We start from the raw sequence: 144,179 nt of genomic DNA, 5'->3' as shown, positions 1-144,179 counted from the left end.
TAGATCTCGCCCTCGTTTAAGTTAAAGCCATTCTGTTTGTAATGAGGTGGCTTTTTAGCTTTGCTTTTATTAGTGTTTTTTCAACTTTCATGTAAATAACATGCATCTGTATGCATATAAGTATATGTATGCATGCATTTATGTTTGTATTTATATAGATATACAGATGATATATGTTTATATATGTATGTATATATATATATATATATTCACTGAAAAAACCATAGGCTATAGACCATATATAGTTAGGAATTAGCATTTACAAAACCTTGAAAATTCACTGAAAAAACCATAGGTTATAGACCATATATAGTTAGGAATTAGCATTTACAAAACCTTGAAAATTCACTGAAAAAACCATAGGTTATAGACCATATATAGTTAGGAATTCGCATTTACAAAACCTTATTTTACTCACACAAAACCATTGAAATTCCATATATAGTTAGTTGCACTAACTATATATCGCGCACCCGCAATCCACTGCTGATGATGTCACATATTACATCATTCATGACATGGTCAGTGACATCACTGATGACATCACTGATGACATCTCAAATGACATCACTGATGACATCTCAAATGACATCACTGATGACATCACTGATGACATCTCATTTGACATTACTGATCACATCACTGATGATATCATTCATGTGATAATACGATGAACCTCTTCAGACTCTAATATAACCTTAGATACAATCAGTGTAAACAGACACTCACAGACTGTCACTCATCCATGGAGTTACTCACACACCTAGTCAGTCATGCAAAGAATCAATCACACCTCCATTTCCTCAACTATACAGTTATACAAACGTTACTTATTCAAACATATACTAACACATATTTACTCTCTTATACAATCCCTGATACAAGTTCACAATGATCCATACAGCCACTCACACATTCACTGGCTCTTATGCACAGTTATTTATATATGTCAACTCTCACATGTACTGTGTTTTACATATGTACTTACTTTGACATGTTGCACTGAGATATCCATTCACTCACCAATACACTCATGCACACAGTCAACCGCCCATACAGCTGTTTCCACATGCACTTTTGAAACCATACATCTAGTGAATCAACTGCTCACACATCTATGCACAGAGTCATACACCTCCCAGCCACCCACACACACACTCAGTCTCCCATACAAATACTTGGGCAACCAATCAATAACCCATATAGTTACTCATATACCTACTTATCAACACATGCAACAGTTTACAGAACAACAGACATAATGATGCACAAATTAAGACAGTTTAGTCACTAACCCATGCACTCAGTGAGACACATTTAATCACTCACTCATACAGTCGGTCATGCACCTACTAAATCCTTCATCCAGACACTTATACATCCACTCATTCTTCAATATGTAAGACATATTTTAACTTTACAGAAACATACAGTCACTGGATGTTGTCATCAGTGATGTCATCAGTGATGTCATTTGAGATGTCATCAGTGATGTCATCAGTGATGTCACTGACCATGTCATGAATGATGTAATATGTGACATCATCAGCAGTGGATTGCGGGTGCGCGATATATAGTTAGTGCAACTAACTATATATGGAATTTCAATGGTTTTGTGTGAGTAAAATAAGGTTTTGTAAATGCGAATTCCTAACTATATATGGTCTATAACCTATGGTTTTTTCAGTGAATATATATATATACACACATACATATACATACATACACACATATTTATAGCATTAAAATGGAAGTGACGTACTGAGAGTTGTTGCGGGCCAGGCAAAATTGTTAAGAAAGTGAAGATGTTAAAAAACAAGCTGATTAAATGATAGGGGGCTCTGAACAGGGGGGCTATTCAACTGAGTTTTTAAGGGTGTCCTGCAAAAAGCATGAACTAAAACACGTGAGAGATTTTTTGTGATACAAGAAAAAAGAAGAAAAGGAACCAAAAGAAACAACAATGTTCGATTCATTATGGATTTCAATACATCTCACATTGAATTAGAATTTTGATTAAGAAAAATTGGAAAATCCTAAAAATGGACAAGCATCTGAAAGAAATTCCTATGGATAATCAAATCACTTTCAGAAAAGTATTCTCCTTGGACAATTTATTAACATAAAGTCAAATGTCACCAATAAAAAAGTGAATTGGCTAGACAAAGAAAAAACAGACTTTTGGAAATGTTCAAAGTGCAAGGCCTGTGAACATGGGATAAATAATGTGGGCAGTACAACTAAGAAAGTAACATTTTAGGGTTTTCCAACATATACATGCAATAAAAAACAAGAATTTCCCGTATCCCATAGCGAAGCACTTTTGGAAGGAATTTGATGGTAATTTGAAAGAACTTAAATACTATGGGGTGTTACACATAAGAAAAGAGGATAGGGGACAAAATTGCAAGCTGAAGTTTGGAGAGCGGAATCGAGATTGATTGTACTTATGGGAGTATAAGCCCCTGGGTCGTAATTTGGATGCAGCACTACATGTCCACTTGCAGACATGTGCTATCATGATGAATGCATGAAAATACTGTCTTCTTTGGGTCCTTCATATGGATACGTTTATTGTTTCATTTGTTTTATTCAGATATTGCCGAACAGACGTATACGCATGCAACGGACAGACAAATATAACATGGGCTAAAGTTTCTAGGTGAGTTTTGCATCCAGGGCAGCTTTGTGGGGCTGGTGGGCCACTTTTCCATTTTCCAGTGGTCACACAGGGGGAGGGTGCCAAACCTAAACTGGATGTAATATTTCCTGTCCCTAGGAAGTTCTTTGAGGTCTAAATAACCCTCTAGGGATTGATCCAGTGTGTGGTCCATTAATTCTAGGGTAAGCTGCCCCCATGCCCCACTGCGCAATTCACCCTGGGTTACCATCTCCCATTAAAGTTCCTTTACTTTGCTATTTTGAGGTAGCAGGTACAGGTGGTTGACTTCCCAGTCTATCGTCCAACCCGATGGTGATAAGCAAGTTCTTAACACCTCTTAGCCAACTCTTTTTGATAGAGGTATTCCTGCACCTTACATCTTCAAGTGCGCGGGCATAAGGCAATAGTTCAGGGGTCGACTTAACCCTTAAACAAAACAACAGAGGACGCAACTATACTTTAGTGACAATGGAATGCCTGTCCATATCCAGCATAAGGGGATGCGGGGGTACTCTGTGCAGCATACCTAAGCTCCTAAGGAATTTATGTTCTGAGCTAATGAGCTCTTCCAACTGCTCCAGACTCCAAAACTCTGACCTCACAGAATTCACCACTTTGGCATCGTACACATGAAGGGCTGACGTTACCAGCTTAGTGAAAGATAAACAATGATCATTTCCCACAGCCGCAGTTAGTTGGTTGTGTTTCAAAATAGTCTTTGATATATAGGGTTTCCCCGACAAGCTGTTTGACAACTTTAGACCTAGGTATTTAAAATCACGGACTCTTTCAAGCTGCATTCCCCCAAGAGAGGCCCGTCCCTTATAGGATAAATTGGGAGATCAAGGCCATAAAAATGTGCAATTTGTCAACAGCAATCCACTAAGGATAAAACTATGCATTGGAGTGCAATTCCCAGCATGCTATAATATGAGGCACCAAGCAGAAACCCACTGAGGGTACTTGATTAATTGAGCATGCAGCTATGAGAATAAAAGAGAGCCTGGCTGTTGAATCTTGTGAAGCAAAGCCTATGATTAAGATGCCTTTGACATCGAAACGCGTCAGGCAAGGAGAGTCAGAAAAGAAGACCGCAGGCCGACTGAGTGCCTTCCTGAAGCTGCAGGGCATATGGTGGATTAATATACATATATATATATATATATATATATATATATATATATATATATATATATATATATATATTACCTACTGGCAGTCGCCAGTAGGTATATATAGTTAGGATTGTGTTCCATAGGAAATCCCCAACATTCTATTGGGAATAACTTTGGCGCTGGTTGATGAATCTGGGGAAATTTCTCAAAGAAGATGGCTCGCTCCGCTCCGCTCCTTCCCTGAAAGGTTGGGGGGGATTCGTCAAGTGGGGGCCGAGAAAAAAGGGGGTCCCAAAACGTGTTTTCCCCATGTTAATTTCCATAGGACCTTTAGACTCAGCTACAGCTTGAACCGCTGAAGGGAATGACACCAAACTTGTCAAGATGGTAGTGTCTGGTATGCAGATCACGCTTTTGGTAAAATAGTGTAAATCCCTCCAGTGGTTCCTGAGCAAATTAGAAGAGAAATCAATTATATATCTATAAGCGCGCATGGACGAGGCTTGGGGGGGCTTGGGGGGCTTCTCCCTTTTATTTTTATCTGTTTTATTTAGATTTCGAGGGTGCTCACCCCTCGTTTTACCCCCGAGATCACTGCCGCGGCCCGAGCCGCCTCAAGATGGCCGCCGCCACCTGGTTGTGGGCGGGGCCGGGAGGACGTGGTTTCCGCTTCCCCCTGCCTGGGGGAAGCCTGTGCCTGCCGGTCTCCCAAAGGCCACAACGAGGAATGCCTCTGGCAAAATGCCATCATATGCACCCTAATAGTCTTCCCTCCGCTCTAAGTCCGGCTGATGTAGCCCCTAGTTCCTTGAGGTACTACTCGCCACCCGGTCCTACTCCAACATGGCCGCCGCTTTTTCCCTCGAGGAATGCCTTTGGCATATCGCTTCGTCTCAGTGTCGTCTCTATCCCTACAGACTCCCCTGACCCACCCTTCGCTTGCTCAATTCTTAATTTTTCCCCCTCTCCGGCTTATGTGGCAATCCATTATCAGAACGAATCCACCCGTTCCAACATGGCCGCCACGATTACCAGTCGGACCCGGCGCCGTCGATTCAGCCCAGCGCACCTGTTTATCATTTCACCGGACGACTCCCTATGGGGGCCGGGGCAGTGTGTTGTTGGGGGGTGGGGAGGGGGGCGGGGCACACACCTTTCAAGTTCCCCAAAGACAGAGAAGGCTCCTACCTGCTTCCGGGGTCCCAATCTCACCATCTGCAATAGCAGAAAGAAAGTGAAGAGCGACCAGTAGCTCATCCTCCGAGGGCAGGAGGGACCCGCGAGCCTGGGGGGAGAGAGGAGGCAGAGGCAAGGAGGGAGAAGGGACCGGGAAGACAGGGTGAGACCGGAGAGTGCGGGACAAGACACGGAGAAGGGGACAGAACAGGGAACGACAAGAGAAAGCGGGGCAAACAGGAGAGGGGCAAGACAGGGAAAGACAGGGGAGAGGGGGGCAGGCAGGAGAGAGAGAGCGGACAAGACAGGAAAATGGAGGTTGGACAGGCAGGAGAGGGCGCAGGGGACAAAACAGGAAAAGACAGGAGAGAGGGGGACAGGCAGGAGAGAGCGCAGGGGGCAAGACAGGAGAGAGGAGGGACAGGCAGGAAAGAGAGGGGGGCAAGACAGGAAGGAGAGGGCAAAGGGACGCAGAAAATGGAAAGAGCAGTAGAGAGTAAGAAGAGAGAGGGATAGCGGGGCAAACAGGAAAGGGGCAAGACAGGGAAAGACAGGGGAGAGGGGGGCAGGCAGGAGAGAGAGAGCGGACAAGACAGGAAAATGGAGGTTGGACAGGCAGGAGAGGGCGCAGGGGACAAAACAGGTAAAGACAGGAGAGAGTGGAACAGGCAGGAGAGAGCGCAGGGGACACAACAGGAAAAGACAGGAGAGAGGGGGACAGGCAGGAGAGAGCGCAGGGGGCAAGACAGGAGAGAGGAGGGACAGGCAGGAAAGAGAGGGGGGCAAGACAGGAAGGAGAGGGCGAAGGGACACAGAAAATGGAAAGAGCAGTAGAGAGTAAGAAGAGAGAGGGATTAAAGATGCAGAAAACACTTTTCAGACGCACCACTTACACAATACATATTTTCCCATTAATGTTATTTGTCAAATGTGGCACATTATACGCTCTAGCATCTATAGTGGCCAGTTTTGGTGAGTTACGGTTTTGGTTAAAGATAGCCCTTTTCTACTTTTCTTATAAACATAGGAATTTAGGGACAAAATATATATATCTGTAAGCGTGCTCCCTAATGTTATTTGTCAAATGTGGCACATTATACGCTCTAGCATCTATAGTGGCCAGTTTTGGTGAGTTACGGTTTTGGTTAAAGATAGCACTTTTCTACTTTTCTTATAAACATAGGAATTTAGGGACAAAATATATATATCTGTAAGCGTGCTCCGGCGCGCTTCTGTTACGGGTTTTGTTTGCGCTGCAGAGCCGATACGTCACAGTTTGCCGACGCGTCATGAGGTGTCTCACGTGGCTACGTGATACGTCACGTAATAAAGAATATATTTTACAGCTATAGATATTAGCTTTTAAAAAACCAATGAAATTCACTGAAAAAACCATAGGTTATACACGATATATAGTTAGGAATATTATATATATATATATATATATTAGCATTTAAAAAACCAATGAAATTCACTGAAAAAACCAAAGGTTATACAGTATATATAGTTAGGAATTAGCCTTTAAAAAAACAATGAAATTCACTAAAAAAAACATAGGTTTTAGGCCTTATATAGTTAAGAATTAACATATAAAAAACCATTGAAATTCCTCCTATATAGTTAGCTGGACATTATATTGATATAAAACCTATGAAATTCGACATATAGTTAGGTCCACTAACTATATATTTCGCGCATCCGCAATCCAATGCTGATGATGTCACATATTATATCATTCATGACATCACTGATGACAGCTCATTTAACATCAATAATTACACCACTAATGATATACTTCATGTGATAATACAATGCACCTCCTTACACTCTAATACACCTAGTGTAAAATGCAAAGTATCATTTTTGAAACTATTGACACACCAATACCATTTACTACATACCCACTAACTAATTCCTACATCTATGTGATAATACAATGCACCTCCTTACACTCTAATAGACCTAGTGTAAAATACAAAGTATCATTTTTTAAACTATTGACACACCAATACCATTTACTACATACCCACTAACTAATTCCTACGTCTACATGCACATTCATTCATTCACCCATAAGGTCATTCGTACATACTGTCACTCATCATTGCAACACTATCATATGCACTCATACACCTATGCAGACACTCACACACTGCCACTCATCCATGGAGTTACTCACACACCTACTCAGTCCTGTAAAGAATCAATCACACTTTGATTTCTTGATCTATACAGTTAAACGCAGAACAGCTTACATTTTCACAGATATACAAACACATACTTACTCACTTATACAATCAAATCCTTCATCCATACTCTTATACATCCTCTCATTCTTCAATATGTAAAACATATTAAAACTTTACAAAAACACACAGACACTGGATGATGTCATCAGTGATGTCATCAGTGATGTCACTGACCATGTCATGAATGATGTAATATGTGACATCATCAGCATTGGATTGCGGATGCGCGAAATATATAGTTAGTGGACCTAACTATATGTCGAATTTCATAGGTTTTATATCAATATAATGTCCAGCTAACTATATAGGAGGAATTTCAATGGTTTTTTATATGTTAATTCCTAACTATATAAGGCCTAAAACCTATGTTTTTTTTAGTGAATATATATATATATATATATATATATATATATATATGTGTGTCCAAACAAATTACCGTCTTTTCTTTCACAGACAGAGAGTCGAGGCCCAGATAGCTTTTCAAGTGTTTTTAATCTGCAACACTCACACTCAACGCGTTTCGCAGCTTCCGCCGCTTTCTCACGAGTGAATAGCAGTGTGAAATAATAAAGTTTTATACAATAACAAAAAACAATTAATCATGTGACTTTTCCAAGTGAAAGTGAAAACATACTATTATCTCATTTTACTTTCTTTTGCACATTTCGTCATGGGTTGTCAGGAATAAATTAAATAAACAGGAGATCATTTTTAGTTAAAGTATGCTTGTGAAACATATTCAACCATTTTCAGATGAATCAGCAGTGCGTTTTCTAGACATTCAGTCCGCTTTTCTCTCACGGACTACCGTACCCATAAGTCAGTATTTCTGAATTGGAACGAGTAATCGCTACTCCTGAATTACTTCATTCAGGTTCACAATCCTAGAAGTTAGGCAATACAATAACGCAGCACCTCTAATGGTGGTTTAAGGCGGATGAAGTGTTCGGCATTACATTAACTCTTGAATGCGATCAATCAGTTCATTACGCGCACAATCCTGCTGCACTGATCCTGTTTCTCAGTGGTTTAGCTCTTTATACATCGAGCCCCAGTGGGCGTAATCCGCTTGAATGCTGCTGCGTGCTGACAGTCCCCACTAGTGAGTAACAACAGTTGATCACTCACTCATAGTGAAGTGTCCTCTTGTATAGGGCCCCAGTGGGCATTTTCCATATGTACTGCTCATTCAAAAATACTGCTTGAATCATTTCAAGATCTGCGAGTGACTTTCATTCCATTCATGCCTTTGATTCACCCAATGTGACCTGTAAAATGGAAGAGTATATTCAATTAAAACATATTCTCAGTTATCGTACGTGCATTAAAACAAACATGGTTCTTAGAATACTCTGCAGGCTTTAGGATTCAACGTTCGTTTGAGCTAGACGCTTACTACTTTCCTAAGTGAGATGCTAGTCCTTCATCAATATTATGTCCTTGAGGGGTCAATGTCTGGAATCCAATTATAAATCTGGATTCAAGTCTACGTAGCTCTTTCGTCCTGTCTCCTCCTCTCTCTCTTTTAGGAACATAATCCAACACCACAAATGACAAAAGATTCGTGTTTTGGTTATGTTCACTGAAAAAGTGACGGGCAATGGGATATTGTTGGTCGTGATGGTTAATGGCCCTTAAGTGTTCTAGTACTCTTTTCTTGGCCTTGTGGATCGTGCTCCCTATGTAGAATAACTCACATGGGCATTTGAGTGCATACACTGCATATTCAGTTTCGCATGATGTATGCTTCAAAATTCTAAAGGGCTCAGTGTTCTTACTTAACTTAATCCTTTTACAGTTCTTGCTGTTTTTGCAGGCTTTGCACTTGCCACAAATAAAGAACCCTTGTACTGGATTCAATTTTTTGGGGACAAGTTTCGGCAGGTTCGCTGGGCTTACTAGGTCACTGATAGATTTACCTTTTCTGAAGGTGATTTGGGGATAATCTCTAACTGATTTACCAATCTCAGGGTCTGTCTGTAGGATGCTCCAATGTCTTTCTAGGCATTTTCTGACCTCCTGGGACTTGTTGCTATACGTCGTTACAAACCTGATTGTTTCTTCACACGGTGTGCTGCCTAACACCAATTCTTGTGTTAACAACTCGTCTCTAGTTCTTAATTCTGCTTTGGAACAAGCTGTGGAAATGTTCTGATCACTGTATCCTCTTTCCTTAAATCTTTTAGTCATTACTTTGCACTCTTCTCTATACCCCTCCGTCGTGCTGCAGTTGCGTTTGGCACGCAGCAACTCACCATATGGGATACTTTCTATGAGTTTTCTCGGGTGGCAACTCCATGCATGTAACATGCTGTTGCCAGCCGTAGCTTTTCGATGGAGTGCAGTTACAATTTTGTCATTTTCAACCTTTAATACCACATCTAGAAATTCCATCTGGGTTGGATGCACTTGATGTGTGAATGACAAGTTCAATTGATTGTCATTCAGATGTTTCACGAAGCTGTCAGCTTCTTCAACTGTCCCTTCCCACACACAGAACACGTCGTCAATAAATCGTGACCATTTTTTGACATGTTTTTGGTATAATTTCTGGGGTCTCACTACTTGTTCCTCCCACCATCCTAAGTAAAGGCAGGCAAAGCTCGGGGCAAAACAAGTACCCATCGAAGTCCCCATCAATTGCTTGTACACCTGATTGTCAAACAGAAAGTAATTTTCCGTCAGGCATGTTTCAATCATGCTTAACAGAACTTCTGTGTGTCTGAGGTAGGAGATGGATCTGGCATTCAAGTAGTGTTTACAAGCCTGCAATCCCAAATTATGTGGGATGCTAGTGTAAAGACTGGAAACGTCTAAACTTAACATCAGATACTTATCATTCCACTCAAACTCATTCATCATTCTCAGAAAATCACCCGTGTCCTTAATATATGAAGGTAATTCTCTCATATATTGTTGCAAAAAATAATCTGCATATCTAGAAGTGTTTTCGAGGCTAGACCCTCTAGATGATACTATAGGCCTTCCCGGTGGACTTTCTTTATCTTTGTGCACCTTCGGTAACAAATACAGTACTGGCAATTTAGGGTATTTGCAGAATAAATATTCATATTCATTCTGCTCAAGTAAGCCTTTTTGTTTCCATACAAACAGTTCTTCAAAATATTTTTTGTTGGACTCTTCAAAACATTTTTTGGAACTTTTTTCATATTGTGTAATGCTGCTCAATTGTCTCAGACCTTCCTTGACATATCTGTCTCTTCCCCACACCACCACATTGCCCCCCTTGTCAGATTTTTTTATTACAATGTTAGGGTCGCTCTGTAATGTCTCAATGGCCACGACCTGTTCCGTGGTCAGATTTCTCTTTACTTTGGAGTTCATGCCGCTTATTTTCTTAAGGCCATTCTTAACTCCTTTTTCAAAGACATCTAATGCCTCATTCATTATTTGTGGCATAAATATGGATGTGGGTTTAAAATGGCTTTTGCTACTCAAATCAATAGAAATGTCATCATTAAGCAAGTTCAGTATTGGATCGCTATTGAAGTTTGCTTGGTCCCCCAATTCATTTAACAAGTGCAATGTCTCAATGTCACCTATGCACAGATTACTAACCTCCTCACTGCTGGTCTTTTCTTTCTCCAGGGTCGCCTTTGTGGAAAACCATTTCTTCAGGCGCAACTTTCTCGTAAAATAGAAGAGGTCGATTCTTGTCTGGGTGTAATCATAATCATTAGTTGGGACAAACGTTAATCCCTTGGAAAGGACATCAATTTCAATGTTGGTCAGTTCGCGATCTGATAGATTCAATACTGTTTTGGTTTTTAATTCGGTTTGTTCCATTCTTTTGTTCTTTTTTGCCAACGTGTGCGAGATCCTACCGGACTCCCCATTGCATCTTTTGGCGTATTCTGCAGCCTTTCTACGCCTCTTCCTGCGCGTCCACGACCTCGTCCTCTTTGGTTGATCGATTCGGTGGGTTCCGGTGCTGTTAGTCTGTCTTGTGCTAACATTGAGAATTCCATTAAAATTTTGTCTTTTACTGACATATTGGGATTCTGGGCCTGTTCGCTTGTTGTGGCCCTGGATTCCGGTGTCTTGTCTACAACACTTACTCCATTCATTTGATCAGCGTTGTCCAATGATGTTTTAGTATTCACATTTTGACTCCTCAACCGATCGAATTTTTTGGCAAAGGTTAATATCTGTCCTTTCTCATAGTCTACGAAATCTCGTAAAAATTTCCTCTGCTTTTTTTCTTTTATGTCTTTTTCAATTCGTTCCAGCTTAGTTTCAAGTTTTGCCATTTCTAGATTAAACTCCGCAATATCACAGAGTATCTTTAGTTTGGCTGTTACTTCTTCTATTTTGCCACTCAGCGTTTCGCAGTCACGATTCGCGTATATATATATGTGTGTGTGTGTGTGTGTGTGTATATATACATATATATATATATATATATATATATATATATATATATATATATATATATACATTGTATATATTTCCAAAACGCCTTTCTTTGTTCAAAAAAAGGAAACTCCTTGCACATGCAGCAATAAAGATGTAAGCTTTAATCCAAATTGCATATAAACTCCAAGGTTTATTCTGGCATTTTTCAATAGCAAACAACCAGGACCCCAACACGTTTCGAGACAGCCTGTCTCTTGTTCACGGGGAAAACAAACCAAATGCCTCATAGCGGTCGATACATTTTCAAACAGTAATCCCTGACGTCATTTCCTGCTTTGTACCGCTAGGCATTCTGGTAATGGTAGTTCATGGCAAAAATTAATTTTTATAAAACCACAGATCATTGCAGTTTGGTCACATTACTCATTCACCTAAATAATTGAAAATTTGTCATTATTTATATCTATATTTACATCAAGTCCACAAAAACATTCATTTAGCGATGTTGTGGGACATCTGAGCAACTGATAATCAAATTGCGATCCGACCCTCCAGTGGGGTTACATTGTTGAAGATCTGAATAAAGCTCTAAAGTACATTTTGCTCTATCACTAATAAATCACGCCCTCCAGTGGGCAATAATCATATTACTTGCTTCAAACTATAACATTTTTGATCCCAATTATGGATATTATCCAGATCCGTACAATAATCCTCCTACTATAGTCTAATCAAAAAGCTATTCTACAATGCATTGACCAAACAATTCATTAAATAAATTATAAATAGACTAAACAAATAAACTAGTCTTTTCAAAACAAATTCTAAAAAAGCCTTGGGAAAGATATTTAGGACAGTTATTCATTTTGACACATTTAGACCATATTTACAATCACTGAGTTGTGGGCCCACAATTTCAGAAAGTACAATCTACTCTATAGTTTGACAGTAAGTTTATCCAGACAGTATTTACTTATATGATATTTACAAGTGAGAATGTAGTTCTTCGTCCTGATTAAGCCCCATCGGGGTCAAAGTTCTGAAATTTAAGATATGTTTTGATTCTTTCAATCTCAGAATTCTCTCGCGATCTCCACCTCTCACATTTAATGGTACTTGTTCCACCGCATAAAATTTAAAATCTCGCCATTTGCTAGAGTGAAATTGTTCCATGTGTTTTGCAATGTCATTGCTTCTATCGTTATTTGTGGTTGCTCGAACATGTTCTGGGATGCGCTTTTTGGATTCACAAATTGTGCTGCCCACGTATTTAAGCGCACATGGGCATTCCACAATACAGATCACAAATTGACTCTTGCATCTAATTGCTTGCTGAAGTTTCCATAATTTCTTATTAGCCATCACTATCTCTGTTGTGTTTTTTGCGATCGCGCAAACCTTACATTTTGAGCATTTCTTGAATCCCACTGGTTTCAACCAATTTTTAGATTTAGTTTTGGTGAAGTGACTGTGTACCAATTGATATTTTAAGTTGGTTGCACGTCGATATGTGATTGTAGGTGCATCTCCAACGATTTCTGCCACTGTTGGATCCAGGCATAAAATGTTCCAATGTTTATTCAGGATTTTTTTGATCTGTTTGTTTTCAGTTTAAAACATGGTTATTATTATGTCTGGACAAGACACCATAGCTCCTCTGAGCAATTTAGAACTGTAGCGCTTTTGCGCTGTGCTGTAGGTAATTTTGCTTTTTAAAAAACCCGTTTTGTATCTTGGTTTATTTCTGTATGGCCGGGATGCCCGACACCCCCTCCCAACACAATCCCCAAGGATTGGAGAAGTCGGACACAGGTTTGAACTTTTGGAAGGCGGGAGGGAGTCACCCTCCCAGCCGTATTTATTAAAATATGAAACAAAATTTAAAACATTAAATAAAAGTTTCATAATTATGTACAATTTTACATTTATTACATTTCGATGAAGACATGTTCTTTGGCTAACCTTAACAGATCTCTAATACAAAGGTTTCCTAGCCGAGTCTAACATCCTGCAAATGCATCCATTCTAAATTAAAATTGTACATCCTAGCATTATGGGCCAACGGCAAGGTCTTAACCGGTGTCAGATCCCTACTACCAAAACTCTCGCCTTCACGGTGTGAGTGGCGCATGCGCAGAGGACTTTACCCTCGTTGCCAACTGTAACTTCCCTTGTCGTGGTGGGGGCCCCCTTGAGGTATCTGTAGGAAGGACAGCGTGGACTCCCCCCCCATCCCCACACTCTCTATCTGCCGTCGCGGATATCCGGCCCCCGGGAAATTAGTAGGAGGGGCATCTAGCCGCCTCCCCCCTGGGAGGGGCCTATGGCCGTCTCCCCCTAGGCGACCCATCCTTAGTGGGTGCCGCCTCCCTGTGGGAGGGGCCAATGGCCGCCTCCCCCCGGGCGCTCCCATCCATTCTGGGTGGCGCCCCCCTCTAGGGACCTTGAAATTACTGCTCACCGATCATGACCTTACCGCCACAGGCCGGATAGTTGACCGACTATCCGGCCCCCCCTACTCCTCCTAAAGGTCATGCTTCCTCAAACCCCTTAGCCATGCTATGAAGTCTCCTATGAGTAAATCATTCCCCTCCCTGGACAAGTGAACCCCATCATTTAGATACATGAGATCACCCCGAATACACCTGTGAGGAATGCTATGCAACTGCGAAGAGCGAAACAATTTACCAATTTTATTGTTAACCCTTTTCACCGAATGGTTCAGTGCTGACACCGAAAGGCCCCCCCGCCGTACCTTCCTGGGAATCATGTGGGACCAGGCAATCGTGCACCCCGGGATTCTTTTAGCCAACCAGCTAACAGCAGACAAAATTTGTTCAAACAACACTCGTCTACCCAATGTCACCAAGTCATTGCCACCCAGGTGTACTATGACTACAGATGGCGGTGACCTTTGCCGCCCTAAGAGGCCCTCAAAAAATTATTCGAGTTGGTAAAAACAGAGCCCGCCCTTCCCATGGATGGCCACTCTGTACCCGTATTCCCCAGCTGCGTGAGTCGCGTCACCTGCTTTGAATACGTCCCCGGTGCGCCTCACATATGAGTGGCCCACTACCCGTACCACTCTCCCTCCAGACGGTGATCCTTGACCGCTGGTCTCCTGGTGCTTGGTCGACTGCAAATCCCGCCCCGCCTGAGAGGCTCGCGAAACTGTAATTCAAACAAAAGAGAAGAAGCGTGAGTGCATGTCAATTGATCTTTACAACATGTGCAATCGACATGCCCGCAGCAGCGATTGTCAGTGCTAGCACCCTCTGGAACTGAAACCTCGTCAGTGGGGTGCCATCCTTGTGCCTCAGCAAACTCCCCCCCCATGTAGCCGCCCTTAGTGCCAAGTATTCCTCTATACACTTTATCGGGCACGTGGGGGACCCTCGCGCGCGCTGCACGACAACACTATTTCCCATAGCCCCCTGGTCGGTCTTGGACCTGGCTATCGAGACCACCATCGAATCACCCCTAATTTGGACGTGATCCCTGCACAAGCCTCCCTCAACGTCTTTCTTATTCCTTGCGACCAGTTAGCTCACCTGCATAGCCCCATGGAATGCTAATGCGAAAGCTGCCCGGAACAGAACTGCTTCGAAATGGGAGGCGCACGTCTCGTCTAGCTTCGCTACCAGTAGAGACAACCTGTCCAAGCCAATCGGGCGCCTCGCATCTTGCTTGCGACCCTCGAGGCGCTGCCAGCCGCGAAGGGCCTTCTTAACCAAAAAGGAACCTGTTGGGTCTTTTATGCCTTGCACCTGCGCCATGAATGAAATGGCCGCCCTATGCCAACTGGCCGTCGCCGCTGATTGGCCTTCTCTGTGCAGCGCTACCAGGAACCCCAGGAAGGATTCCTCCTGACCCCAGCTCTGACTCCCTGTTGGACCCAAAAATGTGCAATAGGAACAAAACGCTCCTTTGTATGCCTTCCTTGTCCTGGGGGCTAAGCTTGCTGCCACGAGGTCTTGTAATCCGGGGCACCGATTAGCCATAGTGCTTCGGGGAATGGTGCCGCCACTAGGTCCGCTGTAGGCAGATAACCCCTGAACGCCTGCAAATGTGAACGAGAGAGTGCATCAGCTGCATGATTCAGTACGCCTGGCACATGTTTTGCCCTGAACTGTACATTCAGTCTCATGCAAAGCAGCACAACTTCTTTCAACAATCTCAAGATCCATTTGCAGCGTGCTGCCTGTTGGTTAATGCATTCGACAACAGTCATATTATCAGACCAAAACACCACTGAGCGGTCCCTGAAGTCGTCAGGCCATGCCATCAGAGCAACCCAAATGGGGAACAACTCCAAGAACCCAATGTTACCTGTGAGACCGCTGGAGTGCCACCACGCCGGCCATGTTTGCGCCGACCATCGATTACCTAAGATGGCACCAAAACCCACGCTCCCCGCTGAGTCAGTCCACAGACCTAGTTCATCTGAAGACGCTGGCGGCTTGTTCCACACGACTCGACCGTTGAAGTCCGCCAGAAATGCCAACCAAATGCGCATATCCTGGCGAACCTCTGCCGACAGTCTTGTACGGTGGTGCCCCTCTTTGAGACCAACCATAGCTTGCGCAATAGAGCGTGAGAAGGGGCGGGCCATTGGAATCACCCTCAAAGCAAAGTTAAGCTGACCCACTGTTTGTTGTAACTGGTGCAGGGTCACTTTCTCCTTGCCCAGGCATTGCGTCAAGGAAGCCCTGAACTTGGCCACCTTTTCCATCGGTAAACGGAAACATCCCTCCACAGAATCGAGCTCAATTCCAAGAAACTCTAGTGAAGTAGATGGTCCAACCGTCTTACCTAGTGCCAATGGGACTCCAAACTCCCTCATGAGGATGCAGAAGTCGTGCAGCGCCTGCGCACCTTTCGTACCGCCGGCTGCTCCCAAGAACAGGAAGTCATCAAGATAGTGCATAACATGCCTATGCCCTGTGGCCTCGGTGAATGCCCACTCTAAAAAACAACTGAACATTTCAAAATAGGCACAAGAAATGGAGCAACCCATAGGCATGCATTTATCCATGTAATAACTCCCTTGAAATGCAAAGCCTAGCAAGCGCTGATCCTGTGGGTGTACCGGGAGCAACCGGAACGCCGATTCGATATCTGCTTTCGCCATCAGCGCCCCGGGGCCCAGGCGATTTAACATGGCCACAGCATCATCGAACAATGCGTACCGCACTGAACAAACTTCTGGGTCAATGGCTTCGTTCACCGAGGAACCCCTTGGAGCAGACAGGTTATGAATAAGTCTAAACTCCCCTGGGTCTTTCTTCGGGACAACCCCTAACGGGGAACAGATGAACTCCGCCACCGGCGGGCAATGAAAAGGCCCTGCCACTCGCCCTAAGCTGACTTCTTTTGCAATTTTCTTCTCTGCCACGCTTGGGTTGTGCTGTATCGATAACTGGTTTTTACAAAAGGAGTCCCCCCGAAAATCCCCCGCCGGGATGTGGAAGCCATGTAAGAATCCCTTCCTCAACACCCCAGCGGATACATGATCAGGGTATTTGTTCAACCAAGGAGTCATAGCCATGATATCAACGGGTGTAGGCAATCGGTCACAACGTTCTACCTCACTCCTGCTTAGACCCTCCTTTTCCTCCCGTCCCGCTATTTTCAGATCTACATGTACTCTCCGGGTGTGAGGAATTCCCACAGCCCGCACACACATGCTTGAACCTACATGTTCCCTGTGGTCTGTTACAGTTGCCTAGATTGAAGCCCCAACAAACCCCACGCTTGCCGCCATTCCCGCCGGTCTTAGGCTGGTAATCCCCACCGGCGCCCGCTCGAAAGGGCACTGCGGGCTTTTGGCGGACGACCCCTGACCCACTCCCGCCTGGCGAGGACGTACCTGCCGCCCCTGGCAGGAGCTGTTTGTGCCATGACACCAAGTCCAGGCAATCCCAAGTCAAATTAGCATCGTATTCTTTCGCTTTCCGGAGTTTCATGTCATAACCTTTCCATTCCTCCCCCTCATACATTGAATAAAAATCCATAATACGATTTTGATAACAAGTTAACTCAGTCATCAGCTCGGGTTTACGTTCCCCCATAACTGCAGTAAATGTAGAAAAGGCCTTAACCCAGTTCGTTACTGTCTCATCCACCCTGAATTCCGCCATCTTGGCGCGCCAGACGCTCGGGTGCCACAAATCCTTCTGGGTTTTAGCATATTCCATCTCGCGATGGTCAGTTAATAATGAAAACATGTTAACATATTTGTCTCCCCATATTAACTCTTTCGTGGCCAAAGGGATGTGCTGTGCCACCTTCTCCCGCCTCAAGGGTAATGAACCCTCCCCCACCATTGGCAATGCGAGCTTACCCGGTTCGGCCGTTGTTCCCGCTGTCTTCTCGTGACCAACTGCAGGTCCTACCGGTGCCACCTGCGGGGAAACAAGAGGAACATTTGCCTTTGCGACATCTCTTGACTGCCGCAATTGCTCGATTAGTAGTCTGGCCTCCTCGGCCGGGTCTCCAGGGGCCACTGCTCCCCCTGCTTTTTTCTTGAGCCATGCTGCCAACTGGATGGGCAATTCAGGAGGCATCTCCTCATCATTATTGGGAGTAATCACAACCGGGATCGGCTGCCCCATATTTGGATTTGGTACCGGGTTGTCTACCGGCATGAGGGGGGCGACTGGGGGTACCTCTGGAACCGGGACCTCCCCTGAAACCGCCCTCTTCTTGACCCGTTTCCCTCTACCCTCAGGGACGACTCCCGGCAAGGCGGGGCCTATTACCATCTTAGGGTGACCCGGGTTGCTCAGTGCAGCCAGCTGTTTTTTGACCTCCGTCAAACCTCTACCGATCGATTGGACTTGTCCGAGTTTTCGGTCCATGCAAGCCATCCGGTTCGACAATAGGCGTAACACCTTATCCGTCTCGGAACCCTTTCTCGCTTTCTTTCCAGCCATGATGTCGAGTATTCTGCTCCTAGTCGATCGACGAGGTTCCGGACTCTTCGAACTCCAAGTAACTGAAAGAGAAACAACAAGATTACAAGTTCTCAAAATTGCTGCTTGTTCCGTCGAGGGCTCACGAGCAACGAGTGGGTGCAGCCTTCAGAGCACAGGAACAAGAGGACGCTTCTTCGGATTCCCGCTCTATTTATTCTTCTGCGGGAGGGCGTGTACCAGTGTAGGTGTCTAGGACAACCCCTCTTGGGCGGGAAAAGGCGCGCACCGGCTACGCCGCTTCTGGCATACCAGCCGAGCCACGCCCCCCGCCCAAAATGGCTTCCCTGGAGGATCGGGGCACCCAACCATACGTTCGGGGGGACCTTTCCATTATTTATCCCCTGATTTTATGGGCATTCTCCCACCTACCTGCACCATAATTGTTTGATCACTGCTGCTTGAGCGGGTCCGGTCCTGGGGCTTCCAATTTCGGTGAGTATCGGCCGGCATCTTGACAGTAGAGGGGACGTTTCTTGGGCACCATTTTGAGCGCTCTAGTGCTCCGGTAGCCACGCAGTCAGCCTATTTAAACCAGTCCGCCTAGCGCGCAGCGGTAGCGCGCAGTGGGCGCGCCTTCATCGTGCCTGAGTCGAGCCAGAGTCCTGCCCGTCTGCGCCCATCAGAGCTAAGGAAGCGCCTGGCACCAGAGACTCTGTGCATTTTGCCGATGGCAGGTATGTATTCCAGGGAGGACCTCCTTAGACTATGGAGCCTCCCTATACCATGTAAACATGCACCTCTTGATCCGCTCTGTGGCCCTTTTAAGTGCCCATGCGGTTTGCTGTCACTCCCTCATTGCACTCCCATCTCTGTGTATACAGGGTTGCCGCCTTTGGGTAATGCCCTGTCACCTGCCTCACCTATTATCCCTCAGCCTCCCAGTGACCTAAAAATCTGGCATCTTAATGTCAGATCTTTGGTCAAGCAGCACCAGAACATTTTTGACTAGCTATCTGATGAGACTCCCAATATTTTCTTTATGACCGAGACTTGGTTGCAGGATGAGGCCATGGCCATACCTAATTTAGCTCTCCCCCTGGAATACTCTATCTTTACGCACAATCGAAACTCAAGAGGAGGAGGGATTGCTATGGCTATTAAAACATGCTACCCCTGTACCTGGAAAACTCTGGGCATAGCTGGATGTGAAAGTGCATACTTTTGCATCACGATCAGCCATCATTTCACTATGTCTGGATTGTTGATCTATAGACCTCCAGGTAGTGATATGTCTTTCAGGAAAGCTCTCCCTGACTTTGTAAGTTCTCTTGCGCTGGGGTCGGCTAATTTTAGCATCATTGGGGACCTAAATCTACACTTTGACACTCCCCACACTCCAGCGATCTGTAGTATTCTCGCGGACCTGGAGGCACTCCAGCTTCTTCAGCTGGTCACTTACCCCACCCACGAAGGGGGGCATATCTTGGACCTGATATTCACAAACCTGACTATGGTTAAAGTCCTCTTGCCAAGACCTATAGCCTGGACTGACCATTATCTGATAGAACTTCACCTTACGATCAAGGATCGTCCTTTTAAAGTATCAGACAGAGTCATTTTCAGGCGTCCCTGGAAAAAACTTAAACTAGATGACTTCCATCATCTTCTCAGCGGTCTCCCGCTCGCCGGGTGTCGAATCTGGCTATGACCTGTCTTCTGAATGGGTCACTAAAGCCCTTGACTCCTTGTTCCTGCAGCCTGTAGTAATAGTCGCCTACTAGAACCTAGTCCCTGGTACTACGACTCTCTTCGACTTCTAAAGAGAACGTGTAAGCAAGCAGAAAGAGCTTGGCAGAAGTCCTATGATGTTGGGAAAAAAACCTACTATCTAGCGCAAGTTAAGAGCTACCATAGAGCTGTTTGTAGGTCGCGGGCAGCCTACTGCTCTCATGAATTTAATACCAGCTCTAATCCCACGAAGTTGATCTTCAAAGTGTTAAAAGATCTTACAGCCAACAGAGTACCTGTGGCTGAGATCTGTTCACTTTTCACACTGTGAAGATCTTGCGGTTTTCTTTGTGGAAAAAGTGTTTAAAATATATCACTCTTTTCCTAGTACTACTCTGACAATGGAGGATCAGAGTTCCATGCCCAGTACTAACTTGGCCCTATCCATACTCCCTGACTTATCGGAGGAGGAGTTTGATAAGCTGGCAGCCAAAGTTAAATCTGGGTCACCTGCGGACCCTCTTAGACCTGCACAATTTAAAGAACTACCCTCTCTATGCCTTTCTCCTTTACGCCAACTTATAAACTTATCTTTTTCCTCAGGCCTAATTCCACCTAAATGGAAACAAGCTTACGTCAACCCTATTCTGAAAAAACCTGCACTGGACCCTCTTAAACTGCAGAACTATCAACCTATCTCCCTGCTTACTTGGGTCGCGAAGGTGGCAGAAGCCCATGTCAATGGCATTCTGTCCAACCACCTTCAGTCTGCTAACATCTTGGACCCTTCGCAAAATGGTTTTCATGCCGGTCATAGTACCGAGACCGCTCTTCTCTCCATGACAGAACACCTGCGCTCTGTGTTGGACTCACTAACCGCACCTTTAGGGTCACCACTCCACCATTTGAGTCGAAACCTTATACCATTGAGCAGGGAGTTCCGCAGAGTTCAGCACTCAGCCCCACGCTGTTTAATCTTTATGTGCAGCCGCTGGCTGCTGTCGCCAAGCGCTGGGACTTGACTATGATCTCTTAAGCTGACGACACGCAGCTGGCGGTCGCACTTAGTGGGGACTCAGACCCTGAGGCTACTAGATTCCGCGAGGGTCTTAGTGCAGTGGCTGGCTGGATGACGGCCAACTGCCTACAACTTAACGCTAAAAAGACAGAGGTCTTGATTGTGGGCAAGCAGAGCAATCTCTGGGGCGTCAAATGGTGGCCATCAGAACTAGGCCCTATCCCCACTCTGGCTGCTGAGGTGAAAAATCTTGGGGTGTGGTTGGATCCCTCCCTCAGCTTTTCCATCCATAAAAAAAAGTAGCAGCTACCTGCTTTGGGATCTTACGTGGGCTAAGGCCGATCTTGACATTTTTTGATGCCCCTACCCGACAGCTGATAATTCAGGCTGCTATACTATCTAGACTCGAATATGGGAGCTCACTCTTGCTCAGAGCCAATTTGGCGGAAACTACCAGGCTGCAGCGCGTTCAGAACGCGGCTGCCAGGGGGCTTGTAGGCCTTCCTAGATTTTGCTCGGCCAAAGAAACTATCCGTAAGCTTCATTGGCTACCTCTGATTCAGAGGATTCATTTCAAGACCTTGTGTCTATCTTTTAAAATTTTGAAACAATCCTCGCCTCAGATTCTGCAACATCTTATCTCACCTTATGCTCCTCCTCGGCAGTTGAGGTCTCTGGGGCAAAACTTAGCCGTTGTTCCTCGTTTCAAGAGAAGCAGAGCAGGTGGTCGCTCTTTTAGAGTTCTCACACCTAAACTGTGGAACTCTCTTCCTGCCCATATTCGTGCTATGGATGAGCTACTAGCATTTAGGAGAGCCGTGAAGACTTTCATTTTCCCCACTGGATCTTAGGGTTTCACTGCTTGAATTCTTTCTCGCTCTGACTGAGTTGTGTTCCTTCCCCAGATATAGCGCCGGGACGCCCCTATGCTGGGGAAGCTGTGCGCTCTAGAAATGGAAATAACATAACATAACATAACATTAGACAAATCTCTTTATCATCTGAAGTATTTTTGGTTTTCACCTCAAGTAAATCTGATCTCCTCCTTTTTTCAACTTTGCGATGGCTTGAGGATATCACTTTATTATCATATTGGCGTCTCTTGAATCTTGCACACATCTCTCTGCTATTTTTCTGCCATTCAGTTTCCTCTGAGCATATACATCGTACTCTCAGTAATTCCCCATAGGGGATGCTCTTGATTGTGCTCTGCTGATGAAAACTATTAGCATGCAAGACAGCATTTGTTGCAGTGCCTTTCCGATGTAAAGTTGAATGAACTTGATTTTGGTGAACATAAATCTCTGTGTCTAAAAAGATAATTCTTTCCTCACTGATTGTATATGTGAATCGTAAATTTATTTCTGTATTATTTAAGATTTTGAAATATTCAGCAAAATCCTCACTGCTTCCGTCCAGATGATTAATAAATCGTCTATATAACGAAGCCACATACCAATCTTGCTGACATAGTGGTCGTTGGTTGAATTCCAGGCATAGTTGGTCTCCCACCGTCCCATAGTTAAGCATGCGTAACTGGGACTATGGGAAAAACCCATTGCAGTTCCGCTCACTTGTTTATATACTTGATCTCCAAATAAAAAGACATTCTCTGTTGTACAAATGTTAATCATTTCCAAAAGCATTTTGTTGTGATTGGAGAATTAGATATTTTGGTCTTTCAAATAAAATTCACAAGCTTTCAATCCCATTTCATTGTTAATATTAGTGTACAAAAACACCACATCCATAGAGATCAATTTATATGAATTCGCCCACGGGAGTTCTTCTAGATGCCGCAATAAATCTCCTGTTTCTTGCAAGTAGGCTGTCAATGTCCTTACATATGGTACCAGATAGACATCGATATAGTTGGCTACGGGCTCTAAAAGAGATTCTTTTGCCAAAATTATCGTCCTTCCAGGCGGTTTTGTCGGGTGCTTATGAATTTTTGGTAGAAAATATATAGTCGCTGTTTTTGGGTGGGCTGTGGTTAGGTACTTGGCTTCGTCATCATTCAGCAGGTTATTCCCTTTCCATATTTGAATCTTTTTATCCGGTTCGATTTTTAGTTTTTCAGTTGGATTTGATTTAAATTTTTCATAAAATTCTCGATTCCTTAATTGTGAGTGTGCCTCTTGTACATGTTGATCCTTGTCCTGTACTATGATGTTACCGCCTTTATCGGCTATTTTTATCTCTATAGTGTCATCCATTTTTAGAGCATTTAATGCTGTCCTTTCTGCATTAGTCATATTGTCCTTATATTTAGTGTGCTTCATTTTGTACAGATCTTTGATCATTGCCTCATGAAATAAGTCAATTTTATTGCCATGTTGTAAATGGGGATAGAATTTTGATTTTGATTTCAACCCACTCGTGCCGGCTCCCATTTGTGAATACAAGATACACAATTTGCCTAGACCACTCTTTTTAACACAAACATGGTTATTGAAGGTCAAGAATACTTTTTATTGAATTCTGACCAGGTATTTATATTTTATACCTTTAACTTTCTTTTATATTTGAAAGATTTATTTGTACAATGATTAGCAAAAGCAGTACAAACTGTACACATATTTACAATACTAAACATAGCAACTTATAATCCAAACATATCACAGTATATCAAAAACTAAATCAAATCAAGCACATCATCACAACAAAGCACATAATAAATTGATATATATTTGATTTCAATCAATGAAAGACAGAATCAAAAAACGGGAGAAGGAAGGAAGGAAGGACAGGAGGAATACAGTCAAATTAATAGAACTATTTAATGACGTCTAAGCTAACTAATACTGGTGGGTAGCCAATATAAACCAGTTATTCCTCCAAGTGTGCCTCCCAATGTTCCCACGCGTTTCGAAACCAGGAAACCAGTTCCTGGAATCTCACCAGGGCCTTTTTTTTCTTTTGTCAAGTTTAAGCGATGGATCGTAAAAAGACTGTCTTATTATGATCGTGGATGTTCTTTCTTTCATAAGCGATCAAGAGCGTTCTGGAGGTGTGAGGCAGGCAGGGCTTGTTATGCGTATATATCCGGTTTCTTTTTAATTCTTTGCGTTAGCCAATGTGTTTGCTTGACACATTCGAGAAGCACTGTCGCATATTAGGAAGTTCTAAAAAGAGGGGGCTTGATGTCTCAGTGATTTATGCGATGCCTCTAAGCCACACACGTTATCATTCTATACCTCGAGTCTCTCTGAAGAATAATCCAAGTAACGGTCGATCTCATCAAAGACTCCCATTTGTGGACACAGTGTTTGATTTCTGTTACTTGAGTACTGGGTTCTTTACCCATTTCCATCAAGGCTATAAAGCAATCTGAGTCTTTAGCTGGTATATGCATCATTGGTTCTTGGACATATTTCTTATGTTTTGCCATTTTTGTCTTTTCCGCAAATAATTTAGCAAGTTTAATTTTTCGAATATATTTGTAGAGATCTACACGCACTTCCGGCAGTTGTACATTGTTAGAGAGACAGACATTTAATCCACATTTTAGTAAGTCAGTTTCTATTGGTGTCAACTCTCTTTTTGATAAATGTATTATTTGTAGGTCATCATTCGTGGGATCTGAAAAGGGGTCTATTTCCATTTCTTGTTCATGCTCCTTGTTCTCGTGCCAATTCGACTATCTTCGCTGCTGGCGCCTGCCTCTCCTTGTTGATTTCCTCAGGCACTCCCACGTCTTCTGCCTCTTCCTCGATTTTCCTGAGGTTGGACCCTGTCTGTTTCTCCTAATTTTTTTGTTGCAGAGCCAACCTAATTTTTTCTAAAAAATTACACCTTGTGCGTCTTTCAGTATTATCCGGTTCACTCTCGCTTGCATCGGTGGATGTTAATGATGATAAACTATCAGCCATATATGCCGCTTTTTCTAGTTTATCCTGTTGTTTTAACCTATCAAACTTGCGGGCATAGGTAAATATGCGGCCTTCAGTGTAATCTTCTTTGTCACGCTGAATTACGTTTAATTTCCTCGTGCGAACAGTATCTTCATGTCTCTCAATATATCCTTCTAGCGCTTCCTTAAATTTCACTTGTTCACTATTCAATTGCAGTGTTGCCAGTTCTTGTTCCATATCCTTCAATTGGGTTTTAATTTTTTCTAATGCTATGTCCAAATGTTTCACCAGAATCTCCATTAGACCAAGGGATGATTGAAGTATGTACTCACCCCATTCCTGTAACAAAGCACTACTTGTTTACTGATGATTAGGCATCATGTTAATTCGCAGACCCCTAGGCACTCTTTTGACATCCAAATATTTTTTAAGTGAGGTAATCTCCCACCACTTATTTCTTTCTTTCTTACTTTGAGAGTTTCTTCCAATTCCTTAACTTTGCATTTATATCCACATTATTCTGAAAAGTTCCAGTATCACTTGGTTTTTTTTTACCGTCGCCACTTTCTTGTTCAAAAAAGGTGTTCATTAACTCTGTCCTTTTAGCTTCCCTTTTATCCATCTTGCCCGTTGTGTATTTATGCTAAAAATTCTGCCAGTTTCAAGTGATTGTGCTTATGCTGCCTCAATCTGACTATCCAATGTTTGGGTTCCAAATCACAAGGAAAAAGTTCCCCGGGTAGTACAGTTGCCCGAATTGATTATCCCCACTGGAAAAGTCTTTTAAATTGACACCAGCCAACTTTATAAGTGTTTCAAGTTCAATGTAAGCTTCACACTTTTGGGTTATCACTCACCTAATCAGCGGTTGTCGACAGAGCCGACAGCCCTCTGGTCATCTCCTCCGTGCTTCAGCCGCTTTTCGATTCTCAGTGAATCACCACTGTTATTCAGCTATCAAATTAAATTTTGTTGGTGTTCACCCGACCAAAAATAATTGCATTCAAAGGTGGCCCTGTTTTTATGGTCATTGGGCGCTCTTGCGGTGGTGCGACAGATCGGCAGAGCCAAGCCGAAATATTTCCAAAACACCTTTCTTTGTTTATAAAAAGGAAACTCCTCGCACATGCAGCAATAAAGATTTACATTTTTAGTCCAAATTGCATTTAAACTCCAAGGTTTATTCTGGCATTTTTCAATAGCAAACAACCAGCACCCCTACGCGTAACAGTATCCCTTGCACTTTAGCAAAAAACATTTAGTAGTCTGGAACAGGTGACATGACTCCTCACATTCCACATATTTTAGAAATGCACTGTACCTTGGAAGCCCTACTCATTTTGCAAATACATTAGCAACGACTGCTTTCAAATCCTACCAAAACCTGGCAACAGGATAGGTTTTTAACCAGTTATATATCTGCAAGCACATACCCACAGGCTTCTCTCACAACAGTTCCCAAATGTACACAGACTCACAGTATGATTCTAGACAAGCAAGACTATCCCTTGGATTTTATCAAAACACATTGACTGATCTACAAAAACTAAGGTGATAGCACACATTTCACATATTTCATTACTGCATTTCAGTGTTAAAGCCTAACTTCATTTTGCAAATGCATAAGCAATGACTATTTTCTAATACTACCAAAACTTAACAACAAGAAATGTTTTAAGCACTTATGTGTCTGCAAACACATCAAGCAACCAAATGCTTCTCTCAAAATGTTCCCAAATGCACACTGACTTACAGTGTGACTCTAGACAAATAACAGTATCCCTTGCACTTTAGCAAAAAAAAAATTAGTAGTCCGGAGCAGGTAAGATGGCTGCACACATTCCACATATTTTAGAACACAGTTTCACAAAGTGAATCTAGACTGGCAAGACCATTCCCTGGACTTTACCAAGAGAAACACATTCATCTTATTAAAAACAAACACACCACATACAGCCCCTCACAAAAGAATAAGTTGCCTTTCAAATTGATTTGTAGATTAGGAAGTATGTCAGTAACACACTATATTTTCTTATACAGAATCTCTGTACTGTGCAGCTCTTAGCAAAACCAAAACAATGGCAAGCTTTCCCTCTCATTCTGCACACATATACATGTAAATATCAAATCACATTGCTTCTCACATTAATTCAAAAGCTAACACACATTTCTATTGGTTACACATTTCAGCCCTTTCCAAATGCCATAAATTTGAACCCTACCCCCAATCTGCTCACTGCCTGTTACTATAGAAACAGTTCATAGAACACTCAACTAAATTCGTAGGTCACAAGTTCAGCACACAATGTTGCTAATCCAAACAGCAAGTGTGCTTGACTTTTCAAAATATCAGCTTATCCTTTGTAATGCTCCTTTCACATACTTTTTCTTAACCAATAGGAAACATGCTTTTGAAAAACAAAAACATGCAACCTACTTTCAGACTAGAATGATCTCAAACAGCCAAACGTTTCTATTCTTTTTCAAACCTGCATCTTATCCACAATTTTTGAAACATCTCACTTCTCAAACTGCCATTTCACATACAGAGACCATCTGAGTGCATCCAGACCTCCCTTCAAGCTGCTTAAAGTGTGGATTGTGGGACACAGCTATATTTTCTAGAGCCAAAGGTATGCAGAAAACAGAGGCATGGAAAAAAGACCTAGCTTTGCCAAATGTAGACATTAAATGGATTGGACAGAGAGGGTTAAAGTGGCACCAATTGATGCCATTGGTTAAATCCTTTTTGCATCTCCAACACCCTGACCTCATAATTGTGCACTGTGGTGGCAATGACCTAGGCACTTTGACTGGAGTAGGTCTGGAAATGCTTATAAAGGACACCTTTACAGAATTGATGTCACGTTTCCCCCAAACTGCCTTTGTCTATTCTAACATATGCCAAAGGCAGAAATGGAACTGGTCCAATTAATTTTGTCCACAGATTGAGAAATCTAGAATACATGTCAATAAATCTGTTTCTGCTTTTATATGAGGTCCATTTACCACAGCAATCAGTGTTTCAATATGGATGGCATCTATAGGAGAGATGGTGTACATTTTACAGATGAGGGTAACAGAGTCCTCCTCTTGAACTTTAGACTCTGCATAGGTACTTACTTGTAGGTACCAAAATCTCTCAATAAACACAAGGGCTCTTTTTAGAGCCACCCAAGAACTAAACACAAAAGCTTAATGTATATTTGAAAGATATTATTTTTTTTGCTTGAGTCGCACACCCAACGCATCAGATTCGTTTGCCCAACACGTAGAAGTCGTGCACCAAACGTGCTGGAGTCGCGCACCCTACATGTTAGGAGTCATGCATCCAACGTGTGCACACCAGGGGGGCGTGCTTAGCGACGTGCTGGGTGCGCGACTCCTAATTTTACAGTAAAAATAAGATAGATCCTATTACTAATTTCTGTTATCCCCGGGGACCCCATCCCTCGGGCTTATTTAAAATGTTGGGGACCGTGGGGGGAGCCCCAATGCCCTCACGGTCCCAGCCGGCTCCCCACCTCCTTCGGGAGCCCCATTGCTTTTCCAAATGGGGAGCTGCTAACATGCAGCTCCCCGTGTGGAAAAACAATCTGGTTTGGATTTTGAAAGAGGGTTTCCCTTCTCTCTCTTTCAAAATTCAAACCAAGTTTTCTATGGGAGGGCAGAAGCCTCGGCTCCCGCCCTCCCATAGCAAACAGCAGTGTCCTGGTGTGGGCACCCCAGGACACTGCAGGACCCGGCCCTGGGGGATGATGGTCCCTAGGGCCACAACAAGGCTCCAGGAGGGAACTGGTTGGTCCCCTCCAACAATACACAAAGCCCCGAGAGGTGGTGGTCCCTGGGGCTTAGGGGGCCCTTGAGCCCCCAACGATGTATTTTGCTGGGGGGCCTTGGAGCCCCCTCAACTATTTATTTTGTAGCCCTGGGGGCGGCATTCCCCGGAGCTGGGGGGCCCCTATGGGCCCCCCATAAATTTCAATAATTTCCCACCAGGATTTGGCCCCCCTCGGGGTCTAATTATGAAAGAAGCTCTGTTATATTTATTGATTTTTTTTACGGCAGGGTCCGCGCACCCTGCGTGTACTTTGCCGTTTAAAAATAAAAAAAATGTTTGGCCCTGGGAGTCCTTGTGGAACCCCCTAAGCAGGTCTAGAGGGTCAGGGTATTTCTACCCTGCCCCTTTATACATTTTGCACACTTATTCCATGAACTTCTTCAGCCTTGCATCTACCGAGGCACAAAATGGCTGCCACAAAAAAACAAAAGAAGGGAGGTAGAGTACAGAGATAGGATTCTTACTCCACGGGCACTGTTACATAAACAAAAGGAATCCTACTCACAGTGGACAGGGAGAGTGTCGACAACAGATGTGGGGACACTCAGTGTTTTGTAAAATACCCCTCACACACCAACAGGCCCCTTGGTGTCATGCTTCATCATTGGGGTCTTCGCACCCATCTAACGGGATGCGGTGTGCTGCGACCTACGACTACGCGGGAGCACTGAAAGTATAGACTATGTGTGGTGCGTGTGGTGGAAGTGGTTGGGTATTTAAATGTGAGTGGTGGGATATAGTGAAGGTTAAAAAGTACCTGGCTCGTGGGTATATAGGAAAAAACTTTATTCACAACCCCGGGCTGGTACTGTTAAAAGAAGTGCAGTTTTGAGGTAGTTATCTGTCGAAACTATGGACAGTACCTCTGGTGTGCGTCGACATGTTTCGGAGCTTGTGCTCCTTCTTCAGGACGGGGGCACAACTTCCCCACCTTACTCCCGTTTTTCAATATAATGTGTAAATAACCAAAAGTGCAGGACTATTTACAGTGTTTTAATGATAAATTAAGGCTATAATGTGCCTACAGCGGTATTAGACTATGCAGTTGCATGACCTGAGAAAACAAAAACCAAAAAAGAAAATCCATTTGGTTACCCTGATTAGGGTGGCTCAAACAGGTGCAGTCACCTGGAACACCAATAGTACATTGGCACTGTAAAGGAAAAAGACACACAAGACACACAACAAAGATACCATACATAAAGTTAAATGATACACTTTGGTCATACTCATTGTATAAGGTTGTCTTGCTTCATGAGCATTTCAAGAATGTCTGGGGTTGTTTGCTAATTTCGAAATCTAGATGGATAAAAAATCAGTTTCAGTATTTGGTACTCACTGTTTGGGTGGGAAATGGTGTTTTTGTTTACCCCATACTCACAGACTCAGGACGAGTTTACCTCCGTGTTACCCCATACGCTGCTCCGCTGGTAATGGCTATGGAAGCTCACCCTGTCGTATTTATGCTCAAATTCCTTAATTGATTTAGTGGTCATAGGCTAATTGTCCATACATGGACAATCCATTCACTGACTAGTTAATTGACACACCTTATTAGGTATGTCCGGTTCGCGTAAGCATTCAGCCTCGGTGTAGTGGAGGCTGCTAGAGGTGCGCATGCGCGAAAGTACAGTGATCTGCGCATGCGTGTGTGAAGTAGTCACTTCAGCGTGTGGAGTTCCAGGAGGCGCATGCATGTTTGAGACGCGTCTGTGCCTGTCCGTAGGACTCTGTAATGCGCATGCGTGAATTTTCTCAATGAGGTTTATTGTAGAAACGCTAATCATAATGCAGCGCGAGTATGCCTTCAGGTGGATAAATGGTTTCAATAAGCCTGAATGGTGGATATGGCAGTAATGTGTTTACACAGTCTCAAAGGAGGATAAACGATTTCCATAAGCCTGAATGGGGTCATAGGTTCTGGACCCAAATTACAGGGAAGAGTTTTTAGTTCATTGGACAGGTGGTCCCACTGTGCAACGCGGGTGTGCTTTTGGTTATAATACTACATTGGTGGAATGTTGCAGTAGTGTGTTTGGTCACTACTTACATGAGCACAAAGTAAAGAAAGCCATTGGGGTCCTCTAGGTAACACGTTAGTAACAAGCCTGCAGAGGATGTAAGGTTCAAGACCCAAAATACAGGGGAGAATTAGAGAAAGCCAGACAGCTGGCCCCAGGGAACATCATCATTCAGACCATGGGTGTGTGTGCCCAGGCGAAACACCCATCGTTGTTCCTTCTGAAAAAGATCTATTTCCGATGGCATGTGTTCGATTATAGTCCATTTCAAATCGTTCATACAGTGTAGTTTTTCCAAGAAATGAGTCGCCATTTTAGTAGTGGACTTTCTGCAGTGTACGTTGCTTTTGTGTTCACCCACTCTCGTTTTTACAGGCCTTGTGGTCATGCCTACATATTCCAAACCACATGGGCATTTGATCATGTACACATCATTCTTAGTATTGCAATTTGTGAATTGTCGTTGTTCCCAAGTTGTGCCATTCCTGAAAGTTAAGGTATTGCTTTTCTGCGTGAGATGACAACTACTGCAATTGCCGCAGGGAAAATATCCCTGAAGCCCAATTGTGGTCTGCCTTGTCATGAGTTTTTGTTTGGGTCTCGTGTGAACCAGTAAATCTTTGAGGTTCCTACCTCGGCGGTGTGCATGCATCGGTTTCTCTAGATTGAGACTGCCACAGTTCAGTATCCTCCAGTGTTTGTTTATAATTCTGGACACCTCATTGGACATTGTGGAATAGGTCGTGACACATATTGGTCTCTTGTTTTCATCTTTACTCTGTAGTTTGTCTTCCAGGAGTGCCTCCCTATGATTTTCTTGGCTCTTTTCATCACCTTGTCAATGATCCTTGTGGGGTATTGTCTCTGCATCAATTTCTTTTTCAAGTCCCCAGCTTGTGACTTAAATTCACTCAGTTCTGTGCAGTTGCGTCTCAATCGCAAAAATTGTCCGTACGGCAGATTTTCCCTTAAATGTCTGGGATGAAAGCTATCATACCTCAGAAGACAGTTCCTAGCAGTTGGTTTGAAGTGCGGGGTGCTCTTGAGTCTGTCACCTTCAGCATAGATATTGAGATCTAGGAACACCATGGATTGATTTGAGATCGTGCTTGTAAATTTCAAGTATGCATTTTGGTTGTTTAGCCAGTTCACAAAATGGGATGCAGTTCCTAAGTCACCGTCCCAGATGATGAAGACGTCATCAATATACCTTTTCCAGGTATTGATGTGGGTTCTGTATGGGTTATCCGTATGCAATATCTTGTTTTGCTCTAGATGGTGGACGTATAGTCCAGCTAGACTTGGAGCAAATGTACTGCCCATACTGGTACCATGAATCTGTAGGTAAATTGTCTGGCTATACTGGAAAAAGTTTTGTTGTAGTGCCAATGAGATGCATTCAAGCACTAAGCCCCGTGGTGTTTGGTACTTCCATGAGTTGGTAAAAAGTACTTCCTCAATGATTTGGAGTGTCTCTTCATGTGGTAGACTTGTGTATAAACTCTCCACGTCAAGGCTCAACAGGAGTTGTTTTGTTGGGTCAAAAGTCTTTTCCTCAAGTAGTTGGTATGTTTTTTTCAGAGTAGTATATATATATATATATATATATATATATATATATATATATATATATATATATATATATATATATATATATATATATATATATATATATATATATATATATATATATATATATATATATATATATTCACTGAAAAAACCATAGGTTTCACACCAGTTATCGTTAAGAATTAGCATTTAAAAAACCTATTAAATTCACTGAAAAAACCATAGGTTTCACACCAGTTATAGTTAGCTGGAAATTTTACTGACGTAAAACCATTGAAATTCCACGTTATAGTTAGTTGGACTCACTATAACTTGCGCGCCTGCAATGCACTGCTGATGACATCACATATTACATCACTCATGACATGGTCAGTGACATCACTCATGACATCACTGATGACACCATCCAGTGAATGTGTGTCTTTCTGAAAAATAAATATGTTTTATATATGTATATGTAAAGGTAGATGGAAGAATAAATGTTTAAATGAGTGTCTAAATGGATGTTTTGTTTTATAAATTTGATTGGTTAACTGGCTTATTAAGTGTATCTTAGTGAATACATATATCAGCGAGTAATGTTTAAATATTTAAGTTTATGTATCAGTGTTTCACTTTGTGTATAAGTGGCTGCATGGGTTGGTGAGTACCTACATGTGTGTGTATATGGGTTATTAGATTTTTTTTTGTATCAGTATGAGTGTCTGTATGGTTTGGTGGGGTATTACTTAGCACATAGATGTATCAATGACTGACTCACTGTTTGTATGTGTTTTGAAGACAGCATATGTGTAGGATTGTAAGGGTGGATGAGTGTGTATATGTGTGTGTTAGTGAGTGAATGACTGTCTCACTAGTGTCTTTATCAGTAACGACATATGTTTTAATCTAGTATATGTGAGTATTGATGTTTATAAGTGAGTATATGTGAGAGTGAGAGATTGTAAGAGTTCCTGTTTAAATAAGTATGTGTTTCCATAAGTGTTTGTTTAAGAGAGTAAGTATGTGTAAGTTTCCTTAGAAGTAAGGTGGTAGTGTGTGTATAGTTGTATATGCAAATAAATGGATGTTTAATAGTTTATTTGCATGTGTGAGTATGTGTGTGAGTAACTTTTGGATGACTGTCGGTGTGTAACAGGATGTATAGGTGTATCACTACATATGATGAGTGAGTATATGTATGAGTGACTATATAGAGCTGTTGGTGAATGAGTGAATGTGTATATAGATGGTGGTATTACTGAATTCGTTGTTGTAACTGGTATGGGTATCTCTATCTATATGAAAATGTTAGTTTCTATTTTTGAATATGTGTTTCAAGGGTTACATTACACTGAAAGGAGGTCTGTTACTCTGTCACAAGGATGGTGTCATCAGTGATGTAATGAGTGATGTCACTGACCATGTCATGAGTGAAGTAATATGTGACGTCCTCAGCAGTGCATTGCAGGCGCGCACGTTATAGTGAGTCCAACTAACTATAACGTGGAATTTCAATGGTTTTATGTCAGTAAAATTTCCAGCTAACTATAATCGGTGTGAAACCTATGGTTTTATCAGTGAATTTAATAGGTTTTTTAAATGCTAATTCCTAACTATAACTGGTGTGAAACCTATGTGTTTTTTCAGTGAATTTCAAAGGTTTTTTAACTGCTATTTCCTAACTATAACGATTGTGAAACCTCTGGTTTTTTCACTGAATTTCAAAGGTTTTTTAAAAGCTAATTCCTTTCTATATCGAGTTTTTAACCTACGATTTTTTTTATTTGCTGTTACGTGTAAGTATTAATTATTTTATTTTTATTTTTTATAATAATATTTTAATTTTTTTAATTTTTTTTAATCATTTTTTCCTGGGGCGCTCTGGGTGCGCGCACCGGTAAGCTCTCTGGAAAGCGCACCCAGAGCGCTACTTGCGTTTGTGTAAAAAAATATGAATGAAAAGTAAATAATAATGCAAGACATTTAATACCATACATATAAAAGCAGTATTTTTGAATAAGGAAATGAAAATGATTTTGCATTTCCGTGAAACTATCAAAACGTCACTTAGGCGCGCCGCGTAAGCGCCCCCAGAAGTGCCTTCGTTCGCGCCGCGTTTGCGCCCACGGAAGCGCCTACGTTTGCGCAGCGTTAGCGCCCCAGGAAGCACTTTGGTGCGCGCAGCGTAAGCACGTCAAGTCATGTGACCTTAAAATAACACTTTTCATTGGTTGCTAACAGTTTTTTTTACAAAGAATGAAATCCCCACCGATTTCCTTCATTTCTTCTTTCACTTTTGTGACTGAAAGACCTGCCTTTTTGCTCTTGGTTCTTTGTTGGATATCTTGGATTATCATGGCTGCCAGACAATCCAGCAGTGAAGATGACTCCAATGAATTCATCGATGAAGAGCCTCCTCAGCCAAAAGTCAAAGAACATTTCATCTGGAATTTTTTTCCATACCTGATGACCAGAAGAAGGTAAATGCTCCAAAAGTGGAGTGCAGGATCTGTCACACAGTCCTGTCACGGGGTGTCCCCACTAAAAAATATTATTTTGGGAACTCCACAATGATTCGCCATGTGGAGAGGAGGCACCCCCAGAATTTTGCCCGGGAAAGTGTCAGGGCTCTGGCACAAGAGGTTCCCAGTGATGGGGCCTCTACATCAACCGGAGGACCAACAACATCAGTGAGGGGGAGATCACAAGAGCTGGTTCCGAACATTCAGCCTGCATTTAACAAAGGCGTCCTTAAATGCAGAGACTGTGATCAGCTACTTTGCTATGGGGAGCAAAGTGTTCTGCTCATGGTTCGAGCATTGGAGAACCATCGCTGCTGTTCCCAGTCCTAATTTGTTTTTGTTTTTTTTGCTCCTGTTGAGCAGTTTCCATTCCCTGTTTTTGTTTTTGTTCTAAAAAAAGAAAAAAGAAAAAAAAAAGTTATTTTCAGAACTACCTCCAATTCTCATCAAAGAGCTATATTCCTAAAAAAATGAAAAAGAGTAAGTGAAGTGGAGTGCATTGATAAAGGAAAGGAAAATGAGTAAGAAAGAACAGAAAGGTATGAGAGGAGAAAGGAAGTAAAGTAGGGGGACTGAAAGAAGGGGAGTGTTGGGAAGGAAAGTAAGGAGAAGGAGAGTGAACATGGGGAATGTGGATATTGAAAGAAAATGTAGAAAAGGAACGGGGGTGTGGAAGGGTAAGAAAAGATGCATTGCTGGAGTTGCATCATTTTTGTGACACGCTCCAGCAATGCATCACTTTTGCGCTTACAGATATATCTGAAATACTGACATATCTGTAAGTACTTGCGACATAATACGTCATATATTTATTATGACGCATGACTAGAAGACTGAAGGCCTCATTTATGAGGCCATGCATCACTTTTACGCCCCCGGTGCGTCACTTTTTGTGACGCACCAGTGCTGTAAAAAATGCACCTTATTCAGTCATATTTACAAAGTGACGCATCTAGGTAGATGCGTCACTTTGTAAACCCCTGCGCCACATTATACCTACGTCAGGTGTAATGTATGCAAAAGGGACGAATTGATGCAAGAAAAGGTCGTAGAGGTGACTCAGTGAAATCTATGAGATATCACTGCGTCACATTTATGACGCTGTTGCGTCCAAATCTTGCGCCTGTTTCACAGCAGGCGTAACACTGATGCAGGCCTTTTCACATCGGCCTGGCCCCATTTGAAAGGATGCATTGCTGGAGTTGCATCATTTTTGGGACACACTCCAGCAATGCATCACTTTTGCGCTTACAGATACGTCTGAAATACTGACGTATCTGTAAGTACTTGCGACATAATGCGTCATATATTTAATATGACGCATGAGTAGAAGACTGAAGGCCTCATTTATGAGGCCATGCATCACTTTTACGCCACCGGTACGTCACTTTTTGTGACGCACCAGTGCTGTAAAAAATGCACCTTATTGAGTTATATTTACAAAGTGACGCATCTAGGTAGATGCGTCACTTTGTAAACCCCTGCGCCACATTATACCTACGTCAGGTGTAATGTATGCAAAAGGGACGTATTGACACAAGAAAGGGTCGTAGAGGTGACGCAGTGAAATCTATGAAATATCACTGCGTCACTTTTATGACGCTGTTGCGTCCAAATCTTGCGCCTGTTTCACAGAAGGCGTAAGACTGATGCAGGCCCTTTCACATGGGCCTGGCCCCATGTGAAAGGATACATTGCTGGAGTTGCATCATTTTTGTGACACACTCCAGCAATGCATCACTTTTGCGCTTACAGATATGCCTGAAATACTGACGTATCTGTAAGTACTTGCGACATAATACGTCATATATTTAATATGACGCATGAGTAGAAGACTGAAGGCCTCATTTATGAGGCCATGCATCACTTTTACGCCACCGGTCCTGTCACTTTTTGTGACGCACCAGTGCTGTTAAAAATGCACCTTATTGAGTCATATTTACAAAGTGACGCATCTAGGTAGATGCTTCACTTTGTACTTTTACACCACTGGTACGTCACTTTTTGTGATGCATCAGCAGCGTAAAACATGCACCTTATTGAGTTATATTTACAAAGTGACGCATCTAGGTAGATGCGTCACTTTGTAAACCCCTGCGCCACATTATACCTACGTCAGGTGTAATGTATGCAAAAGGGGCGTATTGACGCAAGAAAGGGTCGTAGAGGTGACGCAGAGAATGAACTGGGTTTTCCCCATGCTACGCTCCCCAGTGCGCGTACCGGGCGCTCCCCCCGCGCAAATCGAAAGAATATTATAGGCCCCACATCAAACCTAGGGGGTCAGGGGAGGTCTACTCTGCCCCCTTATGGTCATGTCCCCCTTTGTTTTTGCCACCTCTTGTGTCTCGATCCTACCGAGACATAAGATGGCGGCCGCTCCGGACTGTTTGGAATGTTTACAGACACCCGAGAGCCAATCAGCTTTCCGTGCGCGAACTCGCGTAGCGCGCTGGTTCACGCCCCGGTGCGCGTACCGGGGCGTGCTTATAGATATATATATATTTTTGAACCTAAATTACTCAAAATCCACCCGAGCACATATCTTGAGACATAACAAAGGCACATCGGGCTACCAGTCCCTACAATTTTGCCAAGTTTGGTGGAAATCCATTCAGCCGTTCGGGCTAAATGTGAGGTTGACCGCCCTATGGAAATAAACATGGGGAAAACACGTTTTGGGACCCCCCTTTTATCCCGGCCCCCGCTTGACTAATCCCCCCAAAACTTTCAGAAAAGGACCGGAACGCCGCGAGGCAAATTTGAGGAAATTTTTAGGCAGATTCCTCAACCGGCGCCAAAGTTATTCACAATAGAATGCTGAGATTTTGCATTGAAAATAATCCTAACTATAACTACCTACTGGCGACCGCCAGTAGGTAATAAATATGTATATATATATATATATATATATATATATATATATATATATAGAATACCAAATGACTCGCCGCACTCGCCTTGGTTATGTTGCAGTTTCTTTATTTTTCAAAACGTGACAAAACACCTACGCGTTTCGAACCATAGTTCGTGTTCACGGTAGCTATAGTGTGTAGTCCCTTCATTATTTCAATACAATTAGGCCTGTTGCGCACGCCCCTGTTTGTGAGGCATGCTGGGACATTTATTTATTTATTTTATTTATTTTAGGTTTTTATATAGCGCGTAGTCACCCTCGAGTATCCCAGCGCTGAAACCTAATCATAAGCCAACTCTCAGGTAAATAGAGGGTTGACTTAACACGCACGTGTGGTCACGCGCGTTATAAAGCGACATTGCCCTAGTTAACTGAGGGCCCGCTTTGAGATGTAGTAATGCTAAACTCGCCCCAATGCAGTAAAAACCCATGATTTGCACAAAAAAGTGATGGCCAAAAACTGTGTAAACTACATGTCCCAGCATGCCTCACAAACAGGGGCGTGCGCAACAGGCCTAATTGTATTGAAATAATGAAGGGACTACACACTATAGCTACCGTGAACACGAACTACGGTTCGAAACGCGTAGGTGTTTTGTCACGTTTTGAAAAATAAAGAAACTGCAACATAACCAAGGCGAGTGCGGCGAGTCATTTGGTATTCTATGCAAATTGGGACACTGCCCTGGTCCCGTCGCTGGCACCGGCTGAGAAGCGCTCCCGCTGCGACAGGACAACTCGTATGCGATATATATATATATATATATATATATATATATATATACACACACATACACATACATTTAAATGAAAAACTGCTCCACACACAAAGTAGAATGGATCCCACAGCACTACGGTTGAGTTTTCAGTTGCTTCTTTATTTAAAGCAGAGACACAAACGCTGACCATGTTTTTTCAAGCTTTTTTATACATTTAATGTTTCAATTTGCTCAATAAAGATAGTAAACATTTTCGGTCGACTACATTTAATGCTTTTTTCAGAGAGGCCATATTGGAGTCTTGTTTATGCGAAATAGATCATTCTTTAAATACACTCCCTCGTTTCATTTTGTCAGTGCAAAACTTTAACAATAAGGGTTTATGGTTAGGCCTAAACTTAATTCTACATAGGTAAATCCATTATCTGTACTGGTCTTAGAGATCTGTTAAACATATCAGAACAACAAAACAATTAGAGCTCAAGTTGAAGAAATATCAGTTTTTAAGACTTTGTTAAATTTTGCCCCAGTGGGCTTATGGAATTATCGCTGCCCGAGTGGGCCTGCTAAGTCATTGTAAGGCTTTTATTATAAAAAGAAATTCATTATCAAACTTGTGTTCAGTGCTACTCATGTTTACTTGCTGCTTTTTAGTCCTGTCATGGTGCCCTTCAATGCATCTCTACTGTTGTACCTCCTGAGAACAAACATACAACATGCAGTATTATTAAAACCTTTCTTCAATATATATATATCCAACGTATCCAAAGTCACTTCTTCTGAAACTCTCGACCCGTGGCAGGTGGTGCGCTTGCCAGCGAAGCAAGCCGGTTAAATCGAACATACATAAGTCCAATGATGTTCCCAATGCAGTAAAATGGTTTATTTAATCCATAAAACTAGTATCACGTTTCGACTGTGCAAGCAGTCTTGACCACTTGAGAGAACATTCGATTCAAGTGTTGTTTCATAGGCAAGGATAAACATAGATATTGGACTAAAATCATTAGCCAATGTGACATTGCATAGACAGTAGCGGCCATTTTAGCACGGATACAAATTATATGGTGACAAGCAAGTACACCTACAAAAATACAACCAGCTTACCAAATTGCATATGTTCTATTTACAATCAACTTGACATTATTTCAGTCAAATCCAATAGTGTAATGAAAGTTGTGTGTGAGAGCATGTGATGCCACTTATTGTTGTCCAATCTCATACTGGGTGCAGTTTTTACCAAAATATAATTGGCAGTATGTAAACCAAAATCAAATTACCCGTTAGCTGTCTCAAGCATCCCAGTGTGCTTGGCATCCCTCCAAGGAAAGACCTTTCAGTTCAAAAAAATACCTTATGCCAACAAGACTTGCATACCCAAGTGGGTTGATGTAGTTGCTAGGAAGGAATAATCACAAGCTGTATATTCATAGGAAGGATTCATTTGTTATAGTACGACAACTGGTGCCAACAAGGGATATGTACCCAAGTGGGTAAATGTACTAGATGGAAGGAAATGAAAGCACGCAGCATGCAGATCGTAATCTCACAGGGACAATCAACATTGAGTGTTTAGGTATCTTTAACCTGTGTGCCAAGCTACACATGTGTCAGAGGGTCCTATGATACAAAGGGATCAAAGGCAAGAAATTAAAACAAAAAACTAAATAAATTGAAAAAAACGGAAACAACTCCTCTTGTACACATGGATTGCCTGGTGACCAAATCCATGAAGAAATGGGTAGGGAGCCCTTGTGGTTGTCACCGACTTACTCCATTGGGACCTTTCCTTCACTCCTGAAAAATATACAAAATGATGAGACAAATAAAAATTAGGGTATCTTAAAAATCATTGTTGCCATCATCCAATCTTCAAAATGGGAAGAGAGGAGAAACAGGAAAAACAGAAACAGAAAAGAGAACATGTAGTACATGAGTATGTAACTGAGTTCTGTCGCACAAGATGTAGGAAAATTGAATGGGGCATTACTCTTCCTGAAAATGTATGCCTAGTTCCTCATCCAGGGTATGTTCCCAAGGAGTCTTGGTTTCGAGGTGCAAAATGTATTTGGATTCCTTTTTCTTGAGTTTAATCATCCTGTTATCCCCTCTGGGATTTGGGTATACTTAGGCTGTGGGGTTTTAGGTTTAAACCTATAATAACTGATAAAACCCCACTGAAAGAAAAATACCCCTCACCGGTGAAAACATATAAACACTGAAAAAACACCTGCACAACCACAAACTAAATGCCATTCAAAGAAAGGAAAAAGAAAGTGAAAGAGTCATTTTGTTATTACTGAAGTGGTCAATAAAATGTAACTTTGTTATACAAGCTAGCAGTAAGAAAGACTGGCTAACATTATTCTGCTTGAGTTTTGTTCTTTAGGGATGTCACTAAAATATTGTTTTTTCTTCCTTTTACTTTTTTAACTTTTATGGCCTTTGGTCTAAAGATGTAGGGTTTAGTTTCATGTTTTAGGTCTAGTTTTAATTATTTTATAAACTGTAGAGAATCAGGACATATCAAACTCATATTTGACATTTTGGCTGCATTTGATTCTTTCATTGATAGGTAAAATGGCTAGTTTCATAAAAATCTTTCCTAATATGTGTCATTCACATTTACTCACAGAGAATGGGTAAAAACCCTTAATACATCAGACCATGGTTTCTGGTGGGTCAGTATTGATAGTAGGTGAATTGCCAACACCTCAGGCTTTAAACATTAAATGCAAGGTATAGTGAAAAATATATATATATATATCACCAAGCATCTGGGATAGTGGTGAAAACGTGACACAAGACTTTTGGAAAACATGGAACGCAGTGTCACTTGTTATGCTCTGCAAAAAAGGTTCTTTCCAAGTTCAACAAAGATTGGAGTGATATTGTTTGTATTTGCAGTGATTCAGCTACGTATATAAAAAAATTGTGTGATGACCTGTCAAAATTGATAACCGAGCTGAAGTGATTCCCTGTAGGAGATCCTTGCCACTTGTTAGATGGTATGCTGAAAGCATCTTTACAATCTTCAGAGTTAATGAGGGATGCTATTGACTTTTTAGTCCAATCTGGTACACTGTTTTCTTATGCCCAGGATGTAAAGCGCAAATATTTATCATTTTGTGCTTTATGTGGCATCAAAGAAAGAGTCATCCCAACTGTGTCCCTTAGCTGACGGTTCTCAGCCCAAGAGGCTATGAATGCTGAGAGGGCCTTTTCACAGATGTTTACATGGAAAGGAAAGCGCGAGCGCACATGACCAAAGACTCACTGAAGAAGTATTGCATGGTGTGCTACAATAAGATTTGCAAAAATCTCTTTGGACCTCATATACACTATACGTACACACTCTATATACCATGTTCTTTCAGTGCAGAAAGCAAGCAATGATAAAAGCAAAACGTTCCATAAACACCGGAAAAAAACCTTTTTTGTTGTTTTTAGTGGCATGAAAATGTGTAACCACTGATAACAACTGTTTTTTAAGATATTGAAAACCCTGAAAAAACCCCACCAGAATTTACCAAAAATAGAAACTGAAAACAGGACAGACTAGGTATACTTGTTAAACTGCAAAAAATCTCACCAGTGAACTGTCAGAGAAATGGTGATATTGAAAGTGTCTGGCTATGGGCATTCAAGGATGTAGACAACAAAGGAGGTACTGCATGTCAAAAATTGCAGAATCTTCCTTTTCCTGTTACCTCTGAGATTTGTGCACTCCTTGTTCATGAGGCTGTCGTGGCAAGCTTTGCAATGGCTGGAAGGTAAAAAAACCCTGAAGGTTGTACTCCCTGATTTATTTGGCTATTGTGGTGTCCCCGTGAACCAGAATGACCCTAAGGCTACGTCCCTTCCTATAGGTTATTCTCAGTCTCTTCTGTATTGTATGCCCTATGATGGGGGTCAGTGGACAAGATATCCCAATTTTTTGTCAGGATTTTCTATATATTGTGAGAGTTGTTGTTGAATGTAAGTATGATCCTGGTCTCATTCTCGCTAGCCTCCAATGCCCCATTGGGGGATCTGCCAGAGTAGTGGCTCTGGTGACTTTTTCTATGGCCTTTTTGAGGACCCAAAGGGGATATCTTCGCTCACTAAATCTGGAGATCATGAAGGTTTGTTCTGCCAGGAAGGACTCTTCTATATTACATTTGCGCCTGGCCAACAAGAGTTCCACAAAGAGGATACTCCATTTGAGATTATCGGGATGGCTGCTGAGGGCGTGAAGGAGACTATCCCCCACGGGAGCTTTCTGGAACAGTTTGGTCTGGTTTTTTTTCTTGTCACTAATCTCAATTTTTACATCAAGGAAGTCAATCATGTGTCTTTTCATGTTGGAAGTGAGGGAGAGATGCCTAGTGTTGTTGAGTCAACAAATTTCACAGTATCCTCTTCTTTCCCTTTCCAGATAATGAACAGGTTGTCAATGTACCAGAGCCACGGCAGAGCCACAGCACTACCTGTTTAACCTCCGGTAAATTACTAGAGTCATTGTGGATCTCTTTCTCCGACGACCCCAGAAATAGATTGGCAAAACCGGGGGCAAAACAAGTCCCCGAGGCAGTCCCATGGACTTGTCTATATAGGGATCTTTCAAACATGAAAATGCTGTTATGTAGACAGTGTTTAATCATATCAAGGATCATAGTGGTATGTTCCAGATATCTCACATGTCTCACAGGTCTCTTCATTAAGAAATGTTGTCAGGCTTTGATACCTAATTTATGATCAATGATCGTGTAGAGGGAATTGACATGAAGTGTCAGACGTAGATATTCCCTTTCCCACTGTACGTTACGTTTTGCTAGAAAGTCTTTGGTGTCTCTAACATGTGAGGAAAGGGCCATAACATAGTCCCTCAAAAAATGGTCAACATATTTGAAATGTTCTCCAGGGCACTGCTCCTGGAAAAAAACATTGGGTCTAACTGGTGTACTGTTATGGTGTATCTTGGGAAGAAGGGAAAGTATAGGCAATTTGGGATAATCTAGTTTTAAAAAACAGTATTCCTCCCATTCTAAAATGCCCCTGTCTCTCCAATCAGTCAGTTTGCTCCATTTATCCAATTCACTGTTCCTGTAGCACTCTTTGCTAATGTTAACATAGTACTGTGAATGTGAATCACAGAGTTGTTTAAGCGCCTCATTGGTGTACATCTCTCTGCTGAGGAGGAGAATGTTGCCTGCTTTGTATGCTGGGTGTATGATACTAGTGTCCTCAGCTAGAGATTTGATGGCCTGTTTCTGGGCAGCGGAAAGGCTGTGTTGGATGTTACTTTTTGTTCATGTTTTGTGTCTAAACTTCGTGAGGTTTCTGACCACTAAATCTTGGAATGCGCTGATGTTATCGGGTGGCATGTTAGGGAAGAAATTTGACCAAGGTTTTAATTTTGTGGATGCTGCTTGATCATGTACTATATGTAAATTGTTTAAGAATGTGCTTATATCTCCCCCTTCACATTCAAGTTCATATAGGATGAGGAGCATGTCAATATCCCCATTGTTCAATTCACTGTGGCCTCTCATTTTTGAGACTGTGCCATTTTTCGAGTTTTAGCTACCTAACATATTTATAGAGATCAATACGTTTTTCTCAGTAATTGAAAGCTTCAGAAGGGCAAAATGAAAGACCCAGACCCCTTGATCTATTTTCCATGTCAGAGAGTGGTCTATCAGTGAGGATGATTACAGTTTTATTCACCTTATTGTCTTCCATTATGGTGCTTTCTTGGAACTTGCTGAGGTATTTACCATGCACCATTTTCCTTGTCCTCTTTTTCCCTATTTGCTTGATTCACCTTCTTCTCTTTGGGTGCCTCTATGGAATTGTCCCCTGCCCCATTGGGCTGTTCCTCCTATTTTGTTCTTGGGTGTTGAGTTGTCCTCGCTGTTTGCCAGACCCTCCGAAGGAGGTGATATTCACCTGAAAAAACTGTTGGTTTGCTGCTAAGATCACTCCCATATGTGGAACTTGCTGATGCCCCAGAAGTATCAGTGTCTATATCACTAACGGAGGTTAGTTTTATGCCTGGTATTTCTGGTACTGTTGTTATCTTTGCTGCTTCATAGGTTTGTGTTGTGAACATGTGGTCATACTTATGACTGAAAGTCAAGATTCTCCCACTTTCGTATTCAACAGTCTCTGTGTAATTTCCTTTGCTTTCTAGCTTTTATGTCATCATCATGTTTTTTCAAGCAACTCTTCATTTCTTCCATAAATATAGTGATTACATCTTGCTCATTCCTTTGGTTTTCTTGTATGACGGTACATATAATATATGTATAGTGACACTGAAAAAATGAAAGTTACAGGGACGTTATAATTAGGCTCAGATTTCACTCTTACAAAACCATTAGACTTCAGCAGTTATAGTTATGTGACCTAACTATACCTTAGCATTTTGTGCTTAACACCACGCTCCACCATTCCCTTGTAAATATGCCCCTGAGTGTCACAAACCAAGTTGGTACACCTAGGTTTCTCAACATACATTTCAGTTCTCCATGACAATAATACCAATACTCACTGGAGCCACTTTGATAAGCCATAAAATTAATCAAATTGTATTCCAACGTTTCATCCTTACCATTAACTTTATCAACAAATTCCTGTGCAGATGAATTTTGTAGATTAACTCCTGCCTTCAGCATGTGGTTTACAGCGTAGGATAGTCCAGGCAAGTCACTCTCAAATAGAATATGGAATATGTATGGAATTCACTGGAAAATCTAGGTTCCCCTCATTATAATCTGATTGGCCTTTACTCAGCCATTTAAACTGGGTGGTGATCATACCAGCCACATTCTCCAGTGGGAAATTGTTGTGGATAAAGCGAGGCTCTACACCTTTCCCCCACACACTCTATTGGCGCTCCTTTTGCTTGTTTCATTTGAAAGAGATCAATAGCATTGTCAATAACTTCTCATGAAGTGCAGCAAATGGATACTATAGTGTTCATCTACTTCTTCTCATTTGGATCTATCCACATTTTCAATTGTCCACTTGCTGGTAACATTTCATCCTCCATTTAACTTCCATCTGTAATTATATCTTTGTACTACACAATAATTTATTTCAGGTAAAATGCAGATTTTTTAAAACTTTATTAACATCCACTAACTCTTACCAGATTTTTTTGATTTTGGTAAGCACATCATATACTAGAATGGTAAGGGGTTCATCAATATCTTTCACCAACAGATTCAATATTTATATTAAAATCTAAAGGTAAGTAGAGAACTCTTCCTTTAAAGCCTTTCTTTAGCTCTGTTGGTGGCAATTTCTTATCCTCTAACTTATCATAGAAATACTTACATACACTTTGGTATGTTGACAAAACAAAATATTCCTCTACAAAAAATATACAGCAAAATCTTGAAACTTATCTCTGTTCTCTTGTTCAGTTTTTGAGAACAAAACAACAATGCGAGTTTGGCTTCTGTAGTGAGTTCAGTGCCAACAAATACAAACACAATTTGCTTTCCCTGAAGAAACTGTGTTAAACTTTGCAAACTCTTGTATAAGGTTATCAAAGCAAATACCTGTGCCCTGTTCTTCTATGCACCTGCATATACCAAGCCTGCATTTTCCTTAGACTGCTCTTCAGGACCAAAGGTACGAAACTGAATATCTTCATAAACGCTTTCCAGCTCTGCTACTCTACCAATCAATAGTACTCTATTAATTTCTCCTCCTAACATAAGGCAGGAGTTTTCACAAAGTAAAGTCTCCTGACTAAATTTAATAATTTAGAGTGATGAAGAGCTAACATTTTGAAGTGATGAAAAGTGCCTTTGCACACTTTGTTTGATAAACAGACCAGAGAAGGTCCCTTTAAATTAGTATACTTCTTTACTTTGCAGGGATCTAGTTCTTGCAAGATGACAATTGTTTGTTTCAGACAACTGCATGGAAATTTATATTGAAATGTTCTTAATATATCAATTGATTCCAAGCAAACACTGCAAATACTGCTATAGTTCAGTTTGCATATAGGAGCCTGTCTATACCTTCCTTGTACCTCTTCAGCTATCACTTCCTCTAGATTCCTAGCAACCATCTCCTCTTTTTTCAATTTGACTACCATCTTTCACCTCATAACATCAACCAATTGTTTCAACTGCATGCACCTATGTATTCTCTTGAAAATAGCTTTCTCCATTAAATAATGGCTCAGTTGTAGATGTATGCTTCCATTCTCATTTTATTAACAAGTCTTTTTGTTTGCCTTTTCTCTTCATAGACAATGCTGTTTTATTCAGTGTTCCCATTCTCTTTAGTACTAAGAAAATGGTTTATGCTTCAGAGAAAATGATTTATCTACTTCACTTTCTATGTGCTCTTTTTGCTTCAAAGCTGTTCATGTTTTCTTTTACTGCTTTATCTTTCGTACCAAATTAGTATTGCCCTACTTCTGAACATTCTTCTTGTTCTTGTTCTTGTTCTGGTTGTTATGTCTTTGTACAGTTTCTGCCTTGCTGACTCTTTTTCCACTTTGAACAATAGTACCTGCTTTTTTTTTACTGAGGTGTGCTAAAGCTTCCTTTTTATTTACATAATTTTCCACAGTTTTCATTTTTATTACTACTATTTTAAGAAACTCATTAGTTCTCTTGCCAGAAGATGTTTTTTCCCCACCACGTTCTGTCCATCATCTCCTTTTTTACTCTCAGTTTTTGCAGGTAGTACTGTTTCTTTTGTGCTTTTCTCCTCTGTTCCTTTTTTGTCCTCTGAAATTCCTGTCTTGGAACAACAGTAAATATTTGAAAACAAAATATAGTACACGTTTTAGATTCCATACTTCAAGCACCTAAGGGGTTCATTATGATGCCCTCCCAGTGGTGCTTGGAACTGCCCGCCTGCATGGCGGTGGTCCTGTATGTAGAATCACGATGTGACCGCCACCGTGGCGGTGGCATCATGCGTCTTTACCCCTGCAGCCAGCAGCACCCGCCGCAATGTGAAAAATGCATGTAGTGCGTTTCAGAGCACTACGTGGTAGGCACCACACGGTGCCTTCCACGTAGTGCAGAGAAATACAGTGCACCACCACCTCCTCCCAATACAAGGGGGGCCCGCACTGGGCCCCCAATGCATTTTCTGCCAGCCTTTCAATGGCGGTTTGCCCACCACAGAAAGGCTGGCTGAGGCCACCATCGTAATATGACGGACGGTGCCTGCTAGGCACATCACCTTTTGACATATGCTGACCGCTCCGCCAGGCAAACAGAACAATTGCCTATGGCGGAACGGTCTTGGGTGGTCTTTACGACTGCCACAGTACCGGAGCGATTCCCACCGCCATTGTAATATGGTGGAGGAAAATTGCTGTACGAAGGTGGAGGGCCCACCACCGCCTGGCTGGCAGTGGCAGGCCTTACGCCATCGTAATCAGGCCCTTAATTCCTACGTAATTATATATTATTAGTGTATCATACCATTCCAGAGCAATGAACGTGACAGCTCTACTCCCTTTCAAAGAACATGTCTTCTAAGTACGATCTAAGAAAACATTATGGCTTAGCAAGGAGTTTTAAATGCCAGGTCAGCGTGGCAGTAAAACTGCACACATGCTCTGCAGTAGTAGACCCCAGACATGTTTAAAGGGTTACTTGTCGTGATTGGCGACTTGGTTGTGTCATTACTTGAGTACATATCTGAATGAGTATATCAGTCCATTTGTGTGTGTGTCACTGTTTGTGCAAGTAGGTATGCTCTATATGACTGACTCTATTATTAACTCTTTGGGTCTGCAAATGTTTAAGTAAGCAGGTGTATAGATTGCTTTCTGGCTGTCTTTGTGAGTTTTGGGGTATGTGACTGTGTGTGAAACTGCCTAAGTTAATACTGGGCTAATATTATTATAAATCCTCAGGCAACCATCATTATAATTCCGAATACACTGTGTATCATAATATAAAAAGGCTCAATTCACACAATTCTGTAAGAAAATGTAAAAAACTTGTATGTTTTAATAATTAACTCCACAGTATTAAATATCTATATACATAAAAAATACACCACATTCTTATACCATCCTTTCATACATACCATTCATGACCCATACTCTTCCAAAATATCAGAGCTGTGAGACATCTATATTCTCCAATCGAGTTGATACATATGTCATTTTTTAACTAGAGTTATAATTACATAGACTGATCACAATTGTTATAAACAAATTTCATAAAATGTTTTAGAGAGTAAACCATGTGAGAAAATCTGTATTATTCCAATACAGTGTACTCTTCGTTAATCAGAGTACTTAAGATGCTTCATCATACTCCATGTGTATTCCATTATATTCAATATTCTTAATGCATATGGATTACTCCAGTGATCTCCTATTCTCTACGCAAGTTTCAGCTAAAACACATTCCTTAGGAGATTCATTTTCTAGTAATGGAGTCTTGAAGGCGTATATCCATTAATAAAATTATCATATTGCCTTTTTCCTGCATCGATTTCACTACTATCCTTGCTTGTCACGGGATGTGTTGTATAAATGCATACATTTATCAAGCATTACAGATTTGTCTTATTTGACTTTGCCGTACGTAGCATCCACAGAGGGGATGACCTCTTTACCTTTTTCATGGATTTAGCACATGGCTCTACCTTGTTCAGTTCTGATCCTTGTGGTGATCAGAACGGATTGCTGGTGCAGATATCACAGGGACTCACCTAATGCTGGATATATTAGTGCTGGTCCCGCAACCAGGCACCGGGGTCCCGAAACCAGCCGCCACCAGTCTGTGTCTCCCAGGCAGTTGGTACAAAAGGGGGTGGTGATGGACGGAGCATCTGAATCAATCAAACACCCACACCCAGTCAAAAGACCTGGGTTTAATCCATCACCGTTCTTTAGCCCACTCTGCCACCCCAGTTCAGACATGGCTATATGCAAATCAGTCTGACCCTGTGCCTCATGGGAACAGTCCAGCCCGAACTGCCAAGCCATGTCTTCCCTGGACCAGAAACAAGCTTCCGAGGACCGGTTTCTGGCATTCCAGCCGTCTTCAGCTTGCTTGAATCCAGTGGCAAAGTGAGCAAGGGACTCACGTCTGAGCATACCCTGCCACACTTATGGCGGCCAAAAGAGGTACAAAAGGGGGACACTACAAGACCCACACATCATCGCAACAGGAGCTGACTATCGCCAGCCAACCAAAGCGCCTGGAGGCGCTTTAAATTGAAGCGCAGGATGCCCGCTGGCGTGCCTGGGCCAAGGGTGAGCCCGTCTGCGCCCGTCCGAGACCGGTCAAGGCAGGGCTGGGCCACCCCTCTTTGAAGCAGCATCTGGAATCAGTGTCAAGATGGATGAGTGCCCCATCGTTCAACAACAACCTTATTGAGATTATTCTGTTTTGATACCTACGTAATCCCATCACGATCAGCAATTATAGGAAAATGCACTATGCTACCACCAGCACATCCATTAACCACTAGTATCAGCAGTATGCTTGAGAGGGCGGTCAGTATTGAGTCCGGCGAAATAGAACTCAAAGCGTCGCCTGTCCCTGGATATTGAGGGGCGGTGGCTATTTCAAATCTCAGAGGTGCCCTAGCAGCCCGCACTCCATTATTACCTTTGTCCCAACTCCGCGGGCTTGAAACTGACAAATCCCCTACTGCAAGTGGGAGCGCTAGCTGGCTGGACACAATTGAGACAGCTGAGTTGCACCCGGTCATTAATACTGCCACATCTGTACGAATCCCTGCAGCCAAACTGAAGAGAAAGACTAGGAAACCCACCAGTACTAAAAGGAAGTAGCCCACTCGCACCAACCCCCAATGAACCTGTCTCCCTGCTTGGATACAACCATCTTTAATTAATGACAATGATAACCCAGAAGTTTTTGACTCTCCTGGGACAACACTGACAATGAAGCTGAGTTGCTCAACTAGCACTCAGACCGAGGCAACATTTTGAATCAAGAGCTGCGGGGATGCTGTTGCCGTACGAGTGTATAAACAAGTTAATGAACTCTTGGAGAAAATACTTGCCCCACTTAGGCTTGCATAGATAACTTGGCTTTAATTATAGGGGTGGTGGGTCACCCAGCAGGGAATGCATGAATGTCCACCACTACCAAGGGAGGAGGTGGGGGCACTAAGGGTGTAACAACGAGCATAACGAGCACACCGACTCACGTCCCACTTGGAATTCAACCCCCTACTGTTAGAGCGATCACCTCTGTAAGTAACCCACATGTGTCATCAGATCAAACTCTTCTCGGCCCCAATCAAACCCAGGCAGGCAAGGCATTGTACCTACCGGTAATCACTTTACCATCACACGCACCCATTTTAGACAGAAGAATGCAAGTGGCCCAAGACGATCTAACGGAGCAGTTCAGAATCCATTGATTGACAGCTCTAATAGTAATGTTTTATCCATCATAAATAGTAATCCCCCAGTAGCTAACCAAGATGTTCTGAGTCTGCCGCCGGCTTCATGTCCCTATGTGCTGGTCTTTTCAGGGGTACCAACATTAAAAAAGGACCAGAACGAGTCAATTATGCAATAAATGTGTAGACTGGTTATCAAGGAATAAGAGGTTCCAGGTATCTGATATGAAGGACATTATCATGGTACGCAGAGTAGGGTGGGTTGGCGCATCCATAAAGAACATCGAAGGGGACTGCATTGTAATTAATTTTTGCAGACTTGGTGAGATACCTGTTAAGACCCTGTGAGTTTGAAACATTTAAGAGCTCCAACAGATGCTCATCGCCTCTTGGTTATTTTTATAAGCCAAACCATGGGCCCTGTCACAACATGACCCTTCTAACTCACACTTCTAATAGATTCATGCACTATCTGGTTTGGACATGCAAGATTGACTATCTTATCTTGAGGTAGCATTTGTCCCCGACAGCTTTCTCCATTCTACGGATGTGGAAGCGCCTGCTTTTGAAGTTAGTTCCTCCAATACCATTGACGTTAGTCCCTCCAATCCCATTGCACCCTGCCCTCCAACTCAATTGGAGCAAGCTAACTTAGTTAATTCCTGTCCCGTTCTGGCTATTACTGATGATGCTATGATGAAGGTTCTTTCTTGGAACATAGCTGGCCTAAGGTAAAAAAGGGGTGACATCTCCTGGGAACATTTCCTTTCCACACACCACATAATTGCTCTACAAGAAACATGGGGAACCCACTGACCATTTCTATCTAGATGGATTTATGTCATTCTGCAAACTTGCTACTTCATCAAACATGGGTAGAGTCAGGAGGGCTCTTCTTTTAATGTTTAGACTTAAACTTTAGTATGGTGCCAAGCTGATTGACTCTTTTCCCAAGTTCTAGTTATGGAATTGTCAGGGAAGAATTTGCCAACTCTATTAGTGGAAAGGTTTTATAATTATTTCACTAGAACCCACACGTTTGAGCATCTAATGGCACTAGAGGATTTCTTGGCAAGCAATGTTGAAGGAACTGAAGCATACTATGATTTACTAGTTCTGGGAGATGTTAACACTCGCATCTGCCCCCTTAATTGTTTAGCAATGCTGGAGAAGGAAGACGGGCTGCATGGGCAAAATCACTTTGAACATACTCCATCTGGCACCTTCCTAGAAGGCCTACTGTAAGCTTACAACCTGAATCGCTTGCAACTGTTCTGGTCCAGGGAGGACCTGGCTTGGCATTTTGGGCTGGACTGTTCCCATGAGGCACAGGGTCAAGACTGATTGTATATGGCCAGGTCTAAACTGGGGTGGCATGGTGAACAAAATATTGATGGATTTAACCCAGATGTCTTGACTGGGGGTGAATGTTTTGAGTTGTTCTGCATTCCGCCCATCAATTGTGTGTCTTTTACAGCAATTAGATAGGTCAGAATTGGTATCCACCTACGTGGGGCATGGCTGTCAAAGCATAATTGACCATATCCTGCTATCCTCCCCATCAAAATGTCACCTGGAACTGCTTTAGTGACTATAATCCATTAATATTGGATCTTCACCTTCCAGCTGCCCGCAAGGGAAGGGTCACGCATCAAGCTACTAACAAAAACATTAGCACGCAGATGGGAAATGATCACCCCCGAAAGCTTTATTGAAAACCTGTATACTACTCGTGCCTCGGAGTTCAAAGTGTGTCTAGATCAGGAATCTCATGCTAGATCCATTTTAGATGCCTTTGAATTAATTGCTAAACAGGTTGCTTTTAATCTATCCATTATGACCAGAGCAAGGTGTCCAAAACAAAAAAGGGGGTTTGACGATACCTGCGTGGTTACCCATAAGGAGCTCAAGCAGGCCCTCAAGCAAAAACCAATGAAGGCAACATTAGTCAAGAATAGAAGGAAGGCCTACAAAATTGCAGTCCAGAGTAGGAAAAAACAGTTAAAGGAGATGGCATGGGACGAGCTTAGCCAAGCCAGTGTGCTGGCCAATAGCTCTAAATTTTGGTCTATTGTTAACAGCTCTCTTTTTGTCAACACACCAAATTCCAGCAGAGATTGCTAAATTCCCGCAGAGAAATGGGTCCAGCAATTTGGTCAAATTTACAGTGATGCCAACTTAGGAGACTCCGGGGACAAACTGTTCCCGGATTAAATGGTTCCCCCCCTTATTTTTCATATGGAAGAAGTCTAGAAAACCATCATTTCAACCTCAGGTGGAAAGACACCCAGCCCTGATAGAGTACCGGCTGACCTTTATAAGGCAGACCCAAACGTCTGGGCTAAGATTCTAGCACATGTCTTTAATGCAGCTTGTGTGTCCGGTTTTCCTTTATCATGGGCAAAGGCGGTCATCATGCCCATTTTTAAAAAGGGCGCAAGGGATGACCCTGCATGTTATAGACCCATCTCGCTCCTTGATTCTGCGGCTAAAATTATAGGAAATGTAGTTTTGGAACGCATAACAGCCTGACTTGATCAAGCTAACATCGTCTCTGACATCCAATATGGCTTCAGGCAGGGGAAAGGGACCTTGGATCGATGCCTCAACCTTCACTTGTTGATTAGAAAGTGTACTGTTGCCAGGGGAGGGGATTTACATCTGGCTTTTATAGACCTAACATCAGCCTTCTACCTTGTTAATAGGTCTAAACTGTGGTTGATCATTCACGATATGGGGCTAGATGCTGATCTGATCTCCTTCCTGGCTACCGCCCATGAAAACACAACGGCTGCGGTACGTTTCAATGAAGATGGGAGCCTGACTGACTCATGGGCAGCAAGAATAGGGGTTCGGAAGGGATGCATATTGGCTCCTTTGCTGTTCATCCTCTACATTAATAAACTGTGGTACTCCTTAACATCTTGTTGTAAAGATATACCAAGAGCTGGCACTGAAATGATTCCTGCACTTCTGTACGCTGGTGACGCGGTCTTAGTGTCCAGAACAGCAAGGGGGTGGAAACTAATTTTAAGCTGATTTATAGATTTTATGGACTCTTTGGATTTTATTTCCAATTTTTAAAAATTCGCATGCCATGATCATAGGCTCCCAGAAGGCGGCCAATGCCAAATTCTACTGTAAGGGGGCAGAGTTAATAAAAGTGTCTACGTTCCCATACTTATCGGTACTATTCGATGACCAACGCTCATGGTGCAACCAACTCGCACAAAAAAAGAATGTTTTAGCCAGAGCAGTGGGGGCTACATTAGATTTTGAAAAAGAATAGGGTCAAAGCCATTTCCTGTGCTCCTGAAGGTCTATAATGCAAAGTGTATCCCCATGGCCACCTACGGCAGCGACATCTGGGACTGTGAAAGAAATCCAACGGGCCAAGAATAATTTTATGCGCAAACTTCTCTTCGTCCCTGTAGCCACCCCTATTTTTAATTTACATGAGGAATTGGGAGTGATTTATATCTCAGACCAGATCACGGTTCTGCGCTCTTATGTTGGTTGAGAATTTGGGCTTAACCAACCCCAAATTTAAATTAACTTATCATCCTAGATTGTTTAGCCCTAGAGAAGGCTTTACACATTCCTTGGCTGAAATCAAGGATCAGACTGAAAATCTTGGCTGCCCGGTCTGTTTTTGACCCCCACTCCTCTAGGCAAGACTGCTATTAGAGCTTTTAAATAGCAGTTTTTAGGCAGACGCCAAGGTCTAAGGGAGGAGAATGAACTAATCAAACCTTCAGTGAGAAGGTTTGCTACACTGAGCCTGTACCAGCAGATGCAACCATATTTGTCATATGTAAACAAAGCTTACCATCATTTTGTCCTGATGAGATTCCGATTGAATATGGTTCCCTGGTTACTGGCTTTTCCCAAAGGCTACTCCAAACCTGATCATCAAAACCCTGTGCGACAACTTCTCTGAGCAAGACACTCTCCATCTAATGTTTTTCTGCGCTCATTACGATTCCCTGCACAGGAAGTTCATCCTCCCCTTGCTCAGTGGCTGCAATTTTGTTCAAGTAAGGCCGGCTCTGATTTATTTACAAATGCTAGCCTCACCTATAGTCTGTGCCAGGGTGTTACGTTTTTTAATTGGGGCTATTAGACACAGTAATAGGTTGCCGTTGAGCTAGCTTTTCTAGATATTGGGGCAGTGTATATATGTTTCTTTGCTAAATATTGTAATATAATTTTGATGAGACAATATGTTCGCTTCCAAGATGCTGTCTTATTATTGTTATCATCTTTTTAACTCATGGCCACCATGGAAATTGAATATAGGGCTACTTTACCATGCAATGTTGTAATCTTTCATTCTTACTACTAGGATGAATTGTGTTTTAATGCGCTGTCTTTTTATTCACGTATATTCCTCTCATGAAGTTTACGATGACGTCTGTTTTAAACTGAATATTTCTTTTCCTTTTTACAATGGTTTGTATTTTAACAGGTTGTCATTTTAAAGAAGTGTGTCGTTTATGAATTTCGTGTTAACTTGAGTTTTAGAGCGATTGTCCCTCTGTGCCATGGAAAAACAGTTTATTCAATTTTTGCATTTGCTTCACATAACTGTCTGATTCCTCTGCTTAAATTTTTAAGGTTTTTAAGATTATTGTAATATGATTTTTGTATAGGATTTTATGCTGTCTTATAGAATGTTTTGCTGCGTACTTTTATGGCTTTAACCAGCCGAATAAAGTTGATTTTGACTTTGACTTTGACTTTTAGTGCTGGGTGTGTGGGTGAGTGAACGCGAAAGAGCTTCTGTTACGGTCTGTTGGGTGTTCTAGTGGCTCTATGATTTTGTACCTAGGTATGGGAGTTGTACTATGGGTGGAACACTGCATGTACAGATGATCATATGAGTCTGTAAGTGCATGTGTAACTCACTGTAGGTTAAACATACATGTCTTAAACACATACCAGCCTGCCTTATGGGCTATTGACTGCCTACCTTGGGGGTGACAAATGCACATAAGGCTTCTTTAAGACCCAACACTAGGTTTTAAAATGCCAAGTCAGTATTACAGTAAAACTGTACCCACAGACTCTGCTGTAGGAGGCCTGACATGTTCTAAAGAGCTTCTTTTCTGGATGGTTGACTTGGTTGTATCAGTACTTGAGTACATATCTGAGTAAGTCAGTGTATTCACCAGTCCCTCTGTGTATGTGTCACTAGATGGCTAAATATCTATACTGGTATGTGACTGGCTCTCCTAGTAAGCCTATGGGTCTGTAAATGTATATGTAAGTGGCTGTATGGATGCTTCGTGGAATGTGTAACTGTGTCTGCAACTGCCTTAGATAGTGATGGATACATCAATGCTGTATGGGTGTATGAATGAATGTGTGAGTGCTTCTGTCACTGTGTGACTGGGTGTGTAAGTGGCTCTATGCCTTTGTAAACAGTTATGTCAGTTGCAGTTTGGGTGAGAGACTGAATGTATAAATAGGTGTATAGGCCTGTATGTGCATCTGTAACTAACTGAAACTTAAAAGTCCATCTTTTACCTTTTAAGTACACACCATCCTGCCCTATGGTCTACCTACAGCCTACCTTAGTGGTGACTTACATGTAGTGGAAGGGAAGTTGGAGGCTTTGCAAGAGGTTTTAAATGCCAAGTTGACCTGGCAGTAAAACTGCACACACACGTTCTGCAGTAGCAGGCCCAAGACGTGGTTAAAGGGCTAGTTATCCGGATAGGTGACTTAGGGAATCACTATTGAGTACATGCCTAAATACCTGTATAACTCCCTCTGTAGGTGTGTCACTGGTCACTATATTAGTGCTATGTGTATGAGTGAATTTGTAAGTGCGCTCTCACAGACCAATTTGTTATGTGAGTGCCTCCATGCTTTCTAATTAGGTATGTGACTCACAGTTTAGCTGTGATGAAGGTGTAGTTCCTATATTCCCAATAGGCTCTGCGCATTGGAATAATATATCCTATAGTTTAGCCGTAGGACTGAGGTCAACTAGGTCTCTATCGAATGTATTAAACTTAATAGTGAGTGCCAGCTAGCTCGGAGGTCACTAAAAACCTTCTCAAATTCACAAGAAGGGATTAGTTTCTGACAGCCGCATAAACATGAAAACTTTGTTTCCCAAGAATAAGAATGGTATCTCTAGAGTTGTGGAAACAATAGATAAGTATTTCACTAAGTCAATCGTGCATGCTTCGTTTCAACAGAGGTGCGGAGAAATAGAGAGACAGGCGTTTTCAATAAAAGGTTTTATTGAACAGTCTTCTTTCTCACGCAGGTGAACTGCTACAATCGTAATGCAGGCTGCAAAGTATAGTGCGGACAGCGAGAACAATATTAGAAAATATTACTGTAAAAGCATTGTATGGTTTCTAAGTCATATAAAAATACATAAAGAAATACATTGACTAAAATACCTAACAGGTGCTTCTAAAATATGCCTACCCCAATGTACCTAACCTAAGTCTAGTATGCGGTAAGAAGTAAGTATTGTGTAGCATAGGTTTTTTTTTTGCCTAAAATCTATCCAAGATTTCTCTTAGGTTCTAATCAGCTCCATGCCTTAGTTTAAAATGAAGGAGGTCTGGTATCTCTTGTCTTGGGACTCGATTTCCCAACACCCCGCAAGGGGAGCTTGGAAACACTGGAGCTGGATTCTCAGGGAGAGAAAGGACAGCTTCTCGATCAGTGCGTCAGCTGGTAGGTCGGCTTCCTTCGGCACTTGCTGTAGCAAGCTGCGTCGGACAGTAGATAGTCGAACTGCTCCGAATCACCGTGTCTTGCTAGAGCAAGTGAAGGCATATTTATACCTTGAAGGTGTCCAGTTTGATGTCAAGTCGGGCATAATAACATCAGTAAAGAACCCAATGGTAATAGTAGTTCTTTGTAAAGTACATGAGTTCTTGGACAAATCAATATTCAAGCAAGTGGAGGTCCCTGACTGCTTAAGCCGATTTTCTAAGAAATCGTTGTGACGTTTTGGTATGGGTGGAAGTAGCCATGCCTATATTTGGACTGCATGGGCTATGTCTAAATAAGGGAATGATTTCTATGCCTATATTAGGGCAATGTGAATTGTACCTATATAAGGGCATGGATCTGGAAAATTCACTCGGATCCTAAAACGCCATACAACAGTGAGGATGCATTTATAACTTGGTTATATATATCTGTAAGTGTGCATGTAACTCACTGTATCTTAAAGGTACATCTCTTACTTTTAAGCACATACCGTCCTGCCCTACCTACAGCCTACATGGGGGGTGACATATGTACAAAAAGGACACTTTAAGGCCCAACAATAGTGTTTAAATGCCAAGTTAGCATGACTGTAAAACTGTACATACAGACTCTACAGTATGAGGCCCCAGACATGTATAAAGGGCTGCTTCTCTGGACCTCCGCCTTGGTTGTATCAGTACATGAGTGCATATCTGAGTGGGTGCATCAGACTCTCTGTGTATGTGTAACTGGATATCTAAGCAACTATATTGGTATAGGACTTGCTCTCTCAGTAAGTGCATGGGTCTATAAATGTGTATATACGTGGATGTAAGGATTGCTTACTGCTTATATCAGTGACTCGTGGGGTGTGTAACTGTGTACAGCTGGCTCAGTTACTGCTAGATACATAACTGCTGTGTGAGTGAATGTGTAAGTTGGTTCACTGACAAAATATTGCCTCATAAAATATTATGCTACAAAGATATCAAAGTAAAAAATATTGTCATCCTATACTTATAATGGTAAGTGCAGAAAATGTGAAATCAATCTATTGTCACCAATATCAATGTATAAAATATTGTTTTTTAAATATATATAAATGTAATTTGTAAATATTAAGTATATTCAATAATAACATTAATATAATAAAAAAGATATATTTTGATGTCGGTCGCAAAGCCTCTGACCGCTGGTCAGACATTTTCTGAACAACATGGAAGGTTTTTATTCTGACCGCCGGATTACAATTTTGACGGTCGGAGTGTAAACCAGCTGGGCAAACTGACTGGCTTCCGATGGCCTCAAGGAGCCGATCGGCCAGTCGGAAACCACACATACTTCCTTAAGGATGGCGTTTCTACCGTCAGTATTATGATGTCAGTTTCCAAAGGCTTTCCATGCCGGCCTTTCAAGGGTGTATGAAAGCAACAGGAGAAAACCCATAAACCGCGTTGGGATGGGTGTATCATGTGAATAAGAACAGTTCCCAACAGGTATTATGCAGAGACAGTTTTGAAGATGTATGCAATAAGCATTACAAAGAAAGGAAAAACCAAGGAGTCAAGAGTTTTTCATAGAAAGTGGTCTTATTTTCATAGGTAGTTGAGGGTCAATACAGTTAAAGCAGCACTGTACAGAGTGGATCGTGTGACAACCCGGTGACACTTGGTGCAGGTGCTATATACAATCAGTGACAAGTGAGTGTGCAAGTGTTTAAAAACAACAGCAGTGGCGACGCATTGAACAAGATTCCAAACATCAAATAATGGCCCCGGCAGAGACAAGTAATCATTACTTGAAACAAAAATTATTACAATGGGAGCACAAGAAGTGAAATGCGTCGTGAGATTCAAGCTGTCTAGTCGACGGCGTTTCGATCCCAGTTGTTCGGGATCCTCATCAGGGCAGGGTTGTCGATGAGAACAGTGCTGTGGGTATAAAGGGGAGTTTGAGCGCGTGGTCAGGGGAAGGAGAACGTGCAGGGAAAGGAGTGCACGAGTGTTGAGTCCGATCTGATTTGCGAACTAAGACGTGTCATGAAGTGGGGGGTGAGGGCCGGATCGGGACAGGGGTTGGTGACGTAGGGGGTGTCTAGCGAGTGGTAAACTACGGGATAAATTATCCGTTTATCAATTGTTAGGCCATGGTCGCTGCATGTGGAAGGCTGAAAAACTCACATTCTAGCTTTCCTAGGATGGCGTAGTCCAAATCCTGGTTAAAAACTCGATCGTTGAAGGTTACTAAGGGTTAAATATTTAAGCAGAGTTTTAGAAAAGGACTACCTGCAATAGTCACGACTGGTAACCCTGGTGGAAGTAATTACCTGGATGATTCTTCCGTCTGGGCAGCGAGCGGTACTGGCGAGTCCTGTATGGGCCAACGGGGGGAGAGGGGTAGAAAAGGAGGAAAAGTATTTTAGCGTTTGCCCGAAGTGGCAACAATTGGTCAGTTAGACTTCTGGGTTTACGAGCGTGCTCAAGGTATGCTCCAGATTGTCCATTACCTGACTGAATCAGGGAGGTTGTCCGTAACCGGGGTCTGCTGTCACAGCGGGTTGCAGGCAATGAATGCACTAGCTATCCGCGGTTGTGTTCCTACTTAAGAAGTCAGGAAGTGAGCGGCCTAGGGGCAGAGTCACGTGACTCTCAAGGGCGGGGCAGGGGAATGTCCCGGCAAGACATTGGCTGTGCCGGGGCCGAGTTCCTGGCAGGAGTGAGGGAGGACTCTGGGTAGTTTACTGGGTTGCCTAGGTAATGCTCGAGAGGAATGAGTCAGCAATGTCTTGGAACGAGCACGCATGATGCGGAGGGAAGGCTGGGTGGGTCTAATCACGTTCAGGTATTAGGCGTAAATGGGACCGGTTCTAGCCGTGATCAATGAAAATGGAACTGTGTTATACACTTGTGAAATGTGACAACATTAAGTATATATACGTTTGCACTGAACATCTAAGGATAATTGTATCCCATCAAAACATTGTAACAAGTCATATCAATAACACATTTGTTAACATTGCTACGGAAGTACTTCAGAAGAGAGGTAGGGACATACAGTAAGAGACAGAGGTAGGAGGGATTAGATGGAGATGGTATTTGTCCATTCATCAAGGGTATTTAGCCCTCGGTTTACTGAGTCCACTCTCGCAATCCATTTGCATTCCGCTCTGTTAAGAAGGGTAGCCATGTTACCGCCCCTGATAGGCAAAGTAGGTTTTCAATGACTAACCATTTTAGGTCGGTGTCTGTATGTGACTTTTCCAGGAAGTGCTGGACCAATGGAGCCGTAAGAACTTTACAGTTGATTCTGCTTTTGTGCTGAATTATCCTTTGCTTGACCATTTGTGTGGTCTGGCCAATATAGATTAGTTCACATGGACAACGGATAGCATATATGACCTTTCAAGGGTGTCAGAGAGCGACTTTGGGTGCCCCTAGTGATCCAGCGACTTATCAGCAACAGGTAATCGAACAATATATACTCACCTGGGCCCATACACACGTTTGACAACAATCTGGCAATAACCGCTGGGGTCATGTTTTTATGAATTTCTTACCATACCAAGATTAGTTATTTCTGTTCCTAACTAATCTTTCGCTGATCAAAAAGTCGATAGACCATTAGTTGAACTAATTGATGGTGAAATGACATAAATCAACTTACTTGCCAATATTAAATGATCACAGAGTTGGGGAGAGTGATTTAAATCTTTATCTAAGAATAATTTCATGTGAACCACTTCCAAAGTACAGAACAGTCTCCGTCTCCTCATAGGAAGGAAGACGTAATAAAGTATGGTGCAAAAACCAACCCCCTGGCCAAGGGTCTGGGAAGAGTCCCCAAGGAAAGATCTGGTGACCAAAGGCTTTAGCTGCAAAAAGCAACAGTTGATGGACAGAATGCAGAACAATGTCATACATTCACCCCAGTACAGAGATCTGGGCCTAAATATATCGTATTTTTGCTCACCATGCCATTCCAGTTTCATCCCAGCCATATGCAAATCAGTCTTGACCCTGTGCCCCATGGGAACAGTCCAGCCCAAACTGCCAAGCCATGTCCTCCCTGGACTGGAAAAAAGCATCCTAGGACCGGTTTCGGGCTTTTAGCCAGGACAGGAATCAGGACAGGACATGCTTAGCAACCCTCTCTGACACTCTCTTCCTCCTCGAGACTCTTCCGCGATCATCTTCTAAATTAATTAGCCTAAGATATATGGTTCTGCAATTCTATTCTTCTTTAGCATCTCTCGTCAGCATCTCCTCAGCATCTCGGTCTCTGCAGCATTCAGCATTGGCGTCTCATCAGACAGCATCCCGTTCTCATGCTCTTCTTAATGCTAACTAACTAACTAAGAACTACCTCAATTATACCCTAAAATATTCATGTACCTCCCAAAAAAATGTTTTAATGTCATGAAACTCCAAACTCTGATTGGACAGGCAAGGGGAGGTGGTCATCACCCCATGCTTACATATCACTTTTTTCAGTTAGCCATTTGTTAATAAACACATCCCCTTAATTCTTTATTCAAACTTCATTTCCCACCCACAATCACATTATTTTTGCAACATTTATAATAGCTTTCATAAATTTTGCCATCCTGTTGCACTCTTCACCACTTGTTTCCCAGGCCAGGACGCTCAGTGGCCTTGGCTTGTAATCAAGTTTGTAGTCATCATTCCGGATTCACTCTCAATAGGCATGCGGAATTGAACTTTTCAGTCATATGATTCTTCTTACTTCTGTCATATTCGAGAGGCCCAAAGGTGTACTAATAATAAAGTCAGAAAGACATATGTTATTTTCAAGAATAAATGGTTTCATTGTATACCACCTATCTCTATTCTAACCCCATTTACTTCTTTATACTTTCCCAGTGTTAGCATTAGTAAATATCTTGTTTCAATTTCCAGCTAAGCAGGTGCCAAGCATGTGAGTTTCAAAGCAGCCATCTTGTTGGCAACTGCGCAAGCGCAAGAAATTCCCTCCAAGCGAAAGTACGTCATACTACGTAGATGCATGCGTACTAAATATTTCCAGTTAGCGACCATTTTAGAATCTCATTCGAGTTACTTGTTAGTAAAACACATTGGAAAGCTTCTTCTTCTTCAGTGTAATCTGTTGTGCATATTAATTTCCACAATACAAGGTTAATATGGGGTTTAAAAGGTACGTGAGAGGATTCCGTCCAAGCAAGTCTCTTTTCTACGAGTCCTTGCTCCATCAATAGCAGGGCCCCCTTCTCCCCTGGCCCTTTGTTGAGGCCCTGGGGGCACGTATGGTGTCCCATTCACATCCTTGCACCGTGTGGCACATGGTGCAGGGATGTGCAAAAACTTCCATTTTACAATGGGACCTTGTGCTGCGGGCAGTTTCAGACTGCCGCACAGGCTACCACTGTAAAGTGGAAGTTTGTGACTGCACCATGTGCGTCGCATCCTAATTGCGGAGTCGGGACTGCTGACCAGAGGTCGGTCAGTTCTGCATCCACGGAGATGTCGGTTGGAGGCAGCTCCTCCCGACATCGAAATGAGGCCCTTAATGTTCAAACAAATCTAACAATTATACTTATTAAAAAAAACTTAAACTCACACACACACACATATATATATACATATAATGTAATAATATAAAAACAATATATATATATATATATATATATATATATATATATATATATATATATATATATATATATATATATATATATATATATATATATATATATATATATATATATATATATATATACATATATGAGGTAGAACTCTTCAGCTTCGCAAATCCATTTCCCATAGGGCACAAACGAAGAGCACGGACCACGAAAGTGCAATTCCTTCAATTTTATTTGTTTAAAATTTAATACACAGTACAACTGGATGGGGAAGCCATACCGCGTTTCATCCCTGGCATGGGACTTGATCACATGACGCCAACCATCAATCATAGTTACTTAAATACTGACAGCACTTATTTTTGGTATTTTACATTTTTTTTCTCTGGTTTAAGACCCACACCTCTTAAAGTGACAACAACAGTGCATTCAATTCCCTACTGCTTTGTATCAAAATTGTTCTTTTTGAAACATGTTTTACCAGCCTTAAAAGCGTAATTCTTTAACATAGTGAAAACATAACAATCCATGGGGCCGCGGTCGTCCAAGCATAAATGCTATGGTGCTCCTCTGTCTTACATTAATTGTTGGATGGCATGTGTTAAGTCCACAATCAATCAATCTCTGCAAAAATAAATACATGTACTTTACAATCTTAAATAGATAAATAAGTGTAAATAAGTAACAGATATATATGATAACCATATAAATATGATAAAATTCATATAAAAATCTGAATAAATATTTTCCTGCAGGGCTGATTGTGGAAACATTTTAACTACCGCCTGCTCTCCCCCTATCGATTATTATGAGGTAAAGATTCAGTGGGAATCCATTCAATGCATATCAGTGTACACAACTAATCCATCTACCAAATTTTAAGGCATGCAACAAAAGTGCAAATGTGGAAATAACAAATTTCTGAGTGGTTAAAAAGAGAGAATTATCTATAAGGGGGTGCTTGCGACGGCAAATCATGTTGACAACTGTTATCATGTATATGTTTAAATACACCTGTAATAACTGGAATTGTTGTCCAATATAATTGGAAACTAGGGACTACAATATCCTGGCTTGGTCCACCTAGATTTAGCTTGTTTATATATTAGATCCAGCTATTTTTTTTATTTTTTTTGTGTTCCACGAATTTTCCAGCGAAATCGCAGATTTTTTTGCGATTTGGCCTGGCGTACTTTCTACTGGATAATCCAGTAAGTGTTCCCTCATTGGGTAACTGTATAGTGCTTTTACTACACTGCAGCTGCACAGGCACACATGGTCACTAGAGACACATCTTCTGGCCCTTTACGCAGCTACAGTATAGTAAAAGCACTATGGGGCAGATTTACAAGCCGCTTGCGCCTCTTTCGCGCCGGACTTTCGTTCCTTTTGTGACGCAGCGACAGCACAAAGGATGCGCCATGGTGCTGGGTATTAACAACGTGACGCATCTGAAAGATGCATCACGTTGTAAAGCCCTGCGCCATCAGGAGGCGTTCCGGCACAGGGGAGGGCGTTCCTGCGCAGGAATGCCTCCTAAAAGTAGCTGAGTGAAATCTACAAAATTTTCACTCAGTCACTTTTAGGCCAATGCTGCGTCAAAACCCTGCGCCTGCTTGAAGCAGGCGCAAGGCTTGACGCAGCATTGGGTGATAGGGCCCCCAAGAGCATTGCTGGAGCTGCGTCGCCCTTGCGACGCAGATCCAGCTATGCGCTGCTTTTACGGCACAGATGCGGGATGCATCTGTGCAATTTTTGCCACATGGTGCGCCGCATTGTAAATGCGGCGAACCATGGGTGGCGGAGCTGCGGCGCACAATAACTGGCACATCCCTGGGGATGCGCCAGTTATTGTAAATCCGCCCCAATACATTTAGCCAACGATGGAGCACTTACTGATTAGACAGTAGAAAGTACTCCAGTTGAGTAGAGGTATTGCACAAAAAGGCGGCATCTTTGTGGACAAACACGCAGGGCGGAATTCATTCTGCCCCCTGTTAGACTCGTTTTTTGTGCCCTTCTGCCCTCTGTTAGACTTGTTTTTCCCTTATTTTTCTGACCTTCTGCCCTCTGTTAGACTCGTTTTTCCCTTGTTTTTCTGCAATTCTGCCCCGTTAGACTCGTTTTTTGTGCCCTCCGTTAGACTCATTGTTCCCTTGTTTTTCTGCCCTTCTGCTCTCTGTTAGACTCGTTTTTTGTGCCCTTCTGCCCTCTGTTAGACTCGTTTTTGTGCCTTTCTGCCCCCTATTAGACTCGTTTTTTGTGCCCTTCTGCCCTCTGTTAGACTCGTTTTTCCCTTGTTCACAGCATCACTCAGCACCACCACAGCACCACTCAGCACCACCACAGCACCACTCTGCGCCACTACAGCATCACTCAGCGCCACCACAGCATCACTCAGCGCCACCACATTATCACTCAGCACCACCACAGCACCACTCAGCACCACCACAGCATCACTCAGCACCACCACAGCATCACTCAGCACTACCACAGCACCAATAAGCACCACCCCAGCACCACTCAGCGCCACCAAAGCATCACTCAGCACCACCACAGCATCACTCAGCACCACCACAATATTACTCAGCAGCACCACTCAGCACCACCGCAGCATCACTCAGCACCACCACAGCATCACTCAGCACTACCACAGCTCCACTCAGCACCACCCCAGCATCACTCAGCACCATCCCAGTATCGCTCAGCACCACCACAGCACCACTCAGCATCACCACAGCACCACTCAGCCCCACCACAGCACCATTCAGCGCCACCCCAGAATCAATCTGCGCAACCATTCAACAACAACTGGTTCAAATATGTTCTCTCAATGTTTCAAGCTTAATTACAAATGTCACAAAAAGATGTTAATATTTCACTTCTGTTCTTGGATTTTCGTCACAATAAAATACACTGAACATAATCTTCACAAAAGTTATTTACAAAAGTTTAAGCGATTGCCATTATAAATTAAAATCACTTTTATTTAAGTATTAATTATTTAAAAAAATTAAAAGCCATTGTAATTTGTAATATCAATACATTTAAGTCACGTAAATACAAAACATGTTGCATTACAAATGCTATAGGTGTCACATTTGCGAAAGTTATAACTATTGGCATTGTAAATGACAAAGCTATTAATTTATCTATTTTCAAAACCAACACATAAATTAAAAAAAATGTCATTTACAAGACCAATCGCTCAAACTTTCCTAATGCGAGACCTATTGCATTGCAAATGCTTGTTTTTATATCTGTCAGTGCTTCCTGTTGAGGTTTAATTTTCGTGACAGGCGCCTCATTGCCTACTTGTAACTATTCTCTGACCCTGCTTCAAGGGTCAGAGCAGGGTCAGTGAATAGTTGCAAGTAGGCAACGAGGTGCCAGGAAGCACTTACAGGCTTACAGCAGCAGGTGCCCAAGTTGAAGTTAATTTCTTTGTAACCCTTTTGTAAAAGGTTACAAAAAATTAGCTTCAACTTTTGCACCTGCTGCTGTAACCCTGTAAGTGCTTGGCTGAAAATTCGTCCCCGCTGATTCACGGATTTTACCGCGATTTCGTGAGATTCGCGGATTGCGAAATCGCGGAAAATCCACAAATTCGGCAGGGGGAACGAATTTTCAGCCCATTCTTACTTATAACTATGCCACTCTTTATGATGGCAGATATACAGGGTCATTGTGGGATTTTGACTACCATCTAGCTGTCTATAAGCTTGCATGGAGTTCCTCCGAGCTGTTGAGGCCATTGGGATATTTACTGTCGAGGCTCAAGATGTAGTGCATTTCCAGCAACCTAAGGCCCCTAGCTCTGTCCCCACCACATTTTCTTCTTGGCACAGAGTCGATCAAAAAGTATTTTAGGTCTTTTGGATCACCCTTGTGGTGTTTTTGGAAGTGCCTGGCCACCGAATATGTCTGATCATGGTTCTTGATTGCACATAGGTGCTGGAGTACCCTTTGATGGCCTGGTAATGTTGTACTACCAACATAGCGTAGAACACACGGGTACTCCAACACATACACCAGATGGTCGGTCAGTTTTGCAATCGAGTGCTTTTGTAATAACTCTATTGGGCCCTCCAATCGGTGTGGACATTTCTGTGGTGTTTATCCCATGCTGGCAGGCTTTGCATGTCTTACACCTGTAGAATCCCTTCCTCTGTGTGAGCCAAGTGCCCTTAGGTGGAGGACCAGCTGGGTCATTCTCCACTAGGGCATCTTTCATTGATGTTCCCCTCCTGTAAGTTATCATAGGGTTTTTTGGGACCGTTACACCTATGATGGGATCCTGCTTGACCAAATGCCAGTTTTGTTTAAATATTTTTCTGACCTTTGCATGTTCCTTGTTATAGTCCAAGATGAATCTGAATGTGTCTTTAGTATCATCTCGGTTATCCTGGGCACTGCGGTTACCTATTAGTTGTTTTCTATCTACAGAGTTGCATTTCTGCAGGGCCTTCTTCAAACACTGATTGTTATACCCACATTCTTTAAACCTGGCAATGCATTTGTCCTGTGCTATCTGAAGTGTTGCTTCATTGCTACAGATTTGCTTAATGCGCAGGAGCTCGCCGTAGGGAATGCTCTGCACTAGGTGATTGGGATGGGCACTGCTTGCGTGCAGGGTAGCATTTCCTGCCTTAGGTTTCCGGTGCAACTTGGTTTCAAGTTTCCCATTATCTATGTACACTTCTACGTCCCAGAAAGTAACTATAGAATGACTTAAAGTAGCTGTCAAATTTAAATTTAAATCATTCTGGTTGAGTAATTAAATAAAACCAATTGCATCCATCTCACTGCCATCTCACACCAAAAACAGATCATCTATGTACCTCCACCAACATTTAATATGTGTGTTGAGTGTATTCGAGTGTTTGGCCATGAGGACCTGCTCCTCCCACCAGCCCATGTGAAGACACGCGTAGCTGGGGGAGAAGCTGGCCCCCATGGCCACACCCCTCCGTTGTTGCTACATCTTATCCTGAAACAAAAAAGGTTATTTTCTAGACATAGCTTGACCATGCTGATCAGCATTTTACTGTGTTCTTCATACTGGGATCCCTTTCTTGCTAGATAATATTTCAAGGCCCGCAACCCATCATCATGCTTAATCGACGTATATAGAGCAGTTACGTCTAGAGTAATCAATAGATATTTGGCACTCCATACAAAATCTTTCATCTTGGTTAGAAAGTCTCCAGTGTCTTTGATATATGATGCCAAATTAACAACAAATTCTTGCAGAAAAAGTCAACAAAGATTGAAGTGTTCTCAAATATGCCATTTTTGGCAGATATAATCGGCCTACCTGGTGGCTTTGTGGAGTCTTTATGTACTTTGGGTATGAAGTACAATATTGGAATAGCCGGATTCGGATTCCATAGATACTTGAATTCATCCGTGGTCAGCCTACCCTGCTCACGTCAAGCCATAAGTTTCGTCCGGAAGGCTGCATGTATACTGTTCCATACTGCTCTGTTGATTTTGCCAGACAAAGTTCGTCGTTGAGCTGTTTTAGTCCTTCTTCCACGTAGTCCTCCTTTTTCCACAGGACAACGTTGCCTCCCTTGTCGGCGTTTCGCACAACGATCTCCTTGTTATTAATAATTTTGGTCATAAGTTGATGGTACTGTAGTGACATTTTGTCTTTTTTATGCTCTTGTTTTGCAGAGTCACCTTGATGGTTGCTTTGTTGAGGTTTTTCAGGTCTAAGATAACTTGCTCCTGGAACATGTCGATGTTATCTTTGAACATTAGCGGTTAGAATTTTGATGGTGGTTTAAATGGCATTGTGATTTGCGACCTCGGTTCCCTGAATGCCAAGGTGCTACTGGCAGTGGGCTGGCTAGGTTCATGTATTATGTGAAACATAAAGTCCACCATGTCTTATGTGCTTGGAATTTGTGTGCTGTTACTGTTAATCGTTCCCTGCACTGGTGTCTGTGATATAGCTCCTGCATTTTTATTTGGCATTCTTCCTGCTTGGGTGTGGAATTTCCGCAATTTACGTTTCCGGACACTTTTATTAATGTCAACTCGGGACTTGGTGTAATTGAATGAGCTCGCAGGGCAAAAGGAGAGTACTAGGGCAAGTAATTGGGTTTCCGCAGCATTTAGAGTCATGTCAGACAGGTTGAGAACAGTTTTCTCACTGCTTGCCTTTATGTCGTGGAATGTTATCTTCTCCAATGCTTCCTCTGTTGTTTCTTCACCGGCGGTTTCTTGTTTGAAACGTCTTCTCTGGCTTGCCTTTCTTCTCTCCCCCTTCTTCTGTTCCACCTCTGCTTTCATTTGTTTGCGGCTTCCGTGGTCGCAGTAACTGGAGGTGCTCCCAACATAAAAAATCCACCTCCTCAGTTAGAGAGCATCGTCTTACTCTAGTTGGCTTCTCCTTATTGCGAGTATCGGCATCAAAACCACTATCTACCGCAGACCTGTCACCCGAAGCTGATGTTAATTCTTCCTGTTGTTTGTCATTGTTTGTCCCTAGTTTAGATGCCCTGCTATCTGCCTTAAGTGCGTCGAACTTACGGGCAAATGTAAAAATCCTCCCTTGTTCGAAGTCGCACCTGTGGCGATTGAACTTATATGTTTTTCGTTCCCTAATTGTGTCCTCCTCCTTTTTTAGTCGCTTTTTGATTTCATTTTTGTGTTTGGTTACTTCCTCGTGCGGTTCCATTGCATCAATTTCTTTGGTAAGGTTGTCTATTTCTTCTGCCAATTTGGTGCAATCCTTTTCCGCATATTTCACCAAAATGAGGAGAAGTCTGCGGGAGGACTCCAAATTCATTTCTGCCCATTCGCGCATCATATCGCGGTCCGGTGCTTCATACGATGGGGCAATTAGTATTCTCAATCCTCTCTGTACTCGCCCTACTTCTTTGTACCGTTGAAGGACTTCGCCTCCCACCAACGCTTTTGCTCTGTTCTCATCAATTTTTCAAGCTGCTTGCATGTCTTTTATCCCCATGTTGCTGTTGGTTGCTGGTGCATTCTGGGTATTGTGGTCCTTTTCCAACACCACTTCGTCATTAAACATGGTTGCTGCCGCCTCCTCCCTTTCTCTCCTGGCGTCTGCTTCCGCCATTTCGCTGTACTATGTATGAGAAAATGATAATCTCACTGGATGGAAGGTTGCTGTAAAAGGTGAGGCTTTAAGGGAAAGTTGGTACCGGCCCGCCCTGGCCGTTCGCCTCAGCCTCTCACAGTGGACTGATTACCCCGCACCCAACGCCGAGCATTCAATTTTGTGTCAATTTTGAAAATGCCGTTGCCCCACAAAGAGACACCCGTTCCACGCTAGACGCGTTGTGTAACACGTCCCTCGCTTACCTCAGTGCCTCCATGGGGTTTGGCATTTGTCAGTTCGTTCACTTTGGTTCGCTCCGTTGGGGGTCTCATTTGCCCTCAATCCTCCTGGATTCTTCCAAATGCCTGTTGCCAAGCGGAAGCACTCCTTTGCGGCAGGTGAGCCCGTTTTTGCCTAGGGGTCCGTGTGGAGACAGGAGGAGCGGAAACCTGTCTGTTTCAATGAGGTAGAACTCTTCAGCTTCGCAAATCCCTTTCCCATAGGGCACAAACGAAGAGCACGGACCACGAAAGTGCAATCCCTTCAATTTTATTCGTTTAAAATTTAATCCATAGTACAACTGGATGGGGCAGCCATAACGCATTTCATCCCTGGCGTGGGACTTGATCACATGACGCCAACCACCAATCATAGTTACTTAAATAGTGACAGCACTTTTTTTGGGTATTTTAAATGTTTTTCCTCGGGTTTAAGACCCACAGCTCTTAAAGTGACAACAACAGTGCATTAAATTCCCTACTGCTTTGTATCAAAATTATCCTTTTTGAAACATGTTTTAACAGTCCTAAAAGCGTAATTCTTTAACATAGTAAAAACATAATAATCCATGGGACCGCATACTCCTTTTTGACTCAGCAAACGCTGCGTCTTGCCATGCTCTGGCCGCTTAGCGATGGTGGTTCGTGTATAGGTTGCGAGCCTTATACAAATTCAAATTCTGTGATCTTTCCAAAACATCAGAAAAACACGAACACTTCTTTGCAGAAAATAGCCTTTATTTCAAATCGAGATCACAGGGAGGAGAATCCCCGAAAAGCGCTGAGCTTTGCCTTTTCGATTTAAAATAAAGGCTATTTTCTGCAAAGAAGTGTTCGTGTTTTTCTGATGTTTTGGAAAGACGACAGAATTTGAATTGATATATATATATATATATACATGTAAATATCTTGTGATGCAGGCAAAGCAAGGAAAAGACGTGTTTCGACACACGGTCTTTGTCAAAAAGTCAGACAGAGACCGAGAGGTGGCCATGTCTTTTTAAAGAACATTTCCTGTTTTCAAGAATGGACATAGAAGACCTTGGTAATTCATGTTTGCTTTTCCTGTGAGTGTTTGTAGGAAGACAGACTGTCACAAAAAAACTTTATCAAATCAAAAATAAATGAAAAACCTGCATAACAACTGTGTAAATGTAATGTAGATACATCATAGACGCATAATAGAGCTGCCTTGTGGCAGAGAATACAAGGTAGTATCATCCCTTTGCTGCGCTCAGTAGCCCTGAGAATCAGGTGCTAGTGTGGTGGTGTGGGACGGGCAAGTGCCCGACAGTGTGTGTCCCGTTCAAAACACAGGATGTCCAGAGGAGAAAAGACAATGGGTAATGAGTGGCATTACCCCTATAAGCAATGACCATGGTCCTCTGATCGATTGTGGGTAAGATAATGCTGGATAGTGCTAGCGGTGTGTAGGTAGATTAGGATCAAAATCTAGTGCACGATTTAAAACATAGAGATGAAAAGGAAAGGGGAAGTCCTCCAATTACTGTGATGTAATAGTGGACAGAAATCCCTGTAGATTCAGCCTAAGTGGACATGGAGGTACTCCTCATGGTTGAGGCCTCCCTGGGTCTAGCTTTGTAATCTCACAATATATTCAGATTCCAGGCGTCGCAGATGACATTCCCGATCTCCTCCTCTTGCTGACCCTGGGACCCTGTCAATGCCAAAATATGAGATTTTAGAGTTGACATCTTTGACATTGGAGTGTATCAGATCACAATGTTTAGCTATGGCATGTGACATGTCACCATTTTTGATGGCGCACAAGTGTTCTAGAACGTGCTTCTTCACCGGGAAGATTGTGCTTCCCACATATTGTAGGCCACAAATGCAATACAAAACATAAACAACAAAATCAGTGTTGCAATTTATAAAACCATTGATCTTTCCCATCTTCCCATTGTGGAGGGCAAAAGTTTTGACATTGAAAATATTTTTATTAATACTGCAGCATGTCGCCAACATTTACTATAATTGTTTCATAGTATCCATATTACATTGCAGGACTCATGTATATATATCTGTACTGTACATATGTCATTGCAGTTTTTATTTTACATAACTCCCTTTTAACTCAAGATCCCCCTCCCACAACTTCCCTAGCACTTTTAAGGTCGTCCGTATGTGTTGTGTTGTACCTTATTCTCACTACCCAATTTGGTAATATTTGTTATACTTCCCACCATCGCTACTCCCAGCCCAGAATGAGCTGTCTCTGTAGTATCAGCTTCTGCACCCTTCCATGTGCGTCCGGTACATATTTGTGCGGGTGGATTGGTGTTGGGGAGAGCCCTTGGGGGGGAGAGGGGGAAGGAGGGGACAGGTTAGTGGGGGGAGGGGGGAAGGGAAAGAAAGGGGAGGGGGGAGGACGGAAGGGGAGGGGGGGCGATGTACACCCAGGTTTATCCTTTGACACATTATGGCCCTAGTCTCAACGGTAGTCGTCTAACCCAATCCAGCTTCAGTACCTGTTTCAAATTCTGAGAGTATGGCATTCCATTCTATGGAGATATGGTTTTTGCGGAGACCTCTGCGTTCCTCCCTCTTCAGTTCTGCTCCCTCCGCCTTCCCCCAACGTAATACCTCCCTCTGCAAATCTTCAGGGTCCGGTGGCCTAGTTGATTTCCACCTCATCGTAAGGGTTCTTTTAGCCAAGAGAAGGGACATATCTACAAAACACGTGGTGACGCTTTTCTTCTTTTCTGTGGGGCCCAGTCCTAGTATGCTATATGTCGGAGAGGAGTATGGCCTGGTAGGTGCGATCATTGTCAAAAGCTTGTGTACCACTCCCCAGTAATAACCCAGTTTGGGGCAGTCCCATAACATGTGTAGGAGGCCTGCGTCTTCAGCCCTGCATCGGGGGCAAGTGTCTGCCGTTTCGGGGAACATGACATGTAGCCGGTGGGGGGTTAGGTATGCTCTATGTACAATTATTAATTGGATAAATTTAAATTTGGGATTCCGTGACACCTTTTTAGGAAACGTCAGGACTTTCTCCCATTCTTTGTCTCTAAGTGCCCGGCCTATGTCTCTCTCCCAGCGTTCGTGGGTGGGTTGTAGTGATATTGCCCTGCCAGTTCTAATGCCACTCATTAGCCATTTTGTTAAGTGACTGCCTGTCCCCATAAAATATTGCATTGTAAGTAGTGAGTTCGTGGGCGGTTGTGCGCCGGCTGGCACCCAAGTCGTGGTGATGTAGTGCGCGACCCATGCATGTAATAGGAATAAAGTTCTGGGGGTTTGATGTGTACGTGCGAAGTCCGCATGCGTCATGAGGGTTCCATCTACAAAGAAGTCTCCTGTTTGCAGAACGCCTGCGTCATGCCATTTTCAGAGTTCGCGTTCTGACATGCCTCGGCCACATCACCCCCCACCTCAGAAACCTGCACTGGCTCCCCATCAACAAGAGGATATCCTTCAAGCTCCTCACCCACGCACACAGGGCACTCCACAAGACCGACCCAGCCTACCTCAACAGACGGCTCTCCTTCTACATCTCCAACCGCCAGCTACGGTCCAACCACCTCTTACACGCCACCGTCCCACGCATCCGAAGAACAACAACCAGTGGGAGTTCCTTGTCCCACCTCGCTGCCAAGACATGGAACACCCACCCACTGAGCCTACGACAGACCCAAGACCTGCTGACCTTTAGGAGGATACTCAGGACCTGGCTGTTCTATCAGTAGCGCCCCCCCTCCCAGCACCTTGAGACCCTCGCGGGTGTGTAGTGCACTTTACAGATGATTGATTGGTTGATTGATTGATTAAAAACAGGAACTCATTATTGCTTATTGTGGATAAGTGTGGCTCAATGGTTAGAGCGGCAGACCCTGATGCAGAGGTCTAGCCCAGTATCAGGGTTCAATTCCCGCCTCAGCGGGTCTTGAGCTCACTTTCCGCGGACCTGATAATTCTCGCCTTGGTGCCTATTCTAATCATGCGTCCTATTCTGCAACTCTGGGCAATAGCTTGCTTAATCTCCACAACGGCTCCAACAAGACTAGGATGCCTGGCTTCACCTTGGGGGTGCCCAGGAGTGGGCACTTCACAGGGAAAAGCCAGGAAGGGTTCCACAGCGGTATGCGAACAAGCGACTAAGATACCACTTCGGGGGTACATTCGATGCGCTATACAAATACTACTACATTTACATTACATTTAGCATGTCATTCCCACGCCAGTCATTCAACATTTTGTGGTATTCCAGAATGGTTTTGTTATATCTCATCAAACTGGATCTCAGGTAACATCCTGAGAATTCTAGTTGTCTTTTGGCCTCTGTTCGGTATTTGTTGATATCCCAGAGGACCACATTACCCCCTTGTCAGAGGGTTTGATAACAAAGCTGGTCGCTTGTTTCAAAGACTGCAAGCCAGCCCTTTGTGCTGCAGTTAGATTCCTGCAAAACACACAAGATGATGGATGGAATGTTTCACACTGGCAAAACATTCACCCCCAGTCACAGATCTGGGTTTTATGCATCGTTATTTTGCTCACCAAGCCACCCCAGTTCAGATATCGCCATATGCAAATCAGTCTTGACCCTGTGCCTCATGAGAACAGTCCAGCCCGAACTGCCAAGCCTTGTCTTCCCTGGACTGGAATCAAGCATCCTTGGACCGTTTTTTGGCTATCAGCCGTCTTCAGCCAGGATAGCTTGACTCCAGTGGCTTAGTGAGCATGGGACCCACGTCTGGGCATACCCTTACCCAAAACACACAAAATGACGGACGGAATGTTACTCAATGACAAACCATTCACCCCCAGTCACAGATCTGGGTTTAATCCATCGTTATTGTTGCTCACCAAGCCACCCCAGTTCAGACATGGCCATATGCAAATCAGTCTTGACCCTGTGCCTCATCGGAACAGTCCAGCCTGAACTGCCAAGCCATGTCTTCCCTGGACCAGAATCAATCACCCTAGGACCGGTTTCTGGCTATCAGCCGTCTTCAGCAAGGATAGCTTGACTCTAGTGGCTTAGTGAGCAAGGGACCCACATCTGGGCATACCCTTCCCACATAGGTTGAACAGAAAAACACACAAGATGATGGACGGAATGTTGCACAATGGCAACACATTCACTACCAGTCACAGATCTGGGTTTAATCCATCTTTATTTTGCTCACCAAGCCACCTCAGTTCAGACATGGCCATATGCAAATCAGTCTTGACCCTGTGCCTCATGGGAACAGTCCAGCCTGAACTGCCAAGACATGTCTTCCCTGGACCAGAATCAAGCATCCTATGGTCGGTTTCTGGCTATCAGCTGTCTTCAGCCAGGATAGCTTGACTCCAGTGGCTTAGTGAGCAAGGGACCCCAGTCTGGCAAAATGGTTGTCCTCCTTGTTCCATAATAACAACAAATCAAGTAGAACAGTCTCATGGAATGTGCCAATTCCATCATGCAAGGTTATAAGGTGGAATTTTGCCCTGGGTTGAAAATCGTTCCTGGATCTTTTGCTGACCTCCATACTGCTTAAGAGATCACGATCCGTGTCCCAATCCCTGGTACCCAGTTGGATTTCTCTCATGCCTGCCATGGTTTCAATGTACCTTGTGGATAGGGTAGCATCTGTGGGGACAGGGGGGGTGTCTGCTAGTCTAGTGTTTGAGGAGCCTGTATTTTGCTTTAAAGTGTGTAACTTCAAGAGCTTAAGTTTGTGCATAAACAGAAATAGGTCAATGCGTGTTTTAGCAAAGTCAAAGTTGGCTGTGGGGCAGAATGAAAGGCCTATTTCCAAGGCCGATCTTTCCTCAGGGTTGATCCCCTGAGGGGAAAGGTTAATGATAGTAAAGTTAGATTGCTCACCCATCATTTGTTCCTCTTCGATCGCCTGATACCTCTCTCATGTTGCATTGAGTTGTCTCTGGCCTTCGTCCCCTCTCCTTGTTTGTCCCCTTTCTCTTGTTCTTTGCCTCCTCCTTTTCCTCTTCCCCGTGCTGGTTTTTTGGTGGCACTGAGGCTCAGTTGCATAAAACAGCACTCCTCCAGCAATGTGAAGGGTCTTCTGTGCGGCACCAGGGTTGCGTGTCTGTCCTCATCATCGGAAGGGGAAGCGGAACTTGAGCACGAGGTCTCTGATTCCTGTGCTCGAAGTGCTTCAATCTTTTTGTAATCCTTTCTTTTGGCATCATATTTTCTGCTGGAAGTGAGAATGCGTCCTTGTGCATAGTCATTCCTGTCACTTATGAATTTCCAGTGTTTCCTCACCTTTATCCAATCTTCATATTTGATCAGCCTGGTCTCCATTTCTTTGATAAACTTTGTTATCTCTTCTTGGTTAGGCATTTTTCTCAACGCTTCGCGGAGCTATTTAAGTTCTTCTCCAATTTGTTGTAGTTCCATCGCCGCATATTTTGAAAGGAGGCCAAGCATCTGTTTGCAAGTGCCTTCCATGAGGGCAGACCATTCTTCCAGTAACTTGGGGTTAGGATACTGAAAGGTGGGGGTCACCAAGATTCTAAATCCCCTTGGGACGCGCCCCACTTCGATTAAGTTATGCAAGGAGATCACTTCCCAGCTTCGATTGATCTCATTTTTGCATAGATTTTCCAGTTTGAAAAGGTCCTGTTTCAGAGTCCGGTTAACCCCGGTGTCCCCCATGGTTCGCCTTGCAGAGTTCTCCTGTGTTGCATTATCAGCCTTTAAAAATGATGACCATGCCACATCCAGTCTCTGGCGTATTGCCTCACACATTATCCTAATGCTTTCACGTCTCGGCGGCACTCTATAAACCCCTGAGCCGCCTCCGTGCTCCAAATCCTTCCTGTTAGTTTAAAATCCTCCCCTGTGTTCAAGACTGCACGCGGCTGCGTGTAATCAAGAAAGGGGTACCCCTGCTGCTTCCAAAAACGTGAAACAAACCTGGAGTTTTCACCGAAGGTCCAATGCGGAATTCAGATCTGGAGCGCACACCCCAGACTGTTCTCCCGTCTGGAAATCCTTTTTGCTCTGTTGAAGTTTTCTTACATGGAAAATCACTCCCAGGGCGTATGTTACAGCGGCGGAAATCTAGAAAGGAGAGTCCATGAAAAGTTAACAGCCTTACATTCGATCACATCCACCTAGCAGGGTTGGTGCTGACGGGCGGGCGCTGAACCCGATTAAATATATGTAAATATCTCGCGCTGTAGGCAACGCAAGGAAAAGTCGCACTCAGGATTTCTTGTTGTAGGAAAAGTATTTATTGACTTGACGCGTTTCGACACACGGTCTTTGTCAAAAAGTTATACAGAGACCCAGAGGTGGCCATTTCTTTTTAAAGAGCATTTCCTGTTTTTTAACAATTGGCATAGAAGACATTGGTAATTCATGTTTGCTTGTCCTGTGCGTGTTTGAAGGAAGACAGACTGTCACAAAAAAACTTTATCAAATCACTTTTGAGAAACATTTTTGGAAAACATTTCTAGAATAATGGAAATCATAACATAAATAAATGGCATACCAAAAGTGAAGTTAATCAACAATAAATGAAAAACCTGTATAACAACTGTGTAAATGTAATGCAGATACATCATATGCGCATAATAGAGCTGCCCTGTGGCAGAGAATACAAGGTAGGTTCATCCCTTTGCTGCACTCAGAAGCCCTGCGAATCAGGTGCTGGTGAGGTTGTGGGGGACGGGCAAGTGCCTGACTGTGTGTGTCCCATTCAAAACACTTGGGGCCAGATGTAGGTAGCCCTTTACTGATCGGAATCGGCCGAAAATACCGATTTTCGGCCGTTTCCGATCGGTAAAGGGCTATGGAGATGTAGGGGCACATATTCGGTAATTTTACCGAATTGTTATTATTACCGAATCGGTAAATTTACCGATTCGGTAAAATTACCGAAAATGCAATGTGGGTAGCCAATTTTCCATTGGCACATGGCTTTCAGAATCGGTATTTTACCATGGAATACAAATCCATGGTAAAATACTGATTCCTGTGTACATGCACATCTGTGCATGTACACATGTGCCATGTGACAGACAGACGTGCCCTTAGGGCATGTCTGTGTGCCACCTTGCACACATGCCCGTTTTGGGGGTGCTAGAGGGTGTCAAAGTGACACCCCCTGCACCCTTGACAAATTCGGTATTTACCGATTCGGTAAATACCGAATCGGTATTTGAATTGAATCCTATGGGCTTCAAGGCCCATAGGATTCAATAGCAAATACTGATTCGGTATTTACCGAATCGGTAAATACCAAATTTCAAGGCATCAGTAAAAAATCCAGATGTTGGTACCTACATCCCATTTACCGATTTTGAAATACCGAATCGGTAAAATTCGGTATTTCAAAATCGGTAAATGGGATTTACCTACATCTGGCCCAAGATGTCCAGAGTAGAAAAGACATTGGGTTAGGCCCACTCGTGGTCTTTTTTTAAAGAAAGGGTAAAAAAATGTACATATATAATAACATATCAATTTGCTAAAACTATTTAACACATTAAAAACAACAATTATAAATATTATAATTTTAAATAAACAAAAAAATATTATTATAAAATAAAACAATATTAAATAAACTATAGCATTTTACATTTAATACATATACTATTCCCACTACAATTTATACAAAAGTAGGCAAAGTCTTGGACTGACGAGGGATAAAGTGCAACTGTAGGAAAACTGTTATAATATATAAGGGTAAAATGTAGTATTCCCACTACATTCAGTGTAACAGTAGAGTAATTCTTAAACTGTGGAGTGGTACATTTAGCTAATTCTACTACTATTTCATTCCCAGTAGGGAAAGTGTTGGATAGCGGAGGGGTGAAAAATTCTATTAACACTCCTTTCAGTGCAACAGTAGGGAAAGTGCTAAATAACAGAGGGGTAACGTTTACTATTCTCACTCCAGTCAGTGTAACAGTTGGGAAAGTATTGGATTGGGGACGATTGCAATTTACTATTTCCACTGCAGTCACTGCAACAGTAGGGAAAATGTTAGATTACGGAGGGTAAAACTTACTATTCCCACTCCAGTCACTACAACAGTAAGGAAAGTGCTGGATTGCAGACAGGTAAGATTTACTATTCCCACTCCAGTCGGTGCAACAGTAGGGCACGTTTGGACTTAGGGTGGGTAAAATTTACAATACCCACTCCAGTCAATGCAAAATCAGGGAAAGTGTTTGATTGCGGAAGGGTAAAATATACTATTCCCACTCCAATCAGTGCAACAGTATGGAACGTGTTGGATAGGGGAGGGGCAAAATGTACTATTCCCACTCCAGTCAGTGCAGCATTAGAAACAAAATAATTCACTTCAACATAATAGAATATTTTCAAAAACATAGTAAACAAAAAAAAGAAATATGTTAAAATATATATATATATTTTAAATAAATACAATAAATATGTATTACCTTATTAAATACATATACATTGCTACAAATAATATTAAAATTAAAATACAAAACTATATTCTCGAAAGAACAACTAATAAATACAATATTATTTACATAAAAACTCAACACAATTAATACAGACAATAATGAATAGCATGATAAAAGAAGACCTATTTTTAAGTTTGTTATTACTTAAGTAATTCCTACACTATACTTCAACAAAATACACAACACATATCTAAAACTCCTTATTAAAATAAGATTATGTACACATGTTGTATAATTAAATATTAGGTAAAATATTATTCATAATTATTTATTCCTAAAATAAATGTAGTTAATTATAACCCTGCCATTTATCCATACAAATATATCAACACACACTAAATATATAAATTCAAAAAATATTATTCCCATCATTTTCATAATTAAATCTGTTAAACATGTATTATTAATAATTAGGTACTAATAGATTATTAATATTGAATTACCTTTCCACCATCCATATTCAACAACTTACACCTAATATCTAATATAAAAAATTGTTTTTTACATAATTCACATAATTACTTAACATTTCTTACATTTTTATAAATGAACTTTATTATTTAGTATGAATAATTTCCTGTTGACCCTTTACACATACATTAACAACAACTCACACCCAAAAGAGAACATTTAATATATTACATAATTTACATAATTATTTTTTGTTTAAAGAATTTATTTTAATTAAAAATTCATTATTATTTTTAACAAAAAATGTATTAATAAATAAGTCTAATTTATGGGGTCATTATGATGGCGGGCGGACCTAAGTCTGCCCACCATCGTGGTGGGAATTGGGACCACCTGCCATGCAGGTGGCGGTCCCGCACACCCAATTAGGATGCGACCGCCTCCTTGGCGGTCACATTTTGCACTTTAAAATTGCGGTGGGTGCTGCTGACTGCAGCACCCACCGCGATGTTAAAAATGCATGTTGTGCTTTTCACTGCACTACTTGGCAGGCACCACACTGTACCCCCAGTGCACAAACACCACTCCCAAATACAAGGGAGGGCCCGTAACAGGCCCCCAAAACCAATACCCGCCAGCCTTTCAATGGTGGTTTACACACCACGGAAAGGCTGTGCTGAAGCCCGCATCCTAATTTGGCGGACGGTGCCTTCTAGGCACCACCACCATTTTGTGGATGCAGAACGCCCCGCCAAGCAATTGGAACGATTGCCTGTGGTTGTTCCGAGGCAAACCGTCTTTACGTCCGCCATGCTCATAGTCTGGATACGCTGGCCATCATAATGGGGTGGGAAAAAATCGCCTTCCGATGGCGGAAGGCCCACCACCGCACGGCTGGCGGTGGCTGGCCTTCCGCCATCATAATGACCCCTATAGTTACATCCCACCCTATACCTCTACAAAACCCACAACCCACTCCTAAAATTTAACACAACAAAAAATAATTTACACAATTAACATAATTAAATTGTCAATTAAATAATTAATATAAACCAAAAATTAATTGTTACTTAATAAAAAATAATTTACTTCCCACTCTATACCCCTACAAAACCCACAACCCACAATGTAAAAAAAGTAATTGCTCAATTAACGTAATTATCAATTAGTAATTCATATTAATTTTAAATTAACTTTTAATTCACTGTAATTAATTTACCTCCCACCCTGTACCCCTATAAATTCCACACCACACACCTAACATAATGTCATGTTCCTCTAAACTCTGATGCGCTACTCATAACCATGAACAGGTTTTCTGAGATTGTCAGACACTTTCCTACTCAAGCCAACTACTGATGATATAACTATTGTACTGCTTTATTCAAACTTGGTAATGAGGAAATACCAATTTTGGATCAAAATATGACTGCATTATCGTGTCCATTCTTTTGCTCTTATTTCTTTATTTAGTTCAAATAGTACTGAGTTGCAGAATATGTCCATATGTGCAAAAACCCTTTGTTTGTCTTTATTGTATCAAAGCGCTCTGTTTGTATCGTGCTCCATATGCTTTGTTTGCTGACATGCTAATTAAGCTCCAAAGCGTTTCTGCCTTTGTACTATTTCTTCCTTCAGCGGCCGCCGTACTTGTGTTCTTGCTATTGAAGGCGACCACGCCCTACCACACCCTGCAGGTTAATCCGGTGTCTAATCAAGGGTGTTTGCCTGATCGTGTCTCTGGGCTCCCAGCCCTCTTGAAAGAAGACATTTCTACCGGTAAGATTAGCTGGTATTTCGAGTTAGCTGTCTTCTTCAGTTAAAGAACTTGGTTTCCCTTTTGATTAAGTGACAGCATTTCCTGGCAGCTCTTCAAATTGTTAAAGTCTTTACGTGTATTTTTCTCAGTTGAACGAAGGAAGTCATAAATCCTGTTAAATGTCAATGTGTGTTTCTGACAGAAGTATTCTTAGAATCACAGGCATATTATTTAGGAACTAATATTTCAAGATTTTTGATCTTTGCTCTTCAGAATATTATTTCAAGACATTTGCTCTACCTCTTCAGAAAAATGTTAATTTAAGACATTTTATCTATGCATTTCAGCAATTACAAAAACTATTGTGAATTATTTACACATAAAAGTGTATGTGGTTTTTGGTACTTGAGCATCTTTCTTGGGCCTAATTATAAGTGTATTTATGCACCTTGGGCTTAGTTATAAGTTTATTTATGCGCTTTGGGCCTAATTGTAAGTGTATTTATGCGCCAGGTGACCCTGAAAAGCCATAGTTCAAGGAATATTTGGATATTTGATGAGAGCACATTTTGGAAACTTTCCTAAAGACTTATAAACATCCTCAAGTATTTTAATCTAAAAATCAAAATCAAGATATGTGCATATAAAGGTCAAACTCATTCCCTCGAAAGCGCAATAATCTACGACAACTACAGCAACAGTTTGTTTGATCTTTTTTCTTTTCAGATCTGCCTCCCTGCAGTACACTCCCTAATGCCCTTCCCCCCATTTGGCCATCTTGATACTCTGGTGTTTTTTGAGCGCAGAGTCAAAGGTGCCTGGATGTGGGCTTCTTGAAGGTACTGCTCCTGAGGAACCGGTTCTGACACATAATTCATATTAATTAAAAACTAATTACTAATTAATTCCCAGCATGTGCCCCCATAAACTCACAACCCACACCTAAACTTTAACTTTAAAAAACGAATTACACAATTAACATAATTAAATAAAATAATTGAAATTAATTAAAAACAAATGATTAATTAAATAATATTAAATTGCTTCCCACCCGGTACCCCTATAAACCCATTACCCGCTACGGTACTAAAAATCACAAAAATGTATTACATTTAATTGAATAACTATTAAAAATGTAACAACAATATTAAAAAAGATAATCAATAATTATACAAAAAATGGTCAACATATACATTTAAATATATTCTAAAATGCGTAACAATAATTAAAAAACAATATTGTTCACAACTGTATTTTCGTAAACGATATTAATGATTTTGATATTTTCAAAATGTATATAACTTACCTTAAATTGATTTTCTTGACAACGATATTCTTGCACACGATATTTCTGTATCACAATATTTTGGACACAATACTTTGGTAGCACAATTTTTTTGATTTTAGATACTTTGGGGGTCATAAGGATGGCGGGCGGTCCTATTTGTTATTGGGACTGCCCGCCATAAGGGCAGGGGTCCTTTGGGGGGTATTAGGATGCGCCCGCCACTGTGGCGGGCGCATCCTGCATTTTTAGCATTGTGGAGGGCGGTGCCCTCAGCACCGCCCGCCACAATGCTAAAAATGCACATATGCATTTGCATAAACAAAGCGGCCCATGTTAATATGGCTGGCGGTGTCTATTAGACACCGCCATCATATTGGACTTTTTCCGCCTCGGTCGCAAGGTGACCGAGGCGGAAAAGCGGCGGATGGTCTTTCCGTCCGCCACGGTCCCCCCGCCATCCTAATATTGCAGGGGTCATTTAGGTTAGGAAGGCAGGCGGATTGCCCCCGCCAGGTCGGCGGTGGTTACCGCTGGCCTGGCGGGGGCAATCCGCCCGCCATCCTAATGGGCCCCTTTGTCTGAATACAGTGTAAGTGTCTCTGTCTCTGACTGACTGGGTGTGTCAGTGGCTTTATGCCTTTGTAAATAGGTATATGAATCACAGTATGGGTGTCAGGCCAAATCCATAACTGGGTCTATGGGTCTATAAGTGTGCGTCTAAATCACTGGATCTTGTAATTACATACTTAACCTTTTAAGCACATATCACCTTGCCCTATGGCCTACTTACAGACTACCTTACGGTTGACTAATATATAGAAAAAGGTGAGTTCAAAGCTGAGGAAGGAGTTACCAATGCCAACTCGACCTGCCTGTAAAACTACACACACAAACTCTGCATCAGCAGGCCCAACGCATGCACTCATAACTCAGTATAGCACTGGCCTTGCAGAGTCACCAAATCAGAAACTTTGCTTTTAAACAACATACAATGTGTTGAAAATCCAAGGGGTTGGTTAGAATGTAGGGCGGATTGCCACCGCACACATGGTGGTGGCGATCCGCCCTAAATTCACTACCGCCCATTTCTCCCCTACCATATTAGTATGGCGGGGGGACCCTGGTGGATGGAAAGTCTGTCGCTGGTTTTCCACCGGGCAACCAGTCGACCGGGCAGAAAAGAGGCTATATATGGGGGCGGTGTCTGCTAAACACCGCCATCCATATTAGAATGGGTAGCGGTGCATGGCTTTCCATGGCGGAGACCCCGCCATGGAAAGCCATGCGGAGTCTGCTTTTGTGGGCCCGTTGTGGGACCCCAGGGTATTGGCGGGGTGGAGGGTGCACATACCCCTACATTGTCATGGACAAAGTGGCAGGCACAGCACGGTGCTTGTCACCTTGAGCATGACAATGCACACAGGGCATTTCCAGTATTGTGACAGGCGGTGCTGTGAGCACCGCCTGCCAAAATCCTGGGAATAGAGGATGCCACCACCACGGTGATATCCTAATTGCCGGTGCGGGACTGCGGCACCACTGGCGGCCGGTCCCAGCACCGCTAAGGTGGCAGACAGACGCCATCCTAAACAGGCCCTAAATGTCTAGTATTGTAGTGACATGAACATTATATATTTTCTTTAATGATTTGAGTTTAAATACAATGCATTGTTATTGTTGAGCACCACTAATAAATATATATATATATATATATATATATTACCTACTGGCAATAGCCAGTAGGTATATATAGTTAGGATTAATTCCCTATGGGATTTCTGAAAATTCTATGCCTAATAACTTTGGCGTTTGAGGACGGAATCGGCTGAAATTTTCAGGAAAATGGCACATTTTGTTTCTGAGCAGCCCCTGAAAATTTGGTGGAGTTTCGTCAAGGGGGGGCTGAGAAAAAAGGGGGGTCCCAAAACGCGTTTTTTCCATTCATTTTTCCATAGGGCGGTTGGACTCACTTTTAGCTCGAACGGCTGAATGGATTTGCACGAAACTTGGCAAAATTGTAGGGACTGTTAGCCCGATGTGCCTTTGCTAGGTCTCAATATATGTGCTCCAGTAGTTTTTGAGAAATTAACGTTCAAACCAAGATATATATCTGTAACAGCGCTCCGGGCAGCGATCCGGTCCGCTTACTTTTCGCGAAACGGAACTTTGCGCGCAGAAAGCTGATTGGCTCTCCGGTGTCTGTCAACATTCTAAACAGTCCGGAGCGGCCGCCATCTTATCTCTCGGTAGGATCGAGAGAGAAGAGGTGAAAAACGAAGGGGGAATTTATTGAAAGGGTGCAAGGTATACCCCTCTTGACCCCCTAGGATTGTTGTTGGGGTTATTAAAGGGTCCCGTGGGGAAAATAAAAAAGAATGATTTTTCACGGTAGAAGCGTTTCCCGGGCCGCGAACTGGGCCGCAAACTGGTAGCGAAACGGGAATTCGCCATTTTGTGCTTCGTTTTAATTGTTTAGAGACAAAAATTATCGCCGCACATCGGCCACAATGCATGAATATCGTTGAAAAGTCAGCGATATTCATGCATTATCGAGCAAATGCTCTTAGCCATGTTATCCACCTTCCATTGGATAACAGAAAGCTGATTGGCTCTCCGGTGTCTGTCAACATTCTAAATAGTCCGGAGCGGCCGCCATCTTATCTCTCGGTAGGATCGAGAGAGAAGAAGAGGTGAAAAACGAAGGGGGAATTTATTGAAAGGGGGCAAGGTATACCCCTCTTGACCCCCTAGGAATGTTGTTGAGGTTATTAAAGGGTCCCGTGGGGAAAATAAAAAAAAAATTATTTTTCACGGTAGAAGCGCTTCTCGGGCCGCGAACTGGGCCGCAAACTGGTAGCGAAACGGGAATTCGCCATTTTGTGCTTCGTTTTAATTGTTTAGAGTCAAAAATTATCGCCGCACATCGGCCACAATGCATGAATATCGCTGAAAAGTCAGCGATATTCATGCATTATCCAGCAAATGCTCTTAGCCATGTTATCCACCTTCCATTGGATAACATGGCTAAAAACCGCTCTGTGCGTGGTTTTTTTTTTTTTTTTTTTTTGCTGCGTGACGTTTGTTAACGTTCGATTCGATGGAAATCAGGAAGTGTTGAACACCATTTTGTCACTGCGAGTAAATATTTTGTTATAAATGAATCCTTATTGATAAACATTGTCTGCGCCATCTTGCGTTTTTGTCCAATGCCACAATTTTGTCGTGCACGGCAGCTATTTTAGATGCCTTGACCAGACCCACTCTCTGCACGCCGTCGATTCTCAGCATGGCTCCCCACCCTCGCACGCATCTCCCCCACGCAATGGTCACCCCCGCTCTCTCTCTCTCATGCATGGGCCATATACTTCCCCCATCTGCGCTGCTCTTCTCTGAGAATCACACCCTGTGCCCGTTCGACACCTCCCTTTCACCCTATTCACTACCGCACCCTCTGACACTTCTCTTCCTCTGTGTCCGATTGTCCAGGCCGGACCTAGGCTATCACCTAGCCCTGCGGATGTAGTGTATGGCTCCAGCTGTAGAGTATCCAGACATGCCAACCCTCCCGATTCAGGTGTGAGACTACTGATTTCAGTGCTAGTCTTTCGCTTCTCGATTCCTGCAAGGAAAAATGCGGGGGCATATTACCAACAACTAGCGGTAATTTTTGTCTCTAACTTGTTTAGAGACAATAATTATCGCCGCACTTCGGCGAATTTTATCGCACATAAACCTTGCTATTAGCAAGGTTTATCGCAAATGCGATAAAAAACGGCCGCAATGCATGAATATCGCTGAGAAGTCAGCGATATTCATGCATTAGACAGCAAATGCTCTTAGCCATGTTATCCACTTCCCATTGAACAAGCGCATGGTCTTTTAAAGATTTGTGAAGTACTCGGGGCGGGGGGGGGCACTGGCACAATTTGCAGGCCAGGCAGTGTTCAACACGTGCATCACCCTTTCTCTGCCTGCTATTGCGCTCCATGTTTCGGAAAGGTAAGAAAATGAACGTGCATTTGAGTTTGAAATGTCCGATCTTGTAGCAGTACACTTGCAAAGCCCACACATGACAATAACCCGATTCAAGGCCCCATTCACCCGATTTTTTAAAAAAATATAGTACTCCAAGACAGTTACATTTTAAAACTTTATTAATATTTAAATATAACGAACGCAACAAAAACTGTAAATATATTTAACCATTTTTTTAAATTAACCAGAACTATAACGATAACAACAACAACAACAATAATATAACTTTTATGTCTAAATTACGCAAACATTTAGCTAATCTGCTAAAGGGGGGAGTCGCCATTTCTTTACAATAATCAATAATGAAAAATCCACATCAATAGGGTTGCCCGTTTTGTCGATGCAGCACTATAGTGCAATATACACAGCACCTGGGGTGTCAAGAGTGAACAGGTCTTTCTTTGTTCCTTAAGATGTTATCTCCGAGAATGCTGATGCATTGGTGTCTGTACACTTCTTTGTCAATTCTGTCAAGATGATAACTGCTTTATAAACAGACGATATCTTTGTTTCGTCATTAGTGTTAAGTGTGTCTGAAACTACAGTGCCCTTCTGGTTTTTTTTCTTCAGGCTCTACAGAGTTTTGTGTGTTGTTCTTTTGAGCGACAATTATTCCAGAGGTTTCAGGTTCACTTGTTTTGTTCTGCAGTGAGTTAACAGCTTTAGAGAGTTCATGTTTATTTGCTATGTCCTGCTGTTCGTGAACTGCTTCAGAGACGTCAGCCTCATTTTTTATGTTTCAGTAGATCCTGGACCTGCCCGGCCGCGCCCAAAATGGCGCCGGTGTAAATGGGACTCGTAACTGCTTGTTCTGTACTGGTTGCCCAACCTTGATATCACGAGATACATATGCAGTTTTGAAGCACATGGCGGAGGCTTGTCTGCTGTAGTGGGGCGCCCCTTCAGTCGCCATTCCGCCCGCTTTTGCTACACTGTGCCTCATCCGCCATTCAGCTGTTTACCGCCCGCTCTTACGGCTACAGCGTCTCGCTCACCATGTAGTTGAGTTGCTCCCACTCTTGCGGTGCAGCGGTAGGCGGCTTCCACAGGACTCTTAAAATGGCGGCCGGCTCTTCGGATTTGGGCCTGGTCCAGTAAAATGGCCCTGGGACACCTTGGAACTCGGTCGCTTGTCTGCCAGGGCTTGGGTTCCATTCTCGAAAGCGTCCCCTCAGCCTTGAAGATTGTACAAAAGTCTTGGGGGCCCTCGACTCCCGCAGGCTTCCGGTGGGGAGCGGCTGCCATGATTGCTTGCGGAATGGCCACGACGGAGCTACGAGATGGTGGTGCTCTCATGGTGACGCCAGCTTCAGTCTGAAACATCCAGAAACAAGGTGGGGCTTTTATCGTTTGGGGAAAAAAAATGTTTTAATCCAATGAAAAGTGTTATTTTTAGGTCACATGACCTAGTCTTACATAATTAGGAAAAGAAAAGTAAAATGAACCAATGAAAAGTTTTATTAACAAGTCACATGACCTGTTATGCTTACGTTACGCGCTGCGCGGCGCGCTCTGGATCGTTTCCGGGAAGCTGCGCCTTGCGCACCGGAGCACATCCGGGTGCGCTAACGCGTCGCGTCATATGACGCATTACGCGACAATGCAGGTGCAGAATATAGTCAAAATGTCTCCACCAACCAGCGGTCGGAATTCCACCGCTTTCAGCAGTCCAAAAAGTTCGGTCAAATCTTAAGAGCGGGAGCACCTCAACTACATGGTGAGCGAGACGTTGTAGTCGCAAGAGCGAGCGGTAAAGAGCTGAATGGCGGAAGAGGCACAGAGTACCAAAAGCGGGCGGAATGGCAACTAAAACGGTAAAGGGGCGCCCTGCGACAGCGTGTCTTCAGGTGAAACGGATTGTGGGACAAGGTCCAGAATGAAAGATTCTTCAAAAGGGAAAAAATTCCGCCGGACCCCGGGAGCCGGCCACCTATGCCGGGGGCGATCTCAGGCCTCACCAGGGCAACACGACTTGGGGAGGGGGCAGGAGCCAAGCGCCCCCTCTCAGTCCGCGCCATCTCACCGCCCCTCGGGAGCCTCCGTCAAGCGGTTTAGGGAGGCACCGTATCACATTGTTTTCCAATGCAGTCAGGTCCACAAATGGACCCCACTACTTTGAATAGTGAAGCTGCAGCAGGTGCAAATAAGGTTTAAACAGTGTTACAAGAACTGCTTAGAACTCTGAAGTATGGCACTCAATAACCAGGACTTATGCCATTTATGTAAGGCAGTGACATGGAAGCAACTCTGGGACAAAAAGCATGAACGAACATTCACGTATGAAAATCTTATTTGGAGAAGGGGTAGAATCCAAACGCCCCCTGCCAGTTCGCGCCACTACACTGTATGTGGAAAATCTGAAGACATCATTCTACAAACTCTCAACGCTTGTTATCAGTGCATGACTTTCATGCTCGATCGATTGAGCTAGCCGGATCGGGCAATAAAAAGTATAAAATAGTTATGTAAATAGTTATTTAATAAAATGTTTTATTCTGTTTCTTTGGTGGTGTGTTGTGTATATTTATAATATTTGCATAGGGTTTGCCGTTATTTTTGGCGGTGTGGGTGGCGGAGTCGAGCTGTTTTGCAGCCCTCATGGTGTGGAGCTCAATTCATTTCACTATTTTCGTATTTCTCATGAAGGGTTATTCCTAATGTTTGTATTTTACCGAGGTTAAAAAGAGATCGAATTAGTGGTCTACTGATTTTGCTCGATTACTTTTATTTTTTTACACGATTTTTCACTATCTGCAAAGACTAAACAGAGTATTGCGACTTTGTGCTTGTTTGTAAATAGAGAATGATCCAAAGAGAACCAATTGTAAAACAGTAAATGCTTGGATAATAATCAATCAAATGGAGAGACAAGCAGGTACGACGGATTACAACAGGGGTAAAGGTCTGCGGTAACTACCGTTCACTATCTGCAAAGAGAGAGTACTACTAAGAGAAAAGAGGGGAGTGGGGGGGGGGCAGCGTTCAAAGCACATCAGCGTGCATAAACACGAAAACGTTTTTACCTATCACGTACTTGACATTTGACAGCTTTTGATGTTTGCTATTAAAAAACCATTGAAATTCACAGAAAAAACCATAGGTTATACTCGATATATAGTTAGGAATTTGCATTTACAAAACCTTGAATATTCAATGAAAAAACCATTGGTTTTAGGCCATATATAGTTAGGGATTTGCATTTAGAAAACCTTATTTTACTCGCATAAAACCATTGAAATTCCATATATAGTTATAAGCGCTAACTATATATCGCGCACCCGCAATCCACTGCTGATGATGTCACATATTACATCATTCATGACATGGTTAGTGACATCACTGATGACATCACTGATGACATCTCAAATGACATCACTGATGACATCACTGATAACATCTCATTTGACATGACTGATCACATCACTGATGATATCATTCATGTGATAATACCATGAACCTCTTCAGACTCTAATATAACCTTAGATACAATCAGTGTAAACAGACAGTCACTCATCCATGGAGTTACTCACACACCTAGTCAGTTATGCCAAAAATCAATCACACCTCCATTTTCTCAACTATACAGTTATACACACCTTACTTATTCAAACATATACTAACACATATTTACTTTACTCTCTTATACAATCTCTGATACATGTTCACAATGATCCATACAGCCACTCACACATTCACTAGCTCTTATGCACAGTTATTTATAGATGTCAACTCTCACATGTACTGTGTTTTACATATGTACTTAATTTGACATGTAGCACTGAGATATCCATTCACTCACTAATACACTCATGCACAGTCAACCGCCCATACAGCTGTTTCCACATGCAGTTTTGAATCTATACATATAGTGAATCAACTACTCACACATCTATGTACAGAGTCACACACCTTCCAGCCACCCATACACACACACTCAGTTTCCCATACAAATACTTGGGCAACCAATCAACCCATACAGTTACTCATATAGCTACTGATCAACATATGCAGCAGTTTGTAGAACAACAGATATAATGATGCACAAATTAAAACAGTTTAGTCACTAACCCATGCACTCAGTGAGACACATTTAATCACTCACTCAATCAGTCAGTCATGCACCTAGTAAATCCTTCATCCAGACACTTATATATCCACACATTCATCAATATGTAAAACATATTTTAACTTTACAGAAACATACAGTCACTGGATGTTGTAATCAGTGATGTCATCAGTGATGTCATTTGAGATGTCATCAGTGATGTCATCAGTGATGTCACTAACCATGTCATGAATGATGTAATATGTGACATCATCAGCAGTGGATTGCGGGTGCGCGATATATAGTTAGCGCTTATAACTATATATGGAATTTCAATGGTTTTATGCGAGTAAAATAAGGTTTTCTAAATGCAAATCCCTAACTATATATGGCCTAAAACCAATGGTTTTTTCATTGAATATTCAAGGTTTTGTAAATGCAAATTCCTAACTATATATCGAGTATAACCTATGGTTTTTTCTGTGAATATATATATATATATATATATATATATATATATATGTATATATATATATATATATATATATATATATATATATATATATATATATATATATATATATATACATATATATATATCCCTTTTTAACTTTTGGCAATTAAAGTTCATCCGGGCCACATACAACAAACCAACGTGTTTCAGTCTTGCTGAGAACTTGTTCACTGTAACTCAGCAATGCATTTTGACCAATTAAATACATTGTTGTTCATTACATGCTCAGTGGTCATTTCCTGTCTTGCATAGCTTAGTATTCTGGGTGATATAATTACATAAAGAAAACTCAAGCTAAATGAAGTGATTGCATGATATTGCAAGAAAATCAATCTGTTCTATCAAGCCCTTATCTCAATGTTCCACATTATAACTTATTTCATGTATAATGTTATGATGTCACTGTTAAACCATTCTATCTCATTTATACCTGATAAAAGCGATTCATGATTACTCAATATTTCAACAAAATTAGACCCATCGGTGGTTTAATTGAGGGTTTGGCAAATAATAATCACCTTTTGATCAATGAGAAATGATCACTTGTCCTGCATAACATGGGGTATGCGGGAATGGTTCTTACTAGTCCCAATAAAAACCCTCATACACGAGTTGGAAAATTACGATGTTTTAGCGGTATATCTTGGTTCTCCGCTGTCCCTCACATGTGTTCACATAATCATGGGGTTTAGTAGTTTATGCGACCTCCAACCAGGAGGTATTACCCTTGTTAAAACAGTAGTGATCAGAAATCGTGATTGTGACATGAAATGGTGAAGTTATAATGAAAATAGGTAAAAATCGTTCTCTATACCAGACAATTATTTTAATGGTTCTGGTCTTTAGAGGACAACATCTCTTATAAATGATCTACTAACAGGAGGTGAAACCAGAAATACCTAGGATTCCAGGTAAAATGGTTTATGATTAGTTGTTTTATATATAACACTTTCACCCTTTGCAGTAGCAGAAATATATATCAAGGTCCTGGCGAAGGCAGAGGACACTTGTGTCCATCATTCTGATGAAACATGTTGACCGTATAACTTCTAGTAGCAGATATTTGTTTGAACTGCTATTGTTTGCACTGTTTTTAATCTTGGACAACTGAGGGACACTATTAAACTTGCTAATTTCCCTCATTTCTCCAATTTTAACCACACACATTATTTGGACTGTTTTGTTGCACTTCAAATCAGTGGTTATACATCATCTGATACCCTGATCTCACTCTATCTTGTTCACTTTGAGCCATTGGACATATACATCTAGTCCTTATGGGTGAACATATAAGTTACATGGTATGAGAAAGCCCAAATGATGACTAGGGCGGTATCGGACAGCTACTGATGGGTATCCCTATTTACTGAGGGATATCCTTTCTCAGTAACTACACCTTAAATATCCTCACACTGTATCTACTTTGCTGGTCCATGTCTTAGTTAGGTTTTTCCATTATAGACCCTTGGGCACTTTTTGTCTGTTAATAATAATCACCAACATCTTATTTTAACCCTCCAGTGGGTACGACGAAATTAATTAGTAATGCCGAAAACCCTTTTTCCTTTCATCATAGATTGAGCTCGAAAAATATCCAAATGAGTGTTTAATGTATTTCTGTACTCTCTTTTGCTATTAGCTCTCATTCTATATCAAAAACCTTTGAAGTACCTATCATCCTGTTCATTCATTTCTACACAGTTGTTTGACAGGGCTTGATAATTAATATGCAGTACAGTTAAGTTCAGTTAAGTACGGGTGAATTTTGCGAATCTGGCGTTCGCGAATTTGCGTATTTGCGAACTCGCAATCCGCAAAATCCACGAATTCTCACGAATTTGCAGATTTTTTTGTGTTCGCAAGGGTTTTTGCCAGTTCGCGAGGGTTTTGTACCAGTTCCTAATTACGAACTTACTTGTCGGCTCGCAACGGTCGTGACTATGTTGTTTCTAAGTCTGGTTCATCATCACAGGTTCCCAGCACCATCTGTTTCACCACTGCCACCCTCTGTTTCACCCATGCAACCCTCTGGTACATCAATGCCACCCTCTGGTTCATCATCACTGTAGATTATGGGGGGGAAAGCAAGCACACCTGCCCTGCTTCAACTGATATGAATTAATTTGGGGTTGGTTTATTAATGTGTCACTGTTTTAAAATTCCAGTCTGGCACCTGCTTCCTTATCTGTAATTTGCTTTCTGTTGCAGTGCAATTTTTTTTTCCAGGACCTTTGTGGCCTACTTGTAGCTATTCTATGAGCCTGCTGTGAGGGTCAGAGCAGGGTCATACAATTGTTGCAACTAGCAACTAAACTCTGGAGGGGCCCCAGTCAGGAGGCACTACAGGGAATGGTTACTAATGATGAGTTCGAACTTTTGCACCTGCTGATTGCTTTCAGATTTGCAAAACTCGATTTTTGCCCCCGATTCGTGGGGCGCGAACGTGCGCGAGATCGAATTCGGAAGCCGCGAATTCGTGTGAATATGCGATTTGTTTTTTTTGCGGTGTGTTAGTTCGCAAGGTTTTGTGCGTTTTAGCGAGCCGCTTGTAGCGCAACGGCACGAAGTTACCCTCACGGTCGTTCACGGGCGCGGCCATCTTGTTTGCATGACGTATTTCCGTTTCCGGCACGATGTGTAATCTCGCAAAGTGTGCGGCTCGCTAGTACAATTTCGCGTGTGTTTGCGAGGAAAATCTTGAGCGAACTTACCCACGCGGCCGTGAACAGGTGCGGCCATCTTGTTTCTTATTCACTGCTATGGTTCTGGGCATGCTTTTCTATCCTCTCTGAATCTCTGCCATCCTTTGCTTGTTTGATGTTTTTTTTTATCTATTTTACTTATTATCTATCCCTCTATTTTTCTAGCTCTATATTTTTGTGTTTTCTGCTACTTTTGGTTAATTTTAAACTACTTTTAAAACTCTTTTCTTTTCTTCTTCTCTTCCCTATTCTATTTTCTTTATTATATAGCTTCCTTTCTGCCCAGACCATGGTAAAGGGAGCCGGGAAGCATCCCGAGAAGGGGAAAGGTCCCGCACCCCATGCCCGGCTCCCGTGCGGGCGTTTGAGGGGGGAGCAGGTCACACCCCGGGAGATCTTCAGCCCGGAGGAGGTGGCCGCACTAGTTTGTTATGTTCAGCGCCGCCTCCCCAGGACCATCATGGCAGGCGGAAGGATCGCTAGCGGGTACGGGATCCAGGAGCGCCGGAAGCGGTGGGAGAAGGTGTGCCGGGCCATGTACCAACACTCTCGGGTCCGGTGCACCTACAACCAGGCCACCCACCGTTGGACGGATCTCCTGGACCGGGAACACGATCTGCTCGACCTGCTCGGCCTTGAGATCCCTGGTGAGTAGTAGTAGCTATTTCTTTACTATGTTTTCTCCTGCTCTGTGTGTTATTACCTTGCAAATTTTTGTTTTTTACCAAGAGCAATAATGCTGCTGATTACATTGTAGGTAAATTATATTTCAAAATCTTCTGTGCATTTCAGGTGCACTGCTCTCCTTCTCAGTAGCGCTGCTACTATGCTTATTTGTTTTCGATTTTGTGTTCATTTCATTGGCCTGTGAAATTATGCATGAGTGTAGTTTAAAGAACTGCCTAATGCTAGACACTAAGGGTCAGATTTTTAATTACCGGCGCATCCCTGCAAAGTAGCAGGGATGCGCCAGTAATTGTGCGCCATGCCACCACCACCCATGGTGCCCCGTATTTACAACACGGCGCACCATGGGCCCAAAATGTCACCAAAGCGTTACGCATCTGTGCCGTAAAGGCGGCGCATTGCTGGAGTTGTGTCGCAATGATGGCGCAGCTCCAGCAATGCTCTGGGGTGCCCTATCTCCCAAATGCTGCGTCAAGTCGTACGTCTGCTTCAAGCAGGCGCAGGGTTTGAGTCATGCATCATTGTCCTCAAAGTGACTGATTGAAATCTTGTAGATTTCCCTCAGCCACTTTTAGGATGCGTTCCTGCGCAGGAACGCCCTCCCTTGCACCGGAGCACCCCCAGATGGCGCAGGGCTTTACAACGTGATGCATCTCCCATATGCGTCACATTGTTAATATACGCCGCACCATGGCGCCTCTTTTGTTCTGCTGCTGCGTCACAAAAGTCACGCAACAATGGAGCAAAAGAGCCTCAAGGGGCTTCTAAATCAGCCCCTACAGACTCAAGTCCAGTCCTTCCTTTGTACACATGGCGATAAGAAGAAATAGTGGTGGTGGATTGATAGTTTGGGTATTTTAATGACTGGTTAATGTAGTAGGAAACTTTAGTGTTGTCGCTGATCTGCAATCACGATGGAGTTTGTCTGTCACTTCGCGTGCTGCGGACTGCTGCCTGCCAGTCCTAGGCAAACCTTTTTAGTACTTTGTTTAGTGAGTTACATAAGAACTTTCCAAGTCGACGGTCCGCAAATCAAGCAATACTAATAATGTAGTAGACCACATGAGATCGGTCAATATATCCAGTGGAATAGTTGTCTATTTACTATTTCGCCAAAATATTTTGTTATTGTTCTTTAGAAATGTTTGATTTGGTTGACAAATATCATCCATGTTTTCTGGTCTTTCTTTCTTTCATGTTGTACAGCAGCTCCCCCCAGGGACAAGAGGACCCAGGAGGAGGAGGCTGCTGTTCGCCAGGATTCAGGCCAGGATCAGGCAGGCGAGGGCTCCTTTGCTGGCCCCGGTAAGTTTTTATTTTAATATAGAGTACCTATTTTTTCCTAGCGTTCCTCATTCAATTTTTTCTAAATCGTCTTTGATCTTCTTGTAGACTGTATCTAAATTTTTATCCTGCCTCGACTATGACTCCATGTGGTATTACTAGATTATTCTTATTACTCGGTCTGTGTAGCTAAGTAAGATTGGACATTTGGCAATTCCATTGGACTCCCATTCTAGTCAGCAATAGCTCTATGCACTGAGTGCAGTCCTCTGAGATTGTCCATACTGTCTTTTCAAGTCTTCTAAATGTTTATGCTTTGACAATTGCCAACAATAAAAATGTGAATGACCACCAAGAAATAATAAGATACTACTTTACTTTTGGTTTGGATATGAGGACAATCCATTCTACTACTGTTGCAGGGACAAATCTGCACAAATAGAACTATGGACACTAAATAATACATTGCTTAGCTTATCAAGTCAAGTCAAGTCAAAACAAGCTTTATTCGATTGTTAAAATCATAAAAGCAGAGTCAGGCAATAAAAAGACAATGTCACATTTCATCAGTTTAAAAAGACATTAAACATTAATGATAATATTGAATACATACAAAGATTATTAAAAATGGGCATGCTAGAAAACTGTTAAAAGCAGTAAAAAAGAACACAGTATATTCAGTCACTCCACCAGGTTTTTCGGGGATAACTTCCTGGTCTTAATACGCATGGCAGCTACCAGAAAGCTAGCAACCCCGAAAATTACCTTTGTGGTTCCTAATATTTGTAAGTAAAAGAGAGCTGGGCGTACTTGTAAAAAATCTGCATCTCTTAGAATTGGGGCTAAGAACCGCCTTCTACCCTCCTTGAAGTGGTCACAGAACATTACAAAGTGCATGAGAGACTGCTCTGAGAAGTTATCACAGCTACATGGGCCCAGTATATCAGGTACCCCCCACACTGGGAAGTCACCCAGGGAGTGTTGTATAATGTTAAACCTGAATCTAATGAGAAGGTGACGATGGAATGCTTTACTTAGCTTATCAATTATAATAGGCGCTGTTAGACTTTCCACATACCTCAGTGATAACAGACTTTGTAGTTGAACCCCCAATCTCCTTACTGACTAGATAGTGTGGCAGAGTCATTTAGCTCCCAAAGTCACCGATGATTGATCCCCAAAGATGATTAGATTATCCAACGCAGGACAAGAGTACGGAGTCAGAGTCAAGAAGTGTCAGAGGCACGGACTCATGCTTGCAAAAATTCCAAAATCTTTAGCTCAGCCACTCTATTCTGGAGGACCAAAAACCACAGAGTCTATTTAAGTTTAAAAGCTTTATTAAAAGTAAACACATTTATTAAAATCAAGTTTGTCATAAAACTAAACGTTTAACTGAAAATGGAAAAGTGCTTAGTGCTGACGATTAATTGGACACATTTCTTGTGGTCGAGCCGAGCTCTCACCTGGTTTGAACTTGATCTTGCTCATGTTCTTAGAAGTCAAGCTTCTGTCTGTTAGGAGAAAAAGTGGTGCGTGTTAAAAATAAAAAGCAAGCATTCATCAGTTGTGCCAAAAAGTGCAGCAAGACAACAGCCTTCCCTGGAAAAAGGGACATTTTTACTTTAGAGTAGACAGCCACAAATTATTACATTGTTTGCTGTTTTTTTAAAATTTCTTTATTCCTAGACCAAATATTATATAGTAGTGAGTGGTGTATTCTAACATTCTTAAATGTACTTTGTAGGTGGAACATCTGGTGGCGGGGCCAGCACGGAGGTGGTGGATGAGGGGAACACTTCTGGGGAGGATGCTGTGCAAGTGCCGGACGACACCATTGTGCCTGTGAGGGTTCACACGGTGGTGGCGGGCAGAGGTAAGCTATATATTCCTTACTTATTGAGATTGAAGACTGCAGAGTGTGCTATCTGGGGCTCTGGGAGGGGCAGGGGGAGGGGGCGCACCAGCAAGTGCAAGGAGCCTGCACCCGCTATCTGCACAGGTGTATTATAAATCAACCAGGTAGTAGCCTCCTCTAAATGTACTTCGACTTAGCTGTGTAGTTTTTGGCGAGAAGAATCCCAATCAGATCTGAGATGAACTTGATGGATGGGATGAACAAAAAGCAAAAGAAGGGTGTAAGTAAGTGTGGAAGGACGAGAAATTTAATGATGACTGACAAAGAAGAATGATATGCGTTTGCTTGGTCCCTGAGGTGGCTGGGAAGGAAAGAATATGGTATGGTGCATGGCTGGGTGAATGATGAAGCAAGGATGGGTGGAAGGAGAACAGCCTGGGTGGGTGAAACAGAAACTGTATGTGTGCATATACTTTGAATGGATGGATGCCTGGATCATGGTACGATCTGACTCTTAGATAGCATATACTCTTAGATAGCATATGTGTATCTAGAGAGAGTAGACGGTCACTGGATAAACTAAGTGTTACTTTGAAGAGCATGTAACACCGCACCCGCACGTCCGTTCCAGTGTATGAAAGGCAAGGAAAAGAAGTTGTAATTTTGTCCAAATACTACCATGAATAGTAGCAGTAGTTTGTATTGCAACTGCAAGCACAGCATATATTCGGTTCTTACGGTGGACACTCCCTACCTCTCTTAATAACTTTAGTTTAGTAGTTGTAAGTCATTCATGTGTGGGTGTATCACTGTTCACTCAACAATAAGCAAAGCACCTAAAGTCATCCCATATGTAATCAAATACATCCCATGTGAAGTGATAGATAATCAGATTACTTAGCTTCTTCATTTTCCTTTTCTAGTACTCATTTGCACTGTAGGGTGAAAGCTAAATTAATTAGGCAGTAGCCCTTTTACCAGAGTATTCTCCGTGCCACCCGTAATAGAAAAGTAAGAGCTTCACCACCTGCATGTACTGGACCGGTACAGTAACGCAAGTCTGTCTCACTCATCATGGTGTGCGTCTATTTTTCTCGGGTGCAAGTTCACTACGCTGGCATTATGCCGGCTTGCATAAGATAACGTATCAATTTATCCTAAACAAGAGAGAAGAAGAAGAAGAAGACTGGTGTACTGTCATAGTCGACTGTAATGGAAGTCCATAGTGCTCGTAGAATTTGTTCCTTAAACTCCCACTAATGTTAGAGCAAGGATGAAGAAGTGGGAGGTTAGATAGAAACTGTCCTCAATAGTTATGTACTGTGCTTTCAATTTACTACTTGTACTGAGACACAACTTTCTGCTCAATCATTTTGTGTTAATCTTAAGGAGCATTGGTTACAGACTATGTCTTTCTTTCTTCATACAGTTGCTCCTTCCAAATCAAACAGACCATCAAGGAGGGAGCTGGCTCGAATGGCCTGGCAACGGAGGCTGGATGCCACTGTCGCCGAATATCGGCGGCTGGTGGCCCTGGAGGAGGAGGACACGCAGTCTACCGGTACAACATCCACTGGGACAGCTGCATCCTCCTCCGGGCCCCCACGGGCTGCCAGCCAGCGCTGTGCTCCAGCGGTACGGAGCCGGGCTACCAAAGCCAACCGCCACCACCGAGCAGCAAAGACAGCAGCTGCCCCTCACAGGAGTCGCAAGGCACGCCAGCACCGCTTATGCCTCAGAGTGTCCTACCTGGAGCAGGAGGTCCTAACGTATAAGACCTTGGTGGAGGGCCACCGCTCCGACCATTCCACCCTCCGCAAGGAGTATGATGCCCAGGCCGCAAAAGTGAACAGCAGCCTGCAGTAGTGTCCCTTGCCCCTTTTTTAGAGACTTTTGGGGGGTGGGAATTGGGAGTTGGGTTGTTTTTGGGACTTTTGAAGGACAATCGTTGGGGTTAGGGAGGGTCTTGCGGGAGATTATTTTGTATGGGCTACAAAAATATACTTTTTGAAACTTTATCTGAGCATACCTGTTTTTTACTGCTTTTGATTCTGGTGGGTGGGGGTTTAACAGAAAGTTTGTGTTCCTGAAACTTAAGTCTGTGTCATTTTCTTCCTTTAAGTGTAAATGGCTAAATGTTTTCAACACTAAGTGCCTCTCACAGAGTAAGTGAATTCAAGAGTGCTAGGACTTTAGTAGTACTACCGTCAATCTCTCGTCTCTCCTAATACTCCATTATAATACTACCTCCCACCAAACGCTTATCTTACCTGTAATTTGTGTTTGAAAGTAGGGTTAGGCCCAGGGCTGGCTCCACGGGAAATGGTGATTAAGGTTGGCAATCCTGGGCGGATGAAATGTCCTCATTGCGGTGGTACTAGTGGTGTGACACAGTGGCAGTTGCATGCCTATGGAAAAAAAGAAAATGAAACCTGGTTTGTCCTTACTGTAGCATCACAACGGTAGGATAGAGAATATAGCAGGTGACAGTACACTAGAACAGTGCCACAATGTAGCTTAACAAATGGTAAAGTATTGAAAGTATAACTAGTACTTGCGTTGAATTTCTTTGACATTGGCTACTACTACAAGAAATAGTACTGAAGCTGAGTAAGTCTAGAATATATCCTCAGATTCCTTCACCAGCCTGTTGCTATGACCTTATCCTCCCCAGCAAGTGTGTGGAATTATTGATGTCATTTAGTCACACATCAATCAAAACCACACAGCCCGGGGGAAGAGGGTTAGGGTTTGGAAAATGTATGGGAATGGGGGTTTCTTTTTGGGTAGGTTTTGTTGAGAGAAGAAAAAAAAGCACAGCATGGACAAACAATAATTGAAGATAAAGAAATCTTTGGGTACAAAGCTAACCATAAATCTTTTACGTGACATAAAGTAAGTGCATGCACTACTGCATGCATTGTTACTGAAAAGTAAGTAGTACTTTCGACAACCGTGAATGACAGAGAATGCGACAGTACAGGGCTGCAGCGTTTTCACTTGCCTATCTCTGCACTCAGAGAAACACTTCTTACATTAAATTAGGTTTAAAAAATAGCCGAAGTAAAACCTATAGAATGGCTGTAGGGATCAATTTAGAAGTAGCGAGAGATCCAAGAAATGCAGTCACACTCATAGAAGAAAACAATGGACACTGTATCTGTATGTTGTTGTAGTTGTCCTGTTGAATTTGGTAAGTAAGTTGCACGCATCAAACAATTCCTCTTATTAGCTGCACTCCTCCATTCCAGCTGACGCTTCGTCCATCAATGTTGGTGACCAGAAGACACCCTGTCCACTGCCTGCCTGGCGGATGCTGAATTGCGGCTCGCTAATGTGAAGTCTGACTCCATCCTTTTTTTCCCATTGCACAGACTGAAACCCGGCCTGTAATTATTGACGGAAAAACAGGAAGTGATATTAGAACACCACTGATAAATAAATATAAGGTATATACGCTGTGTAGTGCAAAAAGTCACACTTTGAGTTTCCTAATAGACAGTACAATATTTTTGAAAGTGCATACTCTGTCTGAGTCTTCTTCTAAAGGATAAATAGGTATGGGCGAATTAATTTAGTGGATTTTTCCCCTCAAGCTAAGTGTACTGTAAACTGTGTTTTAGAACAAAATTAGACCTTCCCAGCAGTGCTCCCAGACCCTTACTAAACCCAGTCGCAAAAATGTAGAAGACCCCCAATCAGATCTCCAAAAACGAGGCCTAGTAGAAAACTGGTGACAAAACGTACTCTGAAAGTAAAAGTAGGCCCAAATACCCCCTTACCCACCGTGGATTGTATTCAAACCACTTGCAAGCAAGCAAAAGTATCCATACCCAGCATCGCTCTAAGACTCGCAAACCCCCCCACCCAAACTCATGCAATACAAATATTGCTAACCCTAACAAGCCCTAAGTTAAGAATAGTGACAAAGGCTTTCTTTAACTATGCCAAATTCCCCCTTTCCCACCATGGATTTTCTTCAAATCACTTGCAACCAAAATTACACATTCCCACGAGTGCTCTAAGACCCCAGAACTCAGTTGCAAAAATCTAGAACACCCCGAAACACATGCAATCCTGCTGCTAGGGCTAACCCTAACAAACCCTAAGTTACAAAAAGTGCTAAAAGGCTTTTCCTTATGGATTTTGTCCAAACCACTTCTATCCGGTATTAGACCTTCCCAGCAATGCCCCAAGACCCGCCAACCCACCCGCAAAAAAGCACAACACCCTTAAACAGCCAAAAAGGAAAATCTCATACATACAATATTTATCGGCCTTCGGTCCAAACGCGCTGTGCAGCTAGGTCATAACTCCCGTTTTCCACCACGGATTTCCTGAAAAGCAAATGCAATCAAAATTAGAGTGTCCCAGCAGTGCTCCCAGACCCCAAAACTCACCCACAAACACCCGGAACCCCCCCAAAGAGCACCTCAAAGGCAAGCAAGTCAGCAAAAACGCAAAAAAATGTTCGCCTCCGATTTGGTCAAACCACTTTTATCCGGTATTAGAGCTTCCCAGCAATGGCCCCAGAGCCGTCAACCCAGGCGAAAACTAGTAGAAGACCCCCAAACAGCCAAAAAGCAAAAGTACAGAAATGGGGACTTAGTCATTTTCTTGGCAGTTTCCAAAATCACTCTGCGTGCACTCTGCAGCTAGGCCCTAACTCCCCTCTGCCACCATGGATTTGCTTCAAACCTCTTGCAATCTAAAGTATCCATAGCCAGCAGTGCTCCCAGGCCCCAAAACCCACCCACAAACACCAGGAAGCCCCCCAAACAGGCTCCCAAAAACGCTACATTGAGCAAAATGTCAGAAATAGCAAAAAAAATTCTGCATGGATTTTGTCCAAACCACTTCTATCCGGTATTAGACCTTCCCAGCAATGCTCCAAGACCCCCCAACCCACCCGCAAAAAAGCACAACACCCCCAAACAGCCAAAAAGGAAAATCTCATACTTACAATAATTATCGTCCTTCGGTCCAAACGCGCTGTGCAGCTAGGTCATAACTCCCGTTTTCCACCACGGATTTCCTGAAAAGCAAATGCAATCAAAATTAGAGTGTCCCAGCAGTGCTCCCAAACCCCAAAACTCACCCACAAACACCCGGAAACCCCCCACAGAGCACCTCAAAGGCAAGCAAGTCAGCAAAAACGCAAAAAAATTTTCGCCTCCGATTTGGTCCAAACCACTTTTATCCGGTATTAGAGCTTCCCAGCAATGGTCCCAGAGCCGTCAACTCACCCGCAAAGAAGTAGAACACCCCCACAAGTGCAGAGTCTTTCTTCATTGGGTGTAATCCAGCCCTCTGCTTAGAGGGAAATATGAGTCTGGAGGAGGAGGATATAGGAGCATGTTCTTGTGAACTTGTGAACGTGAGGAATGCAGACTGCGGCATCTTCAAATCAATAAGCAAACAAGTGAAGACAGTTCTGCTGATGGGCTTGTTTTTGTGATTAGCTGATTAAAGTTTGAATTATATTAACTGTGCACAACAAAGAAAGACAGACACACAGGAATAAAAGTGAATGAGGATGAAAAAGAAAGTTATTGATTCATTGTCTCATTTTCAGGGCTCGTGTCAGGGAATAAGAATAAGGCTTTGTCATCATACTCTGCGAATTCAGGCAGGGTGAGGTCAGTGTCACCTAACAGAGAAGAAATTCCCTCATCTACGTTGCTGTCCACCTCGTCTTCATCCGGCGTGCTTTCTCGTACTTTGTAATCTGGTGGTATGAGGTGCTGATTCATCTTGATCATTGTTAACCTCTCCACATTATTGGGCGAGAGACGGCTCCGTTTGGAAGTTACAATGTCACCAGCAGCACTGAAAACACGTTCAGAAGACACACTTGCGAGTGGGCAAGACAAGTAGTTTATAGCCAGGTTGGAGAGCTGTGCCCACAATTCTTTTTTCCCATGCCAATACGCCAATGGGTCAGCATTAACCTAGACCTCTGTTGAGTCATTCAGATAGTCCTGCACCATCGACTCAAGGTCCTCCAAGGTTCCTCCACTTTGCTTACTTTTTGCTGTGACCTTTTGAGAACCAAACCCAAGCCGAGTTAGCCAATCCTCTTCTGCATCCAATGTTACTGTTGTGTCTGGTGTAGATGATCCGGTTGCCTGTGTCTTTAACAGCTGAGAGGTCACTTGTGCCACAGCCACAGGTGCAGAAGTGGATTGACTTGGGATGGCCTGCTGATGCTGAAGTATGTCCTTCAATTTGCTGCCGTTCTCTTTCAAACCTCTTAGCTGAGAAGGCTAGCCAATGTTTGTACTTTGTAACATCTTGATCACCAAAAGGAAAGAATGCTTGGTCTGCCAGCGCCTTTTTGTAGCGTGGATCCAGAATAGTAGCACAAATGTAATGCTGCTCTGAGTGGATCATTTTAAGACGTTCATCACCAAGTAGGCGCTCTAATAATTTTTCCGCCAAAAGAAAAGCGTCTTTCTTTTTTTCATCTTTTTGAAACATAGAAGACACCGCCTTCAGTTGGTGCTCCAAAATGCGCAACAATGGGATAGCTTTTCCCAAATTACAGTCCTCCTTGCTGACTGCACGCATGAAGACCTCAAAAGGACGAAGCATGTCTGTCAGGCTTTTAACTAGGTTCCATTGCGCCGCATCTAGCCTCAAGTCCTTCTGAGCTGTACCCACTGTTAAGAAATAGTGATCGAGTACCGTATACTGCTCATACAGATGCTCAAGCATGTAGAAGGTTGAGTTCCAACGTGTTGCCACCTCCTGGATGAGTCCTTTTACTGGCATTCGACGTTCATGTAGCAGGCTCCTCAGATGCTTCCGGGCCTTAAAAGAATGGCTGAAATGGTTGCACATTCTTCAGCAGGTGGCCACTAACTCGCACGCTGGACTGTCTTCATCACTCAAGAATTTTTTAACAACCGGGTTTATACAGTGCGCCAAACACGGCACTCGGAAATACTCACCCAGCTCCATGACCTTAATTACATTGGCGCCATTATCCGTGGAAACATAACTAATCTGGCGTTTTTTTGGGGACAGCCAGTGAAAGACCTTTGTGTTAAACTCATTCAAAATGTTTTCTGCTGTGTGACGTTTCTCCAAGCCAAACATGGCTAGTGTTGCATGTTTCCGAGCAGCTTTAAAAACTTGGTCCGGGTCAACACCTGCGTTTAGCTTTGCTTTAACCCCTGAAAAAGAGACCCAGTATGCAGTGATGCACATGTAATCAGCGCCTGAGCCACTGGTCCACATGTCTGTTGTCAGATGTATAGTGTGAACAGCACTCTTCTGCAAAGCTGCCCCAATCACCTCCAGCACATCTTCATGTAGTGCTGGAACCTCAACTCTAGCAAAATAGAACCGGCTAGGAACCTTCCATTTAGGGCAGAGCGCTGCCACTAATTCTAGAAAACCAACCCCTTCTACAAAAGAAAAAGGGAGAAGGTCCAGAGCTAGCATTTTAGCCAGCTTAGTGTTATACAGACGCGTCAGTGGGTGATTGCGTTCATATGGCGCGTCTGAAAAAAACATGTTTTTAATGTTGCCCTGGACCAAGCATTTACGGGATGATGATGATGATTTCTTTGACCCAGTTACGCTCACTCATGAACTTTTTCGCATTGGTGTCTCACTCTCTCCCACACTCTTAGTGTGGCTCACATGGGGTGTGCTGCTGACAGGGGTACTGGGTGTAATTGAAGTGTTTGACACGTCTTCTTCCTCCTCGTCATCATCAGATGAAACATCAACGTTTTCTTGACTTGCAATTCGGACTTCCTTGATCTCCTTTAGGTACGCAAACCATTGGACAGCGTGCTGTCTCCTAAGATGACCTCTCTGTCCTCCGGTACCATAGTTGGTACCAAACTTACCACGACTAACTGCATGCTTACAAATGCTACAAATGGCAAAGTTTTCCCTTTTTGGGCAAACACTAAAGAAGTCCCTAAACTGGGGACTTGAATTGTCTGTGGGGGCCGGAGGAGGCGGCGATACTGGTGCTGGTGGTCATGCTGCTAATGCCAGATGAAGTGGAGGATGTGGATTGCCGAACTTTAGTACGTTGTGCACTTTCACCACCACTAATTGAGGTCGAGGTGGATGGAGGTCCCTTCTGGCGAGGAAGAAATATGGAAGCGGTACGTGTTGGTGTACTAGTTAACTCCAATGATTGTGGTGTTTCCACTGCCTCCTCGTCGACAACGTCATCATCACGCTCCGCAGCTTCTCGGGCTAGGGTCAAAATGTCTGTTTGCTGCATGCCCGCTGGGGCTGCAGTGACCTTTATGATGACTGGGTCATCGTTGTGAGAGTATTCATCAGCAGCGGTATCCGCCACTTCTTGTTGAGCCTCATCACACTCCATAAGTTTGAGACTTTGGACGAGCTTCCTTTTATGCTTAACTACCTTTGTCAGATCATGGTGTGCCTCACTCTCAGACGGCAGTGGTGCTGGTTCCCAATTTTGATCCGTATCATCAGAAGGAGGTGTGCTTGAAGAAGATGTAGACATCACCCTTGATCTCTTCCTTGTTAGGGGTGTGGAAGACAATGAATAATCATCAGGAGGAGTATCTTCCTCAAATGATACCTCGCCTTGATTGTCGATTTCCTGATGTGCCCCTACTTCGGGAGGAACAACTATTGTGGGCACTTGTGCCCCTCCATGCACCTCTGCTTGCACATCTCCTTGCGCTGCCTCTCCTTCCACTTGTACTTGGGCTTGTACTTGCACATGTGGTTGTTGTTGCGGCTGTGGTTGTTCAACACTCGTCAGATGAGTTACAACAACCTGTGTTGATTGAGGGACATTGCTGCTACTTTATTGCGATGAGCCAACATCACTGGTCGATGGTGATTGAACAACTAGACTAAGTGCCTCTGCAGCACTCAAGGGCTTGGACTTAAGTTGGCGTGGTGGTGGTGGTGGCACTGAGCCCAATGGAGCGGGGGTGCTGCTCCCAGCTTGTTCCCCAGCAGATACCGCTGCTGCTGTAGGCGTACTTTTTTTTTTACTCCCAAAAAATGTGGCGGGCGGCACACCAGTCTCCTTGGTAACTTGCTTCTTCTGCTCCTTACTGGCAACTTTCTTGCTAGAGGAGCTACGGGGAACTTTTTTTGGGGCCATCTTCTTCAGAGCAGGTCAGAACAGCAGGCCGCAGTTGCACGAGTTGAAGAGTTGTCTGTGGCCAGACGTGACGTCGCGTGACGTTATGCTGCACACACACACCGCTGCAGGACCTCTTCCTGGCACTGGTGGTTCTCTTGAGTCTTGTGCACCTAAAAGCAATGGAAGACAGAGGAACATCAGTTCAGTTATACACCCCAAAAAATCTAAAATCAGAGAAAAATCAGCACAATCCCAAGCCCTCCATGATGTTTAAATTCAAGACACCCCACAGAAAGACTAGGCCCATGCACCACTCACTACCCCTGGGCATAAAAGTTGAAAGCTAGGCAAAATAGTTGCAGACCTAAGAACACTGTCTACATTCAAAATGGCCCCCTGCCTCCCAGCACATGGCCAGGGCCTGCCTGTAGCAGCACTCAAAATGGCCCCCACCCACATGGCCTGTCCCCATGAACACCCCAAAAAATCGAAAAAAACACAGAAAAATCAACACAATCCCATGCCATCCGTGCCCTCCATGATGTTTAAATTCAAGACACCCTACAGAAAGACTAGGCCCATGCAGCACTCACTACCCCTGGTGAAAAGGCCACAACAGCCCAAAAAAACGAAAATCCCAGAAAAATCAGCACAATCCCAAGCCATCCAGGCCCTCCATGATGTTTAAATTCAAGACACCCCACAGAAAGACTAGGCCCATGCACCACTCACTACCCCTGGGCATAAAGATTGAAAGCTAGGCAAAATGGTTGCAGACCTAAGAACACTGCCTGCATTCAAAATGGCCCCCTGCCTCCCAGCACATGGCCAGGGCCTGCCTATAGCAGCACTCAAAATGGCCCACACCCACATGGCCTGTCCCCATGAACACCCCAAAAAATCGAAAAACACAAAAAAAATCAACACAATCCCATGCCATCCATGCCCACAATGATGTTTAAATTCAAGACACCCCACAGAAAGTCTAGGCCCATGCACCACTCACTACCCCTTGTGAAAAGGCCACAACAACAGCCCAAAAAAAACAAAAATCACAGGAAAATCAGCACAATCCCAAGCCATCCAGGCCCTCCATGATGTTTAAATTCAAGACACCCCACAGAAAGACTAGGCCCATGCACCACTCACTACCCCTGGGCATAAAGGTTGAAAGCTAGGCAAAATGGTTGCAGACTTAAGAACACTGCCTGCATTCAAAAGGGCCCCCTGCCTCCCAGCACATGGCCAGGGCCTGCCTGTAGCAGCACCCAAAATGGCCCCCACCCACATGGCCTGTCCCAATGAACACCCCAAAAAATTGAAAAACACAGAAAAATCAACACAATCCCATGCCATCCATTCCCTCCATGATGTTTAAATTCAAGACACCCCACAGAAAGACTAGGCCCATGCACCACTCACTACCCCTGGTGAAAAGGCCACAACAACAGCCCAAAAAAACGAAAATCACAGAAAAATCAGCACAATCCCAAGCCATCCAGGCCCTCCATGATGTTTAATTTCAAGACACCCCACAGAAAGACTAGGCCCATGCACCACTCACTACCCCTGGGCATAACGGTTGAAAGCTAGGCAAAATGGGTGCAGACCTAAGAACACTGCCTTCATTCAAAATGGCCCCCTGCCTCCCAGCACATGGCCTGGGCCTGCCTGTAGCAGCACTCAAAATGGCCCCCACCCACATGGCCTGTCCCAATGAACACCCCAAAAAATTGAAAAACACAGAAAAATCAACACAATCCCATGCCATCCATGCCCTCCATGATGTTTAAATTCAAGACACCCCACAGAAAGACTAGGCTCATGCACCACTCACTACCCCTGGTGAAAAGGCCACAACAACAGCCCAAAAAACCGAAAATCACAGAAAAATCAGCACAATCCCAAGCCATCCAGGCCCTCCATGATGTTTAAATTCAAGACACCCCACAGAAAGACTAGGCCCATGCACCACTCACTACCCCTGGGCATAAAGGTTGAAAGCTAGGCAAAATGGTTGCAGACCTAAGAACACTGCCTGCATTCAAAATGGCCCCCTGCCTCCCAGCACATGGCCAGGGCCTGCCTGTAGCAGCACTCAAAATGGCCCCCACCCACATGGCCTGTCCCCATGAACACCCCAAAAAATCGAAAAACACAGAAAAATCAGCGCAATCCCATGCCATCCATGCCCTCCATGATGTTTAAATGCAAGATACCCCACAGAAAGACTAGGCCCATGCACCACTCACTACCCCTGGGCATAAAGGTTGAAAGCTAGGCAAAATGGTTGCGGACCTAAGAACACTGCCTGCATTCAAAATGGTCCCCTGCCTCCCAGCACATGGCCAGGGCCTGCCTTGCTCATTGCACCATCAGGATTCAAGCAAACCGGGCCGAAGACGGCTGTAATGCCAGAAACCGGTCCCCGGGAGCTTGTTTCCTTCCCAGTGTAAGAATTGGCTTTTGTAGTTTGGTTTGCCCTGTTCCCATCATGCACTGGGACAGGAACAGACTAATTTGCATACAGCCAGGTTCTGAAACTGGGATGGTGCAGTGAGCTAAAAAACGGTGTTGGATCTAGCCCTGATCTCTTGACTGGGTAAGAGCTTTCTGCTTAATTCAGAGACTCTGTCCCTCACCACCCCTTGTTGTAAATATTTTTGTCCACCCTAAGCGTGGAAGGGTATTCTCAGATGTGAGACCCTTGCTCATTGCACCATCAGGATTCAAGCAAACCGGGCCGAAGACGGCTGTAATGCCAGAAACCGGTCCCCGGGAGCTTGTTTCCTTCCCAGTGTAAGAATTGGCTTTTGTAGTTTGGTTTGCCCTGTTCCCATCATGCACTGGGACAGGAACAGACTAATTTGCATACAGCCAGGTTCTGAAACTGGGATGGTGCAGTGAGCTAAAAAACGGTGTTGGATCTAGCCCTGATCTCTTGACTGGGTAAGAGCTTTCTGCTTAATTCAGAGACTCTGTCCCTCACCACCCCTTGTTGTAAATATTTTTGTCCACCCTAAGCGTGGAAGGGTATTCTCAGATGTGAGACCCTTGCTCATTGCACCATCAGGATTCAAGCAAACCGGGCCGAAGACGGCTGTAATGCCAGAAACCGGTCCCCGGGAGCTTGTTTCCTTCCCAGTGTAAGAATTGGCTTTTGTAGTTTGGTTTGCCCTGTTCCCATCATGCACTGGGACAGGAACAGACTAATTTGCATACAGCCAGGTTCTGAAACTGGGATGGTGCAGTGAGCTAAAAAACGGTGTTGGATCTAGCCCTGATCTCTTGACTGGGTAAGAGCTTTCTGCTTAATTCAGAGACTCTGTCCCTCACCACCCCTTGTTGTAAATATTAGGGCCTGCCTGTAGCAGCACTCAAAATGGCCCCCACCCACATGGCCTGTCCAAATGAACACCCCAAAAAATTGAAAAACACAGAAAAATCAACACAATCCCATGCCATCCATGCCCACCATGATGTTTAAATTCAAGACACCCACAGAAAGACTAGGCCCATGCACCAATCACTACCCCTCGTGAAAAACACCACAACAACAGCTCAAAAAAAGGAAATCACAGATAAATCTGCACAATCCCAAGCCATCCAGGCCCTCCATGATGTTTAAATTCAAGACACCCCACAGAAAGACTAGGCCTATGCACCACTCACTACCCCTGGGCATAAAGGTGAAAGCTAGGCAAAATGGTTGCAGACCTAAGAACACTGCCTGCATTCAAAATGGCCCCCTGCCTCCCAGCACATGGCCAGGGCCTGCCTGTAGCAGCACTCAAAATGGCCCCCACCCACATGGCCTGTCCCCATGAACACCCCAAAAAATCGAAAATCACAGAAAAATCAGCACAATCCCATGCCATCCATGCCCTCCATGATGTTAAAATTCAAGACACCCCACAGAAAGACTAGGCCCATGCACCACTCACTACCCCTGGGCATAAAGGTTGAAAGCTAGGCCAAATGGTTGCAGACCTAAGAACACTGCCTGCATTCAAAATGGCCCCCTGCCTCCCAGCACATGGCAAGGGTCTGCCTGTAGCAGCACTCAAAATGGCCCCGACCCACATGGCCTGTCCCCATGAACACCACAAAAAATCGAAAAACACAGAAAAATCAACACAATCCCATGCCATCCATGCCCTCCATGATGTTTAAATTCAAGACACCCCACAAAAAGACTAGGCCCATGCACCACTCACTACCCCTGGTGAAAAGGTCACAACAACAGCCCAAAAAAACGAAAATCACAGAAAAATCAGCACAATCCCAAGCCATCCAGGCCCTCCATGATGTTTAAATTCAAGACACCCCACAGAAAGACTAGGCCCATGCACCACTCACTACCCCTGGGCATAAAGGTTGAAAGCTAGGCAAAATGGTTGCAGACCTAAGAACACTGCCTGCATTCAAAATGGCCCCCTGCCTCCCAGCACATGGCCATGGCCTGCCTGTAGCAGTACTCAAAATGGCCCCCACCCACATGGCCTGTCCCCATGAACACCCCAAAAAATCGAAAAACACAGAAAAATCAGCACAATCCCATGCCATCCATGCCCTCCATGATGTTTAAATTCAAGACACCCCACAGAAAGACTAGGCCCATGCACCACTCTCTACCCCTGGTGAAAAGGCCACAACAACAGCCCAAAAAAATGAAAATCACAGAAAAATCAGCACAATCCCAAGCCCTCCATTATGTTTAAATTCAAGACACCCCACAGAAAGTCTAGGCCCATGCACCACTCACTACCCCTGGTGAAAAGGCCACAACAACAGCCCAAAAAAACGAAAATCACAGAAAAATCAGCACAATCCCAAGCCATCCAGGCCCTCCATGATGTTTTTATTAAAGAGACGCCACAGAAAGACTCAGTCCACCCACCACTGAGTACCCCTGGGCAAAAGGCCCCAACAACAGCCCAAAAATCGAAAATTCCAAAATTGTAGTTGCAGCAACTGTAATGCCCCAAACAAACTTACTTGTGAAATTTCTAATCCAAAAGTGATCCAAAGAAAGTCAAAAAGGCCTCAAATCCAAATATCCAGCAGCAGCCACAAAAAGTAATCCTTCCAGGTGAAGAATCCGAATGAAAGTGACCAGCACATGAAGAAAGCACTGGGAGGAGCCTGCTGGACAGGAACAGGAAGTTGGAGACTGTGGGGCACTTCCTTCCTCCCACCCCCCTCCCAAAAATGGGCTCCTTGCAAAAAAAAAGTGCAGGCAAATGTCAACCTGAGGAGTTATTCTGATAAAAATCATAATTTCCAGAAGGTTTATGCTGCTTGCTGGTGGATTTCTTGTGCAGAATTGCAAATTTTGTATTTTCGCGAGTGCGAGATTGTTGCTGCCCGCCGCTTCTACGTGTTTGCAATTGCGAACTCCCGCGATACGTGATCACGGCGTACTCGCGTTTACAAACTCTCGCAGTGCAAGGTGGCAAGCCGCGATGACGTAATTGTGGTCGCCAAACTCCCGCGGGATCCCGCAGCAAGATCCAAAATGGCGCAGCACTCGCAAAATATCGAGAAAAACAACTCGGAAAATGCTGAATGACGGTAAGTGAACGCCGCACGCCGCAAGATTGTATCACCAAGAAAAAAAAATCCGCTGCGTGCGAATTTGCGGATTTTGCGGGAAATTCGCGAATCTCGCGGATTGCGAATTTACCGAAAATCCGCAAAATCCGCAAGCGGAACGGATTTTCCGCCCATGCTTAGTCAAGAGAAGTGTACAGAAAATAACAGTTTGATAAGTGAAGGTGTTGAAGAAGAGACGGAAGATAGTAGTGATGTAAAGTTTCAAAAAGAAATAACAAAATTTTGTAGTTTCTGGTGAAAATACCAACTAAGTATAACGTCCCTCAAATCTACACAATATACTTTTAGTATCCTTGCTTCAAGAACTTGTTTTATATCATGTGGTTCCACTGAACCTGAACTATGTAAGCTGGTGGGGCCACCAACCTATGCATGTCGCTGTGGGCCCTTGCTCACCGCTACCTCTGGTATACACTGCGGTCAACAGGGCTCACAATTCAGAAAGAGTCCCGATTGGAGATGACGCAGTCCAGTAGGCAAGAGACATTGCTCCCAGTGTGGCCCTTCCACACCAAACATCATCACAGGCTCATACAGTCTCAATGCTTCTGGTGCCACTAACTGTGTACCTCAACTCAACACCACGTTACTATGGGCCCTTGCTAACCCCTACCTCTGCCCTACACTGCAGTCCTCAGGGCTCACAATTAAAATTAAGTCTTGAGTCTTTAATTACAGAGTCCATATAACTATCACAGGCCTAAAACCTGTACAATATCCGTCTAGTTATTATACTTGCTTCAAGAACTTTTTTGATATCAGTTATAGCTTTAGTACAATCACCAAATTCATCTTCAGGTGCAAACGAATAAGCAATACAAGTCTACACTGCGGGCAGCAGAGCTCGCAATTCAAATTTTGGACATGTGCTGCCACTAACCCTTTTCAACACAAGCCGATCCCACATGTGTAACTGTGGCCTGAGTCCTGAATGGCTGTGACCCCAAGTCCGTGGCTGCGATCACAGCACCAGACTCCCTTCAATTAGTGAGGCATATTTCCATATGCAAGGCCGGCGACACGTGGTGCCACTAACCCTGTAGAACACAAGCCGATCCCACATGTGGAACTGTGTCCTGAGTCCTGAATGGCAGTGACCCCAAGTCTGTGGCAGCAACCACAGCACCAAACTCCCTTCAGTTTTATTTGGTTTTGTTTTCTTTAAATAAAATGTGTTATATGTAAATCTATACATGACTAAGATACTTGTTTGTCCAACCGCACAGGGACAATTATGGACCCAAAAAGGTTGTTGGGGGTATGTTGGTAATGTGGGAAGAGAGTGCGTTACCTGCTGATGTGTGGAGACGCAGAGTGAAAGGGGTATCTCTCACAGAAAGAACACCGGTATATTTTCAGAAATGCCTCGGATAGATGCCAGCTGACGCAATGAATCACAAAATGGCTTTTCAATGCTTATGTAGTATGACTTATGAACAGTTCGCCCCCAGGCTGGCAGATGGACAACTGCTGCCCGTCCGCTTGACTCACAGAAGCAGTTCTACAAGCCCTATGCACCATTGTGGCTATCCCTGCCCTGTTCCGTCGTACACCACGTCACTCCGATTACGTTCCGACGTTGGCCCCACATAGCTACCTGTCGCAGGCGTACTCGCAGTTGGTGTGCAGGTCAGTGGTCTAGTTGTCAACATCTCACGTCCACTCCCTGAGGGCAAATTTGCACATACACCACATCCATCCGGCAAATGCATCACAGGCCATGTGACCATGCAAATATAATGGATCGACAACGTCGCATCCTTTATTGCCAGTGATGACTGGATGGCGGATGCTCCACGGCTCTGAATCATAAAGAGTCCATGAAAAGTTGTGCAGAGTGTTAGTCACACCCTAAGCAGTATGGCCATCAGGGGCCTACTACCACATGGCGTGGACTTGATTTGCACATGTTTAGTGCCACACAAATCTGATGTGGCCATCAGGGGCCTACCACCACGCGGTCCGAACTTGAGTTGTACAGGGTTAGTGCTACCCGAAGATGAGGTGACTCTCAGGGGCCCACTAGCACGTGGCACAGAGTTGAGTTGTACAGGTCAGTGCCTCCCGCAGCTGATGTAGCCATCAGGGGCCTACCACCATGTGTCATGGACTTACGTTCCACAGGGTTAGTTGCACCCTAAGCTGTATGGCCGTCAGTGCCCTACCACCACGTGGCGCTGACTTGCGTTGCACAGGGTTAGCGGCACCAAAAGCTGATGTGGTCTCCACCATTGATGACTCAGGACTCCGCAACATGTGTGAGATATGCCGGGTCACAGAGAAGCTGATGTGGGCGCCGCCATTCATGACTCAGGACATCCGTGAGATCTGCCGGGCCTCAGAGCTTTGACGGGCACGTGGAGTGCCAACTAGTAGACACTCCGGTGGCAGCAGGGGATTATTTGGTCATGGATGCGCAGGGTTGGCAGTGTCTCTCTCTTTCTCTCTCTCTCTCTGTCTCTCTCTCTCTCTCACTTCCCTCTCTTCACTCTTTTCCTTCCTTTCCTTCTATCTCTCTAACTCTCTCTCCCTTCTTCCTTTCTCACTCCCTTTCTTTCCTTCCCTCACTTTTTCTCTCTGTCTTTTTTTCTTCTCTCTTTCTCTGTCTTATTCCTTTGATATTTGCATTACACACATCCTTATTTTGTACTTTATTTTCCAGGCTGTGTCGTCATTCATGCTCCCGACAGGAGTCTTCCGCCTTGTTGTTTTGTGTTGAGTTTGTTACATTTTCTTTATTCTTTATATATAAGTTTACGGAAAAATAAAGTTTGAAAAAAAAGAGAAAGAAAAAAAAATTCAATAAACTTTTTGGTTGTTACTTAAGTGTTGTGTGACTCTTTCTCGTTCTTATTACTGTTATTTCGTGGTCTCCACCATGGTGTTAAATTTTGGGGTAGTTATCGCGGGAATACTGGTGATGTCTGCAGTTTGCACCAGCTTCTGAATAGTGTGTTAGATTTATCTCAACTTTAGTTGCATTTAAGTGCTAATAATGAGATGCAAAGTAGGCATTCCCATGCAAAAAGACACGAGATGCACCTTTACGGTTTATTCTAAATACTAAAATCCTGTTTTGAATTGTACTGTGGTAGTGGGTGCATTTACAGTGTACACACAAAATCAATGAAGAAATCTCATTGTATTTATATTGATTAGGAATAGTGACTCAGGTGCTGGATCTTGCCGGATTCACTGCCCAGTTTGTTTATTTTTCTGTACATGAAAAAAACCACATCACAACTTTCACAACGAAAGGCAAAAACTGTGATGCAAAACAAATTCCGGCGATAAGCCACGTTAGCACAAGGGATTTTACACCTGCTTTCTGCTGGTGTTAAACAGTACGACTACCTCCACCATGAAAGGGAACACAGCCAAGAGCCACTCCGGAATACCCACAGGTGCCACAGATTCAATGAGCATGATACACGGATACCCATGAGGCCCACAACACTGATCGCAACAACCCCAGGACTGCCAACCCCCCCGAACCCCCATCTGAACAAGTGTATCCGTGTGGTCATTGTGTTAGCACGTTGAGCACATGCCCTGCAACATCACAGTGCGCTGTCTTCAGCAGACGTTACCATGTCACCTCTGCGTTGGCATTGAGCCTGGACATGTAGCTACGCATGCATCCTCCTACATGCACAAGCGGCGTGTGCTGGTCCGGTGTACACAGGTCAGTGCAGGGTTGTGCCTATCCGGCAAGGGGAACAGGGTGTCTCGGACATGTCCGTGTGCAGGAAGTGCGGTAAGTGTGTCTCTGTGTTCTGGTGTGGCCGCCACAAGGGCCACAGCAGTCGATATTGTAAAGTGACTTGCACCACCTCCAAAAGGGCAGTGTCACGGTGTGTTTGGAATGCCGCAGGACATGCTTGCATAAATAGGCATTACAATGGTGTGCCGATGAGGCGTGGCTAGCCGAGCAGCGAGATGGCCGCTCTCTGAGTGAGCTCCGCCGGCTACTTTTATTAATCCTTACCTGATCCTGTTCCTGGTGACTGCAGTCCCCCATTCCTTCGGGGTTCTGCTCCTGAGACCCGGTTGTTCCTCCAGCCCGAGTTTTGGACGCGGGGGCGGCTGCCCTCGGAGACGGGACCATCCTCCGTTCTCGCCGGCCGGCGAGCGGCTCCTGTCCCCAACCGGAAGTGCCTGCTACTGGGCGCCGCGGAACACGGTGGGCCGAGGCTGCATAGGCCCCAGCAGATCGAGGTCATTTTGGGGAGGAGAAATACCGCGCCGCTGCCAGGGGCGCTGCCGGAGGAGTATTGACGCTGCTCTCCCGCTGAGGCTGACGGTAGCTCCATCTGGCGCGCGACCGCGGGAAGATAGCGGAGACCGGAGCGGCTGTACAGGTGCAGTTGCGCAGAAGTGGCAGGGATCCTGCGGCCGCCGAAGACGGCGCGGACACGAGTGGCGCCCGGTGGAGGACAGAGTGGCCGCGCCTGCACCATCCTCATCATTGCAGTGCGAGAGCGGAGGTGAGCGGGTGCTGCCGCGGAGCTGGGGGTTTCACATGGTGACACGTACTGGTGGATAGCTGCGCATGGCCCCCCCCCGCTGCTCTGAGACACGGCAGCACTAAACACCGCACGCTTGATGCGCCTACTTGCCGCACTGATCCCCTGGAACTCCTGAGCTGCTCCTCCTCGGGTGTTTGGGTGGTCCTAGAGAACGCTGCCAGCGCCCGCCATTTTGGACCGCGTGGAGGCCCTGAATACGCGCATGAGAGCCTGTAGCGGTTTCCATTTCTTGCTGAGTCTACATAGGCACGTCTAGAGTGCACTGGCACCACCTGGGCGACCGCGCTCACACAGGACACTTGCTCGCTGGGACGCAGTGGAGTGCTGCCCCACTGTGGGACCGGTGAATTACTCTGTTCGCGAAGATGGGGAAAAATGAAGCCAAGCAACCAAAGCTGAGCTTTGATAATAGAAAAACGCCAAAGACCACGCCGGTGGAGTCGGATGGAGGCGCAACGTCATCGCAAGGAGGTGCCCAGGACATAGATTTTGGAGCCCTCATCATGGAAGTGAGAACCAGCTTGAAAAGCATAGACGCCAAGCTTGATAATATGGCGGCGCAACTCGAAACCGTGAAAACGAAAGTGGACACTCACGAGAAAAGGCTGGACTGTCTCGAGAATAGACAAACTGAGTGTTGTGAATTCCAACAACAGGCCAAGAAACACATCACAACGCTGGAGCGGGAAATTGACAGCTTGCGCGCCAAGTCGGACGATTTGGAAGCACGTTCCAGGAGATCCAACGTTCGCATTACAGGCATTCCAGAGACCACAAACACCGGGAAGATGGAATCGTATGTATCAGACCTACTCCATGAACTGTTCGATCCGGATCTGTCCCCGGTTTTCACGGTGGAGAGGGCGCACAGATCCCTTGGAAAAAAGCCCCCAGTGGGCGCCCCACCGCGCCCAATCCTGGCTAAACTACTCAACTACCAGGACAGAGACGTCGTGCTACGCCTGGCGAGAGAGAAAGGTACAATCACGCATCAGGGAAACCACATTTCCTTTTACCCGGATTTCACCCCTCTGGTGCAAGCGGCACGAAAGGAATTCCTACCGGCGAAGAAGATCCTACTGCAAGCTGGAGTGCCCTACTCACTCCTATACCCGGCGAAATTGAAGGTTCAACACGAAAACACCTCTCACTTCTTCACTGACGCCAAATCAGCCCTCAAGTTTGCCAAACACATATGTGCTGGAGCCAGGAGAAAATCGCCACGGCTGGAGGACGCCTCGGAGCAACTCAGTGACAATGACTGAAACCTGTGCAACGCTCATCCGGCACGGTAACCGAACTGCCTGTTACACTGGGGCTGGGAGGCCTGGAACAATCTTTCGTAAAGGTATGCTCCTGCTGGACTGCCTCCTTTTGGGTAAGTCACTGGGCCGCCTTTATACTACCTTTTGCTGCTAACTCCGTGCCTCTGCTGGGACATTGGTAGACTTTGTCACTGGCGGATTACTGGATGGGGGTCGCTGTCAGATCCCAGGGACACGGAAATTTGACTGTAGCCACCCCGTGTATGCGGGGGTGTTGGCCGAGCGCACCACGCCTCATGGGGTGCCTCCCTTTGTTGTTGATGTTGGGGTACTTCCACGCATTGCGTGAGGACTTTTGGGGTATATCACGACCTAATTGGGGGGTTGCTGAGGGTGGGGGGTTGATGGGAGTTATTCCTGAGTTGCGAGTTCCTGTTTGTATTTGGTGCAATGTACTACTACAATTGTCTATGTGTTCGCGTGCTAAGTCTGCAATTATGGCGTCTGGATGCCTGAGGGGCCTTATGGGGCGGGGAGGTGGGGTGGGGGCTGGTTACGGTTGTGTACTTTAATGGGAGGTATCAAACTCTGGACTTGGAACATTAGGGGCCTGGGGGACTACAAGAAAGCCCGCTTACTGCATGGAATGTTGTCTAGGCACAATGTAGATGTATGCTTCCTTCAAGAAACTCATCTGAATGTCGCCCCCTCAGCTCGACTGAAAAATTCCAGATGGGCGCATGTTTATTCTTCCATCTATTCGAATTATGCGAGGGGTGTCGCCATACTCATTCGAAGGGGGTTGGATTGGCGGGAGTACTCCCAGGTGCGGGATGAGGAGGGTAGGTATGTTCTGCTGCATGGGTCATTACAGGGGCGACGGATTGTCCTAGCTGCTATCTATGGCCCCAATGTGGACGATCCGGATTTTTTCAGAAATGTTTGGGCGAAAATTGTGTTACTGGACTGTCAGTCGGTAGTGTTGGGAGGGGACTTTAATACTGTGTTGAATGATGACATGGATCGCAGTGGCGTAAGCAGGCCGCAACACAATAGAACGCGCCAGGCGATATCTGATATCATGAATGAAGGTCTGCTGTCTGATGTATGGCGTGCTAGACACCCGGGAGCGAATGTGGGAACCTGTTACACCTGCCATAAGGCTGCATGGTCGCGGCTGGACTTCTGGTTGGTGTCTCCCGAAGTCGCGACATGGGTTTCAAAGGTTGATATCATGGCTAGATCTTTGTCCGACCATGCCCCATGCATGTTGGAACTACACCCCCCGGGAACTCCACATAGGGCATTCCAGTGGCGCCTCCCTCCACACGTGCTCACAGACCCTGTGTTCGTAGAAGAGATAAGAGAAGACATTAACAATTACTTTGCTGAGAATGCGGGATCTGCCACATCTGAGGCCGTTGTGTGGGATGCATTTAAGACTGTCATCAGAGGTCAATGTATAGCGCGCAAGGCAGGGGTGCTGCGTACCATCAGGGATGAGCTGGCTAAAATTGAGAGGGAGCTGCAGGCCCTAGACGTTGCGTTTAGTGCTAACCCGTCGTTAGAGACTGCAGGCGCTCTAAAGGCCAAACTGCTGACCTTTAACGAGGAGGCGGAGCGGGAGGTGAAGTTTCTAGGGAAACAGGCAGAAGCGCGCAGGTATGGGGAGGGTGATAGGCCAAGCAGGACCCTTGCCAGACTGATAAATCCCTGCGCATCATCACATTTCATACACACTATTCATGATGCCACCGGACGCCTTGTGGTGGGACAGGAGGCAGTGTTAGACGCCTTCGCAGACTTCTATGCTACCCTGTACACCTCACGACAACCCACTCCGCCGGCATCGCTGCGAGACTTTCTTGACTCCATAGCACTTGTATGGTTCAACAACAACCACAGGCAATACATGGACCTCACTGTCACAGTACAAGACATAGCCCAGGTGATTAAGAGTATGCCGGCCAATAAGGCGCCTGGCCCTGATGGCCTGACCACCTCCTTCTATAAAACATATGTTACTGAACTGGCGCCGAGACTTCATTCTGTATTTGTCGAGGCTCTCGAATTGAATTCCCTCCCTGACTCCATGCGAGAGGCTCTCATTATCACACTACTCAAGCCGGATAAGGATGAACAGCAGCTGGACTCCTATAGGCCCCTGTCCCTTATAAACGTTGATGCTAAAATATACGCAAAGGTCATCGCGGATAGGTTACAGCCGATGTTGCCTATGATAGCGCTCCCAGATCAATCAGGCTTCATTCCTGGACGCGCGACGTCACACAATCTCAGAACGATCTTTTCGGTCCTTCACTATTTACACCCGTCAGTACAGGCAGCAGTGGTGTTTCTGGACGCCACCAAAGCCTTCGATTCATTAGAATGGCCCTACCTCTTCAGTGTATTAAGGCGGATGGGTTTCAGTCAGAACTTCATGACCCTGATAAAGCTTCTTTATAAGGAACCAAGGGCCCGGGTGTGCGTCAATGGTCTCGTCTCCGAGCCATTCAGTATTACACGAGGCACTAGGCAAGGCTGTCCCCTATCGCCGCTCCTTTTCGCGATTGCGATGGAGCCGCTGGCGGCCAGAGTCAGACAACACCATACCGCCAGGGGCATCGGATTTAGTGCTAGAAGCTTACTAATCTCGCTATATGCGGACGATGTAACCCTGTACGTCCTGAATCCTAAAGAGAACCTGAGCCCGCTACTCCGGGAATTTGTACGATTTGAGGGATTAGCGGGGATATCCATTAACTGGGCGAAGTCAGTGGCCTTCCCCCTGACGGAGAGCACTGAACGCCCTGCTCCTGACTACCCCCTCAGATGGGAAACTGAAACTGTCAAATATTTGGGCATCTGGATCAGCAGGGATGTGCAGGAGTTGTGGCAGATGAACTTCGGTAGAGCGGTGGATTGGTTGGAGGGGAGGGTTGAGATCTGGAATAAACTACCGCTTTCCCTGGTAGCAAGAATTGCGTTGGCTAAAATGGTGGTCCTCCCCAAATTCTTATATTTGTTTGTAAATGTGCCACTGCCTATGACAGCTTGCTTCCACGCCCGGGTCCGCTCACTGCTACTTAAACTGGTGTGGGCTGGAGGACAGGCTAGAATCTCCTGGGACCTGCTCACGCTTCCGCTGCGACAAGGGGGACTAGGTGCCCCAGATTTGAAACTTTACGCACTCTGTGCGCAAGCCCAGTTCCTGCATTTCTGGGCATTCCCTACACCTTACCAACCACATGTGGCGGTGGAATTAGCCGTTGTCGCCCCCTTGCCATTACGAGTCGCACTGCACGGTAAGGTTACATGCCCGTCACGCGAGGTAGACACAGTAGAGATGGTCCGCTGGACATGGCGCGAACTCCAAAAGAGAGCCGGTCTCTCCCTGCTTTATGCACCAGCTATCCCCCTGAGGGGCAACCCGATGCTGCCGTGTCTGACGGCCAGAGGCGACGTCCTCACTATCCTTGGGAATAGGCTACTCACTTTTGCAGACTTATATCCAGATGGTACCTTTTTCGAGCTGTCTGCCGAGGGAGCCGACCGGCTCTGTACATTTAATGACAAATTGCTATTTCATTCCCTTAGGGAGTCTTGCAAGAAGATGGGGCCGTGCTTCCCGGAGGAACCCCGCACACTTGCCGCCCTCCAAAACTTGCTTTCACGACCTTCCCCCAAAAAGCTGGTGTCCAGGTTATATAATTGCATGCAGGAACAGGCCCCGGCGACAGTAGCCACGGCCAAAACCAGCTGGGCTGAGGACCTGGGGGACGAGCTACCAGACGACGCCTGGGAGTATTGCTGTGCGCAACTTACAGCCCTGTCCCCAAACTATCGTCTGAGGCTCATCCACTTCAAATTCCTACATAGATACTACCGCACTCCGACTCTACTACGCCGAATGGGCGTCCGTGAGGATGCCAACTGCTGGAGATGTGGAAGTGAAGAAGCGTCCTTTCTTCATATGGCCTGGAACTGCCCCAAGCTGACTACATACTGGTCAGAGGTCTTCACGGCCATAAATCAAATCACCCGAAGGGAGGACTCACCTTCCCCGCTGCTAGGTCTGCTGGGGTATGTTAAGGACACTGAGCCCTGCGACAGGAAACTGCATGCCTTACTCCTTTTATATGCCAAGCGACAGATCGCACTGCACTGGGGTAGACCAGCCCCCCCCTCTCTTGAGAGCTGGATCAGGGACGTGACTTACGGCCACACGCAGTTAACGCACTATTGGGAGTCTATGCCCACCGCTTCCAGACCCACTGACATATGGGGCCCGTTTATACAGTGGGCCACAGCACGCAAGGGCTCTGACTCACCAGATACCTCCCGGGATACGAGTGTTTCAGACGACATGGGCTGAAGGTGCGCAATGCGTAAGTTAGTTATGATGATCCCGCAGTCCCGCGTTTACACTGACAGGCCCTGACCGGACGCACGCTGGGAGACTGCTGCACACGCTGACCCGAATCGAGACCCTGGCCGCCCTGCGCCCCACTGGCAGTCTTGTGTTCTAGCCTCTGTCCCTGGCCCCCTCCCCCCCGCATCGCCCATGCTCCCCTAGACTGTGCATAACCGGACTAGATATCCTTACATTCCCGCCCTGTATGTAGCTAGCCCACTACCTGCATGACCTGAGGCTGGCCCATATGACCTCGTTGTGGACTGCCGTGTTGTGTGAATGGTTTGTCCATGTACTTGCACCTCTGTTTGTAGTGTTTGGTTTGACTTGCTGGGGGGGGTTGTTGGGAGAAAAATGGTGCTGACGGACGCATCCTTTTACCGTACCGCTGTGACGGGGGATTAACCACTTCCTACTCAGGGGCGACCTCGTTGATTTTCTATATCTTTCAAATGTCGACAGCACTATGAGAAAAGTAAGACCGTTTCCTTGCTGAAGTTGTACTGCGTATGCTCAAAATTCTGTTGTGTCTCATGCTTTCATATGTATGTCTTACCCGGCTGGGTGAAAGACTCCGGTCTGTCTCTCAGTGATCTCTGTATGAACTTCCTGATAGCGGCCTGCCTCCGGGTTGTTGGCGTGACGCAGTGTACATCTTCATGGCCTTTGTTACAAATAAATGTCTTACACCAAAAAAAAAAAAAAAAAAAACAATGGTGTGCCATAGGAGTGCATGTGATATAACAGCGCCCGCACAAAAGTGTGGTGGCTTGTGGGAGGGAGAAACAGCTGTTTGCAACATAACACACAGTGAACCCACCCATGTGCCACATGCTGGGCATCTCATCCATGATGATCAGGGTTTCAGACATCCGACAACACCCGCAACCTGCCTTTCTACACATCCTGTATGAATGCAGCTAGAGAAGTTACTGTAGGGATGAAAGGCTCTTTGTCTGAGCTATCTTTCGAGCATTTGTGTCCTGTGTTCGATTGTGTGAATGTTTGTGTTTGGACAACATTGTGCTGGATGTTGGTGTACTCTGCTTCCTATGTGTGTGTGCTGCATTGTGTGTGAGATGTCCCTTCATATAAGGTTTTGTTCACCCTTCTCCCTTTCAGGCAGTGTGGTTTACACTTCTGTGCTTGTTCAGTGGTGCGATGTTGGCGGGCTGTGTGACTTGTGCTACATTTTGGTGTGTTTCATTTTGGCAATGGTTTGTCTGTAGTTGTACTGTGCTTAATTGTGCATGTGTGCCACTGTGCCCATCTCCCCCCCGTCCGCCACTCCCTGCGTGTTACTCTTCCTGGTGCTGTTGTGTCCGTAATTTTGTTCCTCCACACATAAATACATGTAAAGAACAAATTAGAATAGTTACATTGCAAAACTTCTCTCTATTGTTTTATTTTTTTATTTTCCATATAAACAGTTTTTTTAAATATTCAAGGACACATACAGGTGAGAAGTTCAACGTATTCTATCACACACTTTCTAGAACATTCTACAACACATGCAGGTTAAAAGTTCATCAATTTTTTTCAACCTAACAATATTTTTTTGCATCATTTTCTCGAACATTTAACGGCACGTGCAGGTTAAAAGTTCACGATTGTTTTAAGTTCAAACAGTGCCTTCCAAATACAAGTAGCAATATGGTTGAGTTGAGCAAATGTTATCCTATGATATGTACTCCACGTTTAAACTGATTTTTCTTAACCAATCACAAAGATGCTATTCCACAAAACAAATGTGTACCCTACTTTTAAAAAACAATGCTTTTCATCTCCCAATCAGTTATCGTTTTGTATGGGGGAAAAAAACAAGTTCCCCATCTTTAAACATATCTCTTATTCTACAAACGGACTGCATGAGATACAGACATCTATCTATACCTCCCAGCCATACCTTCAAAATGCTAGTGTGAATTGAAGCACATAGCTTAGTTTTCTGGTACAAAAGGTATGCAGAACAGAGACGCATTGACTTAGACCTAGCTTTACGAAATGTGGACATTAAATGGTTTGGACAGAGAGGATTGACGTGGGACCAATTATTTCTTTTGGTTAAAACCTGTTTGCATCTCCACCCTGACCTCATGATTGTGCACTGTGGTGGAAACGACCTAGGCACATTGACTGGAGGAGGTTTGGAAATCCTAATGAAGGACACCTTTAGACAATTGATGTTGCTTTTGCCTCAAACTATCTTTATATATTCCAATGCATGCCAAAGACAGAAGTGGAAATGGTCAAACCAATTTTGTCCTCAGATTGAAAAATCTAGGGGGGATGTCAACAAAGCTATGTCTGCATACCTCAGAGACCATAGTCAGGGGTCTATCTACAACTGACTTACACATATGCAGCTAGAGGCACCACGGCTCACAGACGAACAGCTGCAAGCCGATGGGCTGGTACTGTTTTATGCTTTAGGGTAGTACAGTATTGTTTGGGTACTGTAGGGGGTTCATGCTCGACACTGCGTTTTAGGGTTTAAGGTAGTGCAGTGGTGTTAGACCTGGCATCATTGGCGTGAGTCTCCCTTACATTTTGTTGGATTGCCTCCTCTGTTTTTGATATGTTTTTGATGGTTATATGCTTTGGGCACTGTCCCACTGCTTTTCAGTGCCACAGTGCAAGTGCTCCCTATGTTAAATTGATGTACTAATTAGTGATTCCATGATTGGGTTATTTGATTTACTTGTCAGAACCTAGTACAGTACACCATGTGCGCCCAGGGCTTGTAAATCAAATGCTGCTAGTGGGCTTGCAGCACTGGTTGTGCCACCCACAGAAGCAGCTTTTAAAGTGTGTCTCAGGCTTGCCATTGCAAGGCCTGTGTGCAGTCTAGTACTGCCATGTCAATTTGGCAAGTGCACCCACTTGCCAGTCCCTTAACCTTTCCTTTTCTTCATATCAGACACCCTTATGATAGGCCCAAGGGCAGGGTGCATTGTAAGTATAAGGTAGGACACACCCTGGTGTGTGTAGCATGTCCTAATAGTGAATTACGCCATTTTCGTTTTTCACTATTGCAAGGCTACCTGTTCTCCTTAAGCCAGAATAGGCAGTTAGATTATTACATTTTATAATCCTAACTGACTCAGGGAACATGGTAGAAAGCCTGAACTCAGAATGATAGAAAACATGTTTTAGTAAAGTTGGTTTTAACATTCTGGGCCTGATTTTGATACGGTTAGGAAAGCATTTCCACCTAGGGCCTGATTCTGATGCAGTTAGGAAGGCCTCCTAATGGCATTTGCTCCGTCCAAATCGGATCGGGAACATGTCTTCCCAACCCAGGGCCCAATTATGATGCGGTTAGGAACATATGCTCCCATTGAGATCAATGGGAGTCCAACCAAATTGTATCTGGAAGCATACAGATGCATCGTACTCTATTGATCGGACTCTCCCGATCCGAGTAGGTCGGAAACCATTTCCAAACCGATTTGGTCGGGAAGCTTTCCAACCCAAATCAGAATCAGGCCCTTAGTGTTTGAAAATACCACTTTTAGAAAGTAGGTATGTTCTTGTCTAACTATCCAAATCCTGCCTCTACTAGGTTGTGTATTCCTTGTCTGGAGTTTGAGTGACAGGGCTGGGGGCTTCCAGGAGACTGAATGAGTCTGCCCAGTGGTGAATAGGGAGATCTGCATCTAGATGGAAGGGAACAGTTGCACCAGGGACCTGAATAGGGCTGGGCCTTCCCCCCCCAATGCTGGCTCCACCCTCTGGGGTGTGGCTGATGTCTCTGCCCTGCACTGTGAAAGAAGAGAAGGAATCATGTCAACAAAGTGCTCCAAGGCTGTGCTTTCCCTCCACAATATTGGCTCCACCTCATGTGGGGCGTCTGATGTTTCTGTCCTGCACTGTAAAAGGAAAGAAGGAGTCCTATAAACAGAGTACTCAGGATCTGGTTTGGAAAAGGCAGAGGCCTCTCTTCCTAGTCCAAAGGATTTTGGGGTATAAATATTGGGAGCCAGTCCCAAGAACTTTAGATCACTTCTGGGAACAAGAAACCTTTTACCAAGGGGAAGAACCAAGGAAGCTGCAGGAGTTTGGACTGCCCCTCTGCCAGTCTGCTGTTTGCTGGGTTGGCCTGCAGTGGTTTCTTAATTGCCAAGGGAAAGGAGAAGGAACTTTTTAGGGACTTTCATCATCTACAGAATATTCTCCAAGGGCTTGAATCCAGCTCCCCTCTGAATTTCCTTGCTAGTAATTCTAAACTGCAGAAGCCTCCGTGTCACTGGGAGCTGAAAGCGGAAGTGTAACGCCATCGAGAGAGTCGCCATCGCATCACTGGAGAAGCGTGTCGCAGGGCCTGTCTCGGCTCCCAAGTACAGAGTTGTCGCAAGGCTGCCAGGGTGCCTCCGCATCGTTATTGCAGCGTCATCACACCTTCACATCAAGGGTGCCATCTTCTCGCATATCACCAGGATTATCGAATCACATCGAGGCACCAACTTGAGCTTCGTAACCGGACCACAAGCCAAGAATCTACGCTTCAACCCGGCACCGGTAAGGATCACGACGCATCTCCCACTCTGCGCAAGCATTGAGGCACGACGCATCATCTCCCCGGATACATCCGGGTATTTTGTTTAGAACTTTGTCGCATTTATCATCAACTTGAACTAAGTAACTTTTACCATCTTTTAAGTCAATCTTAAGTACAGTATTGTGGATTTTTGTCGTTTGTGGTCTTGTGTTAAGTCTATATAAAGAATACTTATTTTTATAAAACCTGTGTTGTGTCCATCTGTAGTGTTTTCATTGTATTATTGTGTATGATCACAAATGCTTAACACACTGCCTCTGAGATAAGCCTGTCTGCTCGTGCCAAGCTACCAATGGGGGTGAGCAGGGGTTATTTAGGAGTGTAACCCCTTATCCTGACTTAGTAGTAAGGGTCTCTATTTGGACAAAGGTGCATACCATTGCCAATTAGAGACCCCCATATCTAACAAGTGGTTTTTGGGTAGTGTAAGAATCATGCTAGAGGTAGTGTTTTAGAATTTACAACAATGCACTAATGTTTGGGTAGTGTAAGGGGCTATGCAGGGAGTACTGTTTTGGGATTTAGGGTAGTGCACTCAGAGGTGTTAATGTAGTGTAGGGGGTCGTGCTGGGAGTAGTGTTTAAAGGTTTACAGCACTACAGTGGTATTTGGGTAGTGTAGGGGGTCATGCTGGCAATAGTGTTTTAGGGTTTCCGGCAGTGCAGTGGTGTTTGTGTAGTGAAGGGGGTCGTGCTGAGAGCAGTGTTTTAGGATTTAGGTTACTGCATGGGTGTTTGGGTAGTGTAGGAGGTTCTGCTGGCGGTAGTATTTTAGGGCTCAGGATAGTGCAGTGTTGTTTGTGTAGTGTAGGGGGGCCTTCTGAGGGTATTGTTTCAGAGTTTACAACAATGCAGTGGTGTTTCAGTAGTCTTTGGGTAGTGTAGGGGATCGTACCCACAGACTGTCTCACAGAGCTCCGAGCCGACTGACTTGCTTCTAAAGGCATACCCTCGACCTGGTGATATGAGGAGACGCAGCGTGAAAGGCATATCTCACACAGAATTATCAAATCACGCAACCAGTGCCAACACCCAAGAATACAAAAAACATAAAGCAAAGACCTTTGCGAACTAATCAGATTTCCATCAACTACTCAGAGAAGTCAGTGTCATCATTTGGACATCCTTCCTTCCTACGACTCCCCCTCTAGATCCCAGAGGAGGGTGATGTGGATCGGATTTCGCCCAGGTCACAGAATTCACGACAGAAGGAAGTGAAAGCGAAAAAAGGAGAGACCATTTGTTCACCTAGTAGCAGGTTTTTAACGATGGATATTAGATGCTTTGGGTGATGGAATTATAAGTGCAGTGCATGTGAGTGAAGTTAAAAAGGATTTAGAAGAAAAAAACATACTTTTAATGCAAATATCTCTGCCAATCCTGCATTACAAATAATGCAGAAGTAGCTTTGAACACAAAAGCCGCATCACAATATGGTCAACATGTTTCAGCCTAGTAGGTCACTTGCCCAGGCTTTCTTCAGGACCTAAACAACAAATTGTGTTGTGTTATAAAGTCTACTGTAACACAAGAGACTTCACATGTAGAAGATTAACTGCCTTTATTCTTCTCTGCACCGCTCTCCAGCAATCTCTCACTCTTCACATGAACATTCTAAGATAAGCTTCACAGGTGGAAGGTACCAACAGGCCTGTCAGCACGGGGGTATATGGAACATACTAAAGTTGTACTTATTAAAATATAACGCAACAGAAGAATCACATATAAGATTGTAACACGTCTTCCCCCCTTAGAACCGATGCAATAAATAACTTCTATCGATACAGTCTAACATAACATGTCTCCAGGAGGAGGTTCATTTGTACACAATAAAGTCCTTGTGCCAACCAGGTGTCTTGCGTGTTCTTTGGATAGGGGTAAGGTCGGATGGGTGCTCAGAACTGGGAAGGTTTTGGGTCTGTCTGTTTTGTTCTTGTTGAGACTTGACTAGTCTATCCATGCTCCACATTTTGTCATCGTCTAAGATGACCGTGTTTCTCTTGACTGCAGTTATACACATGGGTTTTGAATACTTACTTTCAGGATTGCTACACCTGGGATTTTTTATGCGAACCCACTCACCCACCTTCCATTTAGGGCTCTTAGTACCATGTTTTGAGTCATAATGCTCTTTGTATTTGTTTTGATGGTTGTGAATTCTGTCAGTAAAAACACTCATGTCCCTGGTAATGAGAGACCCTCCACCTAGCCAATTGAGAAAGAACTTGGTGCAGGGTTTTCTCCCTCTTAATGCTGAGAAAGGAGAGACTCCTGTGATTTGGTTGGGTGTGGCATTTCTTGAAGGCCTTGCTCAATAGGAATGTTTTTGCTACTGGCTAATTGAATTCCTCCTTTAACCATGCGGTTCATCCTTCCTACCAACCCGTTAGCCCTGGGACAGTAAAGTGGTGAAGTGATGTGTTTTATGTTTAGTATGCTGAGAAACTCTGTGATACTATGGGAAACAAACTGAACCCCATTGTCAGTGACCATGGATGCAGGTATGCCTTCTGTAGCAAAGGTGTCTCTTAGAAACTGAATCACTGTGGCGCTGGTTATTTGATTACCCATTTTAACAACCGTCCAATGTGAGTGGTAATCTGTTAGGACTATTGCAAATTTCTTAATCACTCTAAGTAGATTAAGTGGACCAATTATGTAAAGAGCGATCTTTTCCCATGGTTTACTTGGTATGGGAAGCGGGAAAATTGGGACCTTTCTGGGTACTTTGGTCTTATCACTATTACCGCATGCTTGACAATTCTTACCTTTTTCTTCTACTAAAGTATCCATGTTTGGGAACCAGCAGCTTTCCCGTAACCTTGCCTTAGTTAAGATTCTGCCCAAATGACCTTCGTGTACTAGGTCTATAATTTTGTTTCTCAACGCTTCAAGGGGAATTATTTTGTCCTTTCTAAACAATAGTCCTTTGTCTATATAAAGTTCATTACATACTTCCCAAAATTTCCTTGTGTCAGCGTTCAATTGTCTTGAGACTCGGGCCATCCCTGTAACGTGTATGACTTGAGTTGTGTCATTGTGCTATCAGAGCTCATGTGGTCTAACCATTCTTCTGAAGAAATTGTTGATAGCTCTATTTGAAAGATAGAGTATTCGCCTACATCAAATTGTTCTTCTCTATTGAGTGGGCTCCTAGAAAGGAAATCTGCTGCAGAATTTTGTGTACCTGGCACATACTCTATTTTAAAGCAAAACCCTTCCAACCCCAAAATCCACTTAGCAATACGTGGGGTGTTACAAGAGTTGTTCTTGGGATTGAACATGAAGACCAAGGGCTTATGATCGGTTCGAATGCAAAACTGTATGCCCCACAAGAAGAATTTAAAGTGTTTTACCCCCCAAAAGCAAGCCAAAGCTTCTCTTTCCACCACTGAGTAGTTCAATTCAGCTTTGCTTAAGGTACGTGAGGCAAACGCCACAATTCTCTCTTTGCCATCAATCACTTGTGACAGACTTGCCCCCAACCCTTTCCCGCTTGCGTCTGTGGTGAGGATGGTTTTTCTGTTATGTTCAAAATTGCATAGATATGGGTCGGAAATAATGCTCTCTTTTACTTCTGAAAATGTGCGTTGGTGTTCTTCCAACCACTGGAATGGAACATTTCTTTTAGTTAGTTCTCTTAGGTTAGCAGTGATCTCTGCAAAATGATTGACGTATTTTGCCATATATTCTGCTAGACCTAGGAATGATTTTAGTTCTTCCTTGTTGGTCGGTGCAGGAGCTTCCTTTACGGCCTCAACTAGGCAGAACTTAGGTTTGAACCCATCTCTGGAGATGCAATTTTCCAGATACTCCACAGATTCCACACCCAGTTTTCATTTTTCTTGGTTGAGGGTGAGTCCCGCGTCCTTGAATTTGAAAAGGACTCATCTTAGGATATGATCATGCTCCTCTTCGTTGGCACCATAGACTAGGACATCATCCCGGAAGCAAAGTGTCTTAGGTATTCCATCAAGAATGCGCTGCATAATTTTTTGAAATACAGCAGCCACCGATGCTAGCCCAAACGGCATGCGGGAGAACATGAAGGTTCCCAAAGGGGTGGTGAACGCCGTGAGCCTTCTAGATTCTTGATGTAGCTCTACCTGATGATACTCCATAGTTAACTCCAGAACACTGAAACGAGTGGCCTTCCCCATGGTGCTTAACAAACATTTCATGGATGCGTGGCAAAGGGATGTCTTTCAACTAGGATGCTGTTATTCAGGCCTCGCAGGTCGATGCACATCCTAATGTCCTGACCATTATTCTTCCTGGCGATAACAATGGGGGCCACCCATTCTTTGCAATCCACTGGTTCAATGATCTTCAATTCTTCTAGTCTGTTTAGTTCTTTCCTTAGTACTTCCCACATCAAGTGGGGAATAGGTCTAGTTTTGTGCACTACAGGTTTAGCGTTGTGTTTCAACTGGATTTTATGTTGATAGTTGTAGGAGAGTAGGGTCTGCTATCCTATGGTCACCCCAAATTTTTGCTTTTTGCTTCACTGGTTTCTGACTTAATGTGGCTGTGGGCCTGCTAATCAGACCCACAGCCTGCTGTTCTCTCTCTAAATTACTGCCAATGCACTCTAGGTGCATTACGAATTGGAACTGGTTCACCTTATGAGCCCCTGTATTAGTGCACCCTAGGTGCCCAGGGCATAGGTGTATCCAAGGCCTACCAGGGGCTGCAGCATGTATTGTGCCACCCCTGGCCTGGCCTCCATATTTGACACAACTGGCTGATCACTCAGCTGGGGTAAGTCGGTGTAACCACCTCTTACTTAGGTACAGTATGTCTGTGCCTAACCCTAAACTGGACACATACGTTCCTATCAGCCACTCCTATGGAAGGCCTCATCAATCCTGGAGGCAGAGTGCTTGGAAATATGTGAGATGGTGCTCTAGCATGAGCTGAGCCTGTCTGCAGCTGTCGGGAACCACTCCCTAAGCTGTTCCGGGATATTGCCATACCATATACTCTTAAGTGCATTATAATCCTCGCGGTTATTTGCTATCTTTGGTTTGGCTTTATCAAAACATGTCGAGTAAGGTGTCATACGAATTGTCGTGTCCCTCTAGAAGGGTGGAATGCTATCCCCGTCGCCAGAATTGGCGAGGGGATAGCATTCCACCCTTCTAGAGGGACACGACATGTGTGTAGCCTTAACCCCGGTTAAAGTTAAACAGAGCCTCAGCATCACAAAATGGATGCTGCCACCACAGACACGAGTCTGGCCTCCTGCTGCTGACCGAAACTCGGCAGATGGTGGCCTGGACAAAGGGTTTCCTGCCTGGGGAGGTGCGAGCACCACCCTAGACAGGGTTTTGTGTATTGGGTAGGACAGGGCTGAATAGAATCAGACATGCCCGGGGCACACAAGGTGTCCCCGTGCATAGGCCAGTCCAAACCGGTCCTGGGACTTTCCAGACCCAGGCTTGGCACGGAACTGGACAAAGGAAAGGGGGTGTAACCGCCCCCCTTCCTGGTTCCTCCCAGAGGAGGGACCTAGTAGGTGATCCACCCCTCAGATTGGGAATAAGAGTGGGAGCAGTGCCATTGCACAGCAGATCATCCTGAATCAACTTTACACGAAGAAGAAGACTGGACTTCGACATTCTGCTGCACAGAAGACTGAAGAGAATCTCCCTTGTGGCCTAGGAGTGGCCACCCTGTGAACACAGGTACCAACCAGCAACTCGACGTCTGCTTTGCCACCGCCTCCCGCTGGAGAACGAGCCCAGAGCCTGACAAGAACCAGACTCCCAGACCTCTCAGAGCCCGATCCACAGTCCCTGCAAAGAAGGGACCCGTGGAGGCACCGAGTGACGTGGGACCGGACCTCTTGGAAGACACTCGAAAAGCTGACTGCGCAGCTTCTGAGGCATCCTTGACGTTGTGCTTTGGGGACTGAGAACCCCCACCACCGAGCAGCCCTTGCACCGAAGATCAGCCCTCCAGCATCTCCACGATCTGCGTGGGGCCCTTTTGCATTGTGCCACTCGACACGCCATCCCGGCCACTAGCTACGTGGTCAGCGGCCATCTTGGCGACGAACCCGACAATTTACACAGCAGGTCTGGTTGCTCCAGACCTACCCAAGCTCCTGTGAAAAGGAGCACCCGCTCTGACCTTGCTGGTTTGAGTGAACAGCATCTTTCAACTTCTGTGTGGCTTGCATTTGCCAAGGCCTGTTTGCTCCGATCAGGTCGCCAACACCGCCAACAGGGAGAAGCCTACGTGGGACAGCTCGTGACCGACTCCTGGATGTCCTCGACCCCGGGTATCCACGTGGCTGCAGAAAGAAGCTACCCGACAACGCCTGTTTGTACCCGACATCGCCTGGTTCCAATCTGGTTCCACGGTAGTCACTGGCTAGTGACTTTGAACACTGTCCCCTCTGCTTTCAGGTCTTCACATCTTCAGATCCACCCTTGGATCCACCGGAACTCTTCTCATCGAGCCGCCTGCAGCATCTTCAGCTCCAAGCACCATCGACCAGCGTGACGAAACCCGACACTACTTCGGCCCTTGCACCCGCTTCCTGTGGGTGAGGTAACTCAGCTCCGCCGGTGCTCCTGCACTGGTACACATCTCAAGGGCCTGTGTCTTAAGTTTTAACTCCGTAGGTCACTCGGAAGGTTCCTAACTTTCTAACTTTGTACTTTTTACGCACCATAGACTTTGCATTGGAAAGTGCGTGCACTTTGAACACTGCACCCGAGTCCCGTGGGCCTCTCCCGACTTAGTCATTGCTAGTCTCGAATAGCTCCAGCGATTCCCAAGGCCCTAGGCCTCTTCACTTTCCTCCGGGTATCTCTTATACCACTTTCTTAGTATATGGTTTAGGTGGCCCCTAGGGCTCATCCATATTGTGCAACTTTTGTGTATTTTAAACTGTCTTGTGATTTAACGCTTGTGCTTCTGTGCTCATAAAGAGACCAGGGGATTTTATAGTTAATAAATCAATATATATTTTCAATATATATCTGTGTGGTGTCCCTTTCATTTGGTATTCAAGGGGGTTGTGTATGGTATAACAGCTGGCTTCACATGCCATCATAAGGGTTGCTTGGCATGGTACAAAGTGATCACTAGAATTAGTGAGCATTATATACCAGGCCAACTTCTCACAATAGTCTTTAAGCAATCCTAGGTTTTCCGAGAAAACTTCCTTGAATTCTTTAACGATATGCTCATAGTCATTTCCTGGGTTGGTGCACAGTACTTGTTCCGGATGATTAGGGTCCAATTTAATTCCCAGTTCTTTCTGGTGTTGCCACCCTGATAAGTTAGACCCCTTTCCCACAATGTATACGTTGCCTATTGTGGTGCGGTCTTTGAATGCAATTATGGATTTGAGCATTCCCTTCATTGGAATAAAGTCTTTATTATACCCACTAGGATTTATGTCTGCTTTTGTCAGTTTCTTACCCTCTTGGCCCATAATTGATACAAAATCTGATTAGTTCACTAGGGTGAATGGGGAACAAGAGTCAGCAAACATTCTAAAATTCTTCCCGTCAATGTTGACTTCACACTCCGGATACTCATGTTTTTCCACACCCACTTCGTTGACTTGTAGAATTATTTTCTTTACTTGAGTCTTGTCTTCTCCAGGTCTATTGCTCCATGTTTTCTTAGGGAAGCATCCACACAACCTTGCCAGGTCCCCTTTCTTATTACACTTCCTGCACCATGCCGATTTTGCTTGACAATTGGGGTCATTTGCTTAGTGGTTGTTACTTCCACAGCGAAAGCACTTTAACTTTTAACCTTCTGGATTCCCTGCATGGCTTTGCTCCACATCCTTCTTATACTGTGTTTTGTGGTGAATCGCCTTTGATCTTGCACACTTCACTTTCTTCTTCTATGTTTTTTATTTCCGCAACTTTGTTATCTGCGTTGTTCATTTCTTTGATGCACATGTTGGTGTGTTCAATTGATTTGGAGATTTTTATTGCTTCCTGCAGATCAGGTTGTAGCTGTAAAAGTTTCTTCTGAATTTCTTTGTTGTTTGTACAACGTACGAGCAGGTCTCTAATTAATGAGTGATTTAAGTCCTTGAAATCACACAATTTACTGAGACCCCTCAGTATAGCTACATAAGTTGAAACGCTCTCTTGTTTTCCTTGAGCACGACTGAAGAACTTATGTATCTCTAAAACTATGTTTATTTTATCCCCAAAATGAGTTCATAGTTTAACTAGTGTGATGTAACAGACCGCTTCATCGTCATCGTCGTCCTCCTCCTCTTCCGGTTCTGGAAGAGACTCAAACACCTTTCTGCCTGTGCGACCCAAATTATGCAACAAAATATGTTGTTTTCTAAACTCGCTGAATTTCTCCCCTCCAATTGCCACAAGATAGGATTCAAAAATCTTTTCCCATTCTTCCCATGGCATGTTAGGTTCCCCAATTTCATTTAAGAATGGTGCAGGTTATGTCATGCTGGCAGCTGCCATGATATAAATTCAAAACAGGATAATTATATCTATTGAAAAGGATTATTCAGATGAACACCACCATTCAAAGTGGTGTGTGTTAACAGGTGTTATTGACCACACATACACACAGTTGAATGGTATTCTAGATACTTTAACACACTGACTTTTGAGCAAATGTCTCTATTCTTATCCATTAATATCCTCACTGCTTTTAAACCAGGGATTTTGAGCTTATGTGTTCAAATAACCAAGATAGACAAAAATAGTAATAGAAAAGGTTCTTACATTACTTTCATATTTTTTTATCACATAGCAGTTTATGACAGTCTAGATAGTATATTATATGCATTTAAATTATAATTGTAGAAGCATTCAAATTTAAAAATGTCTAGGAGTAACCCTGGTACCAAGGCTAGCAACAGATATCACCTTCAAATTGCTACTGGTAATGTTTCAATGACATGAATAATCATACTATTTAATATAGCTTATTCTCTGTATAATAATAGTTATGGTTTGCAAATTAGTGTGCGTGTCACCGTGGGCGAATTCAAACTCACCACATGATTTGTCACACACAGGAGTGCGTATCTCCATTGTTTACATACAATGCAATTTGGTGTGCATGTGACTGTGAGGAGATTCAATTCCACCCTTGTTTTGACACACACAGGAGTGCGTATCTCTGTAGAATGGGATTGTGTTGCGCGCCGTATGTTTACCGGCCCTGAGTTACTGCTGAGTAGGAAGAGGACCATGCACCGGGGCGATCCTGACTGGAATATGCAGCGCAGCGGTGAGGAAACTCGAGCGGTCGAAGTTAGATGCGCACTCGCCGGCACTTCTGAGGTTCACGTAGTCCGATGCCAGGAAGCCTGAGGAAAGCCTGAGCAACGCTGAATATCTGCCGCGTAGGCGCCACTGCAATTCACTGGGATCAATGCCGAGAAGCTTGAGGGAAGCCTGAGCAACGCTGGATAGGTGCCGCAGGGGATTGCAAGAGCAGGCACCAAGGAGTCTTTAGACGCCTATGTCCTGATTCTTTCGTGACCCCTCCGCACCGCCCACTATTCTTTCGCCTAGGCGCTGGGATAATTCTGCACACAGCACGGATGGCGTCTCGGCTCCTCTCTTCAACAATACACCGGGTGAAGGGAAAACTGGGTTTCAACTGCGAGGACCCTGCTCAATGAGTATATGAGACACAAGACCCGTGCGCCCATCAACAAACACCACTCTGGGTGATGCTTTATCCAGAACACCTGACTGTTAAGTTGAATAGATTCCACAATTAACAGTCATTATGCTTCTAGGCACTACATCAGGTATCCTTCAGACAGTCTTAGACTGAGTCCGCAGCGTAAATTACCACGTGTATATGCTAGTGCTGCTCAGGACGCTTATAATACTGTCTGTAACTTGTCAGATGTTCTATTCTTATGTTCATAAGCTAAGCATCCTTTGCCCAGTTAATAATGGTAACGAGATCTCACCAGTTGACTTTGCTTAAGTATCAATCTCCAAGTGACTGGCTGCTGTTCTTCTTCAAAGTGCTTCTTATCTTTGCTGCGCTTAATTGCCTTGCTGCCAGAGTTCAATCAAAAGGGGAGGAGCAGGAACATCTGTCCCCTTCCACAGATCGTCGCCACTGTTATAAAGTCTACTGTAACACAAGAGACTTCACACGTAGAAGATTAACTGCCTTTATTCTTCACTGCTCCGCTCTCCAGCAATCTCTCACTCTTCACATGAACATTCTAAAATAAGCTTCACAGGTGGAAGGTACCAACAGGCCTGTCAGCACGGGGGTATATGGAACATACCAAAGTTGTACTTATTAAAATATAACGCAACAGAAGAAACACATATAAGATTGTAACATATTGCTACTGCATTACCAATTTGGTCATAGAACTTTTTTGTGTGTAAAACTGTCATAGAATACAACCTTCGTTCCTCAGTACAAGCGGAATGTTCTTCACACCTGTAACAGATAAACACATAAGCCTAATTGTGAAATAATAAGACAGTTACAAATGCTCCCTAACAATAGTTCATCTTTACAAATGACCTTACTGGTAATTACATTTACCAATTAGTTCTAAATGTTACACCGCTATATCCTTTGGTCAGCTGGTGCACTCACCTGTCTTGTATGAGGTCAAAACCTCCTCTCACCCGGTAACAACTCAGGTATGGGAGACCCCGCCCTGTAATAGAGGGAAATGACTTTTAAGAAAAGAGGAAGACTGAAAGAGCTTCTTTTATCTGTCCCTCTTGGGTATGCTCAATGTTATGCTTCACAACTCAGAAACGGACCCCTTCTTTAGAGAGGACACTTAAAATCACAATTTAAAAATGTAGAGCAGACATCTCCTGTTTGCTATAATGTCTCTAAAGGACTCTTCAATGATTGAAAGCCTATCATTTGTAAAATGGTATCTCTTTAGTACATTATGTCACTAGGATAGCATCCTTTCCTCTGTCTATATGTAGTTTGCACGCATGCATGTCGCTCATATCTATGGGGCTCTACTAGGCAACATGCATGAGCTATTATGCCTAGTTGTTACTCATGCGGATACCAAAGTCTTCATCGTTAGTCAAACTGACTTTAAAATCTTCGTTATTACAGCATATAAATATACGGGGTGTTAGGCATACTGGATTATAAGAAATCGCCGTGCTCGAGTTGCTGGTTGTCACACCTGCTTTAACCAGGATAGCTCTCACATGCAGGTACTTTTTCCATGCATTTCATAAAATATGTGTGCTAAGGAAAACCTCAAGTATGACCTTCGCTCTGCTCACATCTCTATCCAGTGGGTACCTTCCGCTAGGTTATTAACAATAGTGCTTCATGTTATGCGCTTACCAGTGTTATTTTTGAGAGAGATCAGAGCTGAGCGTTCGTTTTTGGTGGTATTGAAGCGCACATATTCTTTTTGTTCTAGTGACTGCAGTAAGATAAGGTGCGCCACTCAGGGAGCCCCATTAGTGGAACACTTCACCAAGTTTGGACACACTGCAGAAGACTTGAGATGGTGGGTGATTGAGAAGGTACACACTAATGCCAGGGGAGGGTTCCTCTCCCATAACCTCAATTACCGTGAATGCAAATGAATTCACACTTTCGATACTGAACATAAGGGACTCAACGAATATGAGGAAATCGCCAGACAGGCAGCCAATTTACGCATCGGGTAGGCCATCCTGCCCTCCACCCTCCCTTTAACACACACACCATGAGTCTATGTAGTTGTGTGTTGCGCATTTGCCATGGTTAGGCCCTGTCCACCTGACATAAGGGAGGACATGCTTAATTGGTTAACCCTATGGTTGTTCATCGTCTTGATTGTACATAGTTGTATATATATATATGTGAAATACATTATTTCTTCCATATTTATATCTGTGGGTCACATGGGTTTGTATAGGCACCATCCACCCGATATTCAGAGGGACAGGTCAATTGTTTGTGTATTTGGCTGAATGTACATAGATGCATATATATGTGATACTGCTGCCTCAATGAATTCAATTGTTTCTCCCATGTAATTTCCCTTTGTTACAATTATGTACACGTAATGTTTCACAGACACGTTAGCCATTAGAATTGCCGTACCAGGTACTTAATGCACTCTGCATCTACTTTTGCTAGGTACCTAATCAGTATTACTGGCGGGTTACATTGCAGCAATCCCCCAGTTGCATCCAGGGGTATTAAGAACTTATACTGGCTGGTTACTTCTTGCACCAGGACATGGTTTTCCTTCCTGCTGACTGTAAGGATGTCTGCCCTTAGGGTGACTCCTCTACATTACTCTACATTATTATACAAGTCACTCCGCCACGCACGTGCATTAAAAGTTGCTCGTCCTACTGGAGAAGAACATCGGCTTATCCTGAGCATCGCCCATCAGCATCTGGGCTCGATTCTGTGAACCTGACACACCCCTGCAAAGTGCATGTTAAGCACGTTTTCCATACCGGTTATCTACCGGTTCGGCCAGCCCTTCAGTCACTTTTCACCAGCCGACGGATCTTGCTGCACCGAACGGCCGCTGCTAACTCTATTGCTTTACTAAGGTGTGAACTCGCAACTAAGTATGGGTGTAAAATCAGTTCCGCTCGCGGAAATAGCAAATTTTCAGCAAATTTGCAATCCGCGAATTCTTGCGAATTTGCCGAAAATTCACAAATATGCACGCAGCGGATTTTTTTCCTTGGTGATATAATATTGCGGCGCGCGGCGTTCACTTACCGCCATTCAGCGTTTGAAGAGTTGTTTTTCTCCATGATTGCGTGTGCTGCGCCATTTTGGATCTTGCTGCTGGATCCCGCGGGAGTTTGTCGACTGCGATTACGTCATCGCGGCTTACAACCTTGCACAGCGAGAGTTTGTGAACGCGAGTACGTCATAAAGGCCCGTGATCACGCATTGTGGGAGTAAACAATTGCGAACACGTAGATGCGGCGGGCAGCAACAATCTCGCGTTTGCGAAATTGCTAAATTTGCAAGTCTGCACAAGAATTCCACCAGCAGGCAGCATAAACCTTCTGAAAATGATAATTTTTATCAGAATAACTCCTCAGGTTGACATTTGCCTGCACTTTTTTTTGCAAGGAGTCCATTTTGGGGGAGGGGGGGTGGGAGGAAGGAAGTGCCCCATAGTCTCCAACTTCCTCTTCCTGTCCAGCAGGCTCCTCCCAGTGCTTTGTTCATGTCCTGGTCACTTTGATTTGGATCTTGACCTGGAAGGATTACTTTTTGTGGATGCTGCTGGATATTTTGATTTGAGGCCTTTTTGACTTTCTTTGGATCACTTTTGGATTAGAAATTTCACAAGTAAGCTTGTTTGGGGCATTACAGTTGCTGCAACTACAATTTTGGAACTTTTTCAGAACATTAAATAAAATATATTGTGGGTAGCCACAGTATCCAGTAGGACCAGGGTTAGTTATGGGTGCATGATACAACTGTTTTGTTGAATTTCAACATGATTTAGGGCATGGATGGCATTGGATTGTGATGATTTTTGTGTGTTTTTCGATTTTTTTGGCTGTTGTTGGGGCCTTTTGCCCAGGGGTTCTCAGTGGTGCATTGACTGAGTCTTTCTGTGGGGTCTCTTTAATGTAAACACCATGGAGGGCATGGATGGCATTGAATTTTTGTGATTTTTGTGTGTTTTTTGATTTTTTGGGGTGTTGATGGGGCATGGCCATGTGGGTGGGGGCCATTTTGGGGACTGGTACAGGCAGGGCCTGGCCATGTGGAGGGGGTCTAGGGGCCATTTTGAAGCCAGGCAGTGTACTTTGTTGTGCCAAAGGCCTGCACCCAGTCTGTCATGCTGTCATCCATTATGGGGTGTCTTGAATGTAAACATTATTGAGGGCATGGATGGCATTGGATTGTGGTGATTTTTATGAGTTTTTCGATTTTTGGGGGTAGTGTTGGGGCCTGTCCATTTGGGTGGGGGCCATTTTGAGGCCTGGTCCAGGCAGGGCCTGGCCAAGTGGGTGGGGGTCTAGGGGCCATTTTGAAGCCAGACAGTGTGCTTTGTTGTGCCATAGGCCGGCACCCAGTCTGCCATGCTTTCATCCATTATGCCCAGGTGTACTCAGTGGTGAATGAACGAGTCTGTCTGTGGGGTGTCTTGAATTTGAACATGATTGAGGGCATGGATGGCATTGGATTGTGGTGATTTTGTGTGTTTTCTGTTTTTTTGGCTGTTGTTGGGGCCTTTTGCCTAGGGGTACTCAGTGGTTCATGGACTGAGTCGTTCTGTGGGGTCTCTTTAATGTAAACATCATGGAGGGCATGGATGGCATTGGATTGTGGTGTTTTTGTGTGTTTTTCGATTTATTGGGGTGTTGATGGGGCATGGCCATGTGGGTGGGGGCCATTTTGAGGACTGGTACAGGCAGGGCCTGGCCATGTGGTGGGGGTCAAGGGGCCATTTTGAAGCCAGGCAGTGTGCTTTGTGCCATAGGCCTGCATCCAATGTGCCTTGCTTTCATCCATTATGCCCAGGGTTACTCAGTGGTGCATGGGCCTAGCCTTTCTGTGGGGTGTCTAGAATGTAAACATCATTGAGGGCATGGATGGCATTGGATTGTGGTGATTTTTGTGTGTTTTTCGATTTTTTGGCTGTTGTTGGGGCCTTTTGTCCAGGTGTACTCAGTGGTGCATGGACTGAGTCTTTCTGTGGGTCTCTTTAATGTTAACATCATGGAGGGCATGGATGGTATTGTATTGTGGTGTTTTTTGTGTGTTTTTTGGTTTTTTTTGGCTGTTGTTGGGGCCTTTTGCCCAGGGGTACTCAGTGGTGCATGGACTGAGTCGTTCTGTGGGGTCTCTTTAATGTAAACATCATGGAGGGCATGGATGGCATTGGATTGTGGTGTTTTTGTGTGTTTTTTGATTTTTTGGGGTGTTGATGGGGCATGGCCATGTGGGTGGGGGCCATTTTGAGGACTGGTACAGGCAGGGCCTGGCCATGTGGTGGGGGTCAAGGGGCCATTTTGAAGCCAGGCAGTGTGCTTTGTGCCATAGGCCTGCATCCAATGTGCCTTGCTTTCATCCATTATGCCCAGGGTTGCTAAGTGGTGCATGGGTCTAGTCTTTCTGTGGGGTGTCTTGAATTTGAACATGATTGAGGGCATGGGTGGCATTGGATTGTGGTGATTTTTGTGTGTTTTTTTATTTTTTCGCTGTTGTTGGGGCCTTTTGGCCATGGGTACTCAGTGGTGCATGGACTGAGTCTTTCTGTGGAGTCTCTTTAATGTACACATCATGGAGGGCATGGATGGCATTGGATTGTGGTGATTTTTGTGTGTCTTTCGATTTTTTGGCTGTTGTTGGGGCCTTTTGCCCAGGGGTACTCAGTGGTGCATGGACTGAGTCGTTCTGTGGGGTTTCTTTAATGTAAACATCATGGAGGGCATGGATGGCATTGGATTGTGGTGATTTATGTGTGTGTTTCAATTTTTGGGCTGTTGTTGGGGCCTTTTGCCCAGGGGTACTCAGTGGTGCATGGACTGAGTCTTTCTGTGGGGTCTCTTTAATGTAAACATCATGGAGGGCATGGATGGCATTGGATTGTGGTGATTTCTGTGTGTTTTTCGATTTTTTGGGGTGTTGATGGGGCATGGCCATGTGGGTGGGGGCCATTTTGAGGCCTGTTCCAGGCAGGGCCTGGTCATGTGGGTGGGGGTCTAGGGGCCATTTTGAAGCCAGGCAGTGTGCTTTGTTGTGCCATAGGCCTGCACCCAGTCTGCCATGCTTTCATCCATTATGCCCAGGGGTACTCTGTCAGTGGTGCATTTTATTGGTCTTTCCATTTTGCTGTAAGTGCACAACGTAGTAAATTTCACCAACACACATCCTCCACTTCATCTGGCATTAGCATTCCCAGTATCGCCTCCTCCGACCCCCACAGACATTTGAAGTCCACAGTTTGGGACTTCTGTAGTGTTAGCCCAACAAGGGAAAACATAGCCATTTGTACCA

Source organism: Lissotriton vulgaris, chromosome 3_1, assembly GCF_964263255.1.
Source record: "Lissotriton vulgaris chromosome 3_1, aLisVul1.2, whole genome shotgun sequence".
Taxonomy (NCBI): domain Eukaryota; kingdom Metazoa; phylum Chordata; class Amphibia; order Caudata; family Salamandridae; genus Lissotriton; species Lissotriton vulgaris.
This window is presented reverse-complemented; position numbering follows the sequence as displayed.